This window comes from Calonectris borealis, chromosome 3, assembly GCF_964195595.1.
Source record: "Calonectris borealis chromosome 3, bCalBor7.hap1.2, whole genome shotgun sequence".
NCBI classification, from domain to species: domain Eukaryota; kingdom Metazoa; phylum Chordata; class Aves; order Procellariiformes; family Procellariidae; genus Calonectris; species Calonectris borealis.
Window position 1 is genome coordinate 6,666,789 of NC_134314.1, and position 109,918 is coordinate 6,776,706.

General features: G+C 41.1%; 2 protein-coding genes across 8 annotated transcripts; one reads left to right on the forward strand and one right to left on the reverse strand.

Moving 5' to 3' along the window:
- Window positions 1-8,627: 8,627 nt before the first annotated feature.
- Window positions 8,628-100,981, reverse strand: CLIC5 (chloride intracellular channel 5). 3 transcript variants are annotated; one of them, XM_075144904.1, is made up of 7 exons: window positions 100,938-100,981; window positions 100,275-100,505; window positions 41,769-41,878; window positions 41,319-41,444; window positions 39,869-39,975; window positions 20,133-20,314; window positions 8,628-17,857 (listed from the first exon to the last, which is right to left on the reverse strand). In XM_075144904.1, exons 2-7 carry the CDS (start codon window positions 100,362-100,364, stop codon window positions 17,690-17,692), a joined length of 783 nt encoding a protein of 260 aa, XP_075001005.1. In that variant the 5' UTR covers window positions 100,365-100,505; window positions 100,938-100,981; the 3' UTR covers window positions 8,628-17,689. The 3 variants fall into 3 exon arrangements, with proteins under 3 accessions (XP_075001005.1, XP_075001004.1, XP_075001003.1); XM_075144903.1 differs by lacking the exon at window positions 100,938-100,981 and having other exon boundaries at window positions 100,275-100,786; XM_075144902.1 differs by lacking the exons at window positions 100,275-100,505; window positions 100,938-100,981 and adding an exon at window positions 91,255-92,887.
- A 181-nt stretch (window positions 100,982-101,162) lies between these two features.
- ENPP4 (ectonucleotide pyrophosphatase/phosphodiesterase 4) lies at window positions 101,163-109,158 on the forward strand. Of its 5 annotated transcripts, none has more exons than XM_075144905.1 (4): window positions 101,163-101,311; window positions 103,315-104,179; window positions 105,176-105,346; window positions 107,920-109,158. In XM_075144905.1, exons 1-4 carry the CDS (start codon window positions 101,189-101,191, stop codon window positions 108,282-108,284), a joined length of 1,524 nt encoding a protein of 507 aa, XP_075001006.1. In that variant the 5' UTR covers window positions 101,163-101,188; the 3' UTR covers window positions 108,285-109,158. The 5 variants fall into 5 exon arrangements, with proteins under 5 accessions (XP_075001006.1, XP_075001010.1, XP_075001007.1 ...); XM_075144909.1 differs by having other exon boundaries at window positions 101,227-101,311; window positions 107,923-109,158; XM_075144906.1 differs by lacking the exon at window positions 101,163-101,311 and adding an exon at window positions 101,344-101,483.
- Window positions 109,159-109,918: the final 760 nt, after the last annotated feature.

Genomic DNA, 109,918 nt, shown 5'->3' on the forward strand with positions numbered 1-109,918 from the left:
AAATGAGCACGTCTTCAAGCACACGCTAAACCCTATCCCAGATCAACAGACCATATAATCCCCAAGACTTCAGCCCTGGATTTAAGAAGAAGTATGTGACCATGCATTTTTTCAAGTGGGAGTCAAAGAAACAAAAGATCCCGTCCAAGCTGCATCTGGCCAGCTTTGAGCACCCATGAAAAGAAGCCGGGGGCTGCCCGCACCCAACCCTTTGAGACTGAGGCAGAAATCATTTCTTCATCCTCTTCATTCATATGACATCAGTAGTAAACTCTGGGTCCCCACAGTACACACAAATGAAGATGTTCATTCACCCAGCCCATGTGTCAGAAGACAGCAAATGAGTAAAGCAGGCAGGGGGAACACAAGGTGACAATGACTGTCAGCCAAAAATTGCCCATTTCAGTGCACGGGAAAGGACAATTCCCTTTGAGCTGCCATCTTACTTAAAAATGTAATTTCATTTCCAAATACTGACTTTAGATGAGATATTTAACTTTGGTATCCTGGTTAGTAAATGAAGATTAATTGTTTTGGTGGGGATTTGATTGTGTGCCCAAACCAGCAATTTTATATGGAAAATTTTTACTAGATTACGTTTTTTAATGAGAATTTTCTTTTGGCTGAAAAAATGTTTTTCATCTGGGATAGACATTGCTCAGAAGAGCCCCTAAGTGAGGAGTCACTCGAGAAGATCTATGAGCTGTGCCTTCAAACTTTCCAAAACTGATGACAAAAATCAGTTGTGCCCCTGGGACCCCAAGTCACCAGCGCAGCAAGAGGTTCCTGGTCAGGTCCTTGAGGGTGATGAGCCACCTCATGGCTCTCAGGGTGCTCCTGGGAGACATCAGGATTTCACCGGTCTCGCTAAGGAGAGGATAAAGGTAGGAGAGGAGTAGATCTGTGATGTCCGTTCCTTTGTCTGCTATAGTGGCAGTGGCACTGAGGACATAAGATTTTTTTGGTTATTATTATTTATCAATCGCATTTTTAGCCCCAATGCTGAGCATGGTGGACCTCAACCCGTTACATGAGACAGGAGGTCAAGAGCTAACATGGGGCATGGCACAGATAGATGTGGCAAACAGAGCAGGGAGGAAGAAATAACAATGAGCTTGTCATCGTTATTCAGTCTCTCGTGTCCTACATGGTCCCAGAAATAAGTGAAGACAGGAACACTTGGGGACTCAGAGAGGAGCCTTTCAGAGCATGGTCTGGCTATACTTTTCTGTAGACCCAGCAGATAGAAAAAGGCCCTAAGGAAACACCATTTCTTCTTGACTCTGGCTTTCTCTCCCCAACCCACTGTCCCTGGGTTTCTCTTGTAATTCACCACCACCCTTTTCCTCTCCCCTTCCTTTTTATGGAGGAGAAAACCCTCCTCTAAGCCCCTCTATTTATGCCAGGATGAGGAAGGCACTGATGATCCTGTGCTCCACACATTACCGTCCAGGAGATAAGGCTGAACTACTAACCTGGCCATTTTCAGTGATGAGTGAACATCTTTGGATAATCCTCGCTCTGCAAATGGAGGCTCCAATAAGACATCTTTATCCCATTTGGATTGCAAATTCGTGGGAGTAGCACAGTCACTTCAATCACTTATATTATTGACATAGAGTGTTATATGTTTTCATTAATATATTGCTACATTACTGTACGGATGTCAGGATGTGTGGAAAGTCTCTTTCAAAGCTTCCTGTGCCAAATGATGGTGGTATCACCCGTTCACTATTTGTCACCATCCCTTATGCTCCCTTGTAGTTTTTCCAGAGGAAGGGATTAACCAAGTGCTCTGCCATCAGCTGCCGACAGAGCCAGGCAGGCTTGTGCACAGCCATCCTCACTGCTCCTTCAAACCACTCCAGACAACCACTGTCACTGACTTAAGGAGTGCTCAGGCAACCCCTTGCCCGTGGGCAGAGTTGTGGAGGTTGTAAGCAAACACCCGAGACAAGGACATCTTCCAGGGACTCAGTTGTTTCCTTAGCAAAGCGCCGTCCATGGTGTTAGCTACAGCACCCGGGTGCTATGTCGATAAAACACTTCTGGGCAGAGGAGGGAAGATTCGTGAAGGAGGATCTCAGCCCTCTGCTCTGCCCGGGGTGGTTGGTGCCACTGTGGTCCCACTTGGCCACTGTGGCTTGTGGCTACTGGCCCGTGCAGTCAATTTAAATCAGGTTGTGTCTCTCCCCAAAAAGCAAATGGTAAAAGCACGTTAAAACGTGATTTGTTGAATGGCAACCAACAGAACAAAACTCCCCAGACAGCTGCTTTTCCCCAGCGCGCCCTTTCCGACAGGCAGCTGGACCTGATAAAGCCGTAATTGCCCCTTCCACTTCAGAGAGCATCGCGGGGAGGGTGCACAGAAAGCAGCCTCTGTCCTACCTGGTGGGCACAAGAGTCTCACGCAAAGCAGACCTTTGATTGGAACTGGTGCAGGGATGTAGAGAAAACACTTTCTTTTTTTTTTTTTTTTTTTTTTTATAACAGCAAATATCACACCGTCTAAATCCCTTTGTCCCTCTGCATCTTCCCAGCTCCAGTCCTGCCAGTCATGCCTGTAGGACCCTGGTGCAGGGAAGGAAGCAGACCCCATGTAGCTCCTCCATGCGTGGTGCAGATGCGAGACAGCCAGTGGTTTGGCTGCCAGAGGAGCCCCAGAATCAGGCTGGTCTCCGTAGGAAACAATGGCATTGTTGCCACTGGAATAAACATCCTGGTGGCCCATTTGTGTTTATCTGGTATTTCCATTCTCTGCTGATTAACCCAGCCAAGCGAGGTCTTCATGTGGTAATTACAGCACAGCTCATTTGTGTGTGTTTTACAATGGTGTTGATATAATCCCACTAGAGCACCCCAAGCATGTGCAAGGAGTTCCCACCAGAAATCTAAATAACGCCCCAGCGCTGCTGACAGCTTAATAACATGACAAAGTTCAGTCTCGCTGGATGTCAGGGACAGGAATGCGGCTCAGGCTGCTCTGACCTGGAGCTTTCAAAATACCGTACAGTTGAGGCTGAGCGTTTGACAAATAACCTTTTCTTTGCCTGCTCGAATCCATCAGACGTTACCAGGTGCCATGGAGAGGCCACATGCCACTGTTAAAATGTTAAATTGAGTGGCACGGCCATCGAAAGCTCTGGGGAGGGACATTTATCTTTATTATTATTGTTATTAATAATGCAGATATTGCTGTGCGTTGCATTCCAAGGTATTTTTGCAGCACTAAATCATCCAAACGCCCATCGACGGCCCTGATAAATCACACAATAAACCAAAATTCAATACAGCTGTCAGCCCAGACCCCAAGCAAAATCTCAGTGAGCTTAATTATAAAGTTCAGGCGGGGACTGAGCCTGTTTGCAAGGGGACGAGCAGCAGCATGGCACTGCCATTTCAGGCACTCAGGAAAGGCTGTATCAGCCCTCTCCTGCTCCTCATATCTCAGCGCTGCCACAAGCAGCGGCATGGGGACGGCTGCTCGTGACAATATTTCTCATTGTTTTCCTCTTTCTGCTTTTTTCACATTGTTTCTTTACTTCTTCTATTTATTTTAAGCTGTTTCTCTCCGTTTGTATTATTTCTAGTTTTCCCTTCGCTCCTCTTTTCCTCCCATTCTTTCCATCTCTCCCATCACTTGCCTTCTATCTCACCATCCCTTTTTTGCTCTTTCCCTCTTCTTCCCCTCCCGATCCCCCCATCAAAGCAAGGAAACCGTAACCCAAAGGAAGAACAAGAATTGAATCTGTGCCAACTCAATGGGCCAAGAGGCTACATATGGAACCAGCAAATCACAGAGCCATGAAGGATGTTAGTGATTTAAAGTTATGTATATTGAAGTCTGGATCTTAAAATGAATCCATAATGGTAGAGGTAACTAATGGAGAGACTTAACTGACAGCAAGCAGAGTTTTTTCTTTAACGTTGTTATGTTCCCACAAACTCCTCTTTTCCGGTCCCCACCCTTCCCCTGCTCCCCTTTCTGATTAGTTCAACATCCATGTTGACAATGAAAAGCTAAAGCTGCTGCTTTATGAATAAAGATTTAAGCCCGTACACCATAAATACGAGTGCTACTCCGGCAGGATGCAGAGCAAAGCATCCAACCGGCTCTGACAGCCCCGGGGCTCTCCCTGGGGAATCGTGCCCCGTGGCAAGGGGTAGTGAATTTTGCCGGCCGAAGGGACATGGCAGCACGACTCGCGCTGCGGTGTGACACATCACCTCCCTAGGACTTGGGCTTCAGTGGGGATGCGGTGCAAAAGTCAGCCGTTACCCCGTGGCAGCCCAAAAAACAACCGCACTGATTTTCTGTGATCATTATAGATACCCAGAATTAAAATGCTGCTCTGAGGGAAGGATGCCACCATAGATGTGTACACACACACACATATAAATAGATGTACGTACGTGTGTATGCATACATATGCACAGACACACAAAACATCATACAAAGAAAAACTACACTAAAACATTTCTATACTTGCAAAGTCAAACACTCCAAATTTAGGAAAGACCAAATACTGTTCGTCTGAGCCAAATTTGCTGCTTTTTGTGGTGGCACTGAGACTTGAGGTGACAACAGTTGAGGTGCAGGAGCTGTGAGCACTCTCAGCTGCACTTGAAAGCAGTGGGAACATCACCCAAATACCTGCCTATACTACTTAGTGTATATACGTATATATACACCATACATATATATATGTATGTATGTCTAGACTGTGAGACCCCTCTTGGCTCAGGCCACCTAGCACCCTCCCGAACTAATCCGTCCCCAGCATCGTTTGGAAGTTCATTTGTCCAGGGCCTGTTTCTAATAAGCAGTTTGCAGGCAGCCATCCAGTTTAGGAGGGTAAAACCAGTATGGACAAGAGTCATTTTGTGCCAGTTTGTCCCAGAGATTGGGAGTTTTCCCAGCACATTGAATTTATTGGTACAGCAGAACCCTGAAATTGCTGGGCAGTGCAACGTACAGTGAAGAAAACATGTCTGAAATAGGTGAAACGGAGCATCCGAAGTGAAGAGAAAACTCATACCTGAAGTTCTCAGTCTTGGTTTCCATGCTGTGAAGCATCATCCTTAGGGATACATGAAGTGATCTAATGCATGTGGGTGAAGCAGTTACAAACAACGTTGCTGTAGAAAGCACATGATACCACGACTATTTTAAGCAGCTTCCTAACAGGCTGAGTAATAAGGAATAAAGAAGGCTCAGCACCACACATGGCCGAGAAAACAAATTGCATCACCCGTTCGGGGCGCCGATCGGGGCAGGACCTGCGCAGGATGTGGTACACGAGCAGATGAAAGCTGGTACCACAACCCGTCCGCACCAGGGGCTGAATGAGGATTACGCGGGCGACCTGAACTCCAGCAGGTTTTTAAAAGTCCTTCTCTTGGCACCGGTAAAGTTCTTTAACACTGTTTTAACAAAGGGTTGAGGGAAGGGGGACTTCTTGCAATAAATTCTTTCTCACAGTTCTCCACGCATATACTTCCATCCAGCTTTTCCCAAAACCTGTAGCTTTCCTATGCAAGGAAACTAGAAGAAATCCCCCCTATTATCTCTGCCCTAGAAATCAGGAGCATGAGGGTTACTTAAGCACTAGAGAAAACACCCTATCTTTTTGTTTTTGGCAATTCAGGCTTTCCAGACTGCTGCACCTTCTTCCCTATGGCATGAAATTCCCCTTCGCATTCCGCAATGCTGATTTCAAGAGAAACTTAAACAGATTAAAGCCCCTGGAGTGTACATACAACACACGGGAGAGAAGGGCTACGTTTCCCTCTAATTGCTGAACAACAGGGCGGATTGGAGACTGGCCACCAGCTCCTGGCATTGCCACGTTCAGCCCCGGGATGATGGTGCTGGAGGAGCCAGTTGCAGTCCTGCTGCGGAGTGACTAGACTGTGGGTTTTTCCTTTTCCTCCAGGCTTCACCAGAGAAAGGCTAGATACTGTTAGCGGTGGCTGAATATTGGCCAGATTATGGGGCATGTGGGTATAGCCTATATTTATTTTTTTTAAGTATATATTTGTTTGATGTTTTGCAAGCATCTGCTTAAGATTTCTGTGCTTATCTAACGGGAGGAAAGAGCCCATTCTTCCCAAAGCCAATTCAGTGCAAGAAAATGTCATAACACTGCTGGGCCCCTTTGTTTCATCCTTCGCCAGAGGGACTCCATAGTTCCTCTGCTACTGCTTGGAAAGCCAAGAGCAGTGGCTGGCAATTAAAGGCATCTGCTGGGCTCATGAAAGGAAAGGCATGCACGAGATATGAAGGATGGATGACACCTGAAATGTCTAAACTCTTGCCTGCCGCAGACTGGACTGATTGCAGCGTGTCTAGCGGGATGTGTAGAGTGTTACAGCAGGTATTGAGATAAAAAAGAAAAACCAAACTAAACCCTCCTTGACCAAGCTCCCCCCCACACCCCATCCCTGAAGGAAGAGGTGCCAGCAGCTCCGTGGAGCCCGCTAAGGACACTATTTTTCATGTCGCAAGCAGGGAGAGACAGCAGTACAAATCCCCGTCAGATAGAGCGATTAGCTGGGTAGAAGCAATCCTTCAGAGACCGAATGACCAAAAAAATGACCAGCAGCATAGAGACACGGCTGTGGAAAGGGGAAAGCTTTGGCTTGTTCAGAGCAGATGCATAAGGAACGATAAAATAAAGACAGGAAAAATGATGAGTGATCCAGGTCGTTACTCACTCCATTTTTCATCATTCAAGTCTGCAATCACAATCACTCACGCACAGAAACCTCTTATTTTACACAGTGCCTAATGGATCTGATGCACTCACTACCGTAAAATATCACCTAGACCAGTGTCCGGAGAGCCTGAGACTGGTGTCAGGTTTGTACAATGAGAGAAGCCAGAGCTATAGGTAACTATTTTTAATGAAATAAACACTAAAAAACCACCAGTGTGGAACATGGTTTATGTCTGGTCAGTATGGTAAACGCCAAGTGCTGGGGCTCCTGGCACCACCCTTTGAAGTATTCAGTACCGGCCACTCTCAGAGATGCTCACCTAGATGGTGTAGCCTCATGCACGTGGTTCTGGCAATGCAGTGACATGATGGAGCTGTGCAAGGTGTGGGTTTCTATAGAAAACGTATGGCAGTGTTACCAAGCACCCATAGCAGCGCTGGCCATGGTCAACCCTCATGCAGTTGAGTGACCGAACAGCAAAGCTGTGCTTCCATTCAGGACTGGTTACAAATGAGGTGAAAAAGGGTTTGCACTACCTTATTTATTCAGTCTTTGATAAGCCCGATGGTGAGTTTTGCAGGTGTCCTGGTTTTCCTCCATGCTGCCACGATCAGAGAGAAGGGAAAGACCACGTCTGCTATGAAGATGTACCTCAGTGCTTGCACATGGAGGTTTTGGTCCAAAAGCAATGAGCCGAGGCCCTGGACCTCTACCGTTCTGCACAACTGAATAGCTATTTCAGCACTAGTTAAAGCAGAAGCATTAGGCTGACACCTACCAGCTTGGGTTTGAAGACTTTGAAATAAATTCTCATTTTTATATCACACATCACATCAAGAGACATGTGGTATTAGAGAGACGTGGCCTAAAGCGTACAGTCTTTGGTGACCAGAAGAAAAGTCGAAACGTAAACTGGGAGGAATCCTATTTGTTCCTCTCCAGTTGCAGCTGTTGAATGATGAACTGTTGTTATTTCAGATGGGTGGTGATTCCTTCTCATTTGCTGTGAGAGGGACTCTGAGTCTCTGTCTCTAATGTCTCTCTGGAAGTGGTTTGCTTTGGGGAAGCTGAATTCAAAGTCTTGTGCTGTAATAAAATTTACAATGCTTCACATTTGTGTATCACAATATCAGAAAGGCCATCCTGGAGCCAAGCCACCCAGCCCTACCTCAGCTGTGTCTAATCTCTCGCAGAAGAAGCAATATAAGAAATAAGGCGAGTGGAAACCTACTTCTCTCTGGACCCTCTCCCAGCCCTGGTATTTAGGGACTTCTTGACCTGGACATCGCATCCAAACTTTCATGTGTTTAACAACACTAATGGAGCTGTTCTTCATGAAGTTATCATATGCATATTTGAACCCCATATCCATTTTGATCTGCACAGCATCCTCCGGTAAAGGGCTCCAAAGTTTAATTATACACTGTGTAAAAAAGCACTTCTTTCTGTTTGCTTTAAACTTGCTGCTTGATGATTTCATCAGGAACACGTAACCTGTGATATGAGAAATACTGAATAATCATTCCCCATTTCACCCCACCCATTCTTTTTATAGACCTGTATTACAGCCCCACCGGTTCTGTGTGCGCTGTGCTTGGACGCTGCCTTGGAGAGTGCTCTCTGGTCCAGGCCAACACGGTACCACCAGCAGCACCCACTACATGGCACCAACATCTGGGGGACAGTGCACGAGTTATACCCTGGCCATGCTTCTTCTTCTAGCACAGAGTAGCTTACTCGTCCTTGCTGTTGTTCCCTTTATTTCTATTACATCGATTTTTAGATACAGTGATGAGTATAGCTGTATCCAAGCTGCGAGCGCTCATTTTTTCTTGCAGCCAAGGGAATGTTGCCTGTTTAGAAAAAAAACAATTAACAAATTAAACAAAAGTTCAGGAATAACCCAATGAGAAAATAAACCACTTTTATTCAAATTGTCAGGTGTTAATCACTCTTGGAATATAAGATTATAAACAGCTCCAATTCAGGAAGGTGGATTTCTTCATTTAACGCATACTCATTTGAAGGATACAAAAGAAATGTTTGCTTATTTATCCAAAAGCTTAAAGTGAAACAAGGAGCAGATGCTTTTTTTGCTTTTAAAAATTAAATTTAACTCTTTCTTCAATAATAAAATATACAAAAAGGACATTAATTTTATTCACAGTTGACAGAGTACAGCCACACAATCATAATATTAAAGGTGAACTGCAATGACATTTTAATTATATTATTCCTATTATTATATATTACGAGGGTTAGAGCAGCACACAAATGCTTTAATCAGGCTCCTCTTGTGTTAGGAGCTGCACATACAGAGAAGAAATGTATAGTTCCTACCCCAAAAGGTTACAGTCTAATCTAAAACTGCCCATTAACAGAGGATGTGCCTCAGCTGAAAATCACAAGTACGTGAAGGGATTTATCCTGTCTTTCTTTCTTACCTGATGGAGACCCCTAGATGCACGGTTACTTTTCACTGTCAACCACTATAAAATAGTTGTTTACAAATAAATTACTTTGCTTGGAAGCTTATCAGGTCCAAGTTTAAAGATCATTCCTGCTTTCTCCTTGAGATTTTGCTTTTACCCCGGCAGATCAGGTGGTGACAATCCCAACAGCCATTAGGTGTTTCTGAGATCAATGACATTTTGGTGGAGAAAATCCAGCCCTGGACTTGGGTCTAGGCCAGTACTTAAAAATGTGAGTGTCCTTTCAAATGAGATATTTTTTGCCTATATAATGTCCCAAAGAGGTACTGTGCCTGATCGTTGTTCATATCCCAAATTTTGCTTTTTCATGTCATTGCAATTTTTAAGCAACTGCGGGTCAGTTTAGGGCCATTCAGGTCCCTGCACAGGTCCATACACCATGTCCATACACCTCTCAGGACTTCCAGACTGGTTCCTGCTATCCTCTTTCAGTGGAAGGACAGTAGCATGAACAGTGCGGTCCCCTTCCTCTCTTTCAACCCCAGACTCCCCTCTAAGTAACCAGGATTCTGCCCCAAATGAGTCAGGATTTGAAAATTAGTGTTTTTTGAGGAAAAAAAGCATTGCCATTCACCCCCAAATCTCACTATGCAACTTGGTTTTGATCTTCAGGCTTTAGAACTGAAAACAGTCAGACTACAAAAATAAATCTATCGATCATAAATTTCTAGGCAACACAGAGGAGGACCCTTAATTTAAAAAAAAAAAAAAAAGAGAAAAAAAGGAAAGGGGGGTGGTGGGGGTGGTGTACCATCATAGCTACAAGGATTTGCAGAGATGAGGACCTGTTCTCCAGAAACCAAACCAAGCAGCTATTGGGAATGGATTCACAGCCTCTGAAAATGCAATCGCATGCGTAAGCAGTCAGTTTTGCACTAGGAAAGAGGGTTGAATTGGAGTTTGAGGTTTTTCACCCCAATTTCTTATGGTTAATAATGCCCAGTAATTTCCAGCACTAAACAACGCAATATACTCCTGGTTTATTTAAACCCAAGGCTTAGACACCAAATGACATTGGAAATGAGACGGAAGGCAGCATGGCAGCTCAGCACACTTAAGGGAACATTTTTAAGCCATTTAGCAGGAGTTTATTGCTTCAGCACAGGAGGCTTTGAGCATTCAAGCATGACAGGGTGTGCATTGTTGTGCCAGAGCTGCCCGCCTTGGGTGTGTGTGGTGTGCGGCAAGGGGCCAAAGGCTGTGTTTAAACGCACCCGCACGAGAAATGCGATTTAGGCAGAACAAAGCACACTCCTGTTGTGCCTCCCCGTGATTATAAAATAGATCTGTGTCATTATAAATGGAAAATGACTGGTGACAAAGATGCTGCTTTGACTCACTTCTGAGGCCAAGCTCTTACGCTGCGGTTCCTGATGTCAGACCAATTTAGCGGCTGCGCTGCAGGCAAATGTGTCTGGTTCAGGGTTAGCCCGTCCACATCTCATGATGGCTTAATCTCATTTTATAACAGCAGGGGATTCACCGTGGTCCTTCGCAAGCAACGCTATCCGTTCACCCAAGGACGGTCCTGGATGCCTTCCGAAATGCGCTGTGCCTGCTGCAAGAACTCAGATTGCTAAACAGCAAATTACCCTTTTCTCCTCAGAGACTGCCAAACTGTCTGGATCTGTGAAGTCGAGATCCTGCTTCTACACAACTAAATGGTGTGGCTCTTGTTTATTCCAGTGGGAACAAAATCAAAGACACAGTAATAATAGTGCTGTTTCAAGAGTATCAGTTTTCCTCTTTATGCCACCTTCTATCCCAACACACTTTACAGCATCATTGAATTAAATAATGCAGTTAAATAAAGTGAAAATATATATATATATATAGTTTCTATGTTGTACAATCAGTAATAATAGAAAAAAAAACAATGGAGATTGGAATTGAATCTTAACTCCCTATTGCAATATCTGGACTAATCCTAAGCATGCTCCTTAAAACAAACTGTAATCTTCCCGCTTAAATTATTTAATCGGAATCACACTTCTATGTATATTTTATACCACAGTTTATTCCCAAAGCTGGGGATAAGCTCTCATTTCCTGAAAACTCTTAAAAACTTCCTTAATGAAAAAGTAGAGAGATCTGCTGTTTTGCAAATGCTATTTACTTGTTGCTTACTTCCAAACTAAAGTAGTTGATTTAATAAAGGGGGGGAAAAAAAGTGAAAAAGAAAAAGATTAATGTGGTGCCCATAGCCATTTCTCAAATTCTTCAGAGTTTATAGACCTAGGGAGACAGGGAAAGAGCAACTTCTCAGCAGTGCAGCAGAATGGGCTGAAATGACCCTTTGAAACCCAAGTGATTCTGGGAATTAAAGGATGTTCACTCCTGCTATGGTTCTACACTGCAAACTGTTTTTAGGGCTCCCAGTAGTACCCATTAGCAATAGCCAAGCTTTTCTGTTTTAATTTAATTTAATTTAATTTCCACCAACAAATTCCACCCTGTGGTGAGAATTGACAGTATCATGTTGAGAACCATTAAAGCATATTTGGATTGTTTTTACTCCATGTATATATAAAAAAAAATTCCCCCACCCTTCTTAGTTTTCTTTAGACAAGCCACTTCATAATAAGAGTGAGGCAGACACAATGGAGGCATCGTTACACTGTGGGATACCACCATAGGGAGTGTGGTTGGAGATACAGCAGAACATGCCTTGGCATTACACTGCAGCATGGCCTGGTCCCAGCTCCACGCTGAACCTCCCCATGATAAACCAGAATGAAGCCTGACAGCACTGGTGGTGTCCCTCCAGTTACCACTGGGACAGAACTGGTGTCCTTCTTCTGTAATAAGACCCTATATATCACTGCTGCTTCCTTTTCTCCTTGGGTGTTTTCTGTTCTCTAAGGACATCTTCACACTTGAAACATCTTCGTGCTTATGTAGCCTTGGGCTCTACTGGGAATTCCTATTGGGAATTCCCCCACTGGGAATTCTGCCACCGGATTTCAAAGGAAAGAGAATAATAACGCTGTTCATTAATATAGGCTTTTCTGTCATGACTTTTAGGCCCCTCTCCAGGCAAACAGGCAAGCACATGTTTAACATTAAACACATGAGTAGTCTCTATTCACAGGCTGCAAGCTAGAAATGCTCATTAGCGCTGGATCACGGCCCCAGCTGAGCCGCTAACACACTTCAGCTAGAGAGCCGGGCTGGAGAAAAGGTGGCACTGAAACCTTTCATTGTGGTCGCACCATCGCTGGCTGAGCAGCTTCGGCGTTTCCCACCCGAGCGCTGCTACTCCGACGGGCGATGGGTCGTCCGTTTGGCAGCGGAGGCACGACCTGCTGAGCTGCGACAATGTCATCATTCAGAGCTGGTTAGTTGATGAGCACAGCTCAAAATACATCACATTCAAGCGCATCCTCTGGAGTATTTTCAGCTTTAGCATCTCTCCAATAAATGGTGAAAGGGGAATGATTTGGGGCAACAGGGGAATAACGTGGTTGCTGCGGTCTCTGAGATGCTGCCGAGTCCTGTAACGCTGAGTGGTGAGTGCCTGAGGAGCTACACGGGGCTCTTCAGACCTTTAGGTCAAACGTTAAAACACGAACTGATCGAGCTTTGAAAACCAGCGTTGGATGGGGTTCCTGTGCTTTCCTAGGGCTGGAGCGTTGCTTGGGATGTGGGGCAAGGAAATAAAACAGATTAATGCTTTCTGCTTTCCCTGCACTTGAGCTAGAAGGGAAGAGAAGGGAACAGGACCCCTATTTTCACTGCCTAGCGCTGAGTTACTGGGCTGTCATAGTCCACTGCCAATACAAACCAGGAGATCCCTCCTGATCAAGGAAATGGGAAATTTTGTGACTCAGAGGGAACATCAAGTACCCTGGGGAAATCCCTAGGCAAAGCTGCCTTGAACATGGTGGCCTGCTCAGATCTGTGCTGAAAATCACAGTCCAGACTAAACAGTCTATCACTCTTGGTTAAAGTATCCCAGATGAAAAGACACATTTTTACAAATGCTTTTAATACTGTTTTCTCCAAAAAAATCATTACCTCCTTCAACTTCTCAACAAGTATAAGCCTCACAGCTTTCCTGCCTCCTCTGGAATCACTAGGTCATTGCAGACATCAAAATTAATGAAGAGATGAAAGATTCAGCAGAAAGACAAAATCTTACTCAAAAAATATTTCTTAATATCAAAAGCAATTCAAGAATAATGAATATATCTAGGAGAATAATAAACAAATGCAAACTTCCTGATGCTTAAAAGAACACACATGAAGGAGGACACAAGATTTCGGGGTTATTTTTTTCTTTAAAACACCGATTCATTTTAAAAAGCGATTGTTTCCATGTGCTTCTGGGGCTTTACATAAGTGGGATTTCCATTGCCTAAATTTTTGCAGTACCTTAAACTCAGCCAATTAGCCAAACTCAGTCAATGCAGAAAGGGGGCTCTCTTTGCTTCACCCCACAAGACGGGGTTACGGTACAACACGCTTCCCCGCGTGCCCATCCATGAGCACCCTGCTACTCAGCCCTGAGGAAATGGCAGAATGGCTATGGGTCACTTGGCGTTGACTTTGAGTAGGGATGAGAGAGGAAGAGAGGTGGCTAGGGGTTAAAATAGAATAAATACCTATTCAAAATAAATGCTATGTGCAATTCAGCTGAACTTTCTTGTAGGAAAGAGAGATGTCTAGCTTCTTTGTGATACAGACTGTCATTCCTCCCTGGCAGTGGCTTTTCAGCTGATGCAAACATAGGAGAAGAGCTTGTAACCTGTACCTCTACATTCCACATTAGTCTTGATAAAGCAATATCATTATATCATTCTTTCTATTGGAAAAAAACGTTTGTCAGAAGCCCTCGTTTAAATAGTCTTGACACAGATACTTCTTTAATCTTACCTGCACAGCAAGATGACCTCTTGGCCATTCAAACAGTCTAACAGAAAATAAGAGTAACTAATATATGGGATCCTCTAACACTCCCATACCACTGCTAATAGAAGAAAAATCAATATTAGTTCCAATATGAATGGAGTGTTGGATTGACTGAACAGGGAGCTTTGAAATAAATATCTAAGAAATGTTTGGATGAAATGGACATCTTTACAGACATTTGGTCTGCATTTCTGAAATGTAGATGATTAAATCCACATTGTTGGCTTCTTCCCCCCTCTGCACTATGTCTTTCTTTACATCTTGCAAAAAATTTATGAACAAAGTTATTGTAAATCTGCAATGTCTGTCTTGTCACTTAGATTCTTTTCAGAAATGCTGCTTTGCCAATGTAGATATACAATCCTGTATGATTAATATTTATTACTTATAATTCTAAATACAATGGAAGGTCACCAAAAATACCCTGCCTAAAGGAGTCTGGAGGCCTTTAAAATCTCACTGGTGATGGACCCTGAGTCTTGAGAACTGAGCTCAAAAAATCTTAGCAAAACACTTTTCTATGGAGGATTTCCAGTATTTCCTGCTTCTGACTATGGCTAAAGCCAAAAAGCACAAAGGTGAGCGAAAGTTACAGATCTGAAAACATGAGCTTGGATTTCAAACCCAAACAAAGGTCAGGGATGCCTGAACCTGTCCATAATCTTGGATCAGCCTACATCAGAGCTATGAGTAAGATGCAAAGTTAGGATGCAGAGTGAGACTTGAATTCACACAGAACGGGCACGGTAGCTGAAAACTCTTTAATTTCCCTCTTATTCTTTCTCGTATCCATCAAGACATTATATCTAGATTTTTTGGGGGTGTTATTAGAAAAATGAAGATATTTAAGGATTTTTTTTTATTATTAATTAAAAGGAAGGTACCTTGGGGATTTTCAGGTTTTATAATGAAATCCTAAAAAGATTTTAAGAACATGCAAATCATCTTACAAAAAGCTCATTTTCTTTTTGGTATAAGCCCAACCATTTTTAAACATAATTTTTTAAAAAGAGATGCAATTTGAAGTCGCTGAGCTCAACTATGTTTTGGCCCTCTTCTAGCAAAACTAGAGTAAGACATATTAGAACATTTCAGAACCACAGGGGTCAGCAGACTGGTGAAGATTCACAGAGATAGAAAAAATCGTGACGGACCCTGAACTGGTTCGCTTACTCTGCCCGAGATCTGTTGCATGTTTGGACAATCTTCTTTAAGGAGCTAAATATAATAAGCACAGAGCAAGAATCTGCATCTGCCTCTGCGTCTTCATTCAAAGATTCACTGCAACTGTGACTAAGCAAAGCCACTAATTGAAGTTCAAACCTGGAAAAAGACAACTGAGAAAAATGTAGATTCCGTTGATCGGCACGCTCCCAGCCAAATCGTACTGAAAGTAAAAAAATCCCAGCGACCATTAATCAGACAGAAGACTTTTCACTAGAAACGAATTTGCAGAGCATTGCTAGTAACACTTTTCTAAACAGACAGAGCCGTCTTGACCAGCGTGCTGAGTGAAAACAAAACCAGAAAGACAGACGGAAAGGACCAAGTCAATTAAAATAAATAAATAAATAATTGCCTTAATTTACAAAAAAAAAAAAAAAAAAATCACAAATAACTCCAATCTTATGAAGAAATGTTTTTAACAAGCCACATGTGCTTGCGCAGACACTTCTAATCTCATTAGATTTTTCTGGCTGCTATTAGTGTTCTCTGAGCCAGCTGATTTCTCAGCAACATTTTAAAGAGTGCGAGCCTTTGCCCTCCAGTCTAGCCGTTGTTAAAATAGCCCGTTCTAGGGGAAGACTTGGGAGTTCATGGATTTTCTTCCAAGGTTTTGGAAAGTTCAGAACAAATTGACCATTGCATGTGAAACAATAGTCAACCACAAACTATCTTCACAGTCAACGAGCAACATTCTGCTCCCAGCTGGGTTAGTGTGAAAAGTGGAATAATCCCACCAAAGCAACAGGATGGCTTCAGATTGTCATCAGCGTCACACGGCAGAGGCTGGCTTTCGATGCCGTCTGCAGTCCTCCAGCTCTCTGGCTGCAAACAAGCCTGCTGCAAGGTTCCCCTCGGTCACAGTTCACCAGCTTGGGGTTCCCCTCAAATCAGTGCAGCTCTCTGCAGCTCTGATCAGAAGGGGAGCCACATCGGGTTACAGCTCAGCTTTATTTTATCTTTGAAAACAACGATAAATCCCCCCAAACTGAAAATTGAGAGCCATGTGCACTGTCGTACATATCAGGGCACATGATTTTCATGAAAAAGAGCTGTCATTCTGAATTTGCTAAAGTAACGAGCAAATAATCACTAGTATAAAGCAGATTGTGTCAGGCAGACGCTACACATAGAACAAAATAATCAGTTTTAGAAAATAATCCTAATTCGGAATCGTATAACCTGGATCGGTAAACCCTGGAGGAGTGGGACTAAGGCGTCTCGCGTGGATTTCTGCTAGCATACTTGCTGAATTTCTGGCTGGAACTGTGCCTCTCTCTGTTTTAGCCTGATCTCTTTGAGGATCTCAGAGCAAATTTGTCCTAGGGTGAGATGATGAGGGCTTGAAAGTGACCCATCTGGAGCCCAACGCGAAGAAAGTGCTTCCCCTGCCTGGAATTTGTGTGCAGCGACAGCTTTCTCCTGCCTATCCAAGCTTCCCAAGATAGCAATTATAAAGGAACTGGCAACCATACAGTCAAGACGACAATATCCTACGTGGTTTGGTTAGCTGTGCCAATTCCCTCTATTTGCTGGAGTCAATACGCTGCCCCCGTTATTGCTGTGTCTGAGTGTCTCTACCAACTAGCAGGTCCACTGGGCATTTTGGCACGAGCCCCGTTCTTCCAAGGGCTGCCTGCTCAATTGCTCATTCACTTTCTTTCGCTTTAAGCATTCGGATCCAACAACATCATGCAAATTTTGTGCAAAGTAGCATCTGCAAGTCTGACATATTCACTCAGGCTTCCCCCTCTTGCGCCAAGTTAAAAATAAATACCCTATAAACTCTTGGGTCTGCTAAGACAGAATGTGCATTCAGAGAGTTTTTTTAAATATAACTGCTAAGAGAATTTCTCCTTTAGGGTCAAACTCCTTTTTTTCCCCTCTCTCTCTCTCTCATATTTTGCTCCTGCCTCAAGGATCTCAATAGCACTGGGGGGAAAAGCGTCCTTGAAATAACCTACAGAAGAACCAGTTCTATGTGTTCCTAACTCTCTTACTTGAAATTTCAGCTAATATCCTATTTTTAAAACTCTAAAGAATACAGGTGGTGATATACCCCCAACATGAAACAAGAAACTAGTAAAGTGGACTTATTTCCAATACTGATTGTGAATAATACTAGTTGAGCTAGATCTTAGGTTCAGATTTCAAAGGGTCTCCACCCCTCCACTAGAGCTGCCTTCTCTTTTCTCCAGGGAGAAGCAGAGTTGTCCCTGACCAATACACTTGAACAGGTGAAGTCATGGGATGCCAAGCAGACAGTATAATGATAAAGTATATCTTAAGGCAATAAGGAGAAGAGTCTGTAAAAGGGGATACTGAGCCACTGCTGAGGTCAGTTAGGACTTGCTGAGCCGCTTGGCCACGTCTGCGTAGGCTTGCTCAATTTCTTTGTCTGCCGCACAGGTGTTGGTGAATTCATCCCTGGCATACGCGTTCTTCAGGTACCGCCACAGCCCCGTCATCTCTGTCGGGAACTCAAAGTTGCGGTATTTCTTTGCAACAATCTAAACCAAAGACAAAAGAGGGGAAAAAAGCATTCTGCTGGTGATATATCTCCAAATTACTTTTTAGAGAGCTTCTTACTTTTTCTTTTCACATAATTAATTGCAAATAGGAGTGAATCGCTTGGAGAATCAGGGTCTTATAATATAAAAGCCTGAAAAGTGACCGTTGGTCGTCCCCTATCTTGCAAGGATGCTACTTGGCCTAAGGACACTCTCATGCAATGGCCTGGCAACTATCACCAAATTATGACTTTTATGACACCTGAAGTTCATTAATTTTACCATATTGGTGTTTGGGTTTTTTTATCAATCTTATGTACATCACTTCTTAAAGCTGAGATGCCAAATAAGGAAGAGCTGGTTAGCCGAATCATAAAAAGGAAGATAGATTGAAGGGAAAGTCATCAGTAACAATTAATATATAACATATTTAAATATTAATTATTGTATTTATGTTTAACATATTTAATTATTATATTTCTATTTAACATAATATATATTTAACATATATGTCATATATTTTGCCTGGCCAATGATGTCAGAGGATGTAACCACCTACAGCTGTTGGAAGGCTGTATCCGTGTTCAAGCAAAGGAAAAATTCAGGGTGGTATCAGTACCGTGATTGAGAAACCAAGATGATTTAGCAGACATTAGAAACAGGAGTATTAGGATAAACTGGGGGAGAAAATGGTTATTTCAAGACTTGTTAGACTAGGAAATTGTCTATCAAGGGAAATTTTCGATTTCTAAAAACACTCAGGCCCTTATTCAGGAAAATAGTTAAGTGCATACTTAATTTTAAGCACCTGTATAGTCCCATTGAAGTCAATGGGACTAATCTGTGCTTAAAGCTAGTTGGTTGGTTAAGTAGCTTGCTGGATTGGGATATTTCAGTTTTCCTGTAAGAATATACCATATAGAATAATCCTGTGGTGACAGAATGAACTAGCTGATAGGAAGGGATGGATTAGCTGATTTAATGAATGCTTCCAATCTCTAATTTTTCTGACAGTATAAAATTGTTCCTGGGCATAAATTGCATACATATGTGCCACAGTGTTCCCCTTTATTTTTAAAGCACATGGTAGAGCTGTTTTCCATCTCAGATTTCTTAGGACAGTCATATTCTCAGAAATGACTGTGATTTGTTTTTATTACCAGGATCCACTTGGTGTATGCAAGTCCAAATCCTGTCCTAAACTGCATTTAATTAAGCATTCTTGCCTTCAGTGATGCTTCACACACACATGGGGAAGATAAAACCTGCTGGGCAATTCAAGTCAAGATTTTCACAATTTCCAGCACACATCTTCCATCAAATGAAAAAATAGTTTACCCTTTTCTTCCATCTGTAAAATGCTTTTCAGGCAATATCCTATGGCTATGCTTGTCTGAGAAAGATTTTAATTCTCTTTTGACATCTTTCATTTTGCCCCAAGAAGACAGGAACCAGTAAGGGGCCACACATTCATTTTGCATTGTCTAACTCCAACGTCACCAATGAAGACGAGCCAAAGAAAGAGCTAAACCTGTGAGGATATTATCACATTTCTTACCTGGTGACTTATGCACTTTTTTTTTACTTTTTTTTTTTTCTTTTTGCATGTGTGCAGTCAGCTCCCAGGCTCAGTTTATGTTTTGGCTCATGGAGCCAAATTAGATGCATGACTTGGCTTTAATTCCTAGCTTTCTTGCTTGCCAAGGTCTGCCAGGTACTTGCTTTATTCTAAAGAAACATGTAATCTGATAAATTAAATAAATGCAACAGTTAGAAGTCAAGATGATGTACACCATTTGCACTATACCAGCAACCATTGTACATCTTAAATCCTGGACCTCAGCAGTGATTTTGATTTGTTAACTTTTCTGTGTGAAATACCAGCTGGAACAAATATTCCCCCAAAAGATGGACTGCTGCTCTTAAGTTACAAATGTTTGACTAAAGTTTTGACATCTCTCTTAAGAATAATGGGAACTAATTAATATGAAAGACTGCTGTTACTCGCAGCAGGGTAAAAATAAAGAGACAGGATACCTAGATCTTAGTCTTTGCCACTAACTGGTGATGGGACAATTTCCCCATGTACTAAATACAAAGTTACTTAAGTTAATCTATAGGAAATACTGAGGAACAAAAGTGTGTTTCAGACTCTGCTCTTCAAGGACTTAAGACATCTGTGCTGAAATACATGTTGGCTTTAACACTCGGCTGTTGGAGCTGGGCACTTCACTGTCAGATAAGGCTTCTTTGACCATCGCATGACATCTTTTACCTTGACAACATGGAGTTTGGGCAGAAGGTTGCAGTCAGCAAGAGTCAGGTCATCTCCATCCAGAAACTTGCGTTTAGACACTTTCTCCTCTTCAGTGCTGTCTGCATCAATCTCCTCGGACAGAGGGGTTCTCAGATAGTCATCCAGCTTCTTCAGAGCCTTCACCAGGCCTCTTTCAAGGGCTTTGCCAAAAAGCAATGAATAAGTGATTAGGGCAGAGTAAGAATTATTTAGAAACACTCATCGTAAATGGCTACGGTAGTATCTAGAAAAAAAGCCAAGAACCATTTCTTTGTTGTTAATTTGTTCTCCAGTGCCTACACAATCTGATGACAAAGTAGCCCAGCAAGGTCTGCCTGAGGGTAAAGCTCATCCTGAAATGGAAAAAGGGGACACAGGAAACCGTTGTGCCATGTCTTCTCCTGACCAACAAAAAAAAAAACAATGAAAGAGATCATGGAAGGAAAGAACAGCTTGTCAGTATGATATCCCAATAAAAGACATACACCCTATGATATTCTTCTGGTCTGTTGAGGCCATCACACAGTAAATTGGAGATCTGTACGCCACTACATTATTTTTCTAAGCAGCCAGGTAGGACTGTAATGAAGGGGAATTTTTTGGCATTACTTCAGCTCTAAAAAGTTGTAGTTCTACTACTTTTAAACCCCTTCCAGAGTAATTAAAGGCAATAGCAATAATTCCAGAGATGCTAACCAGAGCTCTATGGAGCTGGAGGACACACTACAACTGAAATGAAAGTAATATAACAATAATCAGATAAAATGCTACACAAGAGAGATGAGATATTCAGCCACTGTTAAGATTCCCCTCACTTCAGGTTCAACTTAGGTGCAAATTCTATTTTTCCTATGTCTCAAATGGGGTGTCACAATGGAGAGACTTTGGACCTCTCACTGCAGTTACTAAAGACCATGTCCCCCACTACCGCTGGCTCCAACAAATTCTAGGCTTAAAAGGCCAATTAGACATAGTATCAGCAGAGTGCAAATTTTTAACTTAAAAATATCAACCTGGGCACAGACTTTGTCTTCTTATGCTTTACCAGCAGGATAATAGAAAAACTTGATTGCAATAATGCACTTACAGAAAGCTGAATGACTATACTCAGGTTTGCATGTTATTTAAACTGCAAACACTCTGGGGCAAGAAGGGTCTTTTGCATTTCTGTTCGAAGGGTGACAAGCATGATGGGGTCCTGGCCCCTGACAAGTGCCCCAAAGTGCTAAAGCAATATAAATAAGAAACAGCAAGAATTTACAATGTGGAAAAATAACAACATGACTCATGGGCTTAGGGCCAGAATTTCAGCTGGTGAAAATTACCTGCAGTGATTTATACCTGCTGCAGATCTGGCCTGGAGTCAGCATTTAAGGCCTAATCCTGTAAAATCTTATATCTCTGAGTAACTTACTGCCATTTAACTTAGGGGAGACTACTCAATGCGTCAGGTCACTCAGGTGGCGTAGCACTGCAAGGCCTGTGGAGATAAATATACTTATGGAGCACAGCTCAAGGGATCGCCCTGCGTCGAGCAGCTTGCTGGCACAGGTAGCTCCGCTGGCTCTGCCGTCAGCCGCCCCTGTGTTTTTGGCACGGAGGGAAAGGCGGCCCGTACAGGGCCATTGAGAGAGCAGGAGCTGAACACCACAGAACACCATTTCTCTGCTGCCCTAACATCCATTAAACCTTGTGCCAGTGGTGGAAGTCAGATTAAGCTGCCTGATGTCTTGCTCCCACTGAAGCCTCTTGGCCAAGCACCAGGGAACCATACCAGCTCTTTTGTGGCTGACTCTTAGACACAGTGGCAAATCCTGGCTTAATTGATTGATTGGAGAAATGACTGCGATCCAACTGAAAACACCCCAACAAACATAGCAGGGAGGGAAAGAACTTTATTTCTGAAAGCAGAGCATCTAAAGTGACTGAAGTGCTGCCATCCATAAAACAAAAGTGTTGCCATCCTTTATTTAATCAATTCAAATTGAATTTTGACACTGACATTCTGCTGTCAGATGCTGGCAGTGGTGTCTTTAATCGTTTGCAGCTGTGCTCCACCGCACAACGTCTACTGAAGGGTAATAACTGCATAGCGTGTAATATACCCCCATGTGGCAACACTCAAAAGATTTAGCAATCTCTTTTTGGTTTGACCCGTAACACCTGTTGAATAGATAGTTCTCCTTCTCTTGGTCAGCCTCAGACTATGTTCTCTTACAATGAATTCATTTAGAGACAATGGAATCGAATTACTGTGATCTAATTCAATTTTGCACATTCAGATTTTAGAGAACTGGCTTAACGCTGAGCATTTTCCAGCATCCCCTTCACCCAGTAGGATCGTCGGTTCTCTGAGTCATCTGTGCAATATTTCCAGCATCAGTACCACATTAGATGCTTCGTGCTAGCCCATGGGGTCAGTTAGGTGTGTGTACGAAGACAGGAGCATCAGGTGGGATATGTTTATGTAACTTTTCTGGAACTTATTAGGGTTGGTTTTTTTTTTTTTTCTCTTATTGATATATCAAAGTGCGTCATGGCTGTCTCAAAAACAATGCCTGGAGTGAAGCCTACTTGTGACAGTGGGAAAAACATCTATCTGAATTCATACTTGGCACTTGCATACGACAGCTTTAGGCCAGAAATAAGCGTATGTTCAGGGTTCAACGCATCTGTGACCTAATTCACAGGCTCTGCAGGAACCCACAGGATCCCGAGATCTCCTGGTAAAATCACCACGAGGTCAGGACCATCTCATATCCTGATAGTGAAGAACTGGACCACTACTTGTGACTCCAATGACCCCATTTAATTAATCAAAACTCTTCTGATCTCTCAGAACAGCCATGAAAATAGAAGAGTAGTGAACAAGGGAGAACTGCCTTTCTTCCAACTGAACACTGACAGAATTTTGAAAAGCTAAGAGAATTAAGATCCTAAAATTGTCATTTCAAATGGAGTTTAGGTGCACAGGGTCAGATTTTTAAAGCCTGTCAATGTTTTTCAAGTCTTTTTTTTAATTCCATATGCAAATATCCACGTTGCAAATCCTAATTTCTAGGTGCCCTGACGCATTCAGATTTATCTATATGATCTGAAGTCTTAGGTTCCTTGAGAAGGTGCTCAGGGAAATCCCCACTCAAAGTAGGAGGATGTGTAAAAGAATTTCAAAAATATTGAAGCAAGAGGCTTCTAAGCCCCACATCTCAGAGAGAGCCAAGTGTCTAATGCTGGCATGGGTGGGAGAACCCACCTTATGTTTGAATTCACCAGTGACCCACGAAAAGAGAGAGGTATCAAAAGCAGGTCAGTTTTTAATTTCTTACAAAAAATTTTGGGGGAAGTGCTGTGATTTTACCAGTGGTATAGGGAGAGCATTTTCCTGGAAAGTGGAAGACTGGGTTTCAAATGCCTTTTCAACGTAATGTCAGCCCAGATCTGCCAGATGAGACTCTACCAGCGGAGCATCAGGTAATTTGTACGGCTCTCCTGTTGAACTGTTTCACTTTCCAGAAATAACTCAACATTCAGTGGATCATGACTGAAGGCTGACACCACAGGTAAAAGTCAGAAAAACTAACTCTCTCATTTTCTCTCTTATCTGATTGATATTTAAGCATTACGTGAAAGGTGAAAAAACGTGATCAGAGACCAAGAAATAACCTCCTCAGAATATCCTACAGCTCTGAAGGTTTTGGGACTTTTACTGAGGAAAAAGCTGTCTGGGTTCATATTACTGAGCAAATCCAGCAGAAGAAAGATTTAATTCTAAACCTCCTATACTATGGCTATTTTGTGAAAATCTGGATGACTCTATACATTGTCTCCACTGAGAAAATAGGAGACAGCGGGCACTCACCAGGGTAGGGGTCTTGTGAATACCAGTCACAGCACTAGACTGAATGAAGACATTTAAAAAGATGTGACTAACTAAAGAGTGACTAATTCCCCATTTGTGAACGTACTACCCGCAATGAATTTCAGAAGTGGCTAAGCAGCTAATTCCCTTGGCAATTTATCCTCTTGGAAACATCATTAAATAACTAAATAGGTCTGCTGATAACAGCTGAGGCTCCATTGCAAGTCAATGGGTGGGATTAATCTTCCCTGAAGGGAGTAAATTAAATAAGTGGGTTTGAATTAAACACCCTGAGCTTCCTCTGTAGTCAGTGGAGTCTTCTCTTCTACCCTCGGTTTAGGTGACCCCTAAATCAGCTGTGCGGAGAACTTGTCCTGAAGTGTCTAATCTCAGCCTTGCATTGTCTTGGTAATGTCAGGGTGGAGGATTCAATATTACAACACCAAGTGGAACTATGCCTGAGAATGTGGCTCTGTGCTGCTTTTGAAATTTCTACCTCCAATTGCTTCCCCACCCTGCAGACTTTCAGTATGGACTTAGAGATCCCAAATGTGACCAGTTCTGCGAGAGGAGCTCTGTCATCAGGTTACCCTTGCACCAGCTGCAATGTCTGAACTCACGGGAATCACCTTTCTGGACAGTGAAATCACCAAGCACAAAGGCACCAGCATCATATCGCCTCCGCAGTGATGTATTTAATGTGACTTCAAATTCCAATAAGTTCTACCTGCATGTACACAAAATCCGTGTTGGAACCACCTCTCTCACCCTTCACGACTCCGCTCTGGGCTACTTATGCAGCCAAAGACCACTTAAAGCCATCATAGTCCTGCCGTGTCATCTCCCCAATAGTAAACGACGATATTAATAAAAAAACCTCACTAGCACTTTGTGATTTTCCTTCTCCCTTCAAAACTATGCCTTTATACAACTTTACTTAAGAATCCTGAGTTAGAAGCCAGAAAAATAGCACTTTCCAACCTCAAAGCAACCACAGAACATTTAATGAATGTATTACCATCTGTCAAATGCACAGGGTGAGGTTCAATTTAGCTGATGATACCTAATTCACAATGACGCTCTGTTTTCAGCAAAAGGTTACTTGATGTTGAACAATGAGATTAACAAATCCTGACATGCACAGAAATACAAATAATGTAACAAAAGTTAATAATTGGCAAAATTGTGCTCTCGGTTACACTGACATAAAAGAAGAGTAACTCCGCATTGTCAACAAGCTATTGCATATTTACTCCAGTTCAACCAAGAACAGACCTTGGCTCTGTTACTCAACTCTTCAAGCAAAAGCTTCCTTAAACTATTAGCCTGTGCAACTATTTCCAGGGGACAAAGAGAAATCTTTGTGTCTTGAAGTATTTATACCACAACCGAACAAAATATTGGAAAATGTAATGCATGGAGCAATCCTGCAAGTCAAGGGGAGGGCCAGATGACAAAGATTCATTACTAGGTACTCAGGGTGAAATTTTGGCCATTTCAAAGCCTATGGAAGTTTTGCTGTTGACTTCAGTAGGGTTAGGATTTCTCCAGCAGTTTTTAAAGCTATTATAATCAGTTAATCTGACCTCCTAAATAATACCAGCCATAAAACTTCCAGCGTCATCGGTCGTTTCCATCTCTATTTTCTGTGGGTCATATAAGGCTGAAGCAAAATGGAAAGTAACTAGAAAGTAGTAAAAGAAAAACGGTTCGGAAAAAGTAAAACTGATTCAGACTGCCCACACCCACAGCATTTGCAGAGGTCAGACAAGGACTCTTCTTCCCCTTCCTTGAACTCCAAACATTTCCTTCCTTGTTTAATGCTGGGATGAGAAGAAATAGCAAAGCAGACAAAGCACATAAACGCCAATCTCTGTGGCCTAAAGGAGCCACTGGAAGGCAAATCATTCCATCCTAAAATAGTAGCCTAGGAAAAGCTGAATTACCACCAGAGGAGCCTCTCTCTCTCTCTCTTTTGAGAATAGGCAGGCTGGCTACTTAAATTTAAAATAGCTAAAATTAGGTGAGATGAGTCCTATTTTACGTGTCTGAGTGGAACCATTTGCAGGATGAGGATTTTTCTTGATAGTTATTATGGGAAGAGATGCAAAGCATAGAGGGCACAATAAAAGCATTAAGAACAATTGATTCTTTGGCCAAATTGAACATAAAACCTATTTGATTTACATTAAAAAAGATCAAAACTAATTCAATTTTTTAAACAGACTTAAAGCAAAATAACATAAGATTTCCAAACAAACATGAAAACAAAAAGAAAGCCATGTTTTGGGATGGTTGGTTAAGTGAGTTGTGCTTAGACATTCAATCATTTTCACAGCACTTTTAAAATGTTGGTAATCTTCAAAATTAACATGTCATTTCCAAATCAAAAAGAGAATAACATTTTGTTTCAAAAAGTTAAAGAGAAAATATTTTTGCTTTTCAAAACAAGTAGTTGTTCACCAACTTCGATCCACGTTTGCCAATAATTCAGGTTACTCGCACCCCCCATGGCATTTTTTGTCAAATAAACATTTTGTCACAAAATATTTTCTCCAAGCGGAAGTAAAATATATGTGGCCCTCTTCATAAGTGAATAGCACTAAAAGCTCAGTGACAGCAAGGCTTCAAAATCATCGAAGCCCAGCAACATAATGGCTTCTGTAGCCATCATCTGAAACCACCTGAGACTGACCTCGGCAGAACTGCAAGTTTCTTAATTGTCAAGCCCAGGCAAGTTCAACAAACAATGATCCACGTACAAAAATGAACAACGATTCCTGCTGCTACCCTGGATCACTGATTGATGCTTTTCCTTTTTACTGCTTTCTTCCACTGCCCTCCAGTAAGATTTATCCTGTAACACACGCAAATGAACTTGGTGAAATACGCAATGAGGGAAAAGGGGGAACAGTACATAAATATTCACAGTCTCACACAAACAATCTGAGATTTATTTTTCCTTTAAAAAAACAAACCACCTTTCCTGATCACTTCCAGATTCACAGAGTTTGATATTATATGAGACCCAATACTGTTTTCTGGTAGGAGAGAGAAACCAGCTAAGAAACAGCAATTTAAGGTAAGAAAATAATATCATTCTACTAGTCTGACAGTCTGATTAAAGACCAAGGATTCATATTTTCACTCTCTTTTTTTCTCCATCCTGTTCATTTTTTTCAGGCAGGCTCAACAGAGTATTGTAACTTTAATCTGTATGGATTAATCCTTCTCACATGGAGGAGCTGTGACTGCAAGTGTGCGCCACTGTATTACATATTGAACAGTTTATCTTCCCCCCTATGATTTCAACATAACCCTGGAGATTTGAGTGCTGCCTCGATTTCTTCTGTTTAGCCATTTCAGTCAGGTGTCTTCTCTAAGCTGGTTCCGTAGGTTCCTCTCTGCTCAGAGGTACTACGCACCTCCAGAGGGCAATTCCTTCCAACTGCCCGAGACACCCGATTTAAACTGGCGTGACTCACTCCACACATGCCCTTCTCGCTGCGTGAATTACAGATGAAGCCTAAAGGACTAGCTCAGACTAGACACCTAACTTTCAGGGAGGTGAAGGTAGGCAAGATGAATCCTACCCTTTGAATATAATTTCACAGCTCACCTAAGTGATGTTGGATAATACCTCCCATTTTTTTTAAAAAGTTACTTAAATATTAGGGCTTACTCCCCAAAGGGCAAGTGCATTGCCAATCTGAGCATTGCAACATCCTTTCCAGGCATGTTTCTGCCTTGTAAAATCCCCAGCTCTGAGCAGCGTCTATATTGAGAGGCCAATGAGCGGGCAGTCACTAAGAGAGCCATTGGAAATGCAGAGGAGAAGGATGGAGGTTGTAGGCTCCCATGCATCCAAGGCATTTAGACACCTAACTCTGGGCCAAAGGGAGTTTCTGGGGTGAGTCACCTCTCCTATTAAAGATGTTCCACTCTAGATAAATAATTCAATATTCACTGGAACACAGACTTGAGCATGTTCCCACAGTAAAGGTAAATGCCCATACAACCACGCTGAAAAGATGTGATCTGTCTGTTTCTGCTCACTTAATGAATCAACGAATACCTCGTTGTGTACGCAGAAGAGAAATAGATTAGCGTCCCTTATTCCTCAACTCCACTTTCCTGGTTAGGGGTTTCTCTTAGGGGGCAGGGGTTCATATTCATCCTCCAGATCAGTCAGAGCTGGGACTCGAAAAGGGATTTTTACTCCTGGTCAGCGTTCAGGTGAGCATACACCAGGAGTGGGAGAAGTCACACGGACACAGGTGGACACAACAGCCACACAACTTCGGTCAGAGGCTGTCTTTCAGCCACGGGCTAAACCAGGTATAAATAGGTACATATTTTCCATATATGTTGGCGCATATGTTCTGTGTATGTCCAGAGAGAGAAACAGAGGTGCTAAACGCCAGGAGCACTTCAGCCAGGACTCAGAGGAACACGGAGTTGAAATACAAACATTAGATACCCAAAGCAACCTTAGGAATGCAGACTCCTCAAAAATCTATTGATTTACTTACGGATAAGATTCACCTTGTCTAACTTTAACCATCTAAGTGTTAGGTAATCAGTCCAACCTGGTTGTCCAAGTCTCCTTTATAGATAGCAATGAAAGACAGGCACCTCTAAAGGAAGTTCTCCCAGCTTTAGATACATATTTTAAGATAAATCAAACTGCCCTTTAGAAACTGATTTATGTCCCTCTCCATTGATCACAAAAGAAGCCAGGATTATTGAATGACTAATGTATAGCTTTAGACAAACTTAGGTGAGATGATCCCTCCTTTACCACCCCTCTTCCCTTCCCTCCCCACCCCATTTACAAACCCTTGATGATGCAGATTGATCGATTAGAGCTTCACCCCAAAAGTTTGGGATATTTTGACAGACCTGTCCCAAAAACTCCACAGAAGGTATGTTTCAGTCTCGGAGAGACTGAGACCTTGATTCCCCAGGTACCCTTTCCTAAGCCAGAGCATGATGATCCAAGGGTTAAGAAGTTACCTAGATTTAGGAGACCTGAGTCTCTTCTTCCCAAGCTTTTCTACATGACCTTATATAAATTATCTAAATTCTCCGTCTTCCATCTTCCTATGTACAAAATAAGGATAATAGCACTCTTCAGCCACAAACTTTACATTGGTAAAAGCAGTAATGCACCAGCCGTGGATGTATGCTTCAGGTTGAGGGGGATAAACTGTAAATATAACAAAAAAAAAGAGGCCTCATCCTGTTTTTGTAATACCATCTGTCCTACTCCCACATTAAACCCAGTGAAACAGGTGAATCGATAATGTCTTTAAAAAGAAAATTAAACACATAATTTTCAAGCATCTAGGAAATTTGTTTTGACTTGTTTCTAGTTTTAGACTGAAAACTCAGGTTTCTTCCTTCCCTTTTCTTATTTGGTTTTAAGGTGGAGGCAAGAAATAAATGTAATACTTGTAATGTTATCGTGAAAAATGTAATTGGAGCACCTTCAAATGCTGTTTTTTAAGAAGAAAACCCAGGTATTCAAATGACACCAAAAGAAGGGTTCGTTTCCAAGTCTCTTAGGAGTCCAAGTGACCCTGAGGGCAGGAAGCGAGTGAATGTAAAACTACTGGCCTACAAGTGCCCCAGGAAGAACAGTACCTAACTTGCATTTCACAAATCATCGTAACTCTGTAGCAGCACGTAAGTGACAACCATCATTTCTAGAGCACGTCCCCGAGGGCCTAATCCTGACCTCTGCGATGCTAGTCTTGTGCAGGTGTCCCTAAACCAACTGCAGACAAACAGCAGCTGATTTGCATCAGAAACCTGAAAAAAAACACCATCAAACCCTGCAGATTGTAAACCCAGATATTTATAGTATGAGATTATCACTCCCATATCTTGATTTTTAGGATGCTGTGTGTTTATTCAGAGTTTAAAGTTTTTGTTTTACTACCAGAGAGCCAACAAGATGATTCTGGGACTAACAAAGAAAAACTAACTACATGTTTCTGCATTAAAATAAGAGTAAAGTTAGCTTCTAGTAGAGAGTGCAACTGGGCTTCAGTGACAGTGCTGTGGGGACCCCTTGTGTTCTAATATTTAAGCAAAGAAGATTGTCCTCTACAGGCTGTTGGCGCTTGCATCTTTAATATCCATTTCCTTCAATCCCAGGCATGTAGATGAATAAAGCCTGCTTTTGTTTACACCGGGATAATACCAATTGCACTCGACCGATTTCAACTGAGTTTTTTCACTTCAGCAGTGGTGGAGTGAAGACACGTGAGAGGGAAACACAGCGATGCCTAGCTAGCAGCACCCGAGGATGAAGTTTTAAACCTTATTGAGTTCCCAAATCCCTCAGTTCACTTTGCAAATCTCAGTCTCAAATTGTTTTATTTTAATGTTTCCAGTATTTTCTGCCCTTTGTGTTCAAAAATTGTTACTCAGATACAAAAAAACCATGAGACTATGAGATTTACAAATGACTCACATCTTAATTCTTTTCCATTGTTTCTCTGCTTTTGAGATTTTTTGTTTCAAGCCCCATAAAATGATTTAGGAATTATTGTGATTACGCCTCAACTTAACCTCTCTGAAAGGAGCAGAAGCAAAAAGAGTTATAATTATGCCTGGATGTATGAAAATTTTTCAAGTATTAGTAGGGAGGTCATATTCCCTCTGTTGCAACTGTACCGTCGTGACGAGTATTGAGAACATTTTTCTCAGTTCTGGTGTCCCCAGTTAAAAAAGACTTCGAAAATTCAAGCAAGAGGTCAAAGGAGAACAATAATACGGTGCTCAAGGAGTGGAAACAAGCCTCAAAATGTCAGGTTTGAAGAGTCTATTTGTTCAGCTTATCGGAGAGAAGGCTGAGAGGCCAACGTGCACAGATGCTCACCCACAGACAAAACATCTGGGAAGTGCGAAGGAGCTCTTCAGCCTTGCTGACAAAGGCATGAAAAGGTCTAATGGTTGGAAGTTGGACAAATTCAGTCTCCACATTGCCAAAGCAATGAACTATTTAAGGAACAAACAAGGAGGGAGAGAAGGTGGACTTACTTCTTGAGGTGTTTATAAAGAGACTAAGAAAAGGCAGGCTTTAATCCAGTTCTGGCAGAAATGGGAGAAACTGGGCTGGAGTGGGATAGAGTCACATGGTCATAGCAATTTAAAGTCCCTAATATCATCTTTTAGGTCTTGGAACAAGAACCAAGGTAGGTTGTTTGCACACCCTCAATGTCACAGAGAATTTGCTACTCAACATTAAGACAATGACTGTAATTAAATCTCATGCTTCAAGATTTAAGATGCTTGGAAAGATCACCATATCTTTTCTCCCAATACGCAATTAATTCAGATGTGTTATGAGGCTTATCCATGGCCATCTGGTCATTCTCTTCTAGAGATGGTAACAGTTGGACCAATGCCTTGGAGCGGTGCAGAAAGTCTTGCTGAGTAGATGCCTTCCTCACATGTTCAGAGTCATCCTGATTCCAGGTTAAGGTCCAGGAAATATTTGTTTTTCAGCTTTGACTGGCTGAATCACCATGATTCACCTTCCTCTGCAGTGCAGAATATGGACCAGCTATTGCCATAAGCTGGGCATCTATCATCCCCTAAATTCCGCCCGCTTAGAGGGGCATTGTGCATCAAAGACCCTTCAGTTTCTCCTATTCTCTGCTCTAATGCAAAATAACTTATACTCTAAAGGCTGAAATAATAACATGTTGGCTCAATGGGCAAAATTGACTGGGATGTGATTTGCAGGGGATCGTAGTAAATAACTCAAAGTTCCTTCTAGCTTGTTACATTCTGATTTTTTTTTTCTGCAATCAGAAGAATCAGGATATTTAGAAAAGAATTATGTCTCCAATTCCCGTTTAGTCACCTTATTCCCAGCACTGTTTTCAAGCTAAAGGTCAACTATTTAAGATCTGATCTAATAAAGAAAATTAGCAACACTGATTTTCAGTTATGTCTCATTCTTCTCTTCCCTGTTATTTTATGAAGAACATTTGCATGCATAAAACAAAAAATATGTTTTGGGAAAAACAAATTCTGGGCCAATCCTTCTCCCTTTGAAGTCACCAACAGTTTTGCAAACTGACTTCCAGGAGCCAGTCACTGGGCTCTCTATCATGTGATAGCTTGCTCTACGATTGCTTAATATAAGCCTGTGAACAATCCTCTTGGGACAATAAGACGAGTTGGGTGCTTAAATCTGGACATTTGCTTGTATAAGACTTGGACGCTTTACTAAGGCCATAACTTCATCTAAATCCTTGCTATGGGGAACATACTTAACATGTACCAAGTATATTGCAACGAGGGGAGTTACCCACCAGTGCGAAACCATAGAGCAATGAAGTTAAAATTCAATTCTAAATAATAATGTAATTTAGGCCTCCCATTCCAGCAGCGAGGCGCTTAATTCCTCCCAGGACTGCTGCCGCCAGATTGCTCTAATCCACTTCCAGCTGTGCTACTGCTCCTGTGTGCGAGCATGGGAGCTCGGCTGGGAAACAGAACAAAGCATCCCAGTAAAGCCAGCAGCACTTGGAGGAATATTCAAACACACAGGGGAAATAATTCCCTCTTAAAGAAGAGCATCTGCCAACTACTGTTCCCATTGCAAGTATTTTAGTCTAGGCCTGGCCTGTGCATATTCAGCAAAGGCTTGAGAACATGCCTTAATTTGAGCATATGATTAACCTCGTTGACTGCAGTATATATTGTCAACTGTTTTTTAGGGTTTTGCATATTCTCTGTCTTGAACCTATATAAATACTTTTTTTTTTTCCATTTTTTTCTCTCCCTCCCCGTGGTATGCTATGGTTTCAAAGTTACTTCAGCACAGATGTGTCAGAAAACTGTCTGCTAGTACATTGATTGTAAATATTTACTGCTCCCAGAATGGCTGCATCTAAGACTGCTAATGAGGCATACCAAGTCCCTGCCTTGGGGGGCCTGCAGTCTGCTCGCATTTGGACTTACACAGAGTTTTAGTTTTAGTTTTGTATTGTTTTCAAGTAGTATTTTTCACATTTCTATCAGGAAATCTTCATACCTTAACTAGCAAGGTCTTAGAAGAAGAAAAAACCTAAATGATAGGAAAGTTCAGAAATATTCCCTAGTAAGGTACATATTTCCAAGGTTAAGAAGATGGTTTGTTATCGTTTTAGGAAACTGAAAACTTCTTCCTTCCAATGGCATAAAATTTCAGTTCTTAGTTTTGGCAGCTCAAAAGATATTGGTCCTTAAAGCTGTCACTGGTACCAGAGAGAATATTGATGGCTCTGGGCCTGCAGCCAGCATGACTTTGAGAAGTTTCAAAAAGTTATTTCTCCAACAAACTTACTTTGCAAACTGCTGTTTCTGAGCATTTTAGAATCAGTCTTTGATTACTGGGCAGAAAGGAGATAAAGCAATTTAGGATGGATGATAAATGCAACTTGCGGCACTACTTAACAAGGTAGCACACAGCTATCACCACTGTTTTAGTGGTCTTTATATGTGTGTTTTTAAAAAGAGACAGAGTGGAGAACAGTTTTATTAACATATCATGAGTGAGTTATATGGGTCATCCCAAATGAATGGCAATAAAAGCTTTATATCACACTCACCAACATGCATTTGGTACTTTATGTGCCACAAATGTTGCAGAAAAGCTATTTTACATACATTTTAAAGACTGGGTATTTTTTATATTAGGGCTGGTTTTGTAAAGCTGCCAGGCACTTTAGCTACCGCGAGCCCAACAGTACTCAGCGGGAGCCATAAAAACTTGTTTAAACTGTTCTGAAATAGCTTTTTTGTGCTTCAAAATGCCAAAAGATCTGTCATCCTGATATGTTCCATCACAAAGCAAGTCCTTTTCTCTAAAACAATTTTAAAAGCTATATTTTTAGTCCTTCCTGGTTGCATGATAGAGAAAACTTAACATTGTCACAGCACAGGAGAAATTGTGGCTCGGGCTGGGCCGTGGGCAGGTGTGGGGTTTTGTAGTGGAAAAGGGAAATTCCTTCAACTAAAGAGAAAGAAGGAAAAATTTTAATGGCAAGTTGATATACAGACATCACACACACACATATATATATATAGACCTATATATTTATATGGCACTTTGAAAATCTATGTAAAAAGCGTAAAGCATTAACGTTGGCCCTGAATGAGAGCCTGATCCAAGATCCGTGTCACAGGAAACTCCCCATCGATTCAAGGGCATCCAAACAGCTTTTTAAACTTGCTCCGTTCAAGTCAAGAGGAGCTTTGCCGGGCACTTTGCTGGGCACAGGGTGAAGCCTTTAGGCACAGAATAGGCCAGAAGGATCAAAGACTCAGGACTCAGTGTCACATGTACCATTATAATCTGACCCCTTTGGATGTGAGAAGCCAGGCTGGGAGGATGAGAGGTGACCTCCAGCCCTTCTCCACCAAGCATGGAGATGCTTTGGGGACAGAGGTTTTCCTCTCCTGCACCGACCTGCTGCTGGAGTCAGAACAGACCACGCTTGTCAGGATGACACAGGCTGACCCCCAACATCAAGAAGCTCCTGTCCCGGCTACGTATATCAGCTCAGGTGCCACAAAGGGTCCGCACCATACAGCTGTTATTACTGTAAATATTCTACGTAGGGTTTTGGAGTGAACCAATTTTCTGCTTATTTAAGGACGTATGTGATGGCTTCTAGAAAGGATCAGAGCACGCCGACCAGTCTGTACCGATATTGTGGGTCTGACTCTCTTCCCAGCAGGAGCAACTCCACAGAGTCAAAGCTGCCAAAAACTGATGTAGGCCAGTTTTAATTCCAGTCCTGTATGTGTCTGTGCATATCTACTCTATACATACATACACAGCACACGAAGAGAGACATTTCCCACCTCACGCACCTAACCACAAAGTGTGATGTAGCTACCTAAAGAGGTGAACGGCATTTAGTCACATGTAAGTTAATGATTTAAATGCGCTTTTATTTTTGGCCTCTTGATGTAAATCCAAACCAGACAAGCGGAGTCCTCTGGTCAGACGGCTGGAAATTCCTCTGCATGAAATCATGTTGGTGGTCTCCCGGCTCAGCGCCTTCTGAAGAGCCGTACAGTGAAATATCCTTCCGTACCACTAATGAATGCGCCCACCCACACTGGAGCTGGTGCCCCCTAAGAACTCAATTCAAGAACAACTTTTTAAACTCATAAATGAAATCAAAGGGCTCATTCTATGAGGCAAAGAACTTATAATTTTAGGCGGGACGGTTAATGGGTGGTTACTATATGTTGTCCCCTTGGTTTGCAGTATACAGTCTCGCAAGAAAAAATAATAAGCCTGATACCGAATATGTACACAGCATTCCAATTAATTAAATTTCATCCTTCTCCAATGAACACATAAATTGTTGCTACCCTGGTTACTGTACAGAGCTTGAGTGACTTGCTCAGCATCAACCAAAGGAACCAAAGTAAACTCACAAGGTCTTGGTTTACCTTCCTGTGCTCAGACAAGATCTCCTTCTAGATATTAAACAATCACTAAGCAATCAAAAACTCTCAAATTGTCCACGAAAACTTGAGCAAGAGCATCCAGGAAATAATTTTTAAGACTACTGCCACTCAACTCTCCCACGGACTCCTGTTCTTGTGTGGATGAGCACTTGCCATTTCAAGTACAAGCGGTGAAGCCTGGTGGCCACGGCCGGAGGACTGAATAACCCAGCTGTGCTATCGAAGCGAGGCGCGGATCTAATCCCGCGAGGAGGAGATGACTCCTTCAGAGAGGCCTGTTATAAAATTATCGAGTGACACAGGGGGTGGAAGGAATCAAGCCCGTCGTAATTGAACTGACTTGAAATAATAAATGCACACACTTTCTTTAAACACAGCTTGCCACATCCTGAGAATCTGGAATCAATTCCTTCCCTTTCAAGAAGCTTAAAAGTGGTGGGACTTTGATATGGCATGAGCATGTTTGCTTCTGGGCTTACAGCCCTCACCAGCCCGTTCCAAACCTTTCAGCGTTTTTAAAGCATAAGACAGAAAAGTTAGGAAAACAAAGATGGAAAAAAAGAATCAGAAATTCAGGGAACTATTAAATCAGGGCAGCCTAGCTGCCAAATACCTTTGGTAAGTAAATGAATCATGATCAATAACATATTGCCATACAGACTTACAGAAGAAGGTTATCACCTGCTTCTATGCCAGGCATAAAACATAATGGCATGCGGCTAACGAAGTACTGCGTGAATCCAGAAAAAAAAAGTACTATTTTTCTCTGTAATGTTAAAGCATTTTACTTCAAAGTAATTTTAAGTCATCCAGAAAAAACATGATTTTTTCCATGAAAACTTCGTCAAAATTGATGATAGGTTATTATGAAACACTTCTCTTTTGACAACGTTGCATTTGTAAGAGTAAACTGTCATGATAGAAGGAGACCTATTTTGTTAAGGGAATGTTTCAGACCTGATAGTAAAGCTGCTTGCTTTATCTATTCACATATTTGCCAGCAGAGGGTATCACAATCTTAGAAACAAACAGACATATATATCATTTTGTCTATTCATTTACACGCAAGAATTCAGACACACACTAAACCAAGAAATCACAAATCTTGTTTTCTTCAGTAACTTTTCCACTATCAGGAAAAAAAAAAATCATTAGGCTACAGACCCTGTTGTTAATGCCTTCTCACCACCTCTCTCAGGATAGGAAATATTGCAACGACATAGCCAAGTGATGGCATCACTTGAAGTCTGAAATTGTTGCATGACCCTGGCTGTAAACCCTCCTGGGAGGAACCCCAGCTTGGGCTTATCTTTGGCGAGCATTAGGTTCTCATTAATTCTAACATCCAGTACCCACATACTGCATAAATCTCATTAATTATCCCAACCACTTCACGCCACTTTTCCACAAAGATTTAATAGCCACAGGCTGTAGTGAGAGCTCATGTTACGTAGACCACATGATCTCTGCTAAACCACCATGCTACGAAGAATGATCATATATAATTACACCTAACCCACACTTCTCGCAGACAGAGATAGGCTGATGCTACAAATTCCCAGCCTGATATCCCATGCATTAATGAATTCACCTCCCTGACTCCTAAGTTAAAAGAACTTAATTTCAACAACCTGATGTTTGGTGCTTTAGCTTACTGGGTATTCAGCACTCCCCTATTCCCAACCAAAAGAAATTTAAATTATTTTTTATATACTGGTCTGGATTCTCCAATCTATTTTTGATTTACTAAAAAGCCTTTTTCTATTCATGTATTTTGATCATGTGCAACTGATGTCCTGGACACTGGTGTGGCTTTCCAGCCTAACCCAAGCACTTGAGTCAGCTAGAGCTAGGAGGCAATATAGAGGATGACTATGTATCATTACCTTTACCTGAGAGCTGTAGGTGTATCGGAACTGTATAAGATAACCACAGGCAGCAATCTGTTCTTTTTGGATCTTGCCTGCTCACATGGAGACATATAATTCTGAGTAATTATATTTTATGTTTATAAAGTGCTTTTTATTATATATACAACTACTTCTGCTGTTATATAGGAAAGAGAATGCATCGGAACCTGCTGCAAAATGACATGTATCAGATCAAGGCTAGAGCCCTAGATCCCTTTTGACTGGCGTTGCAATTTTAAAAAATACCAATCAAAAAGAAATAGGTTCATTAGGAAATACGTATACAGTGGTGCTGTCCTTTCCTTTTTTGCGTGTAGTCTTTTCACTACTCAAGAAATCTACCTTTTCATTAAGTTATTATCTGCCATCCAAATCAGCCTTCAGAATGACTGCTGCAGGTTCAGATGAGCTGGATAGAAAAGTGGGTAAAACGTCCCTGGGATAAGGGAAAAGCTATTCTTGCTTAGCCCTTGAAAAGTCAATTACTCTGCTGAAATGGAGGTCTACTTCCCATGTGGCATGGACTGATAGTCCCAAGGACTCCAAGGTCCTCAGGTTGAGAGAAAGAACATGTAGGTATACTTACACTCTGCTTGCCTCTGCTTTATTCTCCTTGCACTGCAGCACTCCAGCTGTAAAAAATTAAGCTAAAAGCTTTTCTCTACTTCAAAGAGGAAAGCTGAGTATCAGTATGTTCAGAGATTGCAACATGTCTGGATATCACAGGAGCACAAACCAGCTAACAAAATGGAGTGAGGACGTTTGCAGGGAACAAAACTTGCTGCTCTCCTGCAGCTTAACATCTCTTTTCTCTATAACCTTGGTGTGCTCAGTTGCCATCGGGAAGGATTTTCCTTTTATTTTCAAGAGTACCTACACCAAGGGTTTGTTAAGCGGAACTAGGGAAAGCTCCCATTAATCACACAGCAGCTAGTGAAAATGTGGAGACCTGGTCATGAGCACTTTGCGAGGTTAGATTCCTTATCTCGTAGTGGCGGATATCCGACCTTGAATTCCAGCTCTGGTTATAGCCAGATGCAGACACCTCTAGGACAGCCGTTCATTACTGGCTGGAGCTGCCAGCCCTTATGAGTCTGGGGATTTGCATACTACAGAGTCACTGAAAAGCAACGCATTGGCATTATGCATATGGACAGATACCTGTGGCTGTGTTAGAATGCTAGGGGCAGCACGGCTGAATTTGAGATTTACAGTTGTGGAGCAGACCATAAAAATTCCTTGTAAATGGCCAAGTAACATCTATTTAGTCTAACTCTTAATTTATCTTCCTTTTACAAATTCCTACAGAGGTTAGCTGAGCATCCCATTAACATTAGACAAAAAAAAAACTTTTTAGCATCCCTGAGAAGTGAAGCACTATAATTATTTCCTTCTGTTAACAACGCAAAAATATGACGGAGCAGATTGTTATCTGACATAAATCATCATTTACCCATTTTCTTCTCATGGGTCAGCCCCAGGCAATGAAATATAATCACACAGATGAAATCTGTAGCAGAGATGGATCCTGAAAAAATCTAGTCTTCTCTAAACGACATGATATGAGTGCATGGTGTTTAACGTGCCTTAGCTCTCTGTCTGTGAAACTAGTAATATCAGGTAAGATGTACACCAGGGAGTGACTGCAAATATTCTACTAGATCATCTCGAGGGATACAGCAGTGTAAATCCATTAGCTTTCACGGAGCAACAGGAGCTTAGACCAGCTGAAGTCTTGCCTCTCTGAGGGGAAAGGAATGTGGAGAAGAAAAGCGATTTAATTACAAAGACAGTGTAGGATGCGTGTAAATATGCATGGCATCCAGCTTCTGGGGGAGGTATTTCTTTTGACACACAAACATGTGAGGGAAAGTCTGGAGCTTACAGAGTGCAATTACATTTCTTAAGGCCACTTCTTTCATTTAATTACTTTATGTTTAATATCTTGATATAACTCAGTTTATATGAGCAAATTAGCTATAATGGCGTAACATAATCATGAGATAAGCGGGCCACTAACAAATCATGAAGGGTCAGGGGATGGGTTGCTCTCACCCAGCCATTCACTGCTGAATTTTTACTACTAGCATGGGTTTGGGTCCAGTCAATTAGCACTCCTCTAGTGCCTGGGCAGAGTAGAGGAGGTAGCACGGGCCACCAGCCACTTCCAGTAAGGAGTATGGGATCCTGTTCTGGTGAGGAAGCTGGGCTGTATGGATAGAAGCCATGTCATGGCAATTGGTAAAGGGGCTACCGAACGCTCTGCAGCCTCTTTTATTTACAAGTATAAATGTAATCAATTCAGCTGCGGACATGTGCATTGAGTCCACTGAACCTACCATCTCAAGATGATCAGCAGCGGTACCTGATGTCATATGAACAGAGTTTACAATAAAATGATAGGAGAATGGCAAAATTATTCCAATTCCACAAACTCTCTGGCACATCCTACTCACCAGCATTATCCTGCTGCTTGGTATTTTTGATGTATGCAGAAAATTTGGAGAAGATATCGATTCCAGCAGTGTTTGATTCCCGGTGCTTAGCAGCCAGCTTGGGGTACCTGAAAAGGGAGCAGCCGTGTGGAGAGTAACATCTTCCTACCAGCAACATAGTGATGATTACAAATACAATTTACAAGAAGAAAGAAAAAAAGCCCTGTATGAGGAACTGTAATTAACGCTGTCATTTATCTCAAAACAACAGCTTGGCAAGTCCCTCTTAATAATATCTGTGTCTGTCAAGGCAGGCGTTTGGATAGTTACACAAGGATGGCTTCCTGACAAAGGTAATTGCACTGGTGCTTTATGTGACCACGCTCCAAAATTCAGTGGCCTTAAATCAGAAGGAAGCATAAATTTCCAGAAAGGTGCAGGGGAGTTTGGCAGTCAGCTCTCTCTGTTATGAATGGCAGTGGTGTCTAATTCCCTATGCTGAAAATGTACTCCAGAATGTAATAGCAAGGCATTTAGTATTACCCAGGTGAAGGAACATAAAGTTTTCAGTCTCTGAATTGTTTTTTATAGACATCTGGTGCAAAGGAATATATCGATTTGAAAGACCAACACAAACTAACGACTCCTACTGATTTCAGTGGTCTTGGACCAGAGTATAGAAAATTTAAATATCTGATCTCTGGCCTCAGGATTGGTCTATAGCTGCTGATTCAGTTGGAGGTAAAACACTCCATAAGGAACCGAGCCAATTTTCATTGATTCATAGATTTTAAATTCCAAAACACAAGCCAACATTTTTTTTCCCATTATCCTTGTATTAAGTCCAAAATGTTTGACTAAGGCGTATCTGGTGAATCTGAACCTTTCCTTGGTAGCTTGTTCCAATGGTCAATCATCCATACTGAAAAAATCTGTGCCTTGTTTCTAATCTGAGTTAGTTTGGTTATAACTTCCAGTCATGGGCTTTTGTCATTTCTTGACTAGAATAATGAGCACTTTTCTGCCTCCAGAGCCTCTCGTACTCTGTAATCAGTTCGCCTTCCAACCTTTCTAATACACCATACAGCTCAGAAACCTCCAGTTTTTCGCTGTAAAATGCTTTTCCTGGCACAGATATTTTGTGTGGCAATTTTCGGCATCTATTCCAAGTTATTTTTAGCTTTCTAAAATGTGGACACCAGACCCCTACAAAATTTTTCTAGTATTGCTCTCCTCCATTCTGCATACAAGGGCATCCTGAAATGTGTACAGAGAAAACATTCTGCAGTTATTAGTCATACAAGTAACCTTCACACATGGAAGTCATCTCACTGAAGCCAGCAAGTTTCATAAATAAATATTACTCCTGTAAGTAAAGCTTGTAGGAGGGAGTGCTTTTTAGGAACTCCTCTTAGGACATCTTTCATTCATAGGAAATGGAATATTGACTGAAAAAATCCCAAGTTCTTACTTTGGAGGTGCAAGAGTCTCTTCCAAGAATTCCTCAATCTTGTTAACATCTGTCTTGACTTCTCCATTAAAAGTCAAGAAAGGTGGGTGGGTCCCAGGAGCCAGATTGTGTAGGTCAGCTGGCTTTCTGCAGAGAGAGAAAAAGTCATGAAATCGGTAATCTTTATGGTCAGGTAGTTGCACAGATATTTATAGTTCCTACAAAATCAGTTTGCCCTTCTTTTTCCTTCTGTAGTTTGTGGTTAGAAGACTTTGAAACTACCCCAAGCACCCTGTTTAATATAAAAACATTCCACAAGTGAAAAAAAACCCAAATCTGAATCCCAACTATTTTGTTGTGCACCACAGACTCTCTAGGCTAGATACAAATCTGATTGAACTTGGTGGGGCCTTTCTATAGGGCAAACATTGGCTCATATAACTATTTTCAATTAAACTGAACAATTTTTACCTTTTCAGGTCAACAGTGGTGACGTTGAACACAACTCCTTTGAGCCACAGGATCATGAAGAGACGCTGGGAGAACGGGCAGTTCCCAATGCTTTCTCCATCTATACCAGCCTGAGGGATGGAAAGAGAGGAAAAATAGATTTCAGACTTGTTAGTCACTTACCTCCCTCAAGATGGAAAATTGATGTCGAAAGAAAAATAACCAGTTTAAACATAACCGACAGTGCCTGTTATTTAATACAGTTTATCATCAACACAAGAATGGAGTTACTCCAGAATTCAGCCTTCATCAGGAGCTTGAGAAAGCAACCTGGTGCCTCTCCTGAGGGCAGCTCTGGGTAAAGGAGATGTGTCCCTTACTGATGGCAGGCAACTTCCAGGAGACTATATTCTTTCAATTACTCTCATCCCTACAGGACTGCCTGCTTCATGGACGTGCTAGAAAACTCAGGACAAGTTTTTTGCTCTATTTAAGTCTATGCAGTGCAGCTTATATCAGCTTAAGATCTGCTTCACTGTTTTACTATCCAAAATGTGGACTTTCAGATCAAGATTTAAACCCGAGCACTCCGGACATTCACTCGTTCTTGCTCACATCCAGTAAAGCAACAGCCTCAGAAACAAACGACCAGATCCAGACAGAAATCTCCATCCGAATCCTTCCGAGGTTCAAGGCAGATTTCAGCCACCGCATTCAGTCTGTTCCTATCTCTAATACCTAATGAGTTGCCTACAAACCACTACAAAACAATAAAAAACTGCTAGTGTTAGCATTGAGGAAACAGCCTGTTTTTTCCTCTAAAAATTTATGGTCTTTAGCCATGCAAATTCTGACTTTGAGCCACGGAGGGATACAAATAACACTCGCTGAACTGAGCCAAAGCTGCGTCCAAGGACAACATCCTTCTACAATAATTATGCTTGTGGCTAAAGCTTTCAGGATGATAATGGTTTTGATAGATTTCCATTTTAATTTGTGGTGCCATTGTGTTTAAAAGATTCTTATAATCCTGGTGAAGCAACCAACCTTCCGTTGTTGACCCACACGGGTTGCATAACTGTATTTTATGCACACAGTGTGTGTCCGAAAACAGCTGATGAAAGAGCTAAGCAAATACATGCCCTTTTCCTTTGGAGAAAATATTATATTACTTTGTTTGCTCTCATAAATTTTATCTTATTAATATTCAAGCTGTGAGGTAGCATTTCTCTGTCTTAAAGAAGGAACCACTCCTAATTACTGCAGTTCTGTGAAACATTCACAGCACAACAAGAAACATTTTGAGATGTGTCCAGTTGCTACAAATTCAGGCGTTGCATGTGGAATGTTTAGCTGAAAGACTTTCTGGTAGGCGTCGTGAATCTTTCTCATGTCTTGAACGCAGCTTTTGATGATTCTGGGTTTAAAAACAAATTCCAGATTTCCCATCCACCAGAATATGGAGTGAGTGTGGATTCAAGGCTTGGAGACAACCCGTCGTAAAGTTTAGGGCTAGGTAAAGTTTTTCTCTGGGTTCAGATTCGGTTTCAAACACTCAGACTCTAGAGGTATTTGGATATGGGGGTACAGTCTGGCTGCACTTTTACGTGAAATTATGAATCTGCAATATGCCTGGCACATGGCATATGCAAGAACCAGCAAACAATGAAAGAGTGGTATGGCATGAGGATGAGCAAGAGACGATGCATTTTCCCATCTGCCTAAGGTGTGAGTAGCCTAGTTTTGCAAAATTTTATTAACTAAATAGTTAGATCTGTTCTGCAAATTTCATGGCAAAACAATGACAATGTTACCATGGGAATACCAGGCACCACCATATTGCATGAAATAATTACTGCAAATTCACATTTGTTGTTTTGGCTTCGGCTTGTTAAACCGGTGCCAATAACTTTTAACTTCTTACCCTTCCTGAAAAGAGGCAAATGCTATAGGAGAAAACAGCGATACAACGCCAAATTTCCCCTTGGCTTTTTCACCATCTCAGTCATAATCATATCCTTCATAATGGAGCTGGCTAATTGAGTCTACAAACAATGTATTTGAACCTAAAATTTGAAGAAAAACAGATCGATGACTGAATTAGAGGGCAAAAGAGTGCAGACAGAAGGGCTGATTCTCATTTTACCTTCTCTGGATTTACTTTGGCTTATAACTCCATTGAATCTGATTCACTCTTCACCTGCCTCCCTTCAAAACGCGTGTAAAACCCTGGTTTGCCAAGTCCTGCAAATACCTTGTGAGTAAAGGGGTCTTGTCTCACAATAACATGCAAAGCTCCAGCCCCCCTGCAGGTCTCCATCCCGCATGGAGGCAATCTCCCGCCTGCCCTCATCACCCACTTTTTGTGCTGCAAGTAACAATTTCACCTTTTTCAGGAAAGAGACTCAGGGAGACCATTTCCCTGCTCTCTCCAATTATATATTCTCATACAAAGGTGAAGGGTTACCCAGATCTGCATCTTTTTACACGTTCTCCTGCAAGGCAATGGTGAAAAACCCTCTCAAGACCAGAGAGGATTATTGAGGGAACAAAGCAGATGAATGGCAATGAAGACACAGAAGTGATGGGTCATGTGAGGTTAAGGGATGCAGAAGTCATTGGGGACAGAGGAAAGATGCAGTGTCTGGAAGAAATAAGATTCACTTAGACATTAAAAATAAAACAAATTGTGGTGGTCAAACGAGGCCTCCAACAGCCCCAAATGGTCAAAATATTTTCCCAACACTTCCAAAAGAGTGGGAAACACTAATTGCTAGAGACACATTGGGAATAGACAGAGGAAATTCCAGAAACGAAAGATAAACTAAAAAAAAAGTACGGTGTGATCTGCGTTCAAAGCTCCTGGATCTGGAAGCCAGGCTCATGATTTGGGTGGAGTCTGACTCATGGGTTTTGATCTCATGTGACTGGCATAACTGAAAACGCTACCACAAATCACAAGGCAAACTGGTGACAGTGGAGGGAACAGAATCAAAATCTCCCCAGCAACACAATTTATCCATTAAATGCAGCTCTTTTTCTGCAGAAATTATAGGCAAGGCTCTGTCGGTTTTGTGAATCCTTTCTCATTGCTTCTAACAGCAGTCAGTAATTCAACGTTCAGCACTCAGAAAGAGCAAAACCTTAGCAGGTAATAACTTCAAAAGCTTAACAGAGTGTCTCGAGATCCATTGTGAAGTCTATTAACTAGCAGGAGGAGATGAGGAAGAACAGAGAACTTCCCAGGCTTAGTCACTCTTAGCTTCAAAGGAAAACAGCTTGCTTAAAGCACCCCGGTAGTGCCTAAATACACGCCTATTATGTATCTGTCCAAGGTTAAGGGCTCAGAAATGCAGGAATTAAGTAATACCTTCATCAAGATCAAGAATTCAAGCAGTGGATGGAAAGAAAAGAACAAATAATTGACAAGCTGGAGAAACACCATTTATCCCTGCTGTTATTCACAAATGAGCGCAAAAGCTTTCTCACATGGCTTCCCTGAAGCACACACAAGTGATCAACCACTTATAAAAAGGAGCAATTTGATGATATATGCGCTCTCCCTGCCAGTAACACTGGGTATTTCTGATTTAATGATTGCAACTAGGGATAGGCTTGAGGCTTTGTGGGCACTAGGATGAAGGAAACAGAGTTTTTAAAGTGCGCTATAACTCCCAAAGCTGTGAAAGGGTTTCAGAGCCACCTTCTCCCTGCAAATGAGCAGTCCCTCCTGTTCCCTGTGGAGAAGAACCTCACCTGAAACGGCAAATTCCCAGAGCGACTGTGGAAGAGTAAAACAGATTCGAGGATTTGCTGGATGAGACTCTTCGGCCAATGCTCATCCCACTGAAGTTTAACCGAGATGCCTAAGGGAAGGTCTCCTGTACGGGCAAGGCCGGGACGCACATCCAAAAGATGTATCCGGCCACTTTTCACTTTGACTGAATCCAATGAGTGTCTGAATTTAGGTGGGATGAATGTGGATCCCAGTAATAGATAAGCCTGGAATCTGTGGAGGCCTAATGGCTAGAGAATTATTTTGCTTGATCTTGGAAACATCACTTTCTGCTCCCGTTGCTTCACACAAACTTACTCTTATTAGTTTAGCTACTAAAAAAAGATGTTTTTCTACTTAACCTCCAGCCATTCAGGTACTTCACACCAATTGATGCAAGGTCCTGCCCTGGAACTTGGGACAATCACATCAGGAAAACCCCGCTGTCATACCAGCTGCTTGCCTCTATCTGAGTAATGGCAAGAATGAACAAGATGTTCTCCTTTATTATTTATAAGGCGCTCCTCCTTAAATACTTTAGCTATTTTTAATGAATTAATTAAACCTTAAAGATATTTATGTGCACAGGTGAGGGATGTATGCCACATTACCAAGGAACAAAATTAAGAGGGTTTCAGGGGGGGAGAAAAAAAAATCTCAGTGATTTTATGAGCTTTTGCCAAATATTTTTGTCAAGTAGCGGTAGTATCGAGAGCCTCCAACCACTGCACAGCACAGCCGAACGACACGAACAGGGAGCTCTTCTCAAGTTCAAGCTACTACTTTGCTATAAATGAAATAACTGGAATAAACCTTCTCACTTGTTCCAAAAATACTCCAACTGGTCCATGCACAGCGACTGCAGTGCACACAGACGACTTGTGGTGGGTTGATCCTGGCTGGACCCAGGGTCCCACCAAAGCCGCTCCGTCACTCCCCTCCTCAACTGGACAGGGGAGAGAAAATATAACGAAAGGCTCGTGGGTCGAGATAAGGGCAGGGAGATCACTCAGCAATTACCATCACGGGCAAAACATAGTCAACTTGGGGAAATTTATTACCAATCAAATCAGAGCAGGATAATGGGAAATAAAACCAAATCTTAAAACACCTTCCCCCCACCCCTCCCGTCTTCCCGGGCTCAACTTCACTCCCGATTTTCTCTCCCTCCTCCCCTGGAGCGGTGCAGGGGGACAGGGAATGGGGGTTGCGTTCAGTTCATCACACGTTGTCTCGGCCACTCCTTCCTCCTCGGGGGGAGGACTCCTCACACTCTTCCCCTGCTCCAGCGCGGGGTCCCTCCCACGGGAGACAGTCCTCCACCAACTTCTCCAACATGGGTCCTTCCCATGGGAGACAGTCCTCCACCAACTTCTCCAACGTGGGTCCTTCCCATGGGAAACAGTCCTCCACCAACTTCTCCAACATGGGTCCTTCCCATGGGAGACAGTCCTCCACCAACTTCTCCAACATGGGTCCTTCCCATGGGAGACAGTCCTCCACCAACTTCTTCTACATGAGTCCTTCCCATGGGAGACAGTCCTCCACCAACTTCTCCTTCCCACAGGCTGCAGTTCTTCACGAACTGCTCCAGCGTGTGTCCCTTCCACGGGGTGCAGTCCTTCAGGAACAACTGCTCCAGCGTGGGTCCCCCATGGGGTCACAAGTCCTGCCAGCAGTCACCTGCTCCAGCATGGGCTCCTCTCTCCACGGGTCCACAGGTCCTGCCAGGAGCCTGCTCCAGCGTGGGCTTCCCACAGGGTCACAGCCTCCTTCGGGCATCCACCTGCTCCGGCTTGGGGTCCTCCCTGGGCTGCAGGTGGATATCTGCTCCACCGTGGACCTCCATGGGCTGCAGGGGCACAGCCTGCCTCACCATGGTCTTCACCAGGGGCTGCAGGGGAATCTCTGCTCCGGCACCTGGAGCACCTCCTCCCCTCCTTCTTCATGACCTTGGTGTCTGCAGGGCTGTTCCTCTCACATATTCTCACTCCTCTCTCCAGCTGCAGTTGCCCAGGGTTTTTTCCCTCTTCTTAAATACGTTATCCCAGGGGCGCTACCGCCATCGCTGATGGGCTCAGCCTTGGCCAGCGGTGGGTCCCTCTTGGAGCCGGCTGGCATTGGCTCTATCGGACATGGGGGAAGTTTCTAGCAGCTTCTCACAGAAGGAGGACCTCCCCTGCTACCAAAACCTTGCCACACAAACCCAATACATAACTGTATATTATTTTAACTAACCTTATGGGGGGGGGGGGAAGCAAGTTTCATTTCCAGTTATTCCCAAAATATAGCAGCTTTAAAGAAATATACTATCATTAATAATGACTAAGCATCTAGCTTAAAAATGACAGATGGAAAGAGTTGCATATCGGAAAGCACCGTGTTTTTTCCAGGAAAATAATATATTAGGTTTTATCTATTCTCCTTCTCTTTTCATTTTTCATTGCATTGAGGCTGTTTTGCACAATGGTCCAGTGTCTTCTTGGACTCTGGGGTAAAGTAGGCAGATATTTTTGATGACAATAAACACATTTCTTTTTTAAAAGGATTTTAACAAGTTAGCAAAAGCAGGCAGGCTAATTCACCTCAATGTTTCCCAGTAAGGATTAAGGAGGGATTTGATTTCATCATCCCTACAATCAAAATCTAGACTCACATTACACATGGTTACACCCTCTCTGTTTTAAAATTGGGAAAGCGCCTGCCTTTTGACACTTACTCTCCTTACGCTCAGAACCCAAAGGGGAAGTGAAAATCCTATTCCAAATGCAGAGCAGGCCAGGAAATATCCTATTTATTGTGCCATTAAACAAAAAAAAATCTGTCTTAGTAATTATACCACACACACAATAGCACAAATCTCCATTGTAGGGAAAAATCATTGGCTGCGACATGAGATCAGACATGCCAAGGTATTGCTTTAGTAAGGATCATTTTTTTCCAGTTTCTCATCTCTTTTCTTTCACAACTTCTCGTCTAAATGTAAAAGCCAGTAAGCTATTTGGAGTGCCACCAACGGAGAGGCAAGCTAAGAAGTGTATATTCACAGAGCAACACTGGTAGGTCTCAAGTAAGAAGTAAATCTTGTAGCACAAGTCCTGTGTATCACAGGACACTCTTGTTGACTGTGGCTCTGGTTCAGGAAAGCATTTAAGCATGTGCTGAAATACATCCCAATTCAGAGGAAGTATATGCTTGACTTTAAGCATGTTCTTAAGTCCTGACGATTTCAGTGGGACTTAAGCACATACTTAAGCGCTTTCCTGAATGGGGGCCTATACCAACAATAATAAATTTGCTGTGCAGCATTTTAACTTCATTGGACTTTTTCTGAGATTTCATTTTGCTAGGAGAAACTCTTAGCAGCAGTCTTCCAAGGGAGAGCAAGATAGAGCAGGAATATATTCCTAAGCACACACACATGGAAATGGACCATGTGCATATATGTCAAATAAAAATAGAGCATTTGCTAGAAAGACTGTCAGGGTAGTAACAAAACAAAAAGGAAGTGGTGAAATTCTTTAGCCAGCTCCCCAAAAGCCAGCCAAAATGTTGTCCAAGTCTGGCATACATACAGACATATATTATAGACGCACATAAGCTTAACTTGGTCTGCACTGCCGGCCAATTTGAAGGGAGCTGGCTTGTTACACTCGGTTCAAACCGGCTGAGCAGCACGTCAGTAGAGTTGAGGATCTCCAAGGAGCTGCCGTTGCACTTCTCGGATCTCTGCAGTTTTGGGAGAGATGCATTTGTACTCTTGAGACATTCGGGATTTTCAGGAGATGGATTTGCAGGTTGGAAACCCCATGGGCATCAGTAGTTAAGACATGACGAATATTTTCTTTAGGTTTGGTAAATCATTATTCTCCAACTTTGCATATTCATGTGAATGGAAGGGACCAGTCATATAGGTCAACTTCTGGTGCTTAGGATGTTCATAGAGATCGGTTGACTCAAACTGGTCCATGCGCCTGGTGCAGAACAGATTTCTCTGCCACATCAGCTGAGGTCCTGGTAGCAGAATAGCTACGTGCACAGTGATCAGCCTGTACAAATAACTCTCGGTTTTCCTCAAGCGCTATGTTAGAGCCACTGGCCACTGCATATTTCTGCATGAAATATGGTTTGCTTTGAAATAAACTTTGCGATGCCTGAGAACTCCAGTCAGTCATGTGCAGTTTGGATTTAGAAAGCTACACACTAGACGCAGGTAAATAGTCTCATCACATGACAACATTTCATGCTATTCCATCACCTCTTCTGCTTTCTTTAAAGAATTAAAGGCCCATGACTCGATAAATATCAACAGAGCAGAAAAGCACAGACACGCTAGACCAAGAAATGACTTTGTCCTCATTTATATTTGTAGATCCCTTACTTATCATTGCATGGGTTCAACTTAATGAGAAATTGATAGTAGATAATCAAAGGAAGTAGGACTATAATGAAACTTCCTACACCAAAATATATATATATGAATTAAGGCTGGGACCAAATCTTTTTTTCTAGGAGACCATGTTCCATCATGCTCTGCTGTGAGGAATTTCTACATGCCAAGTCTGATTTTCACATGGTGATGTATAAGGAAAAAGCCCCCAGAAGAGTGAGAGTCATTAAGTAACATCAGCAGTATTGTAGAGAAAAATCATATATAGCATGTTTTTCATTTATATTCTTTTAATGTCAGCAAAATACCAGCTAAAGGATGGGTGGTAAATACAGGCTGACATTTTCAAAGTGGCTAGCAGTTTTAGATCCTATGAGACAATTTGAAGGCTTCTTACAAGTATCAACTCTCTATACTTGGAAAATCAGGCCAGGAGCCACCCAGAAGGAATAGCTGTTTTTAAAAGTCTTAGTAAGAATTTTCTAGATCTGCTTTGGGAGTATCCCTGACTGTGAGCTTCTTGAGCAACTAGGCAAAAAATTAATACAAGAGTGTTGAAAAAAAAACCTCCATTGGAAGAATATTCTTTTGAGGAGCATACTTGGAATTTGACAAATACCTGGTGGAGATGTGCAATGGCTTTGGCCATACCACCTTGGAAATATGCCTGGAGTCCTGGTCTTTGGCTACCCCCCGCAGTCCAGCCGGAGGATGGGCAGGATGCCGGGACCATGCAAAGCCGTAAGAGCACGGGGTCCCAACGCGCAGCTCGGCCAGGACTCGCAGCGCTCCTGGCTGCCTGGCAGCCCACCCACCAGCCAAAATTTCCTTTCAAAATTACTGAGACTATTTCAGTTTCCCTCCTCACAGAAAACCCACAGCTTCTGTTCAGTAACACTGTGAATGTTTTAAAATGTGTTTTTTAGACTTAGAGCAATTTAGAGCAAAATCTTGAAATTCTTCAAAACCCCAAATTGCCATTCTCATCACAGCTCTCGTTAGCAGATTATGCACAAAGCTCATGTGCTTCTGGACACAGTGGACTGGATATATATGTTTCCTACTTGGCTTGATGGACAAATAAAATCATCCTTTACACTTCTTCCTGAGCCTTTTCCAACCTAATAAAGCAATTGTGCTCCCTAATAAAGCAATGATACTTACCAGTATCATGGCACAGGATCCTGTGTACCCCCATTAGCCATTGGATGTAACCACAGAAAACAGCTTTTAAAAGCTTTGCTTTTGGGGACCCATCAAGAATTCACTGCAAGTGAGATGCCACAGGAACAAGAAAAGAACTCAAGAAATTACAGATATATAAGTTTAACATATAGAAAGTTACTGGAACAAATGATTGAACAGTAAGCTCACAAGCATATATGGAGATGTAAAGTTGTTAAGAAAAGACAGTAAGGACTTATCGGGAGCAAATGACATTAAATCAATCAAATTTTATTCTCTGCCAGGGTATCCAGCACAGCGTGTAGGAAGGAAGCAGCAGGTATCTAGAAGTTGAATTCTGTAAGGCTTCTGACATAAGCTCCAGATCGTATTTTCATAAACAAAGTAGGGAAATAGGACCTGCATGAAATCTCTGCAAAGTGCTTGTATGAGTAGTTGAAAAAATACTTATGGGGTGGTAATAATCAAGTTTTCTGTTAGTCTAGAAACACATAAAAAATAGAGGTACCATAAAGGTCTACGACAATATGAGTCATATTTAATGTTTCCATTAGCAAAATGGAGGAAGGAATAGACAGAACCCTACAAAATTTCCTGACAGCAACAAGCAGGAGAAGTTATTGACATTTCCCAGGAGAGGAGTAGACTCCAAAATGATGCTAAGAAGTTGGAACAAAGTGTCTGAAATCACTTAAATGGAATTTAGGAAAGTAAACCTCAAAGTATAAGATGCAAGAAGAACAAAATCTAACGTACAAATACAGGATGGGGAATAGCTGGTGAGGCTGCAAGGATGAAGCAAAGGAGGTTTTACGTCAATCACAAACAATATGAATCATCAGTGTACGCGTCTACAAGCAACAGCAATAAGATAATGCGATGTACATGCGATGTTCTACCACTACATAACAGTCCTCAAGCACGTAGAAGAATGTTTAACAAAGAGGATGATGATCCATTGTTGTTCATGCCCACAGAGGATAGAATTAAGTATTTTGCTTAATTTGCAACAATAAAGCTTTAGGGGGAAAAAAAATCCAGTGTAATTATAGGAATAGCGAAACACAAAGCAAGCTTTCTAAGGAGGTTGTGTAATCTGCATTAGTGGAGGCTTTGAAGAAATCAGAGGAAAAAAAAGTTGGTAAAACTGGTCTTGATTTATTTCATCCTGCTGCAGAGCGGAGAGGCTGCATAGGATGTTTTAAAATCCTTTCTAACAGTATATATTAGTGACTCTGACAACAAAGCTGTTCTTGCTGTCAGTGCTAGACGCTTGGTGGCACAGACTTTTGCTTTCCTCTGACCTGCACAGGATGAAGCCTGGCCCCGGTGAAGTCAATGGGAATTTTGCCCATGCCTTTGACGGGACCAGAATTTCACTCACAGGTTTAATGGCCAGAAGGGACAATTATAATAATCTTTCCTGACCTTTTGCGTAATACAAACCATAGATTTCACTCAGTCTGTAGCCAACATCTTGTGGTTGAACTAGAACATATGTTTTGAAAGGTTTTTCAGGATAGACATATGCTAGACATAGAGTGGTAGTAAAATCCCCTCTAGCGGTATATGTTTGCATTGCAGGGTGAAGTTCTCCCATGGAAGTCAACCACAAACATCCTATTTGTAGGATTTTGCTAAAGGTAGCCAATTTACCCCATTGCTTAGATATGTAACTTTTTTTTCTATAAGTTGCATTGCTGTCAGTGAGTTAAACTGGTGGAAGGAACCTTAGTCACAGGATTTGGGGAGTCAGGCCCCAGCAGTACTCAGAAAATCGTCACAATTTTAGTTAAAGTCAATAGAGATGCTCAAGCATCCGCTACTTCGTTATCTTGGCTACATCGGTATCTCACAGGAAGAGGTAAGGATGTTGAACAAGACAGCCACAAATCCTTTTTTAAGACAAAGAAACTTGTCCCGCAACATATTCATACTGGATGGCTGTTCATGCTTTGCACATACAGAATGTAGCTCCTACATTTCGGAAGCCTGTGCCTATAGGGTCATATTCTAGTTTTGGTCTTTTGGTGCCACAGCTATTGATGGACTACACTCCAATACACTTGATCTAATTCCGCTTCCATAACAGTCGATATTCGTATGAAATATTCCCACTAATGACAAATATTCCACCGACTTCAGTGAGAGCACAGTCATATTTTGGATTCACTAGTTTCTTTCTAGTAAGTGATTAAAACCACAAGTGGTTTTATGGGCTCTGCGAAAGAATCTGGGAATGAATCTGGTTTAGCTATTCACAAAGCAGCAATTATAATTGTTTCAAATATTGATGATTCTATATCCTGAAAGCTGATTAGATCTGTAAAAAATTCATTCCCCCAGGAAAGCTGCAGAAAATAAAATGAGAGGTAGAACACTGTCAAAAGGTGTCATGGGCAATGCAAATTATAGTCAAATTATTCCTGTTTCTAGTAGAGATCAGGTGCAAATAAAGGAGTCGTTTCTCCAAAGCAAGCTCTATGCAGAGCTCCGGTTCCCATTACGGTACTAGAATCCTGCATGCAGTTCTGCTTGTAAGAATTAAATCTGTGCACATCTGGAATTTGAATGTCTGTTAAAAATGTCTGAGCCAGGGACAGTAATCTGGCCATACAGTATATTCCGCAAATGTTGATGAATTGCAGCCAAATTTCCATGCCTCTAAGCAGCATGTCGGACTAACAAATAATAACAGCAGCCAGGTGCTGATAGTTAATGCTGAACCTGAAATCAGATACAGGGCTGAATTATTTATTGAAATTCCATTACTTTATTTGCAGTATTAGAAGAGAGAGTCACTTGCAGGCACTGCAAATAAAGGTCTGAGTAGGGGGGGGTGTCACTGGTAAGGGCATTTACCACCACATCAGCTGACCCCAGCGCAGGCCATAATCTGTCCTCGATGGCCTCATTCTGTATCTTATTTACCATCATACAAATACTGTCCATCGGTGATTTATTCTATAGATTCTATAGATTTAAGATGAAAGAGCAATCAGTAACTCTCAGGAGGTATCCTGCAGTGGGCAGGACTTGGTCTTTCTACCTCCTTTTGCATCTCCAAAGTTAACGGCGCTGCAGAGGGTACGAGAGAAGCTTCATCCCCAGGTGCGATGAACGTTTAGGACTTTCACTGAAAGCAGATCAAGTTGCATTGCAAAGGAGCAGCACATCGCAGGCTCAAACTAGTCTTTGGTTTGACTTTTGCATCTCGGTATGACTTCCCAATGCAACCCACCACAACCTCAGTAAACTACTAACCAACACAATATTACCAGCATTTGGACTGCCATGAGAATACAAATGCAATATAAACAAATTTTCTGATTCCCAGCTACTCACCGAGAAATCATTACAGAGTTTAGTGTTTGGGGGATATTTTTTCACCTTTAATAGTTTCTTACCTGCCAAAACTGCTGTATTTGCTCATCTGATCATTTACACAGACATATAGTCAAATTTAGCCATTAAAAGGGGTGTTACACTACAAGGTAGTCTTTGCTGATAGCCATCTACAAAGGAGGGGAATGCGACTCTCTCTGAATATTTCATTAAAGAAACAGAGAGCAAGTTCTGAGTTTGTAAATGTAAATACCTGCAATGAAAACAAGAGTCTAAGATGTACACACAAACAGCAAGCAAACATTCCTTGTGACTCTCATAAAAGCAAAACAATATGCGTTTTCAATACCAAGCGTTCAAGAAAAACAACAGTGATGCTTTCAAAAAACTGCTGATAAATTTTGAGTGAGTGTGTATACTAGTAGAAGTACAAGTATTTTACAGCCTTGTGAAACTAAAGTATGATAAATGCAAATACTAAAAACTCGTTAGATCAGTGAGCAGAGTTTGGATCACATTTCTTGTTTATTCCCCTTCTCAGTGCAGGATGATTTCTTAAATCTCTGTGCCTGTACCGTTTGGGTCAGTTTGAAACGCTCCAGTGACGCTGCTTCACAAACTTCCCATAGGAAATGTTTTTGACAATTTTCTCAAAGAACATTTTGACTTGATGTTCAGACTGAATTTCCTCTAATTTCATTTTGTCTTGTTATCCAGCATAAAAAACCTTAATTACATTTAGTTCAATGCTATTTATTAAAATAATTCTTACTTTTCTTCCCTTTAGACAAAATCCTCCTTAATTACGCCATTGCAATTTCCCTAGCACCTCTTCACCTCTTACTGCCCTCTTGCTTCTGGGATCCTTGACCATGCTGTCTATTCCCAATATCATCTTTTTTTTTTTATTCTCATCACTCCTGAGTCCCTGTCTCACCCAGGCCCTTCATGCTCCAAGGGGACCACTCTCCAAGACCAGCAGGGACCCCGGCATGGTCGTTCAGCAAAACTCTTCTCCAGCCTGTTCTTTCCTATCATACCTGTCTCAGAAGCAATCAGTAACCTCCTTCTCAAATCTCTCTTGCTCACTCTCTTCCCCCCACAAAAATAATCACTTTCTTGATTTTCTTTCATCTTATGCCCCTCACCTTTCAGCCACACACTCTGTTCACTGGCTTCACCAACCAAGTCAGTGACAGCAACACTGAAATCTGTCCCACCCTCCCGTCCCTTCCCCTGCCTGTCCACTCTATTTCTCTGACATTGTCACCCAACTGCCTTATTCAAATTAAAGAAAACCCATTTGATATGGTGGAAATGGAGTGTGACATGAGGTTCAAGTCCTGTAAGTTCCCTCACCCATTTATCATTAAGTTCATAACCCAATGCCACCTCCTCTTCCTCTGAAGGCAGTCTCCGACCATACTCTTTAAGTCAAATCTTTATTCTTTTTTTCTCTGGTTGCCTCATTGTCATGATCCTTTCCTGATCTGCAACACTGCAGACCTAATCACTGTTTGGCACTCTTACAAACAAGTTCTTTCTCGGTTTTTTCCTCTCTCAAGCTTAACAAAATAGACACAAAATCTCATCTGCACCTTCTCCCTATTGTCAGTTCTACAGGAAAATGTTCACTAAAATTTGTCGCTACAGTTTAACCTGAACACTCAGAGTTGGGCTGATAGTGCTGGATATTTAAAGCAGTGCAAGCAGGACATCACACTTCCTATGCTTTGCTTGTGCTTTGGATCTAGATTTCATTCTAGATGGATTAGACAGAGATTTCATGCTATCAGTCGACTATCTTTCTGGTTTTCTATACCACTTCTATATATTTTATATTTACAGTTTTGTATTTTGCATTTTATATAAGTTAGTGTATAATTTATATTCTATATTTTATTTATATTTATATTTATTATATATTACATTATGTCTTTATATTATATATGTTTATTATATTATTTATTTTGTATTTTTATTTACAGTTTGTTGCGCAATCTGTTAACAAGCATGGTTAATCTGTTTCCCAGCATGGTTAATCAATTGTAATTCACACCTTACCATTTTCTGGTGCTATAGACAGGTAGTTGAGCCTAACCATCACTAGAGAAGGGCTCAATCTCCCCCTGCTTCGTTTAAGAAGCTTTTCTGGCAGCATGTCGTTTTATCCTGTGCTCCTGCTCGGAGAAGGCAGCAGTTCCCATTTGCAGGCTGTCGGAGAGCCGTGAGCCTGAACAACTGCAATCTGCAGAATGCCAGTTGAACTCCACACGCCAAGCACCCGCCGAAAAAAGCTTATTGGAACATCCAGGTTAATGAGGTAATTGAGAAACTATCATTTGGCAAGAGAATTTCTGAACATTTTATATACATTTTTGTACAGCTCAATTCACTCAAGTACCTAAATAGGCTCTGAAGAATTAGCTATTTTTTCATGTTTACTTACAATTCTCTCTGAAACGGAGATCTTTTTTATTATTGTGAAGTGCCAAGTGCACAGGTGGTTCTTGAAAAACAACAAATATAGAGAAATCCTATAAATTCACACTTCCAATGAATAGCCAAACATCAGTCAATACAAAAACCCTCTGACTGACAGCAGGGCACAACGTGATTACTACTAACTGCACTCACTCTCAAGGGTCCTGGATGTGGCTTTTAAAATAAAATTTAAAGTCCTGGATATGGCTTTTAAAATAAATTTTAAATAAATGTTTAAATAAGATTTTAAATAAATATTTAAACAAAATTTTAAATAAATTAAAAAAAAAAAAACCAAACTAAATCCTTGGCCCGCAGGGGCTAATTAAGAAAAACCCCCTTGCCCATAGGAGCTACAGCAAGGCACTGCCACATACGCAAACAGGGCTGGGAGCGGTGGCCGAGGTCAGGGGGGAGAAGTTTTTCCTTCCCCTGGAGAAGAAAATCCCCGTTTCAAGGTTTGTCTCTGTGTCAGGGGAGTGGGACAGCGCTTCCTCTAAGTTCTCCTCCTGGTCACATCCTTCCCAGGCTCTCCAAGGTCGGACCTGAGTAGCTGTCTACAATCAGCACTTTTAAAAATTACTATTATTCTTGCAGAATCATCTCTTTTGAGATAAACTTCAGACCATCAGGCCATCAGGCAGGGGTCCTGCTCAGCCCAGTAAGAGGATGATGTCCCTTCTGTAGATGCGTATCAAAGGGTCCTGCTTTCAGCGTACCAGGATGGGCAGGTAGATACTTCCCAATCTGAAACAAGTCTTCCTGCATGCATGTTCAACCCCCTTTTTTACAGACTGAACAGTGAGAAGTAAGACTTACAGGGAGAAATATGTACTTGGAGATGAACTAAACCCCAAAAGATTACATTCATGACTCTAGGAGATCCTCGTGGCTCCATCTTGGAGCAGGGCGAGTGCTTAATGCAGAGGAAGCAACAGATCACTTCTGAACCTCAAACAAGACCTCAGAGAAGAAGAACTGGATCTAGAGCTTAACTGGGGGACCCAGATATATTGACTTTAAAAAGAAAACAAAACCAAAAATCCGAAGTTAGAGCACCTCAATACAAGAAAGGGCAACTCAGTAAATCAAGGCAAAAATACCATTCCTTATCAAACTGCATGTGCAAGTCAAGAGTCAGAGAAGAAAAGAAAATTAAAATTATCCAAATGATAGTGAAAGTCTGAAAAAAAAGGCTTCATAATTAAGGGGTTTGGAGCACTGGATCCTCTTGGCATATCCCGAACATTTAAAAGAACTGGGCCCAGAAAAACAACTAAAACTGCCATTCTGAGAGATCCTATAACCTGCAAGAATACCCCATGATTCAAACCCTCTTTATCCAGGAACAGCTTTTTAAAAAATATTACAAATAAAATAGAAAATGAAACAGGTCTCCAGTTGCACACTGAATCAGCAGCAATGGCTCAACACAAAACACAGGGCAGTGAAAGAAAATAATTTCCTCCCATGATATGCATTCGTATCTGTTTGAAGCTGCCCATTCAGCAGCTAAAAGCAAAAGGAAAGCAGTAACACAACGTGCCTGTTGAGTCACGCAAATTGAATCACAATCTAGAAAAACACCAGCAACAATAGCGATGATCCATCGGGGCCGGTTTCTCTGAATTCCACTTGTTTCGGACAATACACAGGTACAGACACACACCAGCACCCAAAACAACCATAGCTATATGCTATGTGGGTGGCAAGGCTCAGGATGTTTATTTGGGTGTTGAAATGTTATGGGGAGGACAAGCTTGGCGATTGATATAGAGAAGCACCTGCCCAAGCTGAGAATTAACTCAGGTTTCTGTGAGGAGTTAAACCACAATGCTTGAGTAGCTTTTACAGTCGTTCGTCTATGTAAAGAGGAAAGAAGGAATGCAATTTTAGCTGGACAAGCTACTGGGCTGCACAGAGATGAAAATGAATGTTGGTGCAAATATTTAATAGGACATGAAGCCAAGGCACAGGGATGTGGCGTGACTTAGGCTATGGCTCCATGACAGACAGAAAGGGAATTCAGCTCTTGTATCTCCCAGTTTAGCTCTTCCTTCATCTCAGCCACGGTACGTCTGACCCGTACCGACACAGCATTCAGAGCCCCGGCCAAGCCAACATCTGCTTCAGCCTTTGGAGGCCCTTCCAAAGTCTGGCCCTTGCACACCCAGACAAAGATAAGCAATTACATATTTAACCACTACCTGAACTAATCGCATCCCATTATCACACCCAGGACACCAAGGAATGTTTTAAGACATGCAAGCAGCCTCTGAACATAATTTCTATCATACTGGCTTCGACCAAATTTGTGCTATCTTTCAGAGACATGGAAATCCAAGATTTCTTCTGTGCTTGAACCAAGCCCTGTTCTGGTTTGTCAAGATATCCTTCATTGCAATGCCTTCCTGGTTTGTAGGCTTTATGGTTTGTTTATTCTTTTATTGACTCTAACTATACGTGCTTCATTAAAGCATATCTAGTCTTGATCTGAACCAGAAGAAGAAAGGGCATGACTGCTTCGGTGGTTCATTCCAATGGTTAACCACCCTTACAGTAACTATTAAGCTTATTTCTAGCTTGACTATATCTGACCTTAACTAATTGTTAGTATTCATTATTATACTTGTTACCACTATTAAAAAGCCCCCTACAGATACATTTAATATTGCAATAAAGTGACATTTGGTCTTTTATTTAAATGAGAAAGACCACCTTAAGGATGACAATCTTAAGTATTTTTTTAAGCCTTATTCTTCTCTACATCTTTTCCAATGTCATACCACGTTAGCTCTGTGTGCATTTAAAATAGCCAGCCAAAAGATAATCTAAACCTTGACCCCTCCTTACTAATAGCAAAGGAAAAAAAAAAAAGCGTAGTTGTGACTAGTATAATTTGTGTATTTATTGTTGGAATATTTACTGTGAATTACTAAACAAGTGTGGCACATGAACACTGAATCAGTGGTGCCAAGTGCTGTACAAAAACCAAAAAACACAAGAGCTACACCTAAAGGATGGAGCACAGGACCACAGTGGGATTCTTGCTGGACCTCCTTGCACAAGGCCACCGCTTCCCAGCTGCTGCACCTGTAAAGTGCTGACCATGACTGTAAAGTGCTTCAGAATTGCTCTAAAAAGGCCTCTGTATTTTTTATCTCAGGGACAGGGTTTTGCAAAGAGAATCATGTTCATAGACGGCTGCCAAAGCATGGAGCAGACTGTACAGCCTCCTTTGCAGAACTGGGGTCTAAGTACACTTAATAGATATCAGCATCCAGGAAGGTTATATATCTTCTATAATCACCCTGTGTTTTATTACTACAGGGTTCTTTTTTTTTTAAAAAAAAGCAACTGCTGAACATTTAAAACCTATGTAAACTATCTTTTCCAAATTGCAGACAGTTGTAGAGCTTAGCTGTCGAATGCTTTTTGAGATGGAGCATACATCTCCATGGATTAGCTCATCGTATTTTTAACTCCACCGCTAGCCTGCAGCAGCACACACTCCTTGGAAGTGATTAGCCCTTTTCCAAACAGTAGAGCATTGTACGTCTTTATTAGCAGCAGAAGTTAGAAAAGTTAGTTACATCTGCTTTGGCATTCTTATGGTTAACAGAAAGGGAAACAAAAGCCATATCTAAATCAAGCAAACTTCCTCCTGTGTGTAAACTCCATTCCCAGTGTCATGAACAGGTATTAACACCTGAAATATTGCTGAATGGAGAACTGAGTCATGACATTTTTTCTTAGTCCAGAGGAAACCAACAAATACAAGAGAAGAAACAAAACTAGTCAAGAAATGGCTTTTTTACAGCCTGACCTTCGTAAGGAGGGGAAAAAAAATACTATTCCTATATTTAATCTTTGCAAGTTTTATAGAATTTAAAGTAAATTAAAATCAGCTTCGGCCTTGAATATTAGGCTTTGAACATTCTTATTACATTTTGCATCAAGCACACACAGGTAAATGCCACAGGTTTCTGTCATCGGCTCTGCACACTAAATTAGTGACTATCAAGAATGAGGATTTAGAAGAGCAAACTGTCACTATCTGAGCAACTTTATCCTTAACATAATGTCATTTATGCCAAAGCAGCTATAGCAGGATAGGTTCGACTCCTACTGTCCTACAGAGGCATTAAGAAGTTATTACAACACAAGTCTCCTTAAATACATTTCAATTAGTACTTTATCTGTTTTATGCAGAGTTGCCAGAAATACATATAAAGGAGGTATTTCAACGTCTTTTGGCAATCAAGTGCATGGGAAAAAAATTGGAGAAGCACCTGAGCTCCAGACATACGATACCTCTTAGGCAGAAGTTGAACCGGGATACCCTGGGGACCAACACAGAAATCATGGGGATTAGGACACTGGTATAAATGTATGAGTCTGAATGCCTGCAAGAACAAGCAGAAAAAACAGACGAGTTGAAAAGGAAGGCACTACAGAAGATACAAGACCCTGAGAAGGAAAAAGGAGGGCAGGAAAGAGTGGACAGGGTGCCAGAAGAGAGGAGCTTTGGCTCAGCTGCTGCGGGAGGCAGCTCAAACTGAGCTCCCCACCACACCACTACCTGGCTGGGCACAGCGCGGTGCTGACACGGCTGCACAAACGCTGGGCTAGAGCTCATGTCCAGACTCTTAATAAAGCACCCAACAACCTGTACCTGAGGGTAGACAAATGTCCAGTTTCCTCTGGTTTGATTTCCTTTATGTCCAGGAAATCGAGATTTTCAATATACTTTGTCAGGAGGCAGTTTTATATCGGAGACCTGATCCCATCATATATTTCTCTTTTATTTTAAGCAGTGTTCAGGATGCCATGCTGAAGAATGTTCCCTGCTCCCACAACGTGTCCACATCTGGTGGAGAAGGACTAGTATCAGCATTTTATCAAGGTGAGGAGAGCCTGAATAACTTGCCTAAGGTCACTGAAGGAGGCAGAAGAGCAAAAAAATAAATAAAGCCTCCCAAGAACTTGGGTGGTAACCCAGCAATATTACTGAGCTTAACATGTTGCAGAATTTGCATGGCAGGACCTTTTCATATTTTGATTAGAGCTGGACAAAAAAAATAAACAGTCAGAGTTTCCACCTGGTAGGAGCTGTGGCTTTCGCTCTGTATTAAGATAAATCGCTGGAACGCTGAGTGGAAAGTAAAAAATGTGTTGATTTGCATTTTGACAACACTTGGGGCCATTTTAACATGTCAAAACTTTGCTATAGTGTGTTACAGAACTGTATCTCAGGTGCTTCGTGTACCTCTCTCTTTTCTAGCACATCTTCTCTTATGACACTGTAGCCACGCAATTTCTGTGGTAAACCAGGGTCGCTGAGTCGAAGAGAATCTGTGTTATATCATGGAAGACCTACTTCAGACAGCGAACACCAACATTGAAAAAGGCTACATGTAGAAGGGCGAAATCATAAATACTCTAAAAGGTAAGTTATGAAATTATTATTGAGAGGGACAGAATAATACTCATTTACAAAGAATCATTTAATTTAACACAGTCAGAGAAAACATCCTGTGGACCTGTTCTACATTTATTTGTGAATTTGCAATCAAGTTGCGTAGCAAACAGCAATGACATGCTGTAAATGTAATCAGTTACAGGAAGTTCTACCCTTAGGTATTATTAGATAAAATTACCAGGTTTGGATTTTCACAACACAACTGAATACATTTTGAATGACTTTTGTTCCACTGTAATAATTTCCAACTCTGAAGTCTAATATAAAAAATCATGCCAGGAATACATGATGCTGATTAAACATATCAGACTTACAAAAATCAATTTAACTCTTAGCTCCAGACATACATATATATCACTGTTGGCACATCTAGATGAGTTTTACTGCATGTCAGCAATACAGAAGAAGTGCAAACAAATGGGGAGAGCAAGGGGCAACGAAGGAAAGGGAATAAGGATCTCTTTTGGACTTTGTCAGTGTTAAACTTCACTGTGTCAAAGAAACCACTTGAAGCTATTTTCAAGGTACCTGCTCTGGTTTCCTAGTTCACGTAAGATTTATAGATTTGAATACAATATGAATCCAGCACAAAACCAACCCTTCCTTACGGCAACTGATTCTCCCTATGACTTTGACTCAGCCTTTGCTGGAAACAAAGTATGATTGAAACCTTCTTTTATTCATGTACAAAACTAACACACAAACTCACAGACCTTTAACACGTTTGACTGTATTAAAAAACAGTAATTTGAAAAATCTTCTACCAGAGCTTTTACCTGCAAAATGAAAATACTAGAGTTTATGTTACCTCTTTGTAGTATTGCTGGGATTACTTTGCTGATATCTGCCAGATTTCGAAGAATTAGGTGTCATACAAGCACTAAGTAATGTTGTTGCTGTAATGATCAATATGTTATCCTAAATCATCCTTACACAGCCTTGCATCAAAATATATTTGACATAGCCAGGTGAACTGATACTAACATTTAACTTCAGAGCACAGGCAGACGTACTTCCTACCAGCTCTCTTGGAAGGGATCCCTGTGTATTTTGGGATTCTATGTCAAACGATCTCTGTGACATTTGCTGTTCTGGAATAGCCGCAGCAGAGCCATATATTGCCAATAAAAGTTTCCTGGGGACACTTACTGGAGCTTCACTGTCATTGCTGAACCATGACACAACAACCTGTGAGCCTGACGAGACGTGTGCTGCCAGAGATGGAAAAAGAGCTATCCGCAGCTAAACATAGAGCACCCAAAGCATACCGGTGGCTATTTCTAAGTACAAGCAATAATAACTACGAATATCACTAATTCTTCATGATAGAATTAAAATACTGTATTTACCTGATTTGACTATGCGGCTCAGAAAAGCTGGAATAAATGAAGGAGTTAGTAGGTGGAGTTTAAACGATCTCAAATACACTTAAGCTGGCCTAACTCTGCTGCCACTGAACTCGGCAGTACAAACCTGACTGGCTTTTATGGCCAAGGGATGTGACCCATCGTGAATGTTTCTGAAGTCTTATCCATTCGAATTATGGATCCAATTTATAAAGGCGTTTAAAGAAATAAAGTTATCCATATTCAACAAAGCATTTGAATATGTTTCATTTTAATCAGATGTTTTGATCACAATTAACATATATATTGATGCCATCAAGTTCAATAAAAAACAGGTAGTCACAGCCATTTATATGAGGAAAAAATCCCAAAGCATGGCAGTAAGGGTGTGATTCACCTTTAGCCATAAACTAATGATTAGATGATGAACTTAGGCAGAAAGAGACAGAGTTGAAAATCCCCCCTTAACTAGTTTCCCAAGCAATCCTAAAAGCATTCCAGACTAGATTCAAGGTGGCAGGGATAGTGATTATATCCCTGCCAAGTCCTTTTATAAATTTGGACTGCTTAAACTATTCACTGCCCATCTCCAATATGCCTACCAATGTGGCACTTGTCTTGACACAAAACAAAACCTGCAAATGCTCAGAGAGAAAACAGACACGCAGCCATACAGACTCTGGGTTGTATAACTCAGGCTAAAGCTTCTTTAAAGTATTGGTTTTCTTCATCGCAAGGAAAAACAAGCAACTTGTAATTTTAAAACATTTGCTAGGCAGCTATGTATTAATTTATTGAATTATTTTTTTTAACAATATAAGATTAAAGCAAAATTAGATCTTGCCAAGATGGATGTTTTTCCCTTGACTACCCTTTTTATTATTTTATTGAAAATGCTTAATAAAAAGACCAGAGAAGTAACTGTCAGTCCAGGTAGCATTTCCCTGATTTAACTGGGTCTGTAGTGGGTTACTGTTAAGTTTCTTGTTTAAACAGTGTGATTTAAATTTAGGAGGCCTGCCTCTCTTCTTGTGCCCATTATATATATATATATAAAATCTATGGGCTTCAACCCAGTCACTCCTGATTTGAAAAGATGTAAGCAAGATAGGAATCAAGCCAGAATTACACTGAAATACCCGAGTCCCCTTGCATGGAGCTAATGAAACACGTTTATAGATGTTTAAACAAACCTAGTAAAACTGTTTTCCTCCCAGTATATATGCTGGTGTCCGGACTACAGGTAAACCTTGTAAATTTGGTAACCTTAATACCAATGCACAAGGCCAGTACACTAGAAGAGGAGACGTAGGCTGCTGATCTGTTTGGAAGAGACATGAACTGTGTTGCCCATCATCTGCTTGACAGCTCCGAGTGGATGTAAAATGCAAGATCCATAATAAAACCCCGTCCTCACACCACTTCCAGGGTGACAACTGAAACGTGCCAGAGGCTGCACGCACTGTACCTGTCTGCTTTGTAGGGTGGCCACCTCTCTCTCGAAACATGAAAGGCTTGGCCAACCACGTGACCAAGGATCCAAAAAAATGTTATTGTCAGTCTTGGAGCACCAGACAGGTTGAACCAGATGTTTCAGTATCATTATTCTTCCTTGTGCTTTTCTCTCTTTATTGTTTCCTCTTTACCGAGAAAGTTCCGCTGAACATAGGAATGATTTTGTATGGAAGCCAAAAGCTGAGTTCATAATACACAGTAAAATACCCACACTTTTCAAGAAACAGAAATTAACTTTGTACCTTCAGATCTGATTGTAATTTCTACTCATCATCAAAATACTTCTTGAGGGCAGTCTACGAATCGAATAAATTACAGAGCCTGTATTGTTATAATGGGTTAAAAGGTTCCTGTCAAGTTCTCTCTCCCAGTTTGTAAAGCCATTATTGGTTTTGATAACCCTGAAATTCTGAAACTGAAATCAGTTTTTTTATTAGAGTGACACTATTACCTTAAAACCACAAAAGCCTTAATAGCAGGGAATGATATCGTTTGTACCAGGAGTAACATTTTTATTATATCTTCCTTTAAGGCTTCTTTGCAGCAGTTCACCAAAATCCAAACCAGGGTTAGTTTGAAATCACCCCTCGGCAGAGATAACTTTAAAAAAAAAAAAATCCAGAAAATGCACAAAAAGAAATCCCAGAGTGCATAAAAATCTTGCACCTCCCTGGTGCATAATTTCCAGGATAATTCTGTCCAAAGGAGAGGAGAAGGGCAGCTCCCGAGAGCAGCGACTCCTGGGCTTTTGATGGAGCACACTAAATCAGCAGGATGACTGCTTTGTCCTGGCCAGCCAGGCTCTCTGACTGACCAATTCATTCGGGGATAGTAAGTTCGGTGCCAAATCTTGCCATCGCTTTTAAAGATACTCCTAACAGACACCTAAAACTCCGAAATGAAACCGTCAGAGACGACAAAGGGCTCGCAGGTTCCTTGCATGTCTGTTTGCACCAGGAGACCATGAGTGTACCAGGACTAACCTTTTCTCTTTGTGATAATCCTCTAACAAGAAATGACTGCAGGGGGCCCTACAAATACTTCGATGCTGTTAGTCCTTGAGCCGTACCTTGGCTGGTACCGGATCCCTGAGAGATTGCAAATACACCATCACTGTGCCTGGTCATGCACAACGCTCAGCTGCTAATGGGAGGAATGGGCTGAGAGTGTTCGGTGCGTCTTATGCCTTTATGCCTTCAGCTGGGAATACGTTCAATGTACGAGTCAGTGAGTGTGGAAGCTCAAGGCCTTTGAGAGGTCTCTCTTGCTTCTTACATTTGCAAGCACCATCATGTTTTCTCTAGATGGGTGTTCGGTGTGACTGTGGTTGAACACTTTGGGAAGTAAAGCCTCACAACTGTTAAGCAAAAGCTCTCGCACACCTGAGCTGATGAACATATCCAGAATATTAATCACTCAATACCACAGTGACTCCTTGCAGAAATAACTGTCTGCCAGCTCACTACTCATTCTCCTACTACCATGATGATACTACTGTCTTTTGATTGCCAGAAACATGGATTATTATGTATCTTGTTATAGGGTATTTCTAAAGCAGGAAGATTTTTCAAATCAAATGTACTTTGGACCATTTGTGTGGTTTGTTTGCTTTCTAGACTGTACTCATTCCGAGCAATGCAAATAGACAGTTGTACTCTCAAGTTTTGTTTGTATCATGCTTTGTTTTCCATATATACAACGTATCTCCCTTCGAAATTAACTTTCTAGATACTAGGCACCACTCTAATTCTGAAATGCATGGAATGTACATCCAGACACCTGTTTCCACTGCAAACAGAAAGAAGCCATAAAGGTTCTGTGATCCTCCCATATGGATTTTAACAGTCTGTACATAAAAAGAGCACCATTTCAGTTTAGTCATTATGTTCAAGCATACAGGTGCAAAACTGCCAGAAAAAGCTAAATATACCTTCCATCAGGGTGTCATTTATACAGAAGCACTTTGCTTCTCCAGCACACAAAGAATTAAAATTAACCTGAGTTACAACAAGCTGGGTTAAGCACAGAGCAAGCGCTACCTCCCGATGCTCACTTCCCCGAAGCTGCGGCTGCCCGTGTCTCGCGCTACCGTATATCAAGTCTTTTTCTCTGGCAGCCTCTTCCAATTCCCTGTCAAACAAGTTTAGAAGTGGAATTGCTGCTGGAGAGTTTCAGTGTTCACAAAAGGCCTGCTTACACAAACTGCGGATCTGATCCAGGTGGCACCATCTCCTCGGCAGACCTCACCTCCTCAGCTCTGCCCGTTCTCACCATCAGCCTGCTTGTGTCCTGCCCCAGATTTGGGGGGGTTTACTCTCAAATAAGCACCTTGCAAGAACGCTCGTTCACAAAACAAAAAAAATCTCACAGATCCAGGTTAGGGCACCGTTAGAAAAAGAGTAAAATCAACGGGGCTGATAACAAATAGGTGTGATAACCGCTTAACCCTGTGCCATAGCAGTTCAGCTAGCTGTGTCCTGGCGTGCCCAGCCTCTCTGCATCGCTCAGGAGATAGCTAACCTGCATTAGGTTACAGCACGGCTCTTCTGTTCACCGTCATCTCTCTACTTGTCTTTCTAAGGTTCCTGCTCTCCTGGTTGTTAAATAGAAAAGGGAAATAGAGCAATTGTGTAACACCTTTCTCTTTTTAACCTGAGACAGAAACTGCTTTTATTAGAGACTCTATGGCTGGTGAAAAACAGCCCTTTCTGGTTTACTTGTGCTTGTGGAAGGTACAGTTTTCTCCAGGCCACATCTACTGCCCTACATTTTTTTCACTGATCTCTGCATTTTCTGGCTGTGTGTCCATTCAAGGATGCAGGACAGAACTCTTTTCCCTCGAGTGAAGTATTAGCTCCACGAAAATCAAATGATAAAATGCTCATTGGCCTCCTGCTATTAGAACTTGCCTCAAGTGTGGTCCAGTATATTTCGATTTGCCACTTGTCCCAGTATCTCATACTCATCCAGAAGTTGCCACCTTTCTGTTCTTCTTTCCAGCCTCAAAACAGACAGAGGAAGTGCCTTCTCCTTTGCAGATTCTCTCATGGATCAGCCTTCCTGTTTATTTCCCCTTACTAATATCCTATTCTTTTAAATTTCATGCTCCAGAAAAGTTTTCACCTGTTCATATTTCTCTTATATGCTCCTATTTTTCAACTTTTAGCTTGTCTCTTGTTTGGATGGTCTTTCTTTTTTATTTTCAACTTCTGAGCTGTATAATTTAATACTCTAGTTACATGCTTTACTCTACAACTTTTTAGACTTTTAATTAAATTAATGGCACCTTTCCAAAACATCAAGAATTGCAATTTTTCAACCTAAATGGAAAGCCTCCAGGAAGATACCAATTAATTCTTTTGCTCCAACTCTGCAAATTATGAGTTTTATGTGAGAGTCTCTACGCAATTCTGTAACATGCATTATGCAGGAAGTCACATTACTAAAAATGTTCTTTCTGCAGTTATAAATCTTCAGGGAATGGCATGGCTCAATTGAAGGCAGTGCAAATTTTTTCCAGTAACTTATGGATCCAGAACTTTACACAATGAATCTGGGCAATGACCTTCTCTTTAACAGCTGATGCAGTCAAAGAACCATGTATCACAAACATCCCTATCAGCCTCAATAAAACAGTGTGGGCACTAAAACAAACCAGTAGCCGAAGGTTTGCATTCCAGAATACATTTGTGATAACAGCCAAACAATCCCAATAACCTATTTTTTAGCCCACAAACAGCCCCATTAAACTCAGCTTGGTAGAAACAACCTGTAAGACGAAAGGTATCTGGATGCATGGAGCCTTGCACGTCCATTTTAATACATTAAGCTCTGCACAAAGGATCTACTGGGCATTTATGAACCAGAAATTCTTGTAAAATCTATTCACTAGGGAAAAAGACCTCGATGCTGGCTTGGTCAGAAAGGCTGCACCTGAACTGACTGGTTTTGGAAGATGCGTGAAGGGGCCATGTGTACACATCATATTTCAACTTACATCCCGAAATATCCATCAGGGAGTACAAAGCAATTATATACCCTCAACTTGACAGAAGGGAGGGGTTGGAATTTGCTTTCCCAATCATTCAGTACTCTGTTTGCAAAGGGTCTGATGTAACTCCCGCATATTAATAATAATCCTATTGATTTACAGGGATGGTATAGGCTCGGAGAGACCAAACAAACACCTGCATTTTATATAGGCTAGTGGATTTCAGCATCGACGTACATAGAAGCTTTGAAACATGCTCTGAACATCAAAAAATCTGAGCTCTTCACTGGAACAGAGTTTGCATGAAGTTTGCTATTAATAAGGTTGTATGTGTAATGGGTTTGAACTGTGCCACTGATTTTAATGGTAAGATTTTCATAGCCCAAGACCAACAGATATACCCAATCTGAAACATTCTGAAATCCCACAATGTAACAGATGTACTTATTTTTCTATATTTTCATTAAATCAGTTTCTGTTCTCAGTTACTCAGAATGAGCTTTGGGCTGAGGAAACTGAGAGTAAAAACTGATTTAGTTTTCATTTTTTCAGAAAAAAAAAGTATTGCAGGAAATAATCAGAAGACTGCCAGCTTATCTCAATCCTTTTTGTTTTATGACCCGTTAGTGTTTCAGACCTGACAGCCTCTGCCGAAGTACCAAATCATGGTACCCCTCAGCCTTTCATGCTCTCTTCCCAAAAATGGAGAAGGAAGTCAGGATTCTTAGTGAAAAACCTAAAGTTTAAAGCCTAAAGTCTAAAGTCAGGACACAGTACATTGCAGGCAGCAGGCTAAGAATAACAAGGCAAACTCACGAGGAGAGAAATAACAATAAAATACAGGAATTCTGACTCTCCCTCCACAACATTACCTAATTCTAATGTCACGAAGAAGAAAGCAGTGTGAATGTGTGTGCAAGAGATAACGGGCTGTCAAAGCACCGCTTCCGCTCAGAGCCAGAAAATTAAAGTTTGATTATTCAGTAGAAGCCGAGCTGATCCGAGAGTCACACCAGCGTCCAGTTCACAGTACAACTTACCTTCACAAAGAGCTCAATTTCAGGGTCCTTTCCTTCCCCATTAGCAGTAACAGAGTCTGTCATTTTTCACCCCCAAGGCTACCAGCTGATCTCCCACTATTAAGTGGCAAAAGGAGGTTTCAATTGCACAGCGGATAGGTTTCCCTTCCGAACAGCTCTCACAAAGCTTTTAAAACATCATTTGTAATGATAAAGCTCGAAACCAGCAGAGAAAACAAGTTTGCAGGTTAATAAATAAATAATAATCATAAAAAAAAGGCAGGCAGCAGAGAAGCGGTCCCTGGTACGGCTGTGTAGTTCTTCAGAGCAACAAGTGCTGCTGTGCTCTGGTACAGTATCCTCATCTGTCAGAGCTGCAGTTCTCGCTGCCGGCCCAAAATAGCCCAGAGCATAAAAAAAGAGGGTGGGGTTAACTCACAGGGGAGGAGACAAGCTCCTGGTACCTACTGCAGGATCAGTCTCTGAGCAAATAATTCTGCTCTTCCCCATTTTCAGCGTTTCTGTTATTTCCTTATTCTATGGCTGGGAGCACCAGGGGAAGAGGGAAGGACCGCAGCAGGGCTGGTTTCATTGCTTTAAGCAACAGTGATGTTTTTTCCTTCTTTTCTGAAGGGTGTTTGTCCTGCTTCTAGCTGTTCAAAATCCTAATATTGTTATCGCTAAGAATGGTAACAAAAGAAGAGCCTAATTTCTTCACCCTGTGCAAGGAACGTGCAGAAGAGCAGAGCTCTGCCTCGGCGAAAACCCCTGTGTGTGGTACAAAGCGGTACAGAAGCTGAAACTGAATACTCTCAGGTGAGAAAAGTCCCCGTGGTGCCACCACTCCTGGTGGAGTTCAGGAGCAGAGGAATGGGAATGGGGTTACACAGGAGAACGAAGAGCTTCAGGGCCCTGGGAAAATAAAATATTTAGGTCCCATAACTATTTCTCCATGTGTCCCTTGGCGTGTTGTTTGTAGCGGGAGGACAGGAGAGTAATGATACGCTGGGGTGGAGTATGGAAGAAAACTTTCAAGGGCCTCAGCCTGCTGTTGACATACTGTTGTCATCTGTACTCCCTTCCTTCGCCCTGCATTCCTTGCGTGACTCAGAGGTTGCCACACAGCAACCCTAAGCGAGAGGTGGCACACGACAGAAAGGCCTGACACAGCGAAAAGGCGTGGAGGAAGGGAGTGCTGGCAGGGGAGAGGAGAGCGGACAAAGGCAAAGGGGTCGGGTGGGACCTCCTCCTCATTGCCATCATTGCCTGGAGGGACTGGCTACCTTCGTGCCCTCCTGCCCTTGGAAAGTCCCTTCCTTCACCTCTGCCCCCCCTGCCCTCTGCTCCTGTTTCGGGACCGCCGCAGCTCCGGCTCGCAGGCTGTCAGCAGCTCGCACTGCCAGACACGAGCAGTTTTGCCTTCCCCTTCTGACACAGAGAGGCCTTTTGGGTATGGTTTTGACGTGATCAAACACTCGCCTTTCCTGAAAGTGCTCTTAGCTGTGTGCTTTCGTGATGATCTTTAATTCCCTCCCGTGACCTCTAGGCATTTGACACAGGTCCAGAGCAGTAGCAGCCAACATCTCCGTGGCTGTTTGGGTAAGCTCTACGGGAATTTCCCACAACAGCTGTTTCGTGTGCACTCCATGAAGCACTGAAATGGTTAACAAGTAAATCTCATTATGCTGTTGCAACTGTAATTACAACATAATCAACATTATAATTAGTGTAAAAGTGTGCTTATGGTTTTTAGATCTAATTAGCGCTCATTCAAATAACTGGAAGGTTAACTGTAAGAGAATTAAGTGTTATTATTCCTTTGATTTCAAATTTTTACATGTAATTTTTGGACTAGGTACATTAATTACCAAACATTTATAGCGTAATTATTCTTAGGCCTACAGGCAAACTTCCAAGGACATGGGCTAAGTGTACTTACATGTAGCAAAAAGAATCATTGCATTGTAATTATATATTACAGTTATAAAAGTCTGCCAAAAACACAAGGATAGTCACCATATCTCTAAAATGCATCCCTAAATAACATATTATCAACTACATGATTATAAGCTTTTGTTTTTGCTGAAAAAATGTTTTGCTTTAGCACCTCATGCAACGACGTACTTTCTCTTTAATGAGGGCTCCTGGAAACAACGGGAAGTGTGTCATCTTGACTGACGTTACCTGTAGCTCCAGCCTCATTGAAAACACTGTTTTGATATAGGCAAGTGCTTTAAACAATTTATATCACAGGAGCGTATATATCAGCTCTGGAAGAGAAAATACGGCCTGCTATAAGAACAGTGAGGAGGTAGTACCGCTAATGCTAAACCAAAATGTTTAAATAAAATCATCATTCAAGATATCGGCACTTGTAAGATGTGATGTATGTGACCTATTTAGATGTCTATTTTAGAATGAAAAAATGTGCCCCAGAAGCGTCTACTTTTTTCCACTGGTAATAAAGGGAGCCCAGGGTAACAAGCTTAGATAAAGACATTATAATGGTCAGACAAATCCCACTGTCATTATTAAGTAAAAGAAATCTGTGCCTTTAGTGCCTGATTTCTATGCACGTGAAATCTCCCACTTCAGAAGTTGTGCATGCCTTGCGCTTCTGAAAGTTAAACTCTATATGTAGCAATTTTGGTAGATACTCAACGTGTCAAAACATTTAAATCCTTCCTTCCCAATTACTGTCTGGGTTTAGTGGTATATTATAATTCGTTTGCAAGACGAAGATTATTGTGCTGAGGCTCAGCAAAGCAGAAGGGAAACTGCAATACTGAGAAAGGGAGCTAAGATGCCTTGAAGCCATTTCCATCCTGACCCAGGTATAAACTACTGCAGGAATGGGCCAGACTCCATCTGGTTCAAGATGCCTCTGGGCAGCAGTGCCCCTGGAAGGTCCCTTCCCCATCATTTTTCACCCATGAGGTACCACCTTGCACTCATCCCCTGCACCAGGACTTGATATGGGGTGCTCAGAGGCTACAGAAGCTGTAGGGTGAGTATCACACATCTGGTATTCTAGCTGTGCTTGCAGGTATCCCTAGAGAGAATAACCCACCTCAAAAAAACTCCGATTTTCCAATATCTCTCTATGGAACCCCTAGAAGAGATCAAGCAAAACAGAGTCCTTGTTCAAATAAATGCTGTGTTTTTTAAAATAGATTCTGAAAGCTTGATTTAAGATAAACATTGTAGGAGGCAGTGAGAAGGAGGAAATATATATATATATGTACTACTTCAGGAATCTACTCATGCATTTACTGCTTTGGTGTCATATAAAACTGACTTATCACTTACATCTGGGTGAAACCTTTTTGATTATAATGGTTATTATTGTCTACATGGCTCTGTTTTGTGTTATGAAATCAGCTCTTTCTTCTGCCAAATTAAGGGTAAGATACTGATAAATAATTAGTACACTCTCATTTTACTGCAGAGAATGAGTCGCTTAGTTTGGCCTATCATTTTCTCACAAGTCAGAAGTAGCAGAGGCTTTGAGTTACGTACAAGAATATTAGACACTGAATTATGAACTCTTCATAAGCCAAGTCATTATAGTTTGAGGTTTATGAGATATATAAATGAATATGAGCACGTCATCCCATTAATAAAAGAAGAGGACAGCTTCAGAAAAGGAACTGCCACATCTCCACATAAGACCTCTATTGTAGGTGAACTCTGACGCACTATCAGCTTTCACAAGCCTGATGCAAGCTTCACTTCCAGCAAAGATTTGTCCCGAGGGGGTGAATCAGAGGCCAAGCATCCAGAATGTAATTCTATCGTGGAGTTCTCCAGCAGTCCGCTAAGTTACCAAGAAGGATCAGAGCATAGAGCACATCCATCCCGCAGTGCTCACTTGGTGCTGCCACCCAGCGCATTCTGTGAGAGCGGGGCATTACGAGTTTTATATGACACAGGTAACATTTTTCATGCTGTGAATACACTTGCATTATGGATGAAAAGAAGTAGTAAAATCTTGGTGCAGCTGCAGTAAATGGTGTTTGGGGCTATGATTTTACCTGGGAATTATTTAACTGCTTAGTTGCCTAAAAAAACACAACTAAGCAGCAACCAGGTACTAAACCAGCATGTTCGAACAGGTCATAAAAATATATCTTCTGGCGACAGTTCTGAATTACTGGTAAATTGCAGCTGCATTTATTGCATGCTAGTAGCTTCGACATGCTACTTATTTAACAAGTTAACAAATGCAAGGAATCAATCCAATAGTTTTAGTTTCCTTTTGAATTACAATGCCTCACTATCAAGTTCTTGTTTGATCTTCAGAAAAATTAAAAGGGATTTGTCTCAGATATCTGGGGTCAGACTGCCTGTTCCCCTCCCCAGATGTACAAGACGTGCAGGGATGTACAAAGCTCTTCTCCTTAGCCTCATGCCAAGGTTGGGTGAGCAGACATTTTCCCTTTTCTAACCTAAATGATTCTATGATTCTCAACTCCAGAGACGTACAGTGCCTCAAAACCTGCTGGTTTGATAGAGGAACTGTGATTTTGTTCCTTCTTATAAATTGTCCCACACTCAAGGGCATGGAACAAAAGACATCAAGTGATACAACAGACACACAGCCTGAATGTCCCAAGAAACAGGATGGGATGGCAAAACCTAGGCCAGAAAACTTTGCACTCCCCTTAACTGGCAAATTTTAGATAGCTTGCTCTACACCCATCCCCCAGACATTATGAACCTGTCACAGCCATGAGCTATAGCAGCTCTCCTTTATCTTATTATGAAAATGCATTATTTTGGCTCTAAAGGTCTCTGGATGAAACTCAGCTGTTTAACAGAATGGTAGATCACTAGAATCAGCTCAGACAGGAGTTTTGCAAAATAAGTTCTAGTCCAAAAGCATGAAATTATTTTTATATATAATTATGTTTTCCCATGGATGCAGTATCAAACTTTGCTGTAACATTAATAAGCATTAACAACTTCAAGAGAAAAACCCACTGCTGTTCAGTGTGAAGAGGGATTTCATTATGGATAATTAGCTCAGCGCTCGTGTTGAGACAGTCACAGCTAACCATTCACAGGGAAGTGGCACTTAAAAGGTACAAAATCGTCTCCTAATACTGCATTCAGTAGAGAGGCTTCTAGAGGGCAGCAGTTTATTCCTTTATTTCTTTATTTTACTATCATTCCAAAACTGTCATTTCAATTAAAAACAAAAGATAATTCCAAACGGGACTGAGACTGCTCTGGAAAGTGGTATGGTAGGGAACACAATGGAGAGCATTACAGATTGTCCCGAACTATATGGGCTATATGGATAATGTAGCTGATGAAAGGAGGAATGTAGATACCCTCAGCCCTTGCTTTTCAAAATAAATCCTCCATACTGTTAGGTGTTATGAAGAAAAACACCACCAGGTAAGCGTGATTGTTGTTGACTCACTGCTGTCACAGAACTAAAACTACATGATTTTACTTACAAGTCTGCAAAAGAGTAATGCATATCTCTGTCTTAATTTACAAATGTTCTTAGAGCAACTGCCTGTTTAGATGATTTCTGTTCATTTCTTGTTATGCTTCTTGTAATAAATTAAGTCTAAATTAATTAGGATTCGAAGCACGTACATGCAAACTAGGATTAAATCCCCCCAAGCAAAAGACCAGCACACAACACACTACTCCAATCCCAATTTACGAATTATTATTTACAGAAAGTGTTCAAAATGGCATGTAGATCATGCAGATCTCAGGCTAGGTTTCAATTCCCCCCCAGTAAATAAGGCACAAAGAATGCACAATTGCTGCTGATTTCGTTGGATACATTTGCGTTTCACTCTGTTGTTTAGCAAACAATTTGGCTGAAAGCTGAAATTACTTTCTATATTCTGATGCACATTATTTCTAAAAGATGAAGCCTTCAGCAACTCAGTTTGAAATTACTCGTGACTCAGACTAGTTCCCATGGGTTCAAATGTTGGCATCAGTGACATTTAGCTGTGCCAGATGAAGCCATAAAGTACCTGCACAGCAAGTTACGTGCGTGGATCTGCACAGCAGATTACAGGATCCTCTGTGGTGTACGTACTATTTGGCTCAAGAAAAGGGCTTCTGGCTTTTGGCTCCCTGATAAACCCACACTTGTTCGGTATGGAATAGCAGGGATCAACATCTTTACATCTCTCTTTATGGCAGCAAATTTTGACCTCTGCATACATTATGGTCCACCTCATCAATGGTAGTGCTGCATGCCGGGGTTAATGCAGCTGGCTGACCTTGAGCCTTACAGTGAACTGTAGAACTCTTCCATTCTCCTTCGAAAATTGCCCTCATTCATTTTTCATTTCACCTTTTGGTACTTCTGTGACAAAGTTTCCACAAAGTCTGCCAGTGAACAAGCTCACTTTCCTTAGTGCATCACCTCAAGCTGTTATTAAATGAATGGTGGGTTGTTTGGGTTTTTTTTTCCTTCTTTCTTCAACTTAAGAGTTCAACGTCTTGAAGCACCTGACGTTGACTTGGTGGTATCTCGTTATAGTTTTTCTTTGCTTGAGGACCCTTTTCACTGCAGAGTTAATGCAGACAACCAGGATGAATCAGAACAATGTGGTTAAGCACAAATGTGAACCTCTCTGCTGCAACTACACTTTCAAGTTAGTAGATTTTCACAGGTGACCAACATGTCCGGGTTTTTAGGACTTCAGAGACCACATCCCACATCTTTAAATGAAAGAGGGTGGTGGCAATTCTTAAAGAAAAGCTTAGCTTAAGACTGAAAGTAAATCTTAGTATGAAATTCAGATCTGAGCACAGAGTCTGAATAGCGATGGGGTCTCAATTAAGTCTGTCAGAATTGGAAATACTGGGTAGTCTAACTAGAAAGATGTAAGATTTTTTTCCCCTTAAATGGAAGATTTTCCAAAAATTTTTATCTTTTGCTGAACATAGTGCATGTGGCAGGTATAACTTTTATAAGGAAGGTGTGGGCCCTTGGTAACCAGCTGCAATACCTGGAAGCAACCTCATAGATCACCGAAATGTCAAAGCACAAGAGCCGTCTTTGCATTCTTGCTGTTCTGAGCTTGGTGACAACTATGATACAACTCTAGAAAATGGACTAGGTTTTCCTGGAAGACCTACATCAGTTAGAAAAGTGCTAATGAGATATAGAGCCCTTTACTCATTATTAGCAATTTCTACCCATTTCTACCCAAGCAGCAAGTGAGAGTTGATGCCAGTCTAATTCATAAATATATATAAAGGTATCTCATGATGTTGAGAGAAAGCCTAAATCTGCCTGCGGAGAGTGGCACCCATAAGAGATTCTCAAGTTCTCTCTTGGCTACATGTTAACATAGAAAATTGACTTTCAGAGAGGAAAGGTGAAGAGTTCAGAAGGGTGAAGTAGGTGTGCTGTAAGGATTGACTCCTCTCAGGTCTGCATCTCAACTAGGTGGAAGCCACTGTGTGGCAGTTTCTACCACCATTGCTCGTGCTGGGTCTCCTGACCAGAAAAAGAAGACTTTAGTCTACAGAACTACCAAACCAACATCCTCTGCAATTATCTCATTTGCCATGAGAGATCTCTCAATTAAAAAATAAATTAAAAGGTAATTGAATTTCTTATGAAAGGGAAAATGGCTGAGCAGTTACAAGTGACCTTTTCAGAAAATTAAGTGTATCGAATCAAAACTGGAGGCAAGTTAGCCAGGTCATCTGTCAATCTTGCAGGATATTATAAACCTTGCAATATATTATTATAAACCAGAAAAAAAAAATACTGTAACTAAACTGAAAGGAAATCCAGCCACAAATTCCATAGTGAAAAGCTTCATAAAATCAAAGAGGAAGACTCAGAGCAACTGGAATTAATAGATGAGGGAAAAGTTTACTATTGATAGGGCTGATACTGCCACCTATTTTTAAGACTTCCTAGTGCTTTCCCTGATTACACCCTGTTTTCAATTCAATGTGACTTTTGCCAGACCTTAAAAAGGGAGCTCTTCAACACAGGTGTCTGCCTTCTTTATTCATCCAAAGTGCTTCAGACATCCAAAGGTTTATCTTGCAATGCAATCAACCACTGAAGTCACTGTTCCCCCAAAGTCTACAGTTTAAAACAGAAGACAGGCAGAGCCTGAAAGGGAACAGAAATGAAGAAAATGACCTGATTTCCCCAGAATCAACAGCAAGGCTAAGACTCCCAAACTCTTCAAAGCCAGCTTAGTCAAACCATTGTCAAATAAAAATACATTTGCTTTTCCAAGTGTTCAGAATTCCATCGTCGTGGAGTATGCTCCCTATAAGGGTGATTATGTGAGTATATATACAAGTACAACATTCTTGTACATAAAAATACAGATATTCTGCAGGCACACTTCCAAAGACATTTCACTGGCCCACCTGTCACGCTCTGCTCGGAAAACCTGCCTGGAAAATCTGGCCTTCAGTTTGTGTCTTTTTTTTTTTTTTTAAGTAGAACTTGGTTACTTCACCCATGAGTCAAACAGTCCAGCGTGTGTCTTTATCTGATGGGTTAATTGTTAAGTGGAATTAAGCAGCAGAATGTTCTTCGGTCACGTATGTGCAGGGACTTGGAGAACACCGTCTCCTCCCTCGCTGGCAGTCGAGGAGGGAATGCCAGGGCAGCTGTGCTGCTCGCTGGGCTTTTATACCGGTGCTATTTTTAGCTGTTATCAGCCGCGGTGCCCAGGGCCAATCAGCACCCGATGCCTGCAAGAAACTCTGCTCTGGTCCAAACTTCCTCCTCTGCAATCTCACAGGGAGGAGCCAAATGGCCGTGAATTTGCTGCTCTAAACTTCTGCTGTTCGTTATGCGGGCTCATTAACACACGGCAAGGCACTAACACACCAAAGTACATGAATAGTTAGGACCACGATGAAGTTACTGATGCGACAAATAAGCACCCTGCCTACATTTGGTGAAAAGAAGTAAATTTAAGTTGCCTCATGAAGTCTAATAAAGTATGCAATCCTGCAGTATGATATATATAAAAAACAATCTGTGTGGTTTTTACAAAGGTGTTCCTTTTTATGTCACCTTGTAACTATGCACTACGTAACTAGAAACTACTTATTGCTGATTGTTTACAAATGCACGTGCTCAACAAAGAAAGGGAAGAAAGACTGGTGCCTCTTTAAAAGAGGCCACATGGTCTATAACAAATGTTTGATACTGGATCTTTGTCCAGGATATTTGTTCAGTATCTTTTCACAGAAATATGACCTTGTAGTAACTTTAGGCTTTCAGAAATTGATGGTGGGGTTAGACTGCTCAGACATAGACCTCCAGGGCCATGTTAGATGCCGTGGGGTTTCCTGCCCAGCTCCAGCAGCTGCTTTTCACAGGATCAGACCTCTTACACGTTACAGCAGCTGAACCTCTTCCCCAGCTGAGAAAGCTGCTCTTTCTCAGGTGGTACGTGGCCAGATTTATCAGGTGATCAGAGTTCCCCATTAGTTGATCTACAACTTAATGACTGACCTCCAAGAAATTTAGACTGGACAAATTCCTTAAGACACTCTATATTGGGTAATTCAAATAGATTGTCTCTGAGGTTTCTGAATTGCCATTTCTAGCCAAAGTAAGAATTACTCCTTCTCCATATTGGGCTTCTATTCCACCACGGAAACAAAAGAGAAAAGCAAGCACCTCAGACCAATGTTCAAGAAATTTTCTGTCTGACAAACAATCATTAAAACCGACTTCATAAATTTTACACAGATGAATCCCCAAATCCAAACAATCTTCAAACCGCACGTACAGAGTATGCATCAAAGTATCTTGAGTAATATCCCGTCTGCACTGAACCAGTGCAATACTCTTATTAATTCAGGACGGCTGACAGTAGCCTGAGCATGCTACTATTTAGAAATATCTCTCAAATCTCACCAAGACCCACTGAGCAGACAGCATATTAAGTGTGATCCACATTGAATCACCTGATTAAAAATACTTGCCCTATAGCCCTTTATAAGTCATCTGAACTGACAAGTTTAATTTTCTTTAGTGCCCAAAATGACTGAAATATTAGATAATGAAATTAAAACATAGCAATTAGTTTCTTATAGTTTCATATCTTACATCTAAATTTATGTATGATTTCTCTATATGATAACATTTTAAATTAGTAACCTCTCTATCTTCATAAAGCAAAGGATGGCATTTTAGTGTTGTCCATTCAACTTCCTCTTACTTAAAATCTATGATTCTTCCCTAAAGGTTCATCAGCTTTTTAAAAAAAGTCCTGCTTTCTATTCTTCCTTTTCCCAAAGCACTGAAGTATTTAAGTAGAAACATAATTTTATTAATTTCAAATGATTGAGAAAAATGTGAATGAAAGTTTTTATATCCTAAAACATTAGGCATGTGTTTTATACTTTTTATGGATAAGCATCAGAGCATTCAGCATGCTGCAGCACTGAGCTCCTGGATGATTTTTTTTTTTAAACAACTGGGATATGAGTGCAGTCTTCATTCATTAATGGGCCTTCTTAATGGCCTGTGAAAAAGCCCATAATATGTACAAGAAAGGTTACCCACCATGCCTGAATCACAGTGTGATATTTTTTAAAAAAAAAAAAAAGCTAAAAAAGGACTCTTAAGTCAACAAGTCTACTCTATGAAATTCAGGATTCCTGAACTATTTTCTCCATTATTTATCTGGAAAGGTTCTAGCTAATAGACATTACAATTAGGAAAAATTTCTAGGGACATCAAGAAAGAAAACTTTATAAGTTTAAATTATTTCTCCTGGTATTCCTATTTAATGAGGACTTGCCAGTATTATTTAGACATCTCACTGACCAGCCACATGCCTTTTCTGGCTAAGAGAGACCCTCTTGTAATGAGGAGCCACCAAAGTATCAGTGTTACAGGTAAGGATGCACATATTTATAGAACAAGTATAAATGATCCATTCTGGGGGGCAAGCATAACACACTTCTGCTGGCCAGATTTTTAATCAAATACATTTTAAAATAAATCAAAACTGGTACAAATACATGTGAGCAGAGGTCAGAAGAGAGATTAAATACCTATATATTCAGATGCAAAGCCTCCACTCCTTCCATTTGCTTCTCAACCAGTCCTCAAGCTATGGGCATATAGTGTTGAGCTTCAGATGCTAAGATTTCCCAAAGACGGTAACAAGTGAAAAACCCCATTTAAACGTCAATTAAGGATCCAGAGAGAAGCCCTTCGAAGCTGTTGAACTTAAGATTCAGGACCGGTACCTGTAAGTCCTCTTAATGCCAATGGGACAGTGGGAATTATGCCCTGCTGGTGCTCTGCAGGCAGACTAAGGAACCTTACAATGGGGTTAGAAAAACATTATTGTTGCTGAAAGGAAAACAGGTGTCAGGATCAGTGAAAAACTGTGAAAGGCATGAAGAAATTAATGAAGCTTTTTCTGACTGACTCTATCGTGTTTATATCAGGGCATTTCACCTCAAATAGAATGATGTGTTCACTTAAACATCATAGGTATCTTAAACCAGGAGGTTATTAAAAGAATCTTTTTTGCTGCTTGTTTAGTCTAGCTATAAAAGTAGAAGCAACCTGAGACAGGGTGCAGCTGTGAAAGAAAAGGCACCTTTGTGGAAAGAAGGTATGTGCAGAAGGGGATTACTATGATGACTGGAAGAAATGAAGACACAAAGGATTGGCTGGTTTAGCCCCAAAACATCTGAGGATGTCTAAGCTTAAACTGATTTAAAAAAGAGCTAAATGAAAGAATGAATGCTAATGGACCATGCTGGCACAAGAACAAAGATGTATTAGCTGCACATGAATAAATGTAATTTGGGAATTAGAGTAAGGTGTCAAACCATCAGAGCAGTGATGTTTTGAAACAGATTTCCAAAATGAATAATAACGTCCACTTAGTTTTTAGACCAACCTTGATCAGTTTATGAATTATGTATTATATGATGAGGCTGTCTGTGACAGAAAAGGACTCTATGTCCCAAAAAGTCACCTCCAGTCCCATGAATTTTTTTTCAGATTACCAGGAACCAAAAAAAATCATCTTGGTGGGTGTGCAAAAATTTTTACCTTTCTATGCCTCATTTTTTATAAGTATGTAAATAGGAAAATAATGTTTTTCTCTCGGAAGATGTGTTCTCAAGTTTTACTTCATTAACACTTGTAGACTGCTTTGAGGTGACTGCACAGAGGCTGCAACAGAAAATCAATTAACTCACAAATCAAAATCCTGGTTTCAAACACTGCTTGCCTGTACTGAAACCAGACCTGTGCACTAACCAATTCACTTCTCCTCTATTCTTAATTGTATCATTATAACTTCATGAAGGTCACTGACGTCTTACAACATTATCAGAGATGTACCAACAGTAAAAAGTCAACCATAACTGTATCATTAATTGTTATGAAAAGGATCATCTAGAGGTCTAAATATAAAAATCACAACTGCAGATAACAAATCAATGACTTATTTTAGAGTAACATGCCACCTCCTATTTTTTTTTCCCCACAGAAAGTAGTTTCATACAGGTTCATAACATTTGCCATTAAGCAGTTGTTAAGTATTTAAAAAATTGCCACTGATACAGAAAAATATTCAGGTGTTCCTTTTCAGCCACAATCACAGTATTCGAGAGAACACTGAAAATATTTCTAATGGATCACTAAATATAGTTGCAGAACAGTGGAAAATTTCCCTCCAATACGGGGCCTTATGACCCAAAGAAACAAAGCAGATTTTCTTTTCACAATTAAAATCTTAAGCTGTGTTTGAACTGGCACCTAGGAATTCAAACCTAGTAAATTCAGTTGGCTCTTCTCTTCTACTATGGTGTCTAAAATAAGAAGTAACTACAACACAAATACAGTTAAAAGAAACATATGTGAGGGTTGCTGTTAAGAAAAGGATAAAGGTTGACTTCAGTTAAAGAAAGTGCTGGTTCTCAGTCTTGGAAAGATGCTAAAATGTATCAGATGATTTTATCTGATCAAGTTAGACTGTCCAGTAAACAGCTGAACTGTCCAACATTGCAATGTTTGTTCACTGTTGCACTTCAGCTGTTGCCGAGTGTGGACACTGAAAGAAAAAGGAAAATTAAATAGCCTGGAAAAAAAAAAAAAAATCAGTCTGAAGTTTGTTTCCAGATACCCATTATCAGAATTAGCTTCTAGTCTAATCTAGTAATCCAGGCTTTGTATTTAAACTGTCACTGGTGGCATTCAGTTTATTTAACTTCAGGTGACCATGCCATTGTGCGCAGTGAAAGTTTATGGCTTGATTCAGTTGCCTAAACCCAGTATCCAGCAGCATCTGAGAGGCCCTAGGATGGCTGAGGAAATCTGTAAACATGTATGAGAAAGGGTCTATGGGAGACCCGTGGCCTGCTGCAGAGGCAGCTGGAGGCCAGGAGGGAAGCCTTGAGGCATCTAAAGCAGCACTGGATGCCTATGGTTGGAAAACTGAATTAGGCCCCTACTCGATACAACTAACCTCACCCTACAGCTGATGCCTATGCTTGGCCACATGAATTAACATCCCATTTCAGATGTGCTATTTCAGATAGCTTTTTGCTGCAAAAGGAGCCTAGATATCCTGATATCCTGCGGAGATGTAGTTAATAACTTAGCTTACGGACACACCTTAAGTCAGGTGAGCCAAATCCAACCCCTGATATCCAAAGAAAATGAAAAGAAAAGCAGAAAAGCAGCTTTCCTCCTGCAGATTCCAAAATAATTTGCATATATCATTACCAGTTGCTTTGCAGGGACTATCTATTACTTTGTGTTTGTAAAACATCCGTCTCAGTAAAGCAGCTCTTTAGGTACTTCTGCAATAAACAATTAAAAATAATACAAATCCCTCTATATTGGAAAGAAACCGTTTAACAGATGACAGTACTGCTATATAGATAAGTTGTCAGGGACAGCAAAAAAGTAATCAATCTAGAAATCCAAATATTTTCCTCTCCTAAAATGTAACAAAAGGAACTGAGATGTTTCAAAGGAAAAAAACAAACCAGGCTGGGATAACAGTTTTATTTTCAGAACATCAAAGAAGGAGTCACAAAAAGAAAACTGTAAGAAAAAGAAACAAGTAAATAAATCCCATTTTAATTTTCTCTCAGTATGACCTACATATTTACATTGTATTTGCTATTGCTGCAATCACTGTGCAGTAACAATTTCCTAGACAATACGGGTCCATATTTTGAAGCTGTTGCTATGCTACTGTGCTATACCCAGCCACAGTCGGTGCTGGAGCCAAAAGCTGAAGGTGGCACGGGAGCGTCAGCTGAAAATTGATTCATGGACCTTTCCGGAGGCAGAAAAGGTGCACGAGCAAGGCACAGACTCAGCAGAGGTCACGAGCAAGACCTTTTACCCTTTGTATCCAAAAGATTAAGCAAACTGCTATGTCCTCCTGCTAAAGCACACGTTCTGTTCATGACTGATAGTCAAGGAACTGGATGTTATCTGTAACAGAACTGCTAATTGTTTCACACAAGCACACAGAGTAATTCAGATAAGCATAAATCAAGCTATGAAGAGACCCACAACACAGTTTTCCTCCTCAGAAATAAGGGTTACATAGCTACTAGGTTTATACGTTAAGACTTAAGAGATTACCAGTCTCCTATCCATGATAGGGTGTAGGAGGTAGCCATAAAGCCATCTTGTGTCTGCATAGTTTGGTGCGGAGATACTACAGGTGTATCTCTATTTTCCGAGTCAGCAGAGCAAAAGCATGGGTGATAGTATGCTCCACGTCGGATTTTTATCAGAGCAATTCTCTGACTTCAAAACCATACTGTTTTCAGTGACGGATGATCAAAGCGTGCTCACCTCACTCGGAGAAACCTAATGCTCTTGAAGTCAAATGGCAGGCGCAAACTGTGCAATAGTACTGCATTACAGCTGCTTGCAAACAGGCTTGCAACCAATAAATGGTTGAGACCTTTACAGAAGCATTTATTGGTTAAATACCAGGGCTAGAAGATGAACTTTGTAATCCTAAACAAAATGTTAAAGGATACACAAATATGCTAAAATACAGCAGATAAAGTGTCCTGATTAGAGGGTTGCATAGATGATGAACGAAAGAGGCACTTGCTGTAGTAATTTTTATTGGCACTGCTAAATACACTACCTGTATGTGAAAACTGGAGGTTAAGAAATATATAAATTAACTGGAGAGAGACTGAAAAAGGGGGAAAAAACCCTAAAACAAACAAAAAAAAACCCCACAACACACCAAACCACTCAAAGTTTAGAAATGATGACTCAAGCTTGAAGGCAGGCTGAAGGAAATGAATTTGTTTAGTCTAGGAAAGCAAAGACTGAAGGAAAATTGATATCTATCTTCTAATACATAAAGAACCTATCTATTAAAAAGAAAAATAGCATAATTCTGAGCAACAGAATTTTAATAAAGGAAAATTTGTCTCAGGAAATTGACAGAGCATTGACAGAGACTAACGTGTAAGTGCTGAATCTGCATCACTGAATGTTTTCAAAGAAGCATCTGTAGGAATAGTCTAGATAAGACTGAGAGCAGGAGGTCACATCTTATCACTTGATATTCCAGACTTGTATTTCCATACTTAATTGTACTTGTAAACTATCTTAAATAAGACTATTTGCAGCGAAAAACATCCATTACTTTCATTAAAATTATCAAAAAAAAATCACGTTAGGATACTGGCTTCCTATTAGTCACTTCTTGCCGTGCACGTGTTACCTTCAGCATGTTGTATCTTGGTCTGTAAATATGCTATGACTGGAGAGCTCTGAAAATAGTTCTTGGATCTTTTCCTTGCTCAAGTTGCTCAGTTAGCACTATTTAAAAGGTGGATTATGAATCATTTAACCTTTTTCTAAGCTTATTCATAAGACCAAAATAATATTTACTGACTTCCATTAGATGTATTATAAAAAATATCTTTAAAAGCTCAAATGTCATAAAAAGCCAAATTTTATGTACAAATAGAGAGTTACACCTGCTTCAGCCAGAACTCCTTTTACTACCTGCAGACCTCAGTGGAGAAGATACGGTTTAACACCAGCCTTATGTGCGGTATTGGAGTCAATTAAAAGACTACCCAGCTCGATTGCTAAAAGGTATTTGGACACCCAATTACACTTGCAAATATCTACCACCCCAAAATTACAAGTACAGATGGTTTATTCTGTAGACAATGAGTGTAGTAAGAAATAAGTGTTTGAAAATTTGAAAAACTGATATTCTCATTAATGTCGACATCCACCCCTTTATTTGAAACCCCTTGCAGGACTTCCTACTGAAAGCTACAAATGTTCATCTATGTTGGGTACTCTTTTACTTTTCATCTGCATCTACAAAATGCTCAGTTCTGCTCAGCAAAGCACCACCATAACCACTAACTTAAGACTGGGCATCCACGTGGATACATTACAATTTTGTTCTGCTCTTTTCAAATAATACATGCTAAAAATTAGCGATGCTTTGTAACTTCATGTTCTAAACCATTAATACACATTTTTAAACAAAACTTTCTCAACAGATACCAATATGCTCCATAAAACAACAGAAAAGCCAACTCATTGGAAGGAGCATGATTTTTACAGCGATACAAGCGATTAATCTCGCTGCCCCTGTTAAGAACATGGTCTGTCATTCATAAGAGTTCAGCTCAACTTCGTGAGTCAGTAGGGAGCTAGCACAGGGATGTGCCACCAAGTTAGAGCCCTCAGACCTTTCTGACTTGGAAACAAGGGAGCGGGAAGCATCTTGTGGGAAAAACAGAAATGTCCTTTCTTTCCCAGCTACTGACTTAAAGAAATTTTACTAAAGGATGCAATAATCCCAATGGAAACAGCTAAAAGTCTAAGTTCTGATGTACGGAGAAGTTAAAAGCAGTATCTTTCTTAAAAGAGCACTCTTAAAAATAAGCACTGGTATCCAGTGAAAAGACAGGAGGCAACAGGCACAAACCGAGATACAGAAATTCCATTTAAACATAAGAAAACACATTTTGACCATGAGGGTAGGACATTGGAATGGTTGCACAGAGAAGTTGTGGATTCTTCATCTTTGGAAATATTCAAAACCTGACCAGACATGGCCCTGAGCAACCTGCTCTAGGTGGTCTTGCCCCAAGTAAGGGGTTGGACTAGGTATCTCCAGAAGTGCCTTCCAGCATCCATAACTCTGTTACCCCTGTGCAGTGATCCAACATGCATGTTCACAATGCTAAACTACTGTATTAAATTTGTATTGTTTGCGTAACACAAGGTGGCTATCGCTCGGTAAAGGTAAAGAATCACCTTCCTTCTTTTGGGAACTGTGCTCCTATGGCACAAATGTGTACAGAGAGGGTATGATCTGTAGCCAGTCTCAGGCCGTCAACAAACCAGAAGGGCAATAATTTTCTTCTGGAAAGAAAATAGAGGGATTATTCTTTAAATAACAACTCAAGCTTCAGGAAAACAAAAAGTTAACATTTGCAAAGAAACTCAGCCTTCAGAACAAACACACTGCTAAACAGGGAAATACAACATACAAGTGAAAAGGTTGGACCTCTGAGCAACAGCTACTATTAGTTCAAGCTGTCCTATGCACTCAGTAACATAGCCTATATGTCAGTCATATTTCTGTTCAAATTTCAAAGGCTTTTGTTTGAAGAAATTACAATGTTATTGAAAGGGCATTAAGGCATCTGTGACAAGCCTGGACATGCTGGATTCACACAAACATCTCCATGTTGGTACGTGCTATATTGTGCTATTAAAGGTACAGGGAATTCCTTGATGAAAGCCAAAATTTTTTACCTTATGGCACATCCTGAAATAGTCCACTGATGAGGACGTAGTTACCAAGTACTAAGATTCAGTGAAAGATGAGAGAATGTGATTTAAACATTTTCTTGGTGTCTAGTAACACAGAACAGACTACAGAAAAGATTATCCAGTCTGACTGAAACTATGGTCCTAATGCAACAGCACTTACAGTATTCTAATTAACTTAAATTTCTATTCTAGGCAGTGCACTGCAACTAAGCCAGCTAGACTGTAAATTAGATACCATTTAATCTTCCCACTTTCTCTGGTTTTCAGTTAGCAGTGACCTCTGTCCGACACTCACGTTTCCAGCCACTCCCAGAGATTTATTAGTGCTACAAACAAAGGAAGGAGTGGACAGTGGCAGAACTGTCATTACCACTATTGTCCCACAGCAAAAGGTCCTGCTGTCACTGTTAATGTCTGTAGAAAAGAGCAAATCCAGAAGATGAACCCAATTTCAGAGCAACACTGGCCTCAGGTGGACTACAGACCATACCACAAAGGAATCGTCTACGAATAATGGCACTGACACAACTGAGATATTTTGTTCCTACGTGCAAGAAGTGATAGCCCTCGGGTATTTCACAATTCTTGTTATGTATTACTCTATGACCTTCCATTTTATAGGCTGACTTTTGCTATCTAGATAATTAAAGAGAGCGAAGCTGGCTCTGCACTCCATGGAGTTAGTGCTTTATTACCTCGATACCAGAAAAAAGAGAAAAGCAAAAATCCAAAAATGAAATGTCATCAGTTTCTCAAGGAATAAAACGCTGTTGCAGGAGTTCAGTTCAGCCACCCACACAGAAGTATCCATCCCTGCCCACCGGGTCTCCAGCTCCTGCTGGAGGACGATCACAGCATGGATCACCTGAAAGCCTCAGGTCTCATTTTCCAGCCAGGTAGGGATGTCTTGGGACTCAAGGACATCTCAAACGGCACTAGGCACTTACGTTTAGGCAAGTAAATAAGAGTCCAAAGTTTGTGGTTCTCTCTAGACTAGCTGATAAGCCCTTTATGGGGTACTCAGCTACGCTGCGCAACAAAAACAAGGAAAAGGACTTCCTCAATCCTTCTCCATGATAGTTCTTTTCAAAATGCCCCTCTTCTCACTATTGAGAAATTCAAGTTAACCCCATCATCTCTGCTTGAACGGGATCATCTGCACGCATTTTCTTTTTTCACGCATGGAAAGAGGACACCACTACCTTGAAACAAGACCAAGGTGAAAGAATAAGGAATAAAAAGAGATTAAAGTCAAAATAAAACATTCACATTGCTAACACCATGAAGTTACTAACAAAGAAAATATACTCAATTGCTGCAACTTTTGGTACATGTATGCAGGACTACATGCAGAGATACGAACCTGAAACAACACCTTAGATATTGCTTTGCCCATATAATTAGTATACTTTTAGCAACGACCATGATCCAGTCACAGAAATAGGACAGCTGCCGCTTCAAAGAGTCATATAGTGTAAGTAGTATGAAGATAACGAAAAGGCCAAGTGCCCTCACACATGGCTCTCGTAGCCCGCTTCTACAGAAATCAGTAGCAAAAACCCCTAGCAAAAACACATGGACCCAGAACGATTCACAACCCAGCAATTAGTAGATACTTCCCCTCCGGAAGGATACGGAGCTGCAGTTATATTGAAATTTAAGAGAAATGGCTGACGTTTTATGGTTTGTCTTACGCAGAATAAGACCAAGTAACCTGATAGCCATTTCTGGTTTGCTTGTTTGGGTTTTTCGTTTTTTTGTTGGTTTTGTTTTTTTTTTTTAAATTACTCAATAATTTAAATGATCTATCTTTATGCAAAATTAGAAAAGCAATCACAAAGGATTGTCACATAGAGAAGGGAGACACGAAGGCGGAATAACATCAAGTTTTCATCTACAGGAAGACATGACACAAAGGAAAAATATTTAAATCATAACTTTCTTAATGTATTCAAAAGAATCTCAAGATTCTGTTGACACTTCATGGAAGCAATCTCCTTTATCCTACAAGTAAATGTAGGATAACTTTTTAATTAACTCAGTTTTCCAAGAAATCCAAGATTTATAACAGAAGCCAAATGAAGTATTAGGAGAGTCCACCAAGCCATTTGATCTCCCCTAGCTCATACAAGATAATCAGCATCTCACACCAATGCTGTTCTTGCTTAAATAAACTAAATTAACAAAATACAGACATTGCTGAAAACATTTCTTACTATGTGTGGTAACAAAATCTCTTATCCTGCTTTCAAAGCACCTGCGGAACTGACGAACAGATTCTAATAATCTTATTTATGTTGAAAAGTGACGAACTTCACAAGACTTCTGTTGAAAGAAGAGAGTATTGCACTCATGGTGTATGGTCATAATCAAGGGAAACAAGAACTTGAAAATTTATCTTTTATGTAGTTAAAAAGGAGGAACTGTCAGGTCTGTGTTACGGCCTAATAAATATTGAAAAAGGTTGAATACAAGAGCTTTTATGAAGGGAAGGATAGTGTTTATTTAAGAACACAGGTGTTTATGGTTTAGAAATTTAAGTAATACTTCATAAGGTTAGAGAAAGTGTGAAAGTCCCTTCAGTAATTTAAACCTAACTTGAAATTAATGAAAAATACATGTTAAAATTATCTCAGAAATACATTAATCTAAATAATCACAGAAATACACTAATCTCAATATTGAAAGAAACAAAAGAAAGACTTCTTTCAGGGATGAGTACTTGTGGAAATTTTATTGCCATTATTTAAACTATATATTTAGTTTTCTTTATAGTATTATCACTTTTGAGCTATTAGCTACTACACAGATAGTGAAACACAGGGATAGCTGAACTAGCTTAACTAAACCAGTTCAAGTAGTAATAGTCTAACAGCAGGGAGATACCACAGAATAAATTAATTGCAGCAACAATCAGAATACTTTCATGATACTCATACTTCCGCTTGAAATGAAGAAATCCCAGGCATCTCCACACAACACAAATCTTCTCTTTCTGTGCCTTAAGATGTAAAAGGTAAGTGAATGGCTTGGTCCCCTGCAGCACACAGGCAACAGAGTCGGGAACAAAGCGGCAGGTAGCTGTATTTTACTGATTTGGAGGACACATAGATTGATTTGGAGTTTAAAACTACTGTATTCTTAGGAGCACCCAAGCTCTTACCTTTACAAACATGAAAATCTCACAATCTTCCTGAAAGTTGTCGATTTCTCCAAAGTTATTGTTAAGGGGGAACTTGAAGGAAGTTGAAGAGTTGGAAGAAGTGCTCTGGCTCCGACGTAACTGGAAATCCGGAGGAAAATGCATGTTGCTCCCAAACATCATGTCCTCTACGTGTTTATCTTCCAGAGTTGGGCTCATCATATCCACCTCCTGGTATAGGCGGTCTTCTTCAGCACCATGGGGAGATGAAGAAGAACTATCCTCCCCATCAGCCCCATGCTGAGAGGCCACAGAATTACTAAAGCTATCTTCTGAGCTCTCTTGACTACCATCCATGCTCTCTGGGATAGCAGTGATGGAGGACGGAGATACTGGATCTTCACGGACATTTTCATAAAGATTATCCCGTTTGTCTTCCTTAGAGTCTGGAATCTCATAGACATTGGTGTCGTTAATATTTTGATAAACATTGGTAAAGACCTGATCTTCCATGACTGCTGGCTGGTGAGTTTTGCCTGCCTTCTGGTACCTTAAAAGACTACAATTAAAGTGAGATGTCGACAGACAAACGCCCTTTAGGAGGAAGCAGAGTCTGTGGTATGCTTTCTGAATGCTCTGCTACACATGGCAGATCTCCAACAATCATTTACTGAGAGCTTTAAATCAACAACTACACTTCCACGAAAGTAAAAGATAGGACTGTCTCACTTTTAACCCCTTTGTCGATCTGACTGCTGGTAACTGTATCTTAGGAGCTCTAATCACTTTTTGTTCTTCCAGATACAGCCTGGCCAAGTATAGTGAAAAACAGCTGAAGCACCTATCAGTACTAGAAAGTTATGGTAAAAAATACGTATTATTTCACAGGAAGTCAAAAATAGCTTTACTGGAAACCTTATGTACGTTTTGGGTAAAGAGGTAGAAATGCAGACTTCACGCATTTACTTGTATTTTCAACACACAAAAGCCTAGCTTCAAGGAAAAGTAAGGCAAAATTGCCTCAACAATACAAGCAATCTGCAACATTTCAGTGGTTACTTACAACATCATCAACAAATGATGATAATTCATAAAAAACTACAAATAAAAAAAATTATAAAGTGATATATCCACAAGAAAAAGGCACCAGACTTGAACTCTTTCCAGTTTTGCCACTGGTTCACTTTAGGACCTTGAACCAGTCACTTCACATTTAGTGACTTCATCCTCTCAGCTATAAACTAGGGCCAAAACTGTAAAAAGTCTTGTGAGCTGCCTTGGAATCTAGGAAAAGAAAGCACTGAATAAGCATTAACTATTATTACTTATACTTAATATATCAATTACTTATAATCACATTTAGGTTATGTATCTCGATGTCATAAGACACAGACCCAAGTTTCCAAAGTTGGGTTAATGCCACTTGACTTTAGCAATCTAGTTAGCCAGCTTGTCTATACAGTTCCTTTTCTCTAAAGAACAGAGAGACACACAAAACTCCACAGAATCTGAAGCACATGAATACTTCAAGCTTTAGCATAAAATTAACTGCCCTCTTAAAGACAGATACACATTCCAGAGCATCTGAAATCAACGGAGCTGAAACTCATTAAAGATCCAAATCTGAATTTATCAAAGTTATGAGAACTTCAGACCTTATTGACTAAAGACTTTTTACCTATATGCTTACTGCTTACTACATCTGGATTATGTAGATTATTACCAGAATTCTTAGAATCTAATTATATTTAACCTTTTAGGGTTCAGCCAAAAGGAAAAATAAAAGTGTTTTCCTCCTGACCCATCCTTGTAACTTCCTGAGAGGTAACTGCCACAGCCAGGTTGGATTTTTAAAAGAAACACAGAAGAGAGGTTAGAGAGAAAGACTGTAATTCCAGCCATCTCCAAACAGAATGACCAGGGGAACATGCTGTTTCACGCAGTAGAGTAGCAGGTGCTGCCTGCCTGAGATTTATGATGGTAGTTTACTCTCATTATTCTTATACCGAACATTTTAGACTACTAATAAAGCTAAATATCAAAACCAAACCAATACTTCATCTTATTAAACTTGGATTCACCTTCTAAGGCTCCTAGATAACCCCAAAAGTGCCAAAATCATAGTCACAACCAGGTTTAATCACTGTAACAGTGAGGAAAAACCCTACAGCAGAATTTCAATTCCCTACATGGAACCAGCAATACAGTACAAAGGTGTAGGTAAGTATCAGAGATCAATGAGCTCTCTTAGCTCATGAGTGAATTTCTGGCCTGATGCAACTCAAGGACTGCAAGGGTAGGTAAGCTGTATCAAGGCCTAATTTCAACTAATACTACCCACAAATTCCTGCCTGGCACAAGTGGTCTATCAGCAAACAGAAAGAAGCACATCTCCTCTTCACATTTTCTGTATGTAACTCAGTCACAATTCTTTACGTGGAAATCCTAAATAAAAGATTCGGAAACACGTGCTGTGTAATCTGTATTGCAAACTTCTAGCGTTCAAACCAGCTATTAGGCTAACAATAAGACTGATTTAAAATCATGAGGTTAAGAAACTTGGGAAAACCAATGAGCCAAACAGAAATTTTTATAGGTTTTTTTTTTTAATGAATATTTTTTACTTTTAAGAAAACACTTGCATTTCTTCACATTTTGTAGGAATTCAAATGTATTTCCACCTGTGTCTGTTCAACTTGCTCTGAGCATAGCCTTGATAAGCAACTCCCACAGATCTTCAACCCCTTCTTACAAAGAGCGCTTGCAGGATTAAATATGCTGGGATCATAAAAATTCCCTCCTTAGTCACTCTGCCGGCAAATAACTTGAGGAAGAAAAGAGAACACAGACACATTCATCATGCAAAACAAAAAGCAAAGTCCAGTTGCACAGTATTAAATCAAATGACTGTTTTTTTTTTTTCCTCCATGAAGAAGACATTAGCAGGATGCAGCAGCACCTGCTGGAGGGTATAAAATATCACAGGTAAAATAAGGAATAAGAGCATAACGTATGAGTATTATTTAAAAATAAATAAATACAGTTGATGTGGATTTCATTAGTCAGAAATGTGAGTTACCTAAGTTCTCCTTTCCTCTGCCCCCTCCAAGAGCAAAAAAAAGTACCATTCAGCTCCAAGATCCAGACTTCACTCTTGTGACAGAGTGGTAAAGCCCCAGAGTAAACTTGACTGCACTTAAGAATTTATCCAGGTGAAAATCAGGTGCATTTCAAATCACATTATATGAACCCACCGCTTGTTTACAACCCTTACATTTCATCTTCAGGGAAGAGAGAAATAATTTTCGTGCCACAATTCAAAAGTTATGTGACAACAAACGAGATCAAAACTGAGGCGCCCACATTGTGACCTGGGACACCAGTGTCCCGGCCTGCTCCCCTGTGTCCTGTGCTGCTCCCTCCCTATTCCCCAGCCAAAAACGCTCCGCTTCAGCAAAGGAACAGGGCAGCTGCGTGCACATGCGTCCAGTGAAATGGGACTTCTCTCCTGCAGAGAAGGGAGAGGAAAGAGGTCGTATGAGGCAGGAGAATAGAAAAAGGTCGCAGCACCACTTTGTGCTCCATTCCCCATTGGAAAACAAAGCCCTCTGAGTAACAGTTCCAGCCCCCATAGCCGCAAGAATGGAAGATTACAAAAAAGAAAGATCACCAATTTCATCCATTCCCTAAATTCTTCTGCTCCCAAATCTCGAAGGCGTTGAATTAATGTGGTAGTTAGTAATAGCAATACTTTCCGCTGTTAGTTCTGTAATTCAAGTTGTGTCACTTACTATTGCATGTACCATCTGTACCCACGTGAGCCATCCGATAACACTGGTTACTTGCTTTGCAGAAATACAAATAACCACATAAACCATAAGCAGCAAAATTCATATAAGGACAAAGAACGTGAGCAACAGAACTCCTCATTTTCAAGGTTTAATTTTTACTTCATGACTGAATTTCCATTTTTACTCTAACCTTATTCTTTTTAAAGCAAGAAATACCAGAATTAACACGACCACAACTCCGGTTAGTATACATAAGACACAAGTTACAGTCAACCAGTAAGATCTCTTAGGTCTCATTTTTAGAAACGTTGTTTATACTAAGTTTAGCTCTCTGTTGTTCAGCACCTAGATTAAGCTAATCACTGATTCTTTCTACAGTCCAATGGACAGCGATGGGCATCTCACAACATGTGATAAAAAGAGGTGGAAAGAATTATGTCAGAAGGAGATTAAGTATATTCTGGAGATGGTCTTTATTACTGCAAAACTCAGTCATCTGAGCTCCCTAAAATAGATGTCTTAGCAAGGTTGGAATTTACCTACATTTAGAAGCCTACAAATGGACATCAAAACTCATTCTAGGAACCTAGATAATTGCCTGGTTCACTCTACAGAGCTACGCAGAGCTCAGTTCCGTAGCCCAAACACACACAGACATTTATTCAAGATGTTTGCTTAGACCAACTTGATTTTATCTGAAGGACAGCAAATATATAAGGGCCCTGATACACTTAGAATAGTATGTTAAAATCAGACCACTGAAGCTACTACTGAAACTTTATCTGTTCACCCTGTAACCCTAACAGAAACCAGCACCTCCAGCTTTGACTTATTTTAAAATGTCAAGCAGAAGACCTGCTGTAAAGAAATTCCTGCATTGCTAGTCAGTTATCCCTCACCTCCACAGCAGAAGAGAAGGGTGGAAAGAAGGAAGAGTAACAAGAATGTCAGACCCCTAAATAGCATACCTCACATCTTCTCAGAGATTAATAATCAAAGGCAAAAAGCCACGTTACACTATTTAATTCAGATTCCTAATACAACAAGACTTTTACCTGGGTACCCCTTTATCAAAGCCAGTAACTTGCATGTCTTCTACACATTCCACAGTATTGGAAACTTCAACTCACCCATCAGTGCCATGAGGAGCTTCAGTAGTTAATAGCCCTGTTTAGAAATAGCAACCTGTTTCTATTGGAATTTCTCAGGAGGTCATTTCCAGTTGGCTATTGCTATGATTTTAGTGCTTTAATTAAAAGAGTCCTCCAGTTTTATCTGTTCTCCATGAAGACACTTGCACACCTTAAGCAAAGAACCTGTAAATCTTTCTTCATAACCTAAACAAATTGAGGTCCTTCAGTTGCTTGCTCTAAAGTGTCTTTTTCCAGCCATAAGAGAAGCAAGAAAATTAAATAGTTAAAACAAAATACACAGAGCTCTTGGAAACAGCTAAACCTGAAACTGAATGATGGTAAACAATGTTTTTTATGTCAGTAGAAACTAAGGGATCTTAGCATCCCATAGGGTCAGGCCCTTCATTTGCACTTAAAAGCACTCAATGCAAAAATCGTGAATGTTCCTGGCCATTCAGGATGCTGGTTTTACAAAAATAACTTCTTTTCCTTGTAAAGCTCAAACATTTCCAAAGGTTTGCAACATGTAGTTCAAGTCCATTATCACAACTACACTGTGGGCTCTGGGAGAAAGACTGTTTATGGTTTACAGACATATGACAAGGGAGTTGCAATAAAATCATACCACTTCGTTTTCACTCCTGACTGCACTAAATACCTGGCTGAAATCAACTGCAAACAAATTTTATTGCACCGTTTCCAGCCTCAGCTTTTACTTATATGGTTAGCAGCGCATCTCTTCATATGGTTAGCATCTCATCTCTTTGCAGTTCATCAACAGGAATGCTTTATTCACTGCCGATCTTGCACTAAACAACATGAGGAAAAGACCTTTATCCCACATTCAGATCTTTTAGGAAGTCTCCATGTAGGGTACTTTTCTGTTTTGGCTCTGTGCTCTCTACAAGAATGAGAGACTCAAGTTCCTCTACCCAGTTATTCCTACAGCCATTACACTCACAGACCTGCATAATAGGAACAGACTGTGAAAAACAGCACTCTCTAGAGGCCCGAGTATCTGCAGCTCCCCACAATTTTTCAAAATGGGAATGATTCGGTGAGAAGGAGGAACAAGACTGTTCAGTATGGCCCTGTTCTGCTCCAGCCTTTGGATGGTCACCTTTGGACACCCAAGAAGATCTTTGGAACCATGCTGCTATGAAGTGTGTATGCTGACAATTTTATCTGTATTGTATGTGTGCGCATGGAGTTAGTTCATCTTCTGAAACACATGCTTCAGCTCAGTTTCACATTAACTGTTGAGATGCACAGCTATAGCAGTTTCTGTATTCTATTTAAGACATAGTAAGGAAGACAAAACACACAGAAAAACCATTTCAGAAGACAGCGGTTTGGTAGAAGACTTTGATTATCACGCTGTTTCACACAAGAGTCGGCACATCCTTGAAGCAGGCCTCCAGAAATCCATTTGTTGCTCAACTTACGCTGACCTGGATTCTGCGGTCTTGAGGGGCTCATGAATTCAGGACCCCACTGTAGTAACGGTGATTCATCTTCGGCCAGATTTTGCTTTGCTACTGACTGCATAAAAGACATATTTAAAGCCAATAAATTTGACTCTGCATAAGACAGATGCTTCTCCACTGGGAACTAGGCAAACAATAGAAAATTGTTTAGCACAGGACACTCAACTCATGTTATCAACAGCTTTTAGTTGTTAAGAATACCAGGAGCAGTCATTGTCAACAGGCATTTGAAAACCTTTACCTGCTGCAGGGCCTAAACAATTATTCCCAACTTGGATGTTTCAAAGCCCTTTACTTGTGGTCTACCAGTTCCTTTTATAAAACTTCCTTTGGTTTGCTCTCCAACTCCATGGCCGGAAACTCCATTAGAATACCTGAGAGGCTAAGAAATATTGATTTTTTTATTCGCCCAACTGCTCCAAGGATAACATTTCTGTTTGCCTTTAAAATCTGGCATCATTTCAACACCCTTGTTTATCTCTGAAACTAAGCACCCTTAAAAAGCCCAGTAACTCGGCTTCAAGCTTGTTTACAGCAGAGGCTCTAGTAACCGAAATAGAGAAGGCAAAGACTCCACACTACTCTCTATCACCCTCTCATGCAGCCTTAGGGATATCGTTCCATAGACAGTTTGAGAAACAGCGTGGTTAAGAGCCCCGTTTTGTTTATAGCCTCCATATACAACCTATTCTTCGGATTAAATGGGCACTGAAAGCTTAAAGTCTAATACAGTTTAACAGCTGTTAGTCACCTAGCCCTTTTACGATTTTATGACACGTTTTCCTATTTTTCTTCATCTCAACTATATAAAGATGCATCAAAACACAGTAAATGATGGATTAAAAAACTAATCAGCAAAAATGATCACAGAAGTCTCTGTCACATGGATAAAATTGAGGAAAAAAACTGGAAAAATAAAGAAAAATGCTTCTCTTTCAATATTCAGTTATTTTAACTCTAAGTAATGAAAATGCCCTGCTTTTTCTTAAGAAAGTACTTAAGACAAGTATCTGAACTATTCAGATGCAACATCTAGTTTTCATCTGAATAAATAAGGAGTTGCTTCCCCTCCACAAGACTGCCAACAGAAGGGTATAGTTTCCCATCTAGAAATTAAGTGTTTTACTAAACCTAGCCAAACACTGGGAATATTTTGAGGTTGCCTACCCTTTACTTCCTGTCATTCACTAAATTCCACTGACACAAACAAATGCATGTAATGGTTTTTGAGCTCCAAATGCTCAATTCTATAATACAGCAGTAAATCTGTACAGCTTCTGACAGGATTTAGTATGGTCTAGTGCTTAGAATTGCAGTCTATACAGACAAACATGGGGTGGAATACAATACAGAGGGAGATTAAGGTGAGGCAAGGCAAACAGCTTGGTAGTTCCCAGTTCTACTTCTCTTAATGTAAGTATACACATAACTCACGCATTTTTTGAAACCATACACTGTAAATGGAACTAAAAGCTGTATTAAGTACGTGATACATGTTGGCTAGCCGAGTTCAAAGTCCAGAGTTGGTATGGTATGCTGCCTTTATGATGTGTCAAACTGGACATATTATATTAGGCTGGGCTCACGAATAGGTGAACACCATGAATAGGTTTCAAAGCACATGGGTAAGGGTAAACAAGAGATTACTCACACCTTTTAGGACTGAATAGCTGAGTAAGTATGTTGCCAAACCAGGTTAGCAAAAGAGCCTTGATGCTTAAATTTGTCTGTATCTCTGCATAAAATTTGTAACAAGACCTCAATCATAATTTGATGAAAGTGGCTAAAAGATTGCACCTGTTATGTATTCCCTTGACCTCCAATTCACTCTGTGTAATAAATATTTTGAAGGAAATACAATAAAGTAATTCATAAAGGACACTTCCCTCCTCCACATGATCAACTGTCATGTGCATATTTACAAAGCTGAATTAGCGTAACCAAAAAAAAAAAAAAAGAAAAAAAGACAAAAAGACCTTGACTTGAACTTGACATATATAATGTGAATAGCTGCAAGAAGTCTTATCTAGTTCACCTGGCATTATTTTTTCCCTCTTTTACAATCCTGTGCTTTGCTACACCTGCTACATTCCATAAATCAAGGTGAATAAGAGGCGTGTCACTTTATTCAACCTATTGTACGACATCTTTAGAGCCACTCCACAGTTGGCATGCACAGGTAGCACAACCTGCCAGACTCATACATATGTGAAAGCCATTAGAAAGAAACAAGGTCAAATCTACGCGGCATTCAAAATAAACATGCTAGCAGGATACACAGAATGAAATTCAGATTCCCTACTCAAGTCAATCATGAAGCTATAGACATGTCTTTTTCTCAGTTTTTATGATGAAATTTAAAATGGAATGACGATTTCTGCTCTGTGCTATTAAAGCACACTTATTTTCTCTATTTACACAGAGCTGATTTCATTGTTATTCGGCACCAGTAACTTAACAGGTTTTGCAGAATGACTAATTCCCTCTCATAATAAAAAGGAAAACCAAGGGAATGTAAACTATTTGCCTTAATTTATGAAGCAAACCTACACCAGGACCCAAAACAGACCTCAACCCATCATACCACACACTGCCTTCCTAAAAGCAGCACTGGCATTCAGAGTACTTACATTCAACAACACATTCACAATTTCCTGCATGTATTCTAAGTTCAAGGATAAACCAGAGAGCACAAAAACATCATATGCAGGAAAGAACATTAACAGTCAACTTCCAGAGCTGTGTGGGAGCAGGAGTCTCGGAGAACAGATGTGTAGTCACGCTGACAGCCACCATTGCCTTGCAAAGGCCACAGCCTGGGGCTGCTGCGACACCTCCAAAGGAGGCAGGTTACAGGCATCCTGAGGAAACACAGGACAACTCCCAGTAATGCACCCCGTCACATCCTCGCCTCACCCCACGGCGTCCTTCTGCACCCACGGGGCACCCCATCAGACCCAGCAAACAGCCTGTACCCCAGGAGAGCTGTGACCCCTCATCAGCAGGCCTCACCGTCCCACCTCGGGGGCCAACCCACCCGCATCCCAGCCCGGGAGGGGGGGCTAATACGCCTCTCGTAAAAACCCGCGCTCCCCGGCATCTCCCTGCCACACCTCCCCGCTTGTGACAGCCGACTCCCACAGCTCCCTTCACCCCCGCTCCCCTCAGCCCCGCTCCACTTAGCTCCCCTCAGCCTCGCTCCCTTCAGCCGCCCGCGGCTCCCTACAGTTCCCCTCACCTCAGCCCCCCTCACCTCCCCTCAGCCGCCCGCGGCTCCCTGCAGCCCCCCTCACCTCAGGGCCCCACAGCTCTGCTCCTCTCAGTCCCCCACCGCCCCGCTCAACCCTCACCCCACTCCCTCCAGCACACACACCCCCCCCCCCCCCACCCCCCGCACTCCCTCTCCCTGTCTCACAGCGCGACGCCCACCCCGCTGGAACCAATCGGAGTTTCCGCCAGCGGGCCCCCAGCCAATTGCATGACGAGCTCCCCCCCGCTACCGCCCACCCCCCCAGCAAGGGCAGCGCTTGCGCCGCCGCCGCGAATGGCAGTTGGCGCCGCGCGTGCGGCGGGTGCGCAGGCGCTGTGCTTCCCCCCGGGGACGGGAGTCCCGCCGCCGCCGCCGCAGCCGGTCACCTCGAGCGCCGCACAGGAGCGGGCCCTCACGGTGGGGTCGGGGCGGAACGGCGGCGGGCAGCGGGGTAGGGGGCGGCGGGCGGGGAGGTCTCCCGCCTGGGGAGTCTGTGGCGACTGGCGCTGCCCGAGCGAGACCCCCCCCCCCCTCGGGATCGGGCTTCGTACCGCGGGGTGGCCGCGCTTCCGCCTCCTTGGGAGTTTAGGTGAGGGGAAGAAGGCGTTGTTGGGCTGCGTGGAGCTAGCGGGGCGCCGGGGCCGCCTGCCGCCGGAGCCCCCCCACCCCCGGGGCGAGGCCGGTCCGTTTGCTGAGCAGCCGGACCCGGGACCCGCCGGCGGTGCCTCGTCGCGAGGGTCCGCGCTGCCGGTGCTTGGCCCCGAGTGCTGGGTGACGGCGCTGGGAAGGCGGGAGCCGGTGCTGTACACCGGATAGGCGTGTAGTGACAACGCGGCATCTTGCTGTCAGCTTTCGAGGCCAGGGTAACTGGTTTCTGACTGAACTGAGCAGCTAGAGACTGGAAAATCTGGCTGGAAGGTGGAGAGGTTCAGGAGCAGATAGCTGTAATGCTGGTGGCGTTTTGTAGTTAGCTGTGAACCAGTGTGTAAAAACACAAATGCTTAGCATCTTTGGAGTATTTCGAAGCTAATATTGTGGTCTTATGTCTTACTGCGCTATGAAAAAGTCTGGTTCTGCTTTTTAAAGCACCTGACAACGTGAAATGGGTGATTCTTTGCTCCACTTCTCATCTCATTTCTTTTCTTCTTTTTCCTCTTTAAAGGGGCTGTGTGTTACAACTTCTCTGTATTAGGAGATACCTCAACGCTGGTTTTGACGATCCTTTCTTCTAACATTTGTATCTTCTAAAGAAAATTTAACTGTTGGCTGCAAGGGGGGATGATTTCCCATGCTTTAAATTCCTCTCACTGCTAAAGCTTTAGCTACCATTGAAGTTACTTACACTTTTAAAATAATACACTCACAGTTTTAAAGAGTTTTGGGGAAAGGGTTGAGTAGAAGATACTACTGCAGTTAGGAAGATACCTGCTGTTCCTCCGGGAATCACCCTAGTTTGTGTAAGTGAGATAACGGACAAATTTGCTGGAGTGAGTTCTTCTTGAGAAGGAAATACGCTGTCTAACAATATTGCAGAAGTTTTTGTGAAGCCTGGAGCTTCACTTCCTCTTTCTTAAAGGGTTATAGAATAATTCTGGACCTTCCTGAACAAAGTGCTCCTGTCACACATAATAAGTTTGGCGGGGAAGCTTACAATCATACCTTGCGTTCATAATGGTCATGAATCCCTTGGTGAGAAATACTTGCCTCATAGCTAAGGTTACTAATGATTTTGTAATTTTTTTTTAGAGAGAGAGAAATATGATACATAAAGAACAGGTTTAAATACTGTTATGGTAGATGTACAACAACTTAGAAGGAAAACAGAAGTAGAAGTTATTCCTGGCAGTTCCATGTATAGGGTAAGCAATAAGTAATAGGAATGTTGAAACGCTGAAAAGTCTTCCACCAACTCGAGAGGCTGGAAACTGTGGAAAAGGAAAGGTGGGACTGAAAAGAAAAATTGTAATTATAGTAGAAGAAAAAATCCTGGTCTGAACAGTGATGTGTAAGTAGGATTTATTGCTGCACAGGTCTCTTAAATGTGGAGCTGGAATTGTTCAGGTGCCTGTGCTTGAACATGAGGAAAAATACTGATTGTCTGTCTTGGAATGTAGAATTGTAATAAGACACAGAGAACGATGGAATAATTGCTTAAGAGAGAGAAAACAATTCTTCCTTTCATTTAGTCTGGAATGAAAAAAAATCTCACTGCTCATTTGCTTTAATATATGAAAAACTATGACAATATATGAGAAACTTCTGACGTTAATAGGGAGATACACTGTTGACTTCAGTGGTTGTTTAGACCGGTTATGTTGCAGTTAACCTCTATAAGGAAGATGTACATAATGTATAGCTAGTTAAACTGGTTCCAGTACAATTATTTTGTGTTACATGCCTTATCTTTTTACATTTTTCAGGTGCATCTGATTACCTGCTGGAAATACTTTGAAGTATCAACAATGAACTCGATGTTAACATTATTTTTTTCTGGAATAGTTGCCTGTTTTGCTCACCCTACTGGTGATTCAGTATCCAGGTTACTCCTCGTGTCCTTTGATGGCTTCAGGGCTGATTACTTGGAAACCTATAAACTTCCTCATCTTCAGGAGTTCATTGAGGATGGTGTGCTTGTAAAACAAGTTACGAATGCTTTTATCACCAAGACTTTCCCAAACCATTACACCATAGCGACAGGTTTATATGAAGAAAGCCATGGCATCGTGGCTAATGACATGTACGATGCAGATGCCAAGAAAAAGTTTTCACAGTTCAATGATTCAGATCCCTTCTGGTGGAATGAGGCAGTTCCAATTTGGGTTACAAATCAACAGCAGGGAAAAGGAGCAAGTGCTGCTGCAATGTGGCCCGGTACCGATGTAAAAATTAACAATACAACCCCTCAATTCTTTATGAAGTACAACTTTTCAGTAACGTTTGAGGAGAGAGTGGAGAAAATTGTTGCGTGGCTGAACAGCTCTAATCCAGTAGTCAGTTTTGCTACATTATACTGGGAAGAACCAGATGCAAGTGGGCACAAGTATGGACCGGATGACACTGAGAACATGCGCAAAGTATTAGAAGTAGTGGATAATCATATTGGTTTCCTTACTAATAAATTGAAGGCATTAGGTTTGTGGGACACTGTTAATATCATAATAACAAGTGATCATGGAATGGCTTCCTGTTCTGCAAAGAAGCTGATTGTCCTGGATGGCTGCATTGGTCGCAATAACTATACTCTGATAGACAAGACTCCAGTTGCTGCAGTGTTGCCACGGGAGAGTATGTTTTGGGTTTTTTTTAAGTCGTACACTGAGAATTAAATCTTGTTTATCTTGCTACTAAAAGGTACACACTATGGTAGACTGTTCACATCTTTTGCAAAACCAGTGTAGCTCATATTGCAGAACTTTGACATAATTTAATGAATAAGCTGAAGAAAGTTTGTTTATTTAGAAATTACTTTGTTTTGATAATCAATGCGCCAAGGAGGGTTTCTTGTCAAATTGCTATGGGTGGTAAAGATGGTCCTGGTACAGCTTGTTGAGAAAGTAGATAGGCACTTAGTATGCCTGCTCTCTTGTTGCTTGCTTAGTCTATACGGTTGTAATTCACAGCGAGCATGAAATAAATCCTCATGTTTATTCAGAATAAAAAATGTCATTGTCTAAACTTCCAAGTAAAAATCTAAACCCAACTTTGATTGCTTTACCACTTCTGTTTCTGTGAATGAAACTTCAGTTTTCATACTGTGAATTCAATTTTTGTATCTTGGAGTAGTTACTAACAGGCATGTCTTAAATCATGACACTGTTGGTCTCAGTTTCCACTACTGTGGCCAGACTCGAGCAATTCTAATGAACAAAGTGATTTATACAGTAACAAAATTTAATACTTACTGCTTTGGATAAAATATTGACTACTTTGGTGTGTGATTGCTTTCTCTGGATTTTTCTGCTTGAATTTTGCCCTCCTCCCCTACAAGCCCAGAGGGTAAGTTGAATTGTAGGTCCAAAATTACAGCCGTGAGGTGCCTGATTTAAAATGAGAGCAAATTGTGAAATCCACCTTGATACATGTAGCATTTCATTAGGGACATGAAAAAATTCTTTTCTATGTGCCTTTTAAAAAAGAATTGTTTTGAAAAAAATGGATCTTGGGTTTAATGACAGATAATTGATGGATCTTAGGTTTAATGACAGTAAATTTCCAGCTGTTTAATGACAGATAATTGCAGTAAATTTCCAGCTGTTTCACGTGCAGTTTTTTTCTTGGCAGACAAGAGAGACGTGTATAACTTGCTGAAAAAATGCAGCGATCACATGAAAGTATATTTCAAAGAAGAAATTCCAGAAAGATTTCATTATCGTCATAATAAGAGAATTCAACCCATAATTCTGGTTGCAGACGAAGGCTGGACAATTGTACAAAACGAGTCACTTTCAAAATGTAAGTGTGTTTTCCTTATTTGTGCTCTTGGTGGCTTATGTTGGTAAACTGTCTTGTTTTTATTCCAGCCATCTGTAGGATGGTCCTAGTTTAGTGAGTGGAGTCCTGGCACTGTGCATCTTTAGGAACATCTCAGCACTTTCTAGAACATTCTAAGCCTGAGCCTGGAGTGTTTTAACAGATGAGGAAGAGAGAGGGGATATTCCATTGGCTAAAACACTTTGTCATGTTCAACTTAATAGCCTGAGGTATGCTTTTAAGAGTTAACTCAGGCAAGTTAGCAGTCTGTCTCAAGCTTCCACTAGAGTGTGGTTTAACTATTTTTTGTATATAAAATATATATATAGGAGAGCATAAATGGAAGAATGCAAGACACAACATTTAATGTTGCAGTACGTATACTAGGAAACAAAAATAAATGGGAGGAAAGACTAAAAATAATAGGAACACAACAATAATGGTCAAAGAAGCCAGAGTTCATCCTGTTAGGGGCATCGAATAGCATGTTTTAAAGACAAAAAACAAACCAAATATTACTTCACCCAGTGCATTGCTAAGCTATGCCCTTGCTTCCTGCTAGATGCTATGAATGTCAAATTACATACATATATGTATATATGTGTATATGTATATATATTTTCAGGTGTTTCACATGCAGGGTTTTTTTGGCAGACAAAAGAGGCATGTATAACTTACTGAAAAAATGCAACTGTCACATGAAAGTATATCTCAAAGAAGAAATCCCAGATAGATTTCATTATCATCATAGTAAGAGAATTCAACCCATAATTCCGGTTGCAGACGAAGGCTGCATGTGTATATACGTATGTATCTGTGTGTGTTCAGAAAGTGATTGGACAAATTCTTGGAAGAAAAATCCATTAATAGAAATTAAATACAAAGGTACCAACTTCCAGGAAGTTTCTGAGCAGCGAACAGCTCAAGGCTGGTTGCTATGCCAGGGCTAACCCTGTTGGATCCTTCCCAGACTCCCTGTTACGACTACTGTCAGAGACAGGATGCTGGGTGGTGTAAACTCCCTGTTTCACCCAGTTTAGCTGTTCTTACTGTCTGCCCTTTGCACATTTAAGTTCAAATTTTCTCATTATTTGTACAAAAGTACTGCTTTTAATGTAAGATATGTTTGTATTTTAATTTCCCCATGGATTTGCTACAATCATCTTCAAATTGACAACACTTAACACACGTGCTCTCTAATAGAGGTCTCTTTCTTGTTTATGGTTAGATTTAATTTCATGTACCTAAAAATAGTTAATAAGTGTATATTTATAAGTACCAGCATTGTATCAGTTGAAGTGAATCACTTTTCAAAACAATTTTGCTAGCCAAGGCTTCCCAGAAGCAGGCAGTGGAGGTTTTAACCTAAAAGGGTATTTAAGTGTTTATTGTACTTGTCTTCATGGACAAAGTGGCAGCGTAATGATTGGCAAGTGTACCAATACCTACACTATATCTAGCCATGTTGACACACACCCGCCCTCCTACTTCAGAGTGACTGAAGAGGGGACTTGGGACAGCTCTGTTCAAAACAAGCGAGTGGTAGAAGGGAAAATAATGTAATCGAGAAACACAGGACTGCATTAAAACAAACGAGCAAGATGTGGAGCAGTAGTATCTTTGTGGTAACAAACGTAACGGTGGAAAACATTAAAAAGGAATATTGCAAGTATACTGAAGTGGTGAGTGTGACCTAATCAAAAGGAATCTTGACATTTCACATCAGAAACTTCCATGAAGCAGCCAAGGAGACAGTTCTCAGGGAGGCTTGTTAAACTGTTATTAAGAAATTAACTCAAAACTTCAATGCACTCACTCAAATACTGTGCTGCGTGTGCTATGAGAAATTTTTGGCATCTTGGACAGATTTTTCAGACATGTGGTTAGACTATGGCTGGTTTTTAGCTGTGTATATTCCACCAAAAATCGGAGTATTTCTTAAAAACCTACCAAATGTTCAAGTACTGGTGACCTTGTAGCCACAAACGTTTTGTTGTTTGCCTGTCACAGGCATCGTCATCCTTTGACTGTTTGGTTTTGACTATTTGGGTATCCCTTCTCCTGAAGTACCTAATCTGAGAAGCATGATTTGAGGGTACTTAATATGCTGCAACTGAACACTATCAAGGGTGCTTGGCTTTTAAGAAGTAATTAAGTGTCTGCTTTGCAAGGGGGAGATGTCTTTCCAAAATCTGACAAGTACAAATTTGCATTCCAACTACTGACTTGTGGAGTGGCAACATCCTTTTCAACTTTGGCGTGAGGAGTGGGAAGGGGAAAACTGAGAACGTTGATAACCAAAAGGAAAAGAGATAATGGGGCGAGGGGAGAAGGACCACGGCTGAAGACCAGTATGGGAAGAGACTTCTGGGGATTGGGGAAGAGGAAGGGAACTCTGGGTTCCTTCAGTATTTGATCCAACAGCTGCTTTTATGTTCTGCATTAGTCTTTGGGTAAAATATATGCCTTTTGGGGGTGGGGGAGAGATAGGGAGGGGAATATTCGATAGGCAAACAGAAACTGTGATGTTAACTCTTAAATTTTCATTTCTCCAGTAGGCGACCATGGCTATGACAACGCTCTCTCAAGCATGCATCCGTTCCTGGCTGCTCGTGGGCCTGCTTTTCATCGGGGTTACAAGCAGAGCACGATGAACAACGTTGATATTTACCCCATGATGTGCCACATCCTGGGACTGACACCACAGCCGCACAATGGCACTTTCAGTAACACCAAGTGCTTGCTCGCTGACCAGTGGTGCATAAACCTTCCAGAAGCTATTGGGATAGTTATTGGGGCTTTTATGATACTGACCACTTTCACCTGCATTATAATAATCTCAAAGAATAGAGTAGCTCCCCCACGGCCATTTTCCCGACTTCAGTTACAATATGATGATGATGATCCTTTAATCGGATAGCGTGTAGGGAGCCTCGCCTCGCTTGTTAAATAGTGATTTCAGGAAGAGAGTTTGAACTTGCACTGGATGGCATTCTTTGATGCACTTTAATGGTATCCGTATAAAATACTGTACAGCCAGACCTTGCTAACTTGTGTGTGCTACCTGACTAGTAGTCCTGTAAAAATATTTTCAGAACAAAATGGTGAACAGGTGGCTTTCTGCTGGAAAAGACGCTTAACATAATAAGGATGCTTAGTTTTTCATTCAAGTCTTCGAACAATTTCAAAATGAAATTCCAGAGTATGAACTAGCCAGGACAGACTAAGTGAATTTTAACATTTGTAAATTATAATTTTTTTTTGTATTAAATTTAAATTAATGTTGACTTCTTTTAGTGTTCTTGTACCTGTATGGGAAAGAAGATCTTTTTTATGAGCGTTAGAAGTTAGTTCTATTTGGACAGTATATTCTGATTTGTTCTTAAATTTGGGGATAGAGGGTGTAGAGAAGATGCAATACTTCTGCTTCCACCCTAAGCCAGCAATATGACAAGAAACTGGTGAGAAGGAAAACAGAAGTCAGTGAGGAAAGAATTGGTGCGTATCACTTCTATTTTGAGCAATAAATTATGCGGTTCAGCAGTTACAACACTGGGCAGATGGCTCTGACATTTCCAGATGTTTGTCTGTGGATGAGTTAGTTCCACAATGCCTGCACTCAGAGAGTTGGGATGGTACTACTCAAGGATATTGATTTAATCTGAGAATACTTGGATTACTCAGTTTTGTGGGCTGTAGTAGTAAAATTACTGCTTCTAAACCCTGTAAAAAGTTTTTCAAGTGTAAACTCTGCTGAAGGTGTTTTTGTAATAAAGGTGGTTCTGCCCTGTGTACCAGCTAATGATCTTTTGAATGCTGTCATGTGCTAAAAAGCAACAACTGAAAGTTTGACATGCAATCATCAAGCAAGGATTCCAAACTCTTATTTTAAATCCTGGAAATTTAAAGGGAAAAGTTAATTTTTTTTTTTTTTTGAGATAAGATCTCTTTTCTGTAGTGTCTGAGTTGTATAGATGCAAAGTTTTGGTGAAGACCAGTGCTAATGGTTCTCTTAATTGAAACTCTTGATTCCTTGTTAATTAATTTGATTTAGAAAGCCTTAGTGGTACCTTATCTTTTATTTATTATCTTAAATTGTTAATGCTAACCCAGAAAGAGAACTACAGTTACCAAGTCCTTTTCCTACAAGTTTGATGGTTTGAAGAACTGATAATTTGAAGTGAGAGAGCTGAGGTACCTGGTAGCATGCAACGTGGTTTCTTGTTCACAAGCTCAAATTCAATGCAATTTGGTATTAGCCACAGACTACCTTTTAGTGATCCAACTGGGAGGAAGTATGGACTTCGGAGGGAAAGGTTACTTTTAACTGCCCACTGAAAAAAAAACATTTGAGTTTTAAAAATGATGTGTGGAAGTTTTACTAATTTGTATCTTCCTCTCTGAGGATTCTGTTGTACTGATTAAAAACACAATACAAAACCTAACTTGTTCTGCTTTCCCCCTGACCCCTTCTTAACCCACTTGTTATTACTTACTGACTAATGCTTTACTCTGGGTTAATCTGAACTTGAAAAAGGCTCAGGCCCCTTGAAA

What these genes read in the sequence shown, in the direction of transcription:
- CLIC5 (XM_075144902.1), bottom strand. Translation starts at nt 91,746, where the DNA reads ATGGAAGATCAGGTCTTTACCAATGTTTATCAAAATATTAACGACACC. An exon ending in ACCACTGTTGACCTGAAAAG is followed by an intron (nt 41,445 to 41,768) that starts GTAAAAATTGTT and finishes CTCTCTCTGCAG; the next exon opens with AAAGCCAGCTGACCTACACA. An exon ending in CCAAACTCCATGTTGTCAAG is followed by an intron (nt 17,858 to 20,132) that starts GTAAAAGATGTC and finishes TCTTTGGTTTAG; the next exon opens with ATTGTTGCAAAGAAATACCG.
- ENPP4 (XM_075144905.1), top strand. Translation starts at nt 101,189, where the DNA reads ATGGCAGTTGGCGCCGCGCGTGCGGCGGGTGCGCAGGCGCTGTGCTTC. An exon ending in TGCAGTGTTGCCACGGGAGA is followed by an intron (nt 104,180 to 105,175) that starts GTATGTTTTGGG and finishes TTTTCTTGGCAG; the next exon opens with ACAAGAGAGACGTGTATAAC. An exon ending in AAACGAGTCACTTTCAAAAT is followed by an intron (nt 105,347 to 107,919) that starts GTAAGTGTGTTT and finishes TCATTTCTCCAG; the next exon opens with TAGGCGACCATGGCTATGAC.